This window comes from Mustelus asterias, chromosome 21 (assembly GCF_964213995.1).
Source record: "Mustelus asterias chromosome 21, sMusAst1.hap1.1, whole genome shotgun sequence".
NCBI lineage: Eukaryota > Metazoa > Chordata > Chondrichthyes > Carcharhiniformes > Triakidae > Mustelus > Mustelus asterias.
Window position 1 is genome coordinate 52,519,565 of NC_135821.1, and position 144,179 is coordinate 52,663,743.

Here is a 144,179-nt window from a genome sequence, read left to right on the forward strand (position 1 = left end):
AGAGAATTCTAAAGATTTACCGAATAGACTGGGACTTTTTTCTCTGGAGCGTAGGAGGCTGAGGGGTGACCTTATAGAGGTCTATAAAATAATGAGGGGCATAGATCAGCTAGATAGTCAATATCTTTTCCCAGAGGTAGGGGAGTCTAAAACTAGAGGGCATAGGTTTATGAGAGGGGAGAGATACAAAAGTGTCCAGAGGGGCAATTTTTTCACAGAGGGTGGTGAGTGTCTGGAACAAGCTGCCAGAGGTAGTAGTAGAGGCGGGTACAACTTTACCTTTTAAAAAGCATTTAGATAGTTACATGGGTACGATGGGTATAGAGGGATATGGGCCAAATGCGGGCAATTGGGTTTAGCTTAGGGGTTTTAAAAGAAATAAGGGCGGCATGGACAAGTTGGGCCGAAGGGCCTGTTTCCATGCTGCAAACCTCTATGACTCTATGACATTAATGAACATGTGGATTTTTAGGACATTCGGGTAACTTCATGACCACCATTACTGATACTAGCATTTTATTTTCATTTCAATTGAATTAAATTCCCTGCTGAGGTGGTGGGATTTGTGCAATTCTCAATATCCATTGGTCCAGCCCTCTGCATTACCGGACCAGTGATATAATCACTCTGCTACCATATCCATTTTACTCCACAACAATTAGACCTTATGTCGTTACTGGAACAGAGATGTATTTTGTAGCAAATTCATAAATTCTAGCTTACAAGGGACGATGGTAAATCAGTGCATCAGCTGCATTACCAAGATAATGCTATTTTGTTATCCTTTGTTGAAAGGAGAATGGCCCATACCGCTCCCAACAAGTTAACTGCAGGTACAAGAAAAGTTTCAGTTGGCAGTCAAAATATCTCCTCTTTCACATCGAAAATATCGATGCATTTCGAAATTTGGCCCCAGAAGGGGTTCAAGTTAACCCCATAACCTAAAACACTGGAGGTACAAATTGAGTAGACTTGGACTGAAAGCCCCTCTTCCTCACCTCGGGTTTTTGTCTCACTTTGCCTAACATAACGGAGTAAGATAAGGTTAGATGAAGAGGGGGCAGGTGGAGGCTCCTGTGACACATAAAAATACCAGCAATGGACCTGGAGGGAAGAAGGGGGGAGGGGGGGTTGGGTGGCGAATGGCATGTTTCTGCGCTGTAAATGCTTTCTGATGTGACTCAATGAATGTTATAAACAGCCTCCAATCTCCATAGTGGGTTTAGTTTGAAACGTCAGTTCCTGTGTTTGGTCTTCAGCCCGTTTTGTAATCCAGCCCTCACTACCTCCTTGCTGATCCGAAGCCTCCACACGGACGTGGAGTTCTCTCCCTCTGACACCATCTCGCAGCAAGTTTCATCAGCTAAGGTATGGAATTCATACAACGGAAAGTGAAATCTCTACCGCTAATAATCCTGCCATTCCCTTAGCGAGGAGTTACTGAGTGAAGCTTACTTTCCTTATTTGCCGATGGAGTACGGTCTATACTCGAAATATTGATTAATTCTGAGTAAAATATAACGACATATTTTCAGTTGATTTTTTAAATAATTTTTTGGAGGGGCGGAATGTTCTTTTCGATAAAAGTCGATAAAACTGACGAACGGATTTCTTGAAATGTTACTGAAATTACTTAATTTCTGAAATGCTGTAATCTAATAATTACCTGTAGCGCGTTTTATATTTATGGGGTTGTTTTTTAAGGGGTCGTTTTCATTGGCGTGGATTCACAATACCTCACTTGTCTGAAATTGGACACTTGAAGTCGCCCAGTGTCTGCTCAGTTGGTTCTAGTCATTTATAATACTTCTCTCAGCACCAGATTCACATTAACAAGTGGGGAAACAAGACAAAGTTTTTCCCATTACTCGGGGGGTGGAATGGCACCCTTGATGTATGCGATCAGAAATAACCCTTTAAAGGGCGCGACTTAAGGCAATTTTACTGCCATTATTGGACAGAACTTAAACTGACTGCAGATCAGGTTTATTCATGCGTTTAGTTCTTTTTTTCTGCTGTAAAGTAACTAGTGACTCCGGCATTCGTGTTTGATAAACAACTCAGGCTGCGCCTTGCTCTGTTTCTATTTCTGTCCTTAGACACATTTGTAACTAACCGAGCAGCTGGGTGCCTCGACATGAAATTAAATATAATTAAAATTACATACCCTTGTTTCACCTTCACCCAAACAGGACGAGAATTGGCAGTGTCCTCACCAAATGTTGCAGATTTAAAAGCTATTCTAATCAATGTTCATTGTTTCCTTAGTTGTAGACAGGCTTGTTTAGCAGGAAGTTTAATGTTAGGGGGGATGTAGCAAAACTTCATCTTTAATATCGAAACATTTCCAATATTAATAAATTAGGCTTAGAAAAACCTTTGTTTAGGATACAATATGTAGTATGAATGTACCTTTTCATCAGCCTCCAACCTTTTAAAGTCTCGGAAACACTAGCAGGCCCCCCTAGGAGCCTGTAGCTGTAGTAATATGTCCTTTTCGTTCCTGGCAAAATGAATTCAAACTTGACTTGATTGCTGAAAGCCTGGAAATGCAGACTAAGGCAAGACAGATGTTTCAATTGGCGTTAAGATAAACCTTTTCAAAGGGAGAGTGCCACCAGACCTTGACATGTTCATCATCAAGAGATTTAGATCAAGTATTTCGCCCCAAAAATGAATGTTTCCTTTTCCGTTCCATTTATTTCTATTGGACTGACAATAATCCATTCGTTGACCGCATGTATTTCCCGGAGGTGGACAGCTCCCAGTCCACCTGACTTTCAATTTAAACAACTGACTCTCATCTGTGACTTACACATGTATAATTTCTAAATAGTGTGTTGCTGTTCTAAGCTGAGTAAAGATATAAAAAGCTGGCTTTCATTCATTTGCACTGGCAAAGAATAGCCGAGTGTTCATTTGTTATTTATAACAAGTTTAAAAATTACTGATAAAGGCAAAATACTGCGGATGCTGGAATCTGAAACAAAAACATAAAATGCTGCAAAATCTCAGCAGTCTGACAGCATCTGAGGAGAGAGAATAGAGCCAACGTTTCGAGTCAGTTCGGATCATCCTGACTTCATGTAATTCTCGGCAAGGATCTGCCTTGTGCATTTCTCCAGTTGCAGTTCTATATTCACGCATTTTTGCTTGACGACATGTGAATATTTATAGATTTCCATGGAATGAAATCCGCCCCGTTGGTATTTTTACCGTTCTATTTTCATCCAGAGTGAGGGATAGATAGCAGCATGGTCAACATTGCAAAGATCCGGCCATTCTTGTAGATTTGATATGTTGCATAGCCTTTTAAAAAAATCTCAGCTCTCACTTTTCCAACCCGTTTCGTAAAGTTTCCTTAGAAAATCTTTAGGTAAATCGTAAATTGGAATATGTAAAATGTTTCTGGCGGTTTATTGTGACAATGTTCCCGCATGTTTTGTCTCTTCCCGCATGTTTTGTCTCTTCTCGACCTTTCCACTTACGCATATGAGTTAATTATTATAAATACTGTAAGTATGTCTTTGTAATGTAATTGATGGTCTGCAGCGCGCTTTGCAAGTTTAGTTAATTATTCAGGCTGGATCCAAACCGCAAGCTTCAGGCACTCAGCCCGTGAATAAAACGACCTCTTGGAAGGGGATCTCACACTTCAGGCTTTAGAGTGTTTGGTACCTGCTTTCAATTATCCTGCTATATTCCTCATGACTTTACAATGATATTAAAATTGCTGCAGTAATAAGGTCACCCTTTGTTGTATATGTTAAATTTATTGTTAAGAAGAGGGGATGAAAAATATCGCATAATCAGAGGGGAGACGGCAGGAGTTTAATTCTGTGGAGCTTTTCCTTGGTGGGAATCCAATCTCAAAATCCGCCTCATGCTTAAACTCGGATCTTCTCAGACGACGGGGTGTCAGTTTAGTCTGGGTTGCCAGGGAACTTTGCAGAGAAAAGCTAACTACTTAACTGGTCGAAGAAAAAATATTTTAAAAGCGTCACAGTTCAAAATAATTGTGTGCAAGGCCGCGGCGGTTTATTTTTCCTCCCAGCATTAATCATGAGGCTATCAGGGGAGAAAATGCAGGGGTGGGGAATCGATGTGAATCCCACAAGCAGAGTAGACAAATGTGGGCATCAGTGGCTTCCTTCGTACTGTAAACCCACTACCATCACATTTGGGTCTCTTTTGTCACTGTAAATGCAGTAATGAGATTACTGCATATCTTGGGCAGTTTTCCTCCAGGTCACTATTATTTCTGGGTCCTCTCCTATTTGTAACTCGTGATATTGTGGCAAGCGACATTCATTTTTTTATTATTACCCGAGGCCAGAGTTGAACCCGGGTCCCTGGTACTGTGAGGCAGCAGTGCTAACCACTGTGCCACAGTGCCACCCTTATAACTTCTAATGAATTAACAAAACCAACTGTTAAAAAAAATTGCAATTTATTCCATTACTTCACTGCATGTGTGTAGGATCTCTTTTAATCACTGTTGAGGGTTTGATGTCATGGGCCTGGCAGATTCAGCTGTTGTTTCCTCTATTAAAAGATCTCTATTTTGAGATTAAGTGTTCCAGCATCTGTGATCCCTGATAAGAAAGCCACCCGACAATCACTTTGATTTGCAACTTTTTGGGTAATGGAGACTATCAATATTTGGATGGATTAAAAAAAGATTTTTTTTGATATTTTACATGATTATTGTTGTTGGAATAATAAATAATAATAATTCAGTATTGTCTGTCAAGATTTGAACTAGAAGAATCCTCTTGGGCACAATTTATTTTAACATAAATTAACCTTAAGAACAGCAAAATTAAATTGCAGATAACTGCATTATGTGACAAGAATCTTCTTTTATAGTAGGGGAGGTGGTAGTATAGTGGTATTGTCACTGGACTAGCAATCCAGAGATCCAGGGATCTCTGCCCTGGGAACTTGGGTTCGAATCCCAGCATGACAGATGATGAAATTTGAATTCAACAAAAAGTTTGGAATTAAAAGTCTAACGATGACCTTAAAAAAAAATTGTGGATTGTCATAAAACCCCATCTGTTTCACTAATGCTCTTTAGGGAAGGAATCTGCCATTCTTACCTGGTCTGGCCTACATGTGACTCCAGATCCCCAACAATTGACTCTTAAAATGTCCTCTGAAATGGCCTGGCAAGCCATTCTGTTCAAGGCAATTAGGAATGAACAATAAATGCCTACCCCATGAACAAATAATAAAAAAATGAATGTCGCTTGCCAAGATATCACGAGCTACAAATAGGAGAGGACCCAGAAATAATAGTGACCTGGAGGAAAACTGCCCAAGATATGTAGTAATCTCATTACTGCATTTACAGTGACAAAAGAGACCCAAATGTGATGGTAGTGGGTTTACAGTACGAAGGAAGCCACTGATGCCCACATTTGTCTACTCTGCTTGTGGGATTCACATCGATTCCCCACCCCTGCATTTTCTCCCCTGATAGCCTCATGATCAATGCTGGGAGGAAAAATAAACCGCTGCGGCCTTGCACACAATTATTTTGAACTGTGACACTTTTTTAATATTTTTTCTTCGACCAGTTAAGTAGTTAGCTTTTCTCTGCAAAGTTCCCTGGCAACCCAGACTAAACTGACAACCCATCGTCTGTGTGGAGTTTGCCCATTCTCTCCATGTCTGCGTGGGTTTCCTACGGGTGCACCAGTTTCCTCCCACATCCGAAGATGTGCGGGTTAGGTGGATTGGCCATGCTAAATTGCCCCTTAGTGTCAGGGGGATTAGCAGGGTTTATGGAGACAGGTAGGGTAGGATTGTTGTCGGTGCAGACTCGATGGGCTGAATGGCCTCTTTCTGTACTGTAGGGATTCTATGATTCCATGAAATTAAATACAGATGAGGAAGACCATTTGCCCTACCTTACATCATCTCAGCAGAAGGTTCCCATGGTCCCTCCATTCTGTACATAATTGCTGCTTAAATATTTCCGGTATTTTGCTTCTACCATTCCATCTGGCATTCCCATTAGAAATTGTGATTATTGTTTGTTTGACCTTTGTCCTACATTTAAGATGTGATTTATATTGAATTTTGTTTCCAGATTTAAAATTTTCCATATCACATCCTCACATCCTATCTAATCTATTTCTGTAACATTGTCAGAGCTGTCTCCTCAAAGATGCTAAAACCCAAGTTTCCCTCTTCTTTCCTCACAACTCAAACCTTTGACACCAAGATCCGCCTTTTGCCTTCAGGACTTGAATCCAGCTGGCTCAAAGACCAGCTTGTACACAATATTCAGAATGTGGTTTACCAGAGAGCTGTACAATCACAGCATAACTTCCTCTGCTTGCACCCTACTGGTTTGACTTGTTGTTCAGCATTCAGCTTGTTCTTTGACCCAGTGCTGCATTGGTCAGGTAGTAAATCTATTATACATGTCTTTCAACATCATCCTTCCCTCCATCACATTAATGGAGAATATCTGTCATTCATTCTCTTTCATTGCACAGTTCTTCACACTTTTATATAACAAACTTAATCTGCCCACTTATTTAGTTGGGAAATTTTGTATTTCATAAACATAAAATTTCCCAACTGCATGTAAAATGGATCCAGCTTAAATTTTATGTTTCACCACATCTGCCACTAAGAATGCATATTGGGAAATTGCACATCTCCAACTGGTAATTTTTCTTCCATGTACTTTGGATGTACAGTTTCCTGATATGCAGTCATAGTATACTCAGTTAGGTGAAGGGGACTTCCAAAATAGAATTTTACCTATGCCTTTGTACATATAAAGATTAGTGACTTCAGTTCAGATCTTTTCTATGCTTGACTAAACATCTTGCGGCTTTTGAAATTGGCCAACATAAATGTAGCCTTTCAATAGCCTGACAATAATCAATCCATGATAAACATCCAGTTAGCAAGGCAAAAAATAAATGCTCCTTTTCTGTCTGGTGCAACTGAAGTAAATGCTAAATATCACAACTCAATATAAGTTGACTGTTAAGATATTTTAGATAGTTAACTGATAGTGAACAATCTGTATTATTATGAATCTTAACTCTTTTTCAGCATTTTCTGTCGAAAGTTGTAGTCCTTTTCTCAAAAATAGAAACTTGTGGAACAATAGAATTTAACTTTTTAACTATTCACGTATCCAAGTGTGTAATTTTAATATTCAATAAAATCTTAATTTTGATTCACAAGGATTTCATTTCAGAAAAAATGCAAGGTGTGGTTTACTTCAACTTATTTAAAAATGGTTGTTATAAGGGGTGGAATTGTGAAATACAGATAAAATTAAAATTATTAAATTTATACTTTCAGATTGGATTGCGTCAGTAAAACACACAATGGCACCAAAGAAGAAAAACACCAAGAAAAACAAGATTGAAAAGAATGAATTACCAAAAATAAGCATTGTTGAGGACACAACCATCGACATTGATCAGCTAAACCATCTGAACACTCTCTATGATAGTGGATCAAATGGGTTTCGATGCACAGCCTCAGAAGTCTCCAATCCCAATCATGGTGCCTTTCTCTTGGAGGAAATCAGCAGGATGCGCCAGGAGAGACTCTTCTCCGATCTCACACTATCCACTAAGAACAAATCCTTTGATGTCCATAAAGTGGTGATGGCTGCTTGTAGCGATTATTTCCGTAACATGTTGAAGAAAGATCCATCCATTCACTGTGTAGATGTTAATGATGCGTCACCTTTGGGTTTGACCACTGCCTTAACCTATGCCTACACAGGGACACTCAGCTTGTCTCTTTATACCATTGGATGCACCATTGCCACTGCCACCCAATTCCAAATGTCTACTTTGATTAACATATGCACCGACTTCCTCATTCAAGAAATTAACGTGGAAAATTGCATGTATATCTCGAACATCGCTGGGACATATGGGCTGAACCAGGTTAAAGAGTCAGCAAAGAAATTCATCCGTGAAAATTTCTTGGAGTTTTCAGAAAATGATCAATTCATGAAGCTGACTTACGATCAAATAAGTGATTTGTTAATGGATGACAGCCTACAACTGCCCTCTGAGCTCACTGCATTCCAAATTGCTATGAAGTGGTTGCATTTTGACCCGAAAAGGGTGAAGCATGCAGCTGATCTGTTGAGTAATATCAGATTTGGCACCATTTCAGCTCATGATCTAGTCAGTTATGTTCAACCTATCCCATGTATGATGCAAGATCCAGATTGCCATCGGCTCCTAGTTAATGCCATGAACTACCATCTCCTGCCTCATCAACAGAACTCAATGCAGTCTAGAAGAACAAAGCTCAGGGGAGGACAGAAGGTCCTGCTGACTGTAGGTGGTCGACCAGCTTTGACTGAGAGGGCTTTGAGCAGAGAAATCTTATACAGAGATCCTGAAAATGGATGGAACAAACTTGCAGAAATGCCAGCCAAAAGCTTCAATCAATGTGTAGTCGTGATGGATGGCTTTTTATACGTGGCTGGTGGCGAGGATCAGAATGATGCCCGAAACCAAGCTAAGCATGCCGTCAGCAGTTTAAACAGGTAACATAGACCAATTGTTCTGTGGGATGTGCTGGTATATAATGACTTCAAACACAGAAAAAATAGCTGTGTGAACAATCCAAGGTCTATTTTTTTATCAGGGATATGTCCTAGTTTTTACAATAAAATGACTTGAATTTAACTTGAATTTATTTAGTGACTTTCGTGTCCTCAGGACATTCCAAAATGCTTCACAGCCAATGTAGTACTTTTGAAGCATAGTCACTGTTGTGATATGGTAAAATATTGCAGCCAATTTCTTGCACAATAAGATTCCATCAACAGCATTGAGATAAGTGATTAGATGATCTGTTGTTGGTCATATCACATCAGGTTTTAGTGTCAAGACCCTGTGGGTGATAAAATGTTCAAATCCTTTCTTTATATCTCTGAAACCTTATTTTATCCAAAGTGGTCATATTCCTAGATGACCATTAGCTGTTCTCCCTTTCTGAGGGAGAGAGCTGACTGGTGGCAACTTAATCTAAGGATCAGCACATCTCAGGTAAGGGGCGAGGTTGAGAAGGCAGGCCTTCATGAATAACCTCACCAGTATGGGAATTGAACCTGCACTTTTGGCAACATTCTGCATCATAAACCAGCTGTCTAGCCAATTGAGCTAAACCAATCCCCTTTCATCTACAATTCAGACAAATGAGATCACAGTCCCTATTTCTGTTAGGTGATTTCTAGCGCTTTGTGACAATGCTTTGGAATTTGGATCTGATTGAAGGCAAAAAGATAGCACTGCTACTCCTTGATAAGTGTTTCAGGTGAAGCCAGTTCAAGATGTCTCAGTTCAAGGAGCATGAGAGCCCATCCAAACTTATCTGTCTTGGTTGTGTGAACTTTCTTTGTTTCCAATCAGGCTACTATATAATGTTCCACATAGAGGCCAGATGAGGGACTGGTGACATTCACAGTTGAATCAGTCTTGACAAACTAGCATCCTCTTGCTTCCAGCAGGTATGATGTCATTATTAATTATTCATGATGCAGAGCATCCCATTCCCTAGCTAAATTTAAATGTACAATGATGAGTATGGGCATAAAATTGGCACATGTAAACTTTTTCCAAGTGGTATCTTTTTACCATTCCCCCTTCCCCTACAGCTGCTGTATTGTATGAATCATACACGCTGACCAATTTCCATTAACTTTCCAAGTGATCATACTTCATGTCAGCCTAGGTCAGGCTTGTCCAGAGTATGACTTGCAAAGTTCGTGTATGCAGCCCCCGGAGCAGGTTTTCCAAATGCCAGTCAAATAAATAAATTTGAATGGAAGGTTTTGCATGGAGCTGCTCCTCCAATCACAGGCCATTTATCTCCCACTTTTGCTGCGAATAAGCTTACTAGTGAGCTGATCAGCAGAAAATATGGGGCAGAAAAAGTCTGTGATTTGAGAAGCAGTGCCAGGAAGCATGGCCCAGGGAGCAAAGGTGCCAGTGAGCAGAGGTACTAGGTCATGTGGACCTGGAAGCAGACGTGCCAGGTCATGTGTACCAGGGAGCAGAGGTGCCGGGTCATGTGTACCAGGGAGCAGGGGTACCAGGTAATGTGTACCAGGGAGCAGGGATACCGGGTCATGTGTACCACAGGGCAGAGGTCCTGGGCAGCATGGCCCAGGGAGTGGAGGAGCTGGGGAGCATGGCCCAGGGAGTGGGGGTGCAGGAGAACATGGCCCATGGAGCAGAGGTACTGGGGAGCAGGGCCCAGGGAGCAAAGGTGCTGGGGAGCAGGGCCCAGGGAGTGAAGGTGCCGGGGAGTGCAACCAGGAGGGGCTGAGGAGTGTGGTACAGGGAGCAGAGGCATTGCAGAGCTTGGCTCAGTTGTCCAGAGCTAGTCCCAGGTGGGATGGAATGGGACCGGAGGCATCCAAAGTGGGAAAAATTTTGATATGTGGCCCTCGCCACATGAAAAGGTTCGATAAGCCTGGCTTGGTCAGTGAATTTGTAGAAATTGGACCATGTAGGGTATTCAATTCTGGTACTTGATATCCAGCTGGGTCAGAAGCAGGAAATCTGGCTAATTGTGCTCACTGGGGCTCCAGGAGAACTGAGCCAACTGTAGAACCTCAATGGGCACAATCGGGCTCCATCAAAACATATTACTAGTGAGCAGAAAAATAATTGTATCTTTTGTTATGCTGAACATTGTCAAAGATTGAAACGTTCAGCAGTTGAGGGCAGGCCCATCTGAAATCAAATCACTTTAAGTTTTAACTCACTGGCTCACAGGTTACATTATTCTCACAGCACTTTGCTATTCTTGCATAACAAATAGCTCCTGAGGCATAGCAGGAGCCACAACTGAATTCATCTGTACATGTATGCATCTTTTTGATTAAAAGAGATAATAATATATCTAGGATAATTGAATAACCATTCCGTCATTGTGTAAGTACTGTTGAATGGGTGATAGAATTGGAGTGAGTTTTTTTAATGCTACATAAGAACAGACAATTTCTTAAACAGTTATAGAGCTGAAAAAAATCAGACTTGAATATGGATTTTTATGTAATGGGGAAGAATGATAGTGGAGGCTTGATATTAAAACAACACTGGTTATTAAAAATGTGTCCATTGTATCAAAGTAATTTTTAAGTCTTTTAAAATATTCAAAAAAAAATGTGGCGGTCATTGGGAGAAAGTTTCTAGACTGATCAAGATTATCCAAATATTTTAAGTTTAGTAGTTGTTACTATTTTACAATGCCATACCTAGATTTGTTCACTTACACGTGCTCCTCTTAAATAATGAGTTTCTTTCAAATATAGCACATCACAAGTGTGATACTCTCTCATTATGGTTATGTTACTAAGTACAGCAAACACCTGCATTTGTCTGTTACACACAATTTGGGTTGTATTTATGTTAGATTAAAAATCTGATGGAACAATGAAAAAATGCAGAATTGGGATTAATCTGTGCCTTTCAAATCCTCAGGACGTCCCAAAGAACTTCATTATTGACTGAAGGAAACTCAGGCCTTTCAAGTCTTTTGGGGATTTTTGAAAAGTTCCTAAATATCTCAAAAATTTCCTGCTACCCTATTGCAATCCATTGGGACACAATCTTGTGCTTTTGTGAGAAATGAATTCAGTCTGAGTATCTCTTTTTATTAAAAAATGTTATTTAAGAGTTAATATAGACAGGTTCATTTTACAGTATTATAAACTTCAATCTAATAATTCACCCATCATCGAGAAGCAGTAGACTCCAGGGGAGCAGGAACTTTCAGTTTTGGGGTTTCATGGTAGCACAGTGGTTAGCACTGCTCTTTCACAGTGACCCAAGTCGGGTTCGGTTCCCAGCTTGGGTCACTGTCTGTGTGGAGTCTGCACGTTCTCTGTGTTTGTGTGGGTTTCCTCCAGGTGCTCCAGTTTCCTCCCACAGTTCGAAAAGACGTGCTGGTTAGGTACATTGGCCATGCTAAATTCTCCCTCAGTGTACTCAAACAGGCACCGCCGGACTGTGGCAACTAGGGGATTTTCACAGTAACTTCATTGCAGTGTTAATGTAAGCCTACTTGTGACACTAATAAATAAACTTAAATTTAATATTCGCAAGGATTTTGTTTGCAAAAATTGAAATTGAGATGGAAACAATAATTTGTGAACTAATAAAAATCTTGATTCTCACTGAAGTTGTGTTATACATATAACTGTGGTTCTTAACCAGGTTGATTCAATTGGTAGCATCCCTCTGGGTCAAAAGGTATGTGAGTTTGTACTTCAGTCCTGATTTGAACACAGGCTTTGGCTCCACTGCAGAACTTAAGGAGTGCTACAATATTGGAGGTGCCATCTTTCAGGTAGATGTTAAAGATCCCATGGTGTTATTTCAGAATGAAAGGAACTTCTCTCTGGTCTCCTGGCCAACATTTATACTTCAATCAACACAAAAAAAACAGATAATGTGGTTATTTTCATATTGCCATTCTTGTGACCTTGCTGTGCACAGTTTAGTTGCTGCATTCCTTCCAAGAGTAACTTCACTTCTAAAGTTCTTAATTGGTCATGTTGAGCTTTTGGTCATCTTGAGATTATAAAGGCACTATATAAAGCTAAGGATTTCTCCAGAGATATGACAAAGCACAGTATAATGTCAACGTTTTCATAATCACTAAAAGGTCTTACTCACTTTAAATTCTCGGTTGCATTCCATGATAATTTCAAAAGTAATATTTTTCCAATTAGAAACCTGAGTGAAGAGGCAAGTCCCTTAGTGTGAGACATCATTCGAGTTGTAAGGAGTAATAAAGTAAAAGGGAAGACTTACATTTCTACAGCACTTTTCATGACCTTAGCATCTCCCAAAATATTTTACAGCCAATGAAATACTTTTGTGACATGTGGTCACTGGTCTAATATAGGACAGGAAACATCAGATAAATTAAGTGGTAATTAGGTTATAACAGAAAATCTCCTTGATTTTCCATTGATGTCGTGTCTGGGACTAACTGATAAGAGATCAATTGCTATGATAGTCAACAACTCCATTGTCTTTGTATAATGCAACTACCAGAGCGGCAGAACAGATGAACCCTTGTCTTTGTCGTGTAGCAATTCTCATGTAAAATGCAAATCTTATGAAATGATGAAGTTGTCACCTTGATGTGGTATTTTCGAAACTGAAAGATATATATTTCAAAAATGGTGTTTTTCAGATATGATCCTCGTTTCAACACTTGGTTTCATTTGGCCAGTATGCTCCAGAGGCGAACCCACTTCAGCATGTGCACTTACAACGGTCTTATTTTCGCCATCGGAGGTCGGAATCCAGAAGGTCCTCTCGCATCCATGGAATGTTACATCCCCTCCACTAATCAGTGGCAATTGAAGGCTCGGATGGAGGTTGCACGCTGTTGCCATGCTTCTGCACTCAGTGACGGCAAGATCCTGGTAACTGGCGGCTATATCAACAATGGCTATTCTCGCACAGTGTGTGCCTATGATCCTACGATAGACACTTGGAAAGACCATGTCAGTTTGAGTACCCCCAGAGGCTGGCATTGTGCAGTCACCTTTGGTGACTATAGCTACGTGATGGGCGGCAGTCAGCTTGGGCCGCAAGGTGAGCGAGTCGATGTGATAACAGTTGAACGCTACAATGCTTACACTGGCCAATGGAACTACGTGGCTCCTCTAGCCATCGGTGTAAGTACAGCTGGTGCAACAACCCTGAATGACAGAATCTATTTGGTTGGAGGTTGGAATGAAAGTGCAAAGAAGTACAAGAGCTGCATCCAGGCCTACAATCCAGATCTGAATGAATGGACTGAGGAGGATGAGCTGCCGGAGGCTACAGTGGGCGTCTCGTGCTGCGCCATTATGTTACCAAACAACAAACTTCGGGAGTCCAGAGCCAGCTCAGTGGCATCTGCAGCAATCAGTATCTAATGAGCAACATATTTTAAATTAAATTAAACTCCTTATACAGCCAGATTCAAAATTCAAACCCTAGTATTACTACCCAATTCGTTCTTTACTGCATAGAGGCCTTGCCGGAATATTTCATCTCACAATGTCTGGCAAAACTCACCAATTGGTTTCACGATAGCTAGGTACCTCTGTCTCATAAAGGTGGAAATCTTGACGAAAGTGCTTGACAAATCTTTTTATTTCCCCAAAATTCTAACCTGGTTGAAATGCAAACTCTTTGTCTCATTCCCATTCATTTCAGGTGGGTTTGGTGGTGAGAATGGAAAATATGGTGAGAAGGCCAAAGTCACATTTCACAATGGAATTATACTCCCCACATCTCAATGATGCGTTCACGGCGGCGTGGTGTCAGAATAACACGAGGCACGACTGGTCTCAGAAGGCAGGCACCTGGCGACGAATATTCGGTGAAGAGCTCGGAGGTGAACGCAGCATCCCAGATTGATGCCTGGGGGCTTCATGAAGAAAGTTTCCTGGCGTGCTTGCCGAGACAACCTTTAAACATGGCGCTCAAATCATTGAAGTGCTGTTGATGGCGGGGCAGGCAAATCAAAGCCCCCCCTGCTCTTACTCACGAGCAATAAAAGTTTTGTCAAATATTTTCCATGAAGATAATTGCCTCTTGAACATGAGTGCAAATCACAAAGACACATCTATATCGTCATTCAACTAAATCGAATTGTTCACTGGATTCAGCGTTCTCCAAGACTCAGCTACCCGAATGACACTTTCTATCAACTATTTGGATTATATAGAAATCTATTTGATTCCTTTCTGATTTAGATGCTCTGAAGAATGAAATCAGTTATGTTTCTCAAATTCAGATTCAGTAAAGTTACATCAATGTTGACCAGTCAGAGAAGAAGAGACAACAAAATGGAGAATGGCTTCTATAAAAACACCAATTTTATAACATTACTAATTCTCCTCCCCTTTAGTATCATCTCTTGAGAGAGAGTGAATGTTGTTTGCAAAAGGTAAGAGACGTTTTGGTTGATTAGTAGTGTCCGCGCTTCACCTAAAAGTAGCTGAAGAGGCTTGCTAAACACTTGACACCGTGTTTTGGACAACTTCGTCAAAAGGAGTCACAATAAACTAAAGGGATTTTCCAGTTCCATTTCACAAAGTATGAAGTGGAAGTTCAACAAATTTAACAAACCAGTTGTCAGAATGAATTTCGAGTCTTACCAAAAGGCAAATATTAAAACAAAAGCCATCAGCATTTTGGTATTAGCTGTATGAAGGTGAAAGTACAATTCTTACAAATTACTGTGTTGCAGTTACCAAAGCAAGAAAAGGGAAAAGTTATGATTATGAAGAGTACTAGTACTAAAATTTGTGATAAATTGAAGTTATAAAAAGAGGTAGCAGCAAATGAGGGGATTTCGTAATTCTGTAATTAGCTTGAAAGCACTGACGAATATGAAGTGAAATATGATTCATGTTGTCCTGTGTTTTCAGTTTTAGAAATTGTCTTTCCAAATTTTGAGAAGATTTATGTCTTTACCTTCTACCTTTTTGTTAAATTTTAAAAGGAATCTGATGTTTCAAGTTGTTGTTGAAAACCAATTCAAAGTTATATTTATTAAAAACTAAAACAACTTATCCAAGTCACCGAGTAGAAGGATGTGGGAGGACTGAGGGGACATAGATCCCGAAATTATAACCCCAACTTCCTTTCTCCACAAACTTCAGCTGCTGAATGCTTGCAACATTTTATTTCAAATCTCCAGCATCTGCAGTATTTTAATATTTTTTATATATATGTGGGAGGGCAGGAGGGAGACAGGAGAACCCAAATGATCAATGTTTAATTGTTTTCAAAAATCAACATCCAAAACATAGAATTCCACCTTAATTAGCTGCTACATTTTGAAACTTGAAAATATGGTTCATTGCATAGCAATAATAATGGGGCGAAGCTCTGGAGGTTCTATCCTTTGGCAGAACTAAAATGAAATGTAGCAATAGGACAATATAGCAATGTATAAGGATAGTTCAGAACACAAAGCACGAGAATGGAAATGGAGGTGGAGGAAGGAGGAGAAAAGAATGTACATTTTTAGCAGTCTTGCAGCCATAATGGACCTGGCCAAGACTGAGACAAGTCACAAGAAAAATACTTCATGGTGGTTCTGTGCTGCAAATGAGGTATGTGACTTTTGAGCTCATTCAAAGTAATTGCTTAAATACGTGGCGAGAAAAAGCACCCTCATGCTGCAAATTAAAGTTACATGAATGGTTCACAGCTAAACTATTAGACAGAGTGCTCTGCAAAATAGAGAAGAGACACAAATTGGTCAAAGTCACTATGTCCCAAAGGTGTTAAAGCAGCGGTGTTAATACATGTCTCTTCATTTTCCCAATGGAATAACAGCTTGGAGAGAAAATCTAAATTGAAAAGTATTTTATTGAAGCTCATTTTAAACAAGACCTGAAGAAAGTATGGCTGAAAGCACGGTGGATACTTTGAAACACAAAAAAAAATATTGTATCATTTAACTCAAAACTTGGAATAGAACTCAATTTATATTAACTGAGATATAATTTTGTAAACTGGATCTCAGAAGCAGAGGCTGGTCAAAATTGTGCTCATGGCGAAAATACTTTTCTACAGGTCTTAATAAATGTTGAGAGGCTTTACTGAGGGTGACAGTGAAAGCAATGGAATCTTGAGTAATTTTAAGATGTTGCAGTTAAAATGTTTCAGTCAATGTAAGAGAATATGAAAGGTCACTGACAGGTTAAAGATGGATTCCTTAATGATTAAAGCTGACTCCCAGCGTTTTATGTTAAAACAAAAGCAACTGTTGGCACTTTTTTAAAAAGTTACAAATATTCAAAAATAACCTAGCATTATCTATTGTGGGCACAAAGCAAATGACAGTGATGAATGAATATCAGTATGGATCATTGAAACCGTGTGTGGTTAATCACGCAAACGCTTCTCCAACTTAGCTTAATTAGATTTTAGATAAAGTACATAGCTTCCAATTTATATAATGGAAAGTGCCCAGAGAACATAGATTTCTCTGGAATTAAACTGGAGAAATGTGATACATGAGGTGGTGGGTGAGGGAATGGTAAAAGGTGATGGCGAAGAATGTTGGAAAGTACTCTTCTTTAAATGGCCAGCCAATGACATTCAGTTACAAACTCAGCTTAACACAGAACCATTCTTTGCTCTAAGCTTTAGGCAGCCGTCAAGAGCTGGACAAAAAATGCAGACAATCATTTAAATAAAAAGGAAAAGCAGTTCACACAACTTGGATCACAAAGGGATTGAATGGTATTGATTCAAAAAAATATTACTGCTGTGAACTTGCCATCTGGAATACTGGATAAATGACTATTCTCAGCAACGGGCTTCAGACTGTTAAACATACTAGTTCTAATGCTATAATGGATTTGCAATTTACCATTCCTGCCATAAGCAGGAGACAAAAGGCATTTAATAATACTGTACCCATACGTGACATGACTAATATGGGGCAAAAAGCACAGAACAACATGACTGAAGCCTGATCAAAGCAGAACTAATTTTTCAATTTTAGAATTCAAACAAGGTTTAGAAACAAGGTTTCTATGCAACAGAACAGGATAAGAATGGTGAGAAAGAAATTTCTAGGATTTCCCCTGCAAGAGTTCTCTAACAAGGTTGAATGGAATGGTACAATACATTCAGATTAAGTTGCATTTATTTGAACTCCATTTCCAGATGAGCGTGAGAGACGTACGCACGCGCACACAGTGAGTTAATACCTTGTATAACATGTTGACAGGCTGGCAGCTAAAGTTAGAGTGTTTTTGAAGGATAGATAAAGTAATAAAAAGGGCTGTTTGATTTAAAACAAAATTGCATTCGTCATATGAAAATTACAGAAATGTGTCAGGTTCCTTGCATACTCACCGTCATGAGAAGATTTGAATTACTATTTATGTGTGAATAAAAATATATAAATAGTAAATATGGTGCATTTATTGTGTTTGTCATAAATCTGGTGCATTTATTGTCTGTCGCTATCTTACAATCATAAGGGTTTCACACAATGTAATTAAATATCCCTAAGGTAGTTTAATCAACCAACACATTGAAATGAAAACATTCTACGTAATTCTTTGAAACTGGAGATGCAAAAATGAATCAGAATTGTTACATCAACAAAAACAAAAAGTGCTAGAAGCCCTCAGCAGGTCAGGGAACGTTTATCGATAGAATGACATTAACATTTTGATTGTGGACCCTTTGTCAAAATTGGAAAAAAATACTGATAAATATCTCTTTTAAAATTAAAAAAGGGAAAACATTTCAAAACACCAGACTGTTCAAGTGCAAACTAGGTCATCGTTAGAAGTGATAATGAGACAAAAGGAGACATTATATTAAACCAAGTAAAGACACAAACAGAAGATATATAGGAATGGAAACACTGAAATCTGGAGATGTAGAGCCAGTTCCAGCAGTTCAGGAACCTGGTAGAAGAGGGGGTAAAACAGCCCGGCATCAAGAGTGCAGACTGTCTGGACAGAGAGAATGTTCTGATGCATCGTCTCCATCCCAGCCTCTTCCCTCATTCTTGGAAACAGTCATCCTTGGGGTGGAGACTCTCAATCCAAACACATAGCTGATGAGGAAGTCTGCATCATTGGAATTTACTAGCTTTACTATGTTCCTTCTCCTCCGGTATTTTTCTCCTTCCTCCATAACTTTGTTCAATTCATTCTTGAATGCTGCTCATCGGTCATATCTTCAATTAAGACAACATTCAGAGTGGGATACTACAACTAACCACTTGGAGTGGTCCCAATCAACTTTTCACTTGGATCACTCGGTAGAAGATAAGACGCCAGCTATAATGCTTTTCACTGCAGAATTGACAAAACTTTCCTGAGCATGAATTCATGGTGCACAGCTTTCCACAACAAAAACACAAACAGGAAATCACATATGCAAAGCCCAAGATTTCTTTCTCCTGATGGGTGACACTGTGTTGAGAATGCACAATTGGAAAGTTTAATCTGGTGTTCAGAATTACATCTGAAGAATCAGCATTTGGCTGAAATATTGATTATCGCACAAGAAAGCAGACAAGGTAAAACGTAATAAAAAAAGGAATGGGAAGATTTTAGGGCAAATATAGGTCTATAATGGGGTGATTCACATCAATAAGCTCTTGTTCCATTCAAGCATCAAGATGCTTGAGTTTGCAGATAGGTGGAGTACACAACAAATAGCAACATCACAAATGGCCTACATTCATTAAAATGTGGGAAACTCATCACTGGACAAACAACAGATCAGTACAGAGTCAGAATGTGATGTAAACCCACAGAACAAGTTTGAAATGATCTTTCAGATATTTTAGGAATAAAGTATATTTGTGCAAAAAGAAATACAATTGACAAGTGTCTTTCTGCCTAAACGAAATTTACAATGATGAGGTAACTACCACTAGACTGAAACAGAATAGGGTTCTGGATCAGGTTATTGTATTACTGATAGTTACAAAACATTTTTATTTTCCTGGAAGAATGATACCATCATACTGCAAAAAAAAGAAAAGCAAATCATTAGAAAATGCAATGTCTTTTAACAAATTTCAGGTTACATCAATATCTACACAACATTTGATGGCCGAGGGACACTATGGAAGTAAAGGTACCTTCTGTTGAAACCAACGCATGGCCTCCTCCTTGTTGATCCTGTGTTTGGCTCCAATGCGACCACGTTTACGCTTCTTGTCAGCAATGCTGAAGCCTGGTCTTCCCAGAACCTATAAAATTGAGAAGAGGAGGAAAGGAGTCATAACTAAAGCAGTGGGGGGGGGGGAACAAAGGAAAAATCTTTCATCTCCAGTACCAAAGTTTAAAATTTCTAGGCTATTGGAGAAAACTACAAATGGGTCACACTTTACTTAAACAATAGAATCCCTGCAGTGCAGAAGGAGGCCACTCAGCTCATTGAGTCTGCACTGACTCTCCGAAAGAGCATCTTATCTTACTCACAGCCACTGCCCCCCCCCCACCACCACCACCCAATCCCCCCCACCCACCACCCAATCCCCCCCCACCCAATCCCCCCCCACCACCCAATCCCCCCCCCCCACCCAATCCCCCCCACCCACCCAATCCCCCCACCACCCAATCCCCCCCCCACCCACCACCCAATCCCCCCCCACCCACCACCCAATCCCCCCCCACCACCACCACCCAATCCCCCCCCACCCACCACCCAATCCCCCCCCACCACCACCACCCAATCCCCCCCCCCACCACCACCCAATCCCCCCCCCCACCACCACCCAATCCCCCCCCCACCACCACCCAATCCCCCCCACCACCACCACCCAATCCCCCCCCACCACCACCACCCAATCCACCACCACCCAATCCCCCCCCACCACCACCACCCAATCCCCCCCCACCACCACCACCCAATCCCCCCCCCACCACCACCACCCAATCCCCCCCACCACCCAATCCCCCCCCCCACCACCCAATCCCCCCCCCACCACCACCACCCAATCCCCCCCCACCACCACCACCCAATCCCCCCCCCACCACCACCACCCAATCCCCCCCCCACCCAATCTCCCCCCCCCACCACCCAATCCCTCCCCCCACCACCCAATCCCTCCCCCCACCCAACCACCCAATCCCCCCACCCCACCACCACCACCACCCAATCCCCGTAACCCTGTGCATTTACCATGGCTAATCCACCAAACCTACACATCTTTTTTGGACACTAAGGGTCAACACAGCATAGCCAATCCACCTAACCTGCACATCTCTGGACTGTGGGAGTAAACCAGAGCACCTGGAGGAAACGCACACACAGGGAGAACGTGCAAACTCCTCACACACAGTCACCCAAGGCCAGAATTGAACCTGGGTCCCTGGCGCTGTGATGCAGCAGTGCTAAACTAAACCAACATCAATGTCTTCAGATGGCAAATAGAGCAGTGAGGAAGGATTAATCTAGTGAGGCAAGGGAGGGGCAAAAATTCGCAAACGTGAAGTTAAGAATGCAGATACTAAAGGGGAAAAATAGTACAAAGGTTGGTGGGAAGGGCTGAAAGGGAAAAAGCACACAAGAAATAATAATAGAAAGGGAAAGGGATTTCAACTTATAACACTATAATACTTTCAAGATAGGTAGTAAAGTGAAGCTGTGTGGCCAATTAATTAAGGAGATAATTACAACCACCAAAAAGTTTATAATGGATGATTCTCAAACAAAATTTGTCTCAAAGTAATTACCATAATGGGTGTACATTATAGATCAAATAATGTAGAACATTTCAGGAGGACAGAACAGTTGGCAGAATGATCATTTTGAAGCGAAGAAGAGATTTAGCAGCGCAGATACATAGATCTTTATGAGCTGTGGGTATATAAAAACATCATTTCCAGGGGAAAGATACGATGGCTCACTAGAATCAGTTCCGTTTGAAGAACATGTTTTCTATCACGTTTTATTAGAATATGGAATGACTTACAGGATTAATTGCCAAGACAGAGACTAGTATTTTATTTTAAAACCTGGAGAAATGTTTGAAGAAATAGAACACAGAACAAAAAGGCAAAGTGTAATTGGAGTAGATAGTCCTAGTTGAAGAGCTAGCACTGGAACAGGTGAGTGGGATCAAATGGCCTCCGATGCTGCACTTCCAGTATTTCAATTTTCACTCAGTAATACTCAGTGTCACCAAGGGAACACTTGCAGCACATTTTACCTTCATCATGGTTCTTAGCTGGCTTTGAACCACCATTCACACAGCCGGCCGAACAATATGATACTAAATCCAGCTGACTCCGCTTTCCATCATTAGGAATGGAAAGCATGTTATTTAGAAGCAGATTACCCCAGCTTTCAGAGAGAGAAAGTTTGAAGTTTGGTTTTTGGTCAGTGCTAAGCTAGCTGATCCAGGCCAGGTCACTGTGAGTGGCACAGTGGTTAGCACTGCTGCTTCACAACTCCAGGAACCTGAGTTCAATTCCCAGTTTGGATCACTATCTGTGTGGAGTTTGCACGTTCTCCCTGTGTCAGCAAGGGTTTCCTCCGGTTTCCTCTCACAGTCCAAAGATGTGCAGGTGAGGTGCATTGGCCATGCTAAATTGCCTCTTAGTGTCCCGGGATGGACAGGTTAGAAGGATTAGTGGGGTAAATATGTGGGGTTACGGGGATAGGGCCTGGGTGGGATTGTTGTTGGTGTGGACTCGGATGGGCCGAACGGCCTCCTTCTACACAGTAAGAAGTTTAACAACACCAGGTTAAAGTCCAACAGGTTTATTTGGTAGCAAAAGCCACACAAGCTTTCGGAGCCTTAAGCCTCTCAGGCTCCGAAAGCTTGTGTGGCTTTTGCTACCAAATAAACCTGTTGGACTTTAACCTGGTGTTGTTAAACTTCTTACTGTGTTTACCCCAGTCCAATGCCGGCATCTCCACATCATGACTCCCTGCACAGCAGGGATTCTATGATTAGTAATGGTAAATGATCCCCTTCATGATCACTATTAAGTTATTCATGCTGATGTGCACATAATTGGATATCAACTGAAACACAGATGCATTGATCCACTGAGCAAATCGTCCACCACCTGTGCCACAGTACAGAAAACAGACTTAAAGTGAAACAATACTGCACATTTAAGAACAGGTATGCATTTATCAAATCCAGAGAGTGTTTAATTAATCCAGTAATACGAGAGCAGCAACCATAACCTAACAGAGAGTGAAAAGAACACACACAGGAAGTAACCACCACATAGAAGAACAGGTGAAAAGTGGATCCGCTGGCATTAACCACCATCTAGAAGAGTGAGTACGTTCAGTCTGTGGCTTTAGAGTGGAGCAGCCATGTTCACTTACCTGGCAATCGGAGAGGCAGCGAACCATCCAGCTACTCAGAACTGAGTGTAAAAGGAAAGTGAAAAACAAATAGTGACACCACAGGAAAAATCATAAGTTCATAGGTTGGCAAGAAACTGCTGTTAGAGACGGTCTTTAAAAGTTACTGTAAATTAGAAAAGCATATTATTTTTAAAGAAGTAGCTATACCTGGATTTAAATGAGAAGTGCCTGTAATAAGGGGATGTTAGGGTGATCCAAAGTAAAATAAAGTTAACTTTACTTCCTCTACGTTAACAAATGGCAGGGTAGTTCAGTTGGGTGAAATGCCTGTCCTGTAATATGTGAGAGTAATGGATGCTACTGGTGTCCTCGACGACCGTATGTGCAGGAAGTGCTGTCAGCTGGGTCTCCGAGCTTGAGCGGCGGCTGGAGTCACTGTGGCACATCTGTGAGACTGGGAGCTACGTGGATAGTAAATTCAGAGAGGTGGTCACACTGCAGCTTAGGGGCCTGGTGGCAGTGGGGGAGTGGGGGGGGGGGGGGATGGGTGATGTAGAAGAGAACCAGACAGGTAGTGCAGGTGCTCACTGGGGTCCTGCTCACAAATGCGTTTTCTGTTTTGGAAGCTGGTGAGGGCACTGGTTCGTCAGAGGAGTGCAGTCAGAGCCAAGTTTGGGACATCACAAGTGGCTTGGCTGTACAGGATAGGAAGATGAAAGAAAGAACAATAGTGATAGGGGATTTGTTAGTTAGGGGAACAGTCAGGCATTTCTGTGGTCATAGACATGACTCCAGGATGGTATGTTGCCCCCTGGTGTCAGGGTCAAGGATGTCAACAAGCAACTACAGGACATTCTTCTGGGGGAAGGTGAAAAGCCAGAGGGTCATGGCCCACATCGGTACCAATGGCTTAAGTCGGAAGGGGGATGTGATCCTGCAATCAGAATTTAGGGAGCTAGGTAGAAAATTAGCAAACAAGACCTCAAATGTAGTAATCTCTGGCTTACTCTCGGTGCCTCATGCAAGTGAGTACAGAATTAGGAGGACAAGACAGATGAATGCATGGTTGGAAAGATGGTGCAGGAAGGAGGGTTTTAGATTTCTGTGACACTGGGACTGGCTTTGAGGGAGATGGCACCTGTACAAGTCAGATGGGTGGCAGCTGAACTAGAAGGGTTCAAAATTGATAAGGAGGAAGTGTTGGATAGACTGTCGGTACTGAAAGTTGACAAGACACTAGGAGCAGATGAGATGCATCCAAGAATATTGAAGGAAGTGAGTGTGGAAATTGCAGGGGCACTGGCCATAATCTTTCAGTCCTCCCGAGACTCAGAGGAGGTGCCAGAGGACTAGAGAATTGCAGATATTACGGTCTTTTTCAAAAAAAGTTGTAAAGATAAGCCCAACAAGTACAGACCAGTTTAACAGCAGTGATGGGGAAGCTTCTGGAAACAATTATTCAGGATAGAATTTGCAGTCACATGAAAAAATGTGGCTTGATTAGGAAAAGCCAGCATGGATTTCTAAAGGAGAAATTGTGTTTAACTAACATGCTCGAGTTTTTTGAAGAGATAACAGAAAGAGTCAATAAGGAAAATGCTGTTGATGTGGTGAAAATAGACTTTCAAAAGGCATTTGATACAGTGCCACACAAAAAACTTGAGAGATAAGTTATAGCTCATGGAATAAAAGGGACAGTAGCAATGTCGGTGTAAAATTGGCTGAGTAATAGGAAACCGAGAGTAATGGTTATTTGAAGGAGGAAGGATTGTAGCGGAGTTCCCCAGGGGTCAGTATTGGTGTGCAGGGGACAATTTCAAAGTCTGCGGATGACACGAAAACCGGAAGCGTAAACCATGAGGAGGATAGTGTAGAATTTCAAAAGAACATAGACAAGCTAGTGGAGTGGGCAGATAGGTGGCAGATAAAGTTCAATATGGAGAAGTGTGAGGTGATGCACTTTGGTCGGAAGAACATGGACAGACAATAAAAATTGTGCCCCTTATTTGATAAGGAGGTGCAGGAGCAGAGGGACCTGGATATATATGTGCATAGATCATTGAAGGTAGCAGGTGGAGAGAGCAATTAATAAAGCATAATAAAGGGCATAAGGTACAAGAACTTATGGAGGATACTAGACCTTAGTTGGAGTATTGTCCACAGTTCTGGGCACCACACTATAAGAAGAATGTGAATGCAGTGGAGAAAATGTTTACAAGGATGGTTCCAGGGATGAGAAATTTAGATACGAGGATAGATTGGGACTGGTCTCCTTGGAGAGATAGTGGCTAAGCGGAGATTTGATAGAGATGTTCAAAATCATGAGGGGGCTGGACAGAGTAGATAGGGAGAAACTATTCCCGCTCATAAAAGAATCGAGAATGAGAGGACATAGATTCAGTGATTTGCAAAAGCAATTGTGATGCAAAGAAAAAACCTTTTCATATAACGGCCCAAGACCAGAAAAGTCAACAGACTTTACATGGTCTGCCCCTGCCAGCTACGATTCCCATGACAGGCAATACAGGAAAATTTTGCCCAACAAGTGGTACGAGTATGGAATGCACTGCCTAGAAGTGTGGTGGAGGCAGGTTCAATTGAGGCATTCAAGAGAGCATCAGATGTTTATCTGAACAAAAACAATGTCCAAGGATACAGGGTAAAGGGAGGAGAATGGCACTGAGTCATAATGCTCATTTGGAGAGTTGGTGCAGATATGATGGACCGAATGGTCTCCTTTTGCATCATAATAATTCTGTGATTCTTTGAAGAGAATCTCTTACCATGCATTATCAGTATTACTTGCCCATCACATTTTGTCCTCTCCCCTTCCCAAGTCCACAGAGCCATTCCAAGAGACAGCAAGTAACAACGATCAGAGGCATCACGATCAAACACACCCTGTTCTCCCAATACATCTTCACACTTATCAACTGAAGTTACAACTATTAGCAGCAGGAATCCTAGGCTTTTAGGGGAAGCTGGTTCAGAATTAATCCTTTATCTGTGCTGAGTTAGCTTAAGGCATTAACAGGGGGTACATCACTCAGTACCCCTATTATAGGGAAGAGTGGGGGAGAGTTTTTTAAAAAACCAACGCTCCTACTCTTTATTACTACCCCAGAAAGTGCACGATCAGTGAGAATATGAGTCAGATCAGCTGCTAGGAAACCTTCAAAAGCCTGCCAACACTCAGACTGGAGTAAAACAGGAAGAATGGCCGGCGGCAATATGCCAGAAGTTGACCAGTGCTCGAAGAGTACATGAGTAAGCAGATTCAAGAAAAAAATACTGCCTTAGAATGGTGCCATGGAATTCTAGTTTTGAAGCTCGAATCATGCTATGGTCTCAATACACTAAATGGCTTGTATAATTATTTCATTTCAGAATCGGAGGTCACACACAGAACCTATACTGCATTTTGTAATTTGTAAAATTAGAGCATGAGCATCATTGACCGAGAATTATAAAATTATATAGGGTTGGGATAAATTAAAATTTATACAGCTTCTTCACTATATAGGGCTTGTGCACAACTTAGTCTAGTACTCAAACATCAGAACACCTAGATAAGTAACTAGGTTGACTGAATATCTCAACTATTATACTGGTGCAGAATGGCAGCTACTGGAAATGTATTTAAAAATTGCTTCAGATTTATTTTTGATTGCAGTCAACTTACTTTAAAGTAAAGTTTATTTATTAGTCACAAGTAGGCTCACATTAACACTGCAATAAAGTTACTGTGAAAATCCCCTAGTCGCCACACTCCGGCGTCTGTTCGGGTGCAAGGAGGGAGAATTTAACATGGCCAATGCACCTAACTAGCACGTCGTTCGGACTGTGGGAGGAAACCGGAGCACCCAGAGGAAACCCACGCAGACACGGGGAGAATGTGCAAACTCCACACAGACAGTGACCCAAGCTGGGAATCGAATCCGCGTCCCTGGCGCTGTGAGGCAGTAGTGCTAACCACTGTGCTGCCCTTTTATAGACTTCTACTTACTTTTATTGACAGCAGGGCTTTGTGAACTGGGAACGGAAGAATTTGTAAAAGCAAATTACTGCAGATGCTGTACATCTGGAATAGAAACAGAAAGTGCTGGAAAAAACTCAGCAGGTCTGGCTGCATCAGTGGAGAGATAAACAGAGTTGATGTTTTGAGTCCAATATAACTTTACTTTGGTACTCAGACACAGATGTTTCGGTCTGGGATCAACACATGCAAAAAAAAATAGGTGTGGCTAGAAAAATATCCCGAGGAGACAAATAGTTTTGAGCAACATATTTAAAATATGTTCACCTAACTATTCTATTTCCACAAGGTAGCCATGCAATAGATAATACTTACCACATAGAAGTCCAAACCATAGATACCAATGCTTGGATCATACTTAATGCCCAAATCAATGTGCTCCTGAATACCAAAACCAAAGTTGCCAGTATCTGAAAAGTTATTTTTCCTCAGCTCATATTCACGAACCTGTAGATGAAAAGAGTAAAACAAAAATCATCAAAAAGAGCTTCATCCACTGTCTCACTTTCACAACAGATAGTCAGTAATCAAATCCAGGTTAATTCTAAGAAACATCTATTTAAATTTCTCCTGAAGCTGTAAAAGCAAACCTAGCTACTTTGATAAATGACATTATTCTACTCCTTCGAAGTTGCACTCAAAGTCTCAACTCAGTGGTGATGGCGGTGGGCAAAGAGCTAGTCGGGGAAATTGCTCCCTCAGCACAGCACTGGAGTGTTAATTTTGATTTGTGCATTGAGCAATTTCCCCTACCAGCTCATTGCCCACCGCCATCACCACCGCCATCACCACCGCCATCACCACCGCCCCCATTCCATTCTTCCAAACTGCATATTAAAAATGCAATTGTGACAACTTCACTTGAGGTTATAACTTTTCCCAGGTGGTCAATATTAATAGATGTAAAGAATTAAGGAACACATAAAAATGGCTCCGACAACAGGGAATTGATCTGACACACTGACTTTGTTTTTTTCTCTCCACTGTTGCTGCCTGACCTGCTGAGTACTTCCAGCACTTTTATTTCAGATTACAGCATCTGTGGTACATATTTTGCTTTTGTGTTAAAGTTACAGGAATTAGGCATTTTCCCCATTCATGTGACTTATGGTATAGTTTCCATAATGATTGGATAGTGGAATTACAGTAGCATTAGTAACGTTGGAAAAACAGCAGCCAATTTGTGCACAAAAAGCTGATAAAGATCAGATGATCTGTTTCCCTGATGTTGATTTAAGAATAAATATTGGCCAGAGCAACACACTCTCCTCCTCCGCTTTGAAATAGCGCCACGGATCTGTTCTGTCCTCCTGAGGGGACAGGTGAAACCTCAGTTTAACGCTCATCAATAAGATAGCACCTCCGAACAGGTTGCTGCTCCCTCAGTACAGCACTGGAGAGTTAATTTTGACTTGTGCATTGAGCAATTTCCCCTACCAGCTCATTGTCCACCACCATAACCATTGCCCCCATTCCATTCTTCCAAACTGCATATTAAAAATCCAACCAAAGACAGTGTAAGAAAAAGGACAAAAGCACTTTTAAAAAATAAGGTTCACCCACACAAAACAGAAAGGGAAAAGCTTATTACTTCTACAAACTACTGCAACCTACTGCAGTCCAACTTACTTTAAGGCCTTTCTCCAGGATCTCCTCAGCTTTGGCACCACGGACTGTGCAGTGAACAGCAATCTTTTCGTTTCTCCTAATACCAAAAGATCTCACAGTGTAGCGGGCTAATGAAGAACAGACATTATTTGACAATGCTACAAATTCAAAAGCATATGAGTGAAGTTTTATCAAGTTTCAAGTGGTGCGTACAAACTCACCTTTGGAGAAGACAGGAGTTTGGCCAGTGAGCTGCTCAAGCACTTTGGCAGCCCGGGTAAGTCGATCACCACTTTCACCAACACATATATTCATACAGAGCTTTCTGATGCGGAGCTCACGCATAGGATTCTCTTTCTTCTCACCCTGGTCCTAAAATAAGGGATTACCTTAGAAACCAAGATATATTTTGCTGACATTACGAGGTGTTAATGGACCGTGCTTTATATCAAAAATGGCTAAATCATGGCTATGGCTTAAAACCACTGTTGGAGTTTTAAATGGACTGAATAGCAGCATTCTTTTAAAAAAGTGACTTAAAACAACAGCTGTTAAGACGGCCAAACATTTGCATCACTGTTATCTTACCAATACCAAACACAATGGAGTTAGCCTGTCCAGGAAAATGCCATCAGAAATAATCAACTTGGAGGAGTGTGAATGTACCAACTCCTGTCACATTCACAAAACATCCAGGCAATTACTTGTGTACTGAACTGGATGTGGACAAACACTAGGCATAATCCTTTTAGTCAATGGACTCTGGCTGAGAAAGGAATTAACCAACTATAATCTATTCAAGTCTAAACCATGTAACTGGAATCAGCTTGCTATGATCACATTTGGGTAACTGCTCAATTGGTGAGGAGATCACGTGATGAGCCCACTAACCCTCTTTGTTTGAAGAAACTGCTTTTTCTCCAGGCCTCAGAACAGATGTAGAAGAAACACTGAAAAGATAGGACTCTTGAGTGGGGCACTCTTTCTCTCTACCCAGCTTGCAAGTTTAACACGCCTGTTATTCACTGCAGGCAATGTTTACAAGAACTACCTCAGCAGCTGTTGTCTCCAGAAGAACAGATAAATCATCTGTCAATGTCGTTAAACAGTCATAACGCGGAATCCTGCGGGGCCATCGAGCCTAGCCTGAAACCAGTCAAGTCGTCAGCCTACAAGGTCCATATATCACTAACTTTTATTAGATTTTAAAATATTCTTAATATATCATCCCACTTTGTAAGTTGTATGTGTTGGCGAGAACCCTTGAGTGTATGGGTATTTGAAGGGCGGCACAGTAGCACAACTGTTTCACAGCTCCAGGGACTCGGGTTCGATTCCCGGCTTGGATCACTGTCTGTGTGGAGTTTGCACATTCTCCCCGTGTCTGCGTGGGTTTCCTCCGGGTGCTCCGGTTTCCTCCCACAGTCCAAAGATCCGCGGGTTAAGTTGATTGGCTATGCTAAATTGCCCCTTAGTGTCCCGAGATGAGTAGCTTAGAGGGATTAGCGGGTAAACATGTAGGGATACGGGAATAGGGCCTGGGTGGGATTGTGCTCGGTGCAGACTTGATGGGCTGAATGGCCTCTTTCTGCACTGTAGGGTTTCTATGAAGGTCAGAGTGTTTCATTATTTAATTTGGATTAGGTCTTAAGTACAATAAATACTGTTATTTTAAAAACCTACAAAGGAAACCTGTCTCTGTGTCTTTGACAATCATAGCATGTAAATAGTTAAACACTGACTTAACTGGCAAGCATACCATTTTTATAATTCTGTTGCAATCAAACAAGGAATGAGAAAAGACGAGCCATTCACCTTATCTGGTTGTAACAGAGGTTTAGAGTTGACTATTGTCAATTACATTTTCTTTTCACTCTCCCCCTCAAAAATTATTTGCCAGACAAATTTTCCTTCTGTACTCTCCCCCAAGAGCAGTTACAATAGTGCTGACACTGGGATTATGGTAAGCATTACAATAGATGTGCGAGATCTCCTTTAACCTTGCAGTACAAATGCAAATGCTACCTTGTCTCAAACCAGAGTAGTCATTTTGAATTATTTAATAATGAAGAATGTAGTACTGGTTATTACAGGCACATCATTGCTGGAGAGAGCAAAATGTGCCTTTTTCCCCTATTGAGTCCTGGTACTAGAACACAAAATAAATCTAACAAACAGCATTGCAACTGTAGTTTCCTAGTTCCACATTTTAGCAATCTGCCAAAATTTGGGAATCGGCCTTTACTCAGAACATTAGTAGCCAGAATTCCATGCCCGGTTCCAAATTATACATCCTTTTGGTGGCATTGTAATAATAATCTATCATAGCAATTTCAATCAATTGAAGTCAAAGTTTGCAAAAGGATTTTACTTCTGTATGCTACTGAAGGCATCAGATTAAAAATCCTACAATCATCACACTTCTCCCACAATAAATTATTTTATGCATCTGTGGTCAGCTGAAATGGATAAAAACTACTTCCACTGATTTTCGACAACCCAAATCACATTATTTCAAGTTGTGAACTTTCTTCAACATTAAACTCTCAGCTCACCAGAAGATGCTAGAAATGAGCTAGCTATACTGATAACTTTCAATTTTTATATAAGTTTGAATTGAATTTATGTTAAGCATTACTGAACACTGCCGTGTGAAGACAGCTACTAATTCTGATGAAACAGGATTTTGGCTTCAAACTTCAATGGGGTTTTGGTGCAGCAGCACTAAAACAGGAACTATATTCCAAGCCCTAATGAACAAGAAGGTGACCATTTAGTCCATCAAACCAGATACTTGTGGCACTCAACCATGAAATGTCCTTAATATATTTGCTGCTAAACATCAACATTTAAGCAAGAAGTTAAAAAACATATAGTTTAAATCTCTGTCCTCAGGTCCTTCCAGACCAAATTCCTTTGAACTAATAAATGATTGCTACCTCCTAAATTATCTAATACACCTCAAATTCTTCTCACCAAACATACACCCTTCTCTCTGAACCAGAGAACTTAAGCTCCTCTAATCTTTCTGCAATCATGAACATTAGCCAAATCCAGCAGCTACCTTGTTTGATTGCATATTTTGATGCAGTATACAACTATATTAAAATACAAATCACTCCTGCTTTTGTGGCCTGCACCTTATTTAAGTTTGTGAGATCAAAATAACCAGAAATTGAATCATTTGCTTTAAATGCATCAGTTTTGTTTTAGGAAAATCAAATCTGCTCCTGATCCAAATATTTAAAAAATCAATTTGAGAAAAATCAGGTCACATCAAAGTGTGCGTGTGTGGGCGTATGGGGGGGGGGGGGGGGGGGGGGGGGAGAAGAGAGAGAGAGAGAGAGAGAGAGAAAGAGAGAGGACATAGTTTTACACAGAGGAGGACCACAACAGAAATACAAGAGGACACTGATAAACTTGCAAAACAGGCAAATGAAGTTCACAGATAAATATGAGGTAATATATTTTGGTAGGAAGGTGCAAATCTAGGTACAGTAGAGGAACAAAGGGATTTTGGGGGGGGGGGGAAGAGTTTGCACATTCTCCCCATGTCTCATGTGTTTCCTCCGGGTGCTCCAGTTTCCTCCCACAATACAAAGATGTGCAGGTTAGGTTGATTGGCTATGTTAAATTGTCCCTTGGTATCCCAAGATGTGTAGGTTAGGGGGATTAGTGGAGTAAATAGGGAGCTCAAGTCTGGGTAAGATGCTCTTTCGGAAAGTCGGTGCAGACTCAATGGGCAGAATGGCCTGCTTCTGCACTGTAGCGATTCTATGATTCCAGAGGCACTGAAGAGGTGCAGACAAAATTTACAAGGATAATACCAGAAATGCATGAGTGTAATAATATATCCATCAGAAAAAGATTGATGGTCCTCTTTTTTCTTGAAACAAGGTGGCGGAGGGGTGACCTAATAGAGGCATTTACAATTATGAAAGGTTTTGTTGGAGTGGGTACAGGGAAAATGTTTCCTCACGTGGGGTGGAACATTACTCGTGGCCATATGTGGCATATATTCGTAGAATATAATCACCAAGAAATCCAATAAGGAATTCAGAATAAACGTATTTACCCAAAGAGTGGTGAGAATATGGAACTTGCTATCACAAGGGAGTGTTTGAAGCAAAAAAGTTTTGACTAATTTAATGGGAAGCTGAACAAACATTTGAGGGAGAAGGGAATAGATGTTTATGATGATCGATTTAGTAAAATGGGAGGTGACTCGAATGCAGCATAAGCACCAGCATATGGACTGGATGAGCCAAATGGCCTGTTTATGTGCTGTACATCCTGTGTAATGATTGCTCCCTTGTTTTAGTATCCTCTATAATCTGACAACTATTTCTAACATACAAGCTCTCGTGAACCTCCCATGTAGATTACAGAGAGGTTCAAGCCTGAAACTCTGCAGTACTCCTCCACCCAATGACCTTTCACTGTCAGGCACTGCACTAAAGAGGCATTCCTCGTCCTACTTTTAAACCAACTTCTTATCCAGTCCACAGCAACTTGCATTTATACAGCGCACTTAACGTGATAAACCATCACATACATTAATGCGGGATTCCCCCCCAAAAAGGCAAAAGATGCACTTAGTTGTTTTTTTTTCGTTTTAAAATAAACTGTCGTTCCGAATTTTAAAAAGCAGGGAAACAAGGAAACTGACAAGTTTAGGAAACCACAGACAAAAAAAAATCAAAATATTGACGTCTCAGCATCTTGTGTGTTATCCGCAGCCTAATTTGGTCACCATAAGCTTCTGGCTGAGCGGCTTTCATCTCCACATATAAATAAAACTCAGTGCGAGCAATGATATTTTTTGCCTCAAATCGGGATCCCGGGTGAGTCATAAAGCAAACAGATTGTATTTAAACCTCTCCCCTTTTGCTTACCGCCATGTTGGTGGAGGAGACAAGGCAACTCTTCAGATCAGGACATACTGAAGGCCGCAGTCACCCTGGAGATGGAGCAAGAGGTTCCTGGCTGCACAACCTGACCACTTAGCGCCACCTTGCCAACGCCAGAAAAGTACATCCTCCTCAACGCATCATCTATTGCCTTTATTTAGTGAAAAACTTCAAAAATTAGGAAATGCTGACCAACGATTTCCTCAAAAATGGGACTAGCATTGGAAGAAAACGAGCAAAAGCCAAATTGGGATAAAAATTGGTTAGAAATCTCACAACACCAGGTTAAAGTCCAACAGGTTTATTTGGAATCATAAGCTTTTGGAGTGCAGGCCTGGAGTGCAGGTTGACACTCACCTGATGAAGGAGCTGTGCTCCGAAAGCTCGTGATTCCAAATAAACCTGTTGGACTTTAACCTGGTGTTGTGAGACTTCTTACTGTGCCCACCCCAGTCCAATGCCAGCATCTCCACATCAGGGATAAAAGATAAATTATTGCTGGAATCTGAAACAAAAACAGAAAATGTTGGAAAATCTCTGCTGGTCTGACAGCATCTGTGGAAAGAGAATAGAGCCAACATTTTGAGTCAAGATGACCTTTCGTCATGGATAAAAGTATGGGAGGCACACAAAATTTATTTTCTCTGGGAGCCTGACTATATGTCTCAGCCACTCTTGACAAATTTAATCTCTTCATGTGCTATCTAGCATTTCAAAATATAACGATCACAATTAATTGTATTTCTTTAAATTTCTTCCAGACAGTATTTTTATATCTTATCTGAAAAAGAGTCATGTGGACTCGAAATGTTAACTCTGTTTCTCTCTCCACCGATGCTGTCAGACCTGCTGAGTTTTTAAAACATTGTCTGTTTTTATTTGTTAGATTGCTGCCAGTTTTGCTGATTTAAAAAAAATTCATTTATGGAATGTGGTGATCACTAGTTAGGCCAGCATTTATTGCCCATCCTTAATTGCCCATCCTTAATTGTCCTTGAGAAGATGGTGGTGGAACTACCTTCTTGAACCGCTGCAATCCCTGTGGTGTAGGTACACCTACTATGCTGTTAGGGAGGGAGTTCCAGTATTTTGACCCAACAACAGTGAAGGAACAGTGATATATTTCCAAGTCAGGATGGTGATTGAGTGGGAGGGAAACTTCCAAGTGGTGGTGTTCCCATGTGTCTGCTGCCCTTGTCCTTCTAGATGATAGTGGTTGTGGGTTTGTAAGGTGTTGTTTAAGGAGCCTTGGTGAGTTCCTACAATGATTCTTGTAGATTGCACACACTACTGCCATTGCGCATTGACGATGGATGGAGTGAATGTTTGTGGATAGGATGCCAATCAAGCAGGCTGCTTTGTCCTGGATGATGTTGAGAAAATGCTGGAAAATCTCAGCAGGTCTGGCAGCATCTGTAAGGAGAGAAAAGAGCTGACATTTTGAGTCCAGATGACCCTTTGTCAAAGCTTCTTGAGTGTTGTTGGAGCTGCACTCATCAAGGCTAGTGGAGAGTATTCCATCACACTCCTGGCTTGTGTCTTGTAGATGGTGGAAAGGCTTTGGGGATTCAGGAAGTGAGTTACTCACCACAGGATTCCTAGCCTCTGACCTTATCTTGTAGGACACAGTAAGAGTTTTAACAACACCAGGTTAAAGTCCAACAGGTTTATTTGGGAGCAAATACCATTAGCTTTCGGAGCGCTGCTCCTTCATCAGATGGAGTGGAGGCACAGTATTTGTATGTCTAGTCAAGTTCAGTTTGTGGTCAGTGTTGATAGTGGGGGATTCAGCAATGGTAATGCCATTGAATGTCATGGGGAAATGGTTAGATTCTCTCTTGTTGAAGATAGTCATTGTCTGGCATTTGTGTGGCACAAATGTTACCTGCCACTTATCAGCCCAAATCTAAATTTTGTCCAGGTCTTGCTGCATTTGGATATGGACTGCTTCAGTATCTGAGGAGTCACAAATGGTGCTAAATGTTGTGTAATCACTTGTGAATATCCCCACTTTTGACCTACTGATGGAAGGAAGTTAACTGATGAAGCAATTGAAGCAACTGTTGAGCCAGGACACGACCCTGTGGAACTCCTGCAATAATGTCCTGAAACTGAGATGAATAACCTCCAATAATCATATCCATCTTCCTATATGTGTGGCCTAACTCCGACCAGCAGAGAGTTTTCCCCCGATTCCCATTCATTCCAGTTTTCAATGGCTCCTTGATGCCACAGCTCTTTTGTCAATGTTTGAACCAAGGCTGTAATGAGGTGAGGAGCTGAGTGACCCTAGTGGAACCTAAACTAAACATCTGTGAGCAGGTTATTGCTGAGCAAGTGCCACTTGATAGCACTGTTGATAACTCCTTCCATCACTTTGCTGATAACCAAGAGTAGACTGATGGGGTGGTAATTAGCCGGGTTGGATTTGTCCTGCTTTTTCTGTACAGGACATACCTGTGCAGTTTTCCATATTGCCAGGTAGATGTCAGTGTTGTAGCTGTAATGGAACAACTGGGCGAGGGGCACAGCGAGTTCTGGAGTACAGAACTATTGCTGGAATGTTGTCAAAGTAAGAAGTTTAACAACACCAGGTTAAAGTCCAACAGGTTTATTTGGTAGCAAAAGCCACACAAGCTTTCGAGGCTCTGAGCCCCTTCTTCAGGTGAGTGGGAATTCTGTTCACAAACAGAACTTATAAAGACACAGACTCAATTTACATGAATAATGGTTGGAATGCGAATACTTACAACTAATCCAGTCTTTAAGAAACAAAACAATGGGAGTGGAGAGAGCATCAAGACAGGTTAAAAAGATGTGTATTGTCTCCAGACAAGACAGCCAGTGAAACTCTGCAGGTCCACGCAACTGTGGGAGTTACAAATAGTGTGACATAAACCCAATATCCCGGTTGAGGCCGTCCGCGTGTGTGCGGAACTTGGCTATCAGTTTCTGCTCAGCGACTCTGCGCTGTCGTGTGTCGCGAAGGCCGCCTTGGAGAACGCTTACCCGAATATCAGAGGCCGAATGCCCGTGACTGCTGAAGTGCTCCCCAACAGGAAGAGAACAGTCTTGCCTGGTGATTGTCGAGCGGTGTTCATTCATCCGTTGTCGCAGTGTCTGCATAGTTTCCCCAATGTACCATGCCTCAGGACATCCTTTCTTGCAGCGTATCAGGTAGACAACGTTGGCCGAGTTGCAAGAGTATGTACCGTGTACCTGGTGGATGGTGTTCTCACGTGAGATGATGGCATCTGTGTCGATGATCCAGCACGTCTTGCAGAGGTTGCTGTGGCAGGGTTGTGTGGTGTCTTGGTCACTGTTCTCCTGAAGGCTGGGTAGTTTGCTGCGGACAATGGTCTGTTTGAGGTTGTGCGGTTGTTTGAAGGCAAGAAGTGGGGGTGTGGGGATGGCCTTGGCGAGATGTTCGTCTTCATCAATGACATGTTGAAGGCTCCGGAGGAGATGCCGTAGCTTCTCCGCTCCGGGGAAGTACTGGACAACGAAGGGTACTCTGTCCACCGTGTCCCGTTACCCCAGTCCAACGCCGGCATCTCCACATCATGTTGTCAAAGGCCATAGCCTTTGTGGCATCCAATGCCTTTAACCATTTCTTGATATCACTTAGAGTGAATAGAATTGGCTGAAGACTGGCATCTGTGATGCTGGGACCTCAGGAGGAGGCCATGATGGATCATCCACTCAGCACTTCAATCTGATGATTGTTGCAAATGCTTATCTTTTGCAATAATATGCTGAACTCCCTCATCATTGAGGATGGGGATATTTATGGAGCTTCCTCCTCCAGTGAGTTGTTTGATTGTCCACCACCATTCAGGACTGCAGACCTTAGATCTGATCCATTGTTTGTGGAATCACTTAGCTCTGTCTATCACTTGCTGTCTATGCTGTTTGACATGCAAGTAGTCCTGTGATGTAGTTTCACCAGTTTGACACCTCATTTTTAGATATGCCTGATGTTGCTCCTGGCATGCCCTCTGGCACTCTTCTTTGATGTGGAGATGCCGGCGTTGGACTGGGGTAAACACAGTAAGAAGTTTAACAACACCAGGTTAAAGTCCAACAGGTTTATTTGGTAGCAAAAGCCACAAGCTTTCGGAGCCTTAAGCCCCTTCTTCAGGTGAGTGCCACTCACTTCACCTGAAGAAGGGGCTTAAGGCTCCGAAAGCTTGTGTGGCTTTTGCTACCAAATAAACCTGTTGGACTTTAACCTAGTGTTGTTAAACTTCTTACTGTGTTTACCCCAGTCCAACACCGGCATCTCCACCTCATTTTTTAACCCCTTACTTCTCTCTCTGAGAATTTCTCACTGGGTTTTTTCTCTCTATTAACTCTAGTTTTCTCTCCTCTGTCCTCTCCACAGGTTGCCGGATCGCAGCCTGTTTGACTGTCTCTCTCTTTGTCTCTCTCTGTCTCTCTCTCTCTCTGTCTCTGTCTCTCTCTCTCTCTCTCTCTCTTTGTCTGTCTGTCTGTCTCTCTCTCTCTGTTAACCCTTTGAGTCCTGCTCTAAGTCCATCTGGGACTCTCACTACTCTCCTGACCCCCTCCTCCTTGGGGACTTCTCGCTTTCTTTTTTATTTTCTAACACCCCTTAGCATAACCTCACCGTTGTGCCAACCTTTTATTTGAGTCTCGTCACCTGATGGTGCGGCTCCCCGTGGGCGCGGCTCTCTCTGGCTCTGGTCCTGGACTGATCCGGGGTCTTTTTCACCCCGGTCCTCCATATTAGGTGCCAAAACTCCTCACGTCTTCTATGGCCCTCAGTAACACTGTGCCCTACAACCCCTCGCAAGACAACTTAGGGTCCTGATGGCCTGACAGAGGCTCCTCTAACTAATTGGGGTGGTCAATATGAAAACATACTCACCCCCACTTAGGAGTCCTGTCCTGCCGCCTGAAGCCAGTGACATCACCCGGCTCCGCAGCACTAAATTGTAGATGGGGGTTTCCTCTCGAGGCTATGTATTTGCTCAGACGTAAGCTAAATACAAAGATTCAAAATGCAGAATACTGATGTTGAAGATGGGACTTTGTTTAACCAAAAGATCGAACGGGAGAATGATATGAGGAAGCCCTGCACTCAAGGTATAGAATGCGAACAGCCGGGTATCAGTCTGAAGAACAATGCCCCTGTGAAGGCAATTATAGATTCCCAAAATCATATTGCCCATACTTCCGGTGGGCATTATCCAGTAAACATTAACACAAATCAGTCAATAATCATCCTGTCGTTAACTCCAGCCAATAACAATACACATCATGACCTAATGGGATTTCATTTGTTATTAAATACGGACGTTTCCTCCCTTCCATTGCCCAGGAATATGGGACGCTGGACAGTGAAATGATTCCCACTGAATTGACCCCATGTGATTCTCATCTGACCCTGAGAAATTCTTCATGTCTGCTCGCCACCTGCATTATCTCTCGGAGTTGTATGACCCTGTTCGTAAGGCTGGCATTGGTAGCCATCTTGTTCCCAACCACTGCTGATAACATTACTGCGTTCAGTGAATCTATTGATTCTTCCCTCTCCCTGTATTTTGTCACTGACTGAAGTTTCACAAAATGTAACCAAAAGCAAAACACATCCATCTTGTAAATTCAAAATACATGTTTTAAATGAGAAAGATTTGTTAATCATACAGAGCTGTCTTCTATGGCAACAGCCCTGGTTGTCTTATGTTCCCATAGTCCAAGATCATTCATGCTAAAGTTAGTATCATGTCAGTGTTCCTAAATTTATGGTTATATGTTTATTAGCCTAATTAGCCCCCCTACATAAGGGACATACTTTGGAAGGAGGCATGAGGGACATTGGGGGCTGGGTGGAGGCATGGGAGAGACATAAGAAGGACCTTTTGAAGTTACTTTCAAAAGGTTCCCTCATGCAGACCATGGCTCATAACACCTCTGAGGTGTTGTGAAACACACTTCTTTGAAAAGCTGACCGGACCCCATGAATATTGCAGAGGACTAAGACATGTCTATTCCCACGGTGGAGCCAGGCAGGCTGAGAATGCAGGGTGAGGGCTCATATACTAATCCAGCTTGCACGCTTAAAAAGCACCCATAAAAATCAGAAACTCCGGGAATGGGATTGCAAATCTCAGAATCTGGACACGCCACCATTTTCAAAGGTCTCCCAAGTGATTCCAACTGGGCAAAAATCTAGTCCGTTGACTCCTTGCTGAGGTGTCCTTCCAAAAGGCACTAACTGACCTTTGTTAGTTTACCCAAATGACCACTATTTATGTTTGAGGATTGACAATAAAGAACTCAACACCTTCAGGAGCAAAGAACTGGAAGTAAAGAAAGCTTTATGCTATAAGCCATTTCTCCCTCCTTCCTCTACCTCACCCCCAACTTGGTTAAATACTCTGTGGTCACTCACTGTTTAGATTCCCATATGGTGAATTGTCACTTAGGCTTTGGTCTGTTGGCACGTGTGAAATTGTTCATTCCTTTTAGATGAGAGAACACAAAAAAAATGAAAGGATGTAAAAAGAAAGGATGTAAAGAATATTTGCAGTCCAGCTCCTGCTGCCGAAAGCAGAGCAATATAGATGTAGGAACCTCTGTCAATAGACAAGGAGATTATGACATTGAATTTTGAGGTGGGAAAATTGGATAGCTTAATAGTTAATGTGTAGTTGTATCCTCTCCCTGAGTCTTACTCATTGTGTTGTGGCCATTTGCTGATTTCCAATCTGAGTGAATTTACAGAACACAAAAGTTTTTAATATATCTATAGCTTGATTGACAATAAGTAAAAAGCTACAAGAACAGAAAGAAAAACTGAATATAAACATATAGTGAGGTTCACATGACATTACACACAAGGTCAATCTGCTACCTGTGACAATGCTGATGATAAACCAATTATGTTAGGATCTTCTGCCTAGCAATTTTTAACATCATTCAAGAAATTCTTAAAAAGGATTGGCAAGTTTTTTTCCCTTTTCTGTGTTTTATTATGGTTTGTTTTGTCTATATTAAATCTATAAAACCTGAAGAGATATTATAAACTCAGGAAGAACAGTTATTGTGATATGTTTTAAATAAAAAAATCAAGAATACAGAAATAAATCAAATTTCTTGAAATTGGAGCTATATGTTTGTGCTAACAGAGAAAGAGGATGGTCTGGCCTAAATAAACCCCTCCCCTTCAGTTGATTGAGCTCCCTGGGCATAGAAAATGTACAGCAATGACCTAGAGGCTTCCAAGTCAGAAAATTATACCAATCAGCTTTTCTTAAAGAACTGCTGCTCACCCTTCAATTGGTCCTGGAAGTACTACAATTGGGTGAAGGTGGAGATGCAGCAGAATATTCATGTGTGGGATCCTATTCTGCCAGTCAGGCTCCAGTATTCTTCTTAAGTTTAAGGTCTTCCACTGCCTCCCTGAATTTTCCCCAATTCTGAACCACCACTGGGATTAGTACAGTGCACAAGTGCTCTTCAAATGTGAACCTCAACAGTGAGACAAACTTGTTCCCTGGCTGGTTTTTAGGCAACTCACTGAAGCAATAGACCTTGTTGCAGCTTTGCAAAAGGCCACTTTACATTGTGACATTATTCAAATAAAGTCCGGCTGCAAAATACTCTATGTTTCACACCACATTTCTTGAAACTGTCCAGACCTGCTTAAGAACTGGAGATAGCAAAGGCAGGTCTCCTCAAGCACACTCAAATTAATGTATCTTGGGTTGAATAATTGGTTCTCTGGTAAATTCCAATTTAGTACAAGATGCCTATGGCGCAAATGCAACTGCCTTTTACCCCTCTTCCTGAATTGCTTCCCCACTCAGATAAAGATTGCTGCTGCCCTAATTGGCTTATGCTCATTGTGGCGGTTTGGATACATCATGTAGGATAAAAAGGTAATGGTGTTGTTGCTCCTGTAACCACAGGCAGCCACACCAGTTGCCACTGGCTTCAGAGTGTTTTGTTTAATCATTATTTGAGCAGTAAGCATCACTGGAAAAGACCAGCATTTATTGTCCATCCTTCATCACCCTAAGAAGGTATTGGTCGGCCTTCTTCTTAACCAGTACAGTCTACACACTTTGTTAGTATTTTTTCAGTGAAGCAAAGGTACTAACGATAGATTCCCTCTGTCATGCCCAGGTATAATTATAGTGATTTGTCAAGTTGGACCTGAAGGTATTACTGAGAGTGCACAAAGCCCATATTATTTTGGCTGAACTTTGTTCTGCGGCAGGAGTAATGGAGTCTTCCACAAATGTGGAAGGTAATACAGCACTCAAAACTGTCCAAAAAGCCATCACTCGCTATCTGTTGGCAATCTAATTTCAGGAACATGCATTAAGCAGGTCTGGACAGTTTCAAGAAGTGTGGTGTGAAACATAGAGAATTTTGCAGCTGGACTTCATTTGAATAATGTCACAATGTAAAGTGACCTTTTGCAAAGCTGCAACAAGGCCTACTGCTTCAGTAAGTTGCCTAAAAACTGGCCAGGGAACAAATTTGTCTCACAGTTGAGGTTCACATTTGAAGAGCGCTTGAGCGCTGTCCTAATGCCTATGGAACAATATCCCAGTGGTGGTTCAGAATTGGGGAAAATTCAGGGAGGCAGTGGAAGACCTTAAACTTAAGAAGAATAAGAAAATAAAATCTACCTATTACTTAGCTGGACTAGTTTGCTTACATAGCAGCTGTAATCCACTGTATGTGAAATGCTTTGGGGCATTTCTGAGTAATGTGATGATGTGCTTTTAAATGTTTTTTGATTTTTATCTTTCTGTTATTTATTCCTGCTCTACTTCTCTTTCTTTCCATGGTAAATAATTAGAATATTGGACAAGAAAAGTAACCCATCATGAATCATCATCTTGAAGAAAGGAAAAATATGGGGAGAGAAGAAAAAGATTTACTGGAAGGCAATAGCATTTAAAAAAATTAAAACACAGGTCTGATAGTCGGAGTGAATCCCATGCAGCATCATAATGTGAGTAGTTCATCAAAGCCAACACATCACTAACAAGGTATTTAAAAGGTTTTGACAAAAAATACAAGGATTAATAAGATCATAGAAAATGCTGCTAGTTTAACTAATAGGTTCTGACTCTGAGGTACAAGTGCTTCCTGCTGGTGTTCCTCGGGAGGTGCAAATGCCGGAATTTGATTTGCTTTTTGCTCCTTTAGGATCTTCAACAGGAATTTTAAATTCTTTGGTGCAAAATGCGTGGAGTCAAATAAATTGCAGGTAGCCACGAAGAAGTGTTTTAGCTCTGCCTTTTCTACGTGTTCAATGAAATCATCTAGGAAATTGAGAAAGCATATGTCCACCTTGGAGGCAGACCATTGGTCATCTTTGGGTCTTCGGACCATTGAATGGAAATAAGCAGTCTTTACACAATAGGAGTTGAGTTTAGATAGCTCCTTTGGGTACTGTTCTTTCAGGACATGAACAAGATACTTCATGAGTCTGAGACAGCTTTTCCTGGAGGAAAGAAATAGGACAGACGAAAAATAATAAATTCAGCACTTCCACATCTGTGGCACTTGTAGAAAAATACCGCACAATAGATAGAGAAAATAATGAAAATAAATTGGTAATCTAAAATGAAGCGTATTTAAAGTTAGCAAGTAAGGGCTGAGCATAACTTGGGAAACCTGACATTAAATATTACTTTACAATCTTTTATTTTTCTATATGCACCAGGAAAGCAAACCAAAAATAAAAGCATGGGCCATATCATTGTCAAACATATCTTACATTGTTTTCTTTGTTACCGATAAATATGAAAAATAACTGGGGAATGCTAGTAAACTGCAATTAATTTTGATGTTCAGCTATACAAGAAAAAGTTTGACCAGAGCATAGGAGTGCTCTAAAATATATGCAGCAATGATGGATCATTGGTTTGCATTACAATTACACAGACACGCACACACATACAGGTTACATTATAGATATAAAACGCAAGTCTTTTCTCAAATCATTTTTATTACACTGTACACCAAATATTGTTTCTGGTGCAACAGGAAAACAAAAATGGAAGAAAACGATTACATCAGTAGATGCTTATGACCTCTGCTCTTGCTTACGATAGCTTCAGATTCAATTGTCCCAATGCTTTCCTGGAAGGCTTCATATCTTCCACCCACTGCATACTGCAGCTCATCTCAAGTTCTGCTGCTGATACCCTAATTCGAACCACGTCCCATTAATCCATTACCCCTGTGCTTGCTGATCTATGCAATGTCCCAAATTTAAAATGTCCATTCTTATGTTGAAATCCCTGGTCCCTCCCCCCCCCCCCCCCCTCTCTGTACGCTGCTCCACCCTACAATCCACCAAAAACTCTCTATTGCCCCTTAGTGTCCTAAGATGTGTAGGTTAGATGGATTAGCCATGGTAAATGTGTGGGGTAATGGGGATAGGTGGGGGAGAGGGCCTGGATGCAACCTTACCGTCAGAGAGAGTCGGTGCAGACTTAATGGGCTGAATGGCCTACTCCTACACTGTAGGGAGTCTATGATTCTATTCTCCAATTCTGGCTCTCTAGTATACCCTGACTCTCTTTATCCCAGTAAGAAGTTTAACAACACCAGGTTAAAGTCCAATAGGTTTATTTGGTAGCAAATGCCACTAGCTTTCGGAACAGGCTGTCCCTTCGTCAGGTGGAGTGGAGACTTTAACCTGGTGTTGTTAAACTTCTTACTGTGTTTACCCCAGTCCAACGCCGGCATCTCCAGATCATCTCTTTATTCCATCATTGCAACTATGCTGTCTACATTCTAAACTCTGGAATTTCTTCCTTGAACATCTAAACCCCTCTCTCCTCCTTTAAGACTCCTCTTCAACCAGGCTTTTGGTCACCTGTCCTCATACGGGCTCCATGAGCAAAGCTAATACAATGTTATTGTTTATTGTAGGGGGAGCTGAATATAAGACCAGTGAGGTTATTCTTCAGTTTTGCAGGGCATTAGTGAGACCACATACAGGTTATCGTGTACATCATTGGTCTCCTTATTTAAGTAAAGATTTAAATCCATTGGAAGTAGTTCAGAAGGCTTATGAGATGAATACCTGGAATGTCTTATTCCAGGGTTGGTCGTATGAGGAAAAACTCAATAGGCTAGGCTTCTTTCCTTTGGAATTTAAATGAGTAAGAAATGACTTGATTGAAATATGTAACATCCTGAGGAGACTTGACAGGATGGATGTGGAAAGGATGTTTTCTCTTGTGAGAGAATCTAGAAGTAGGGGCCACTATTTAAAAATAATGGTGTCACCCATTTAAGTCAGTGATGAGGATTTTGTTTTTCTCTGAGGGTTCTGAGACTCTGGAATTCTCTTCCTCAAAAGGCAACGGGTGGGACCTTGAGCCCACTCTCACCGTCCGTGAGATTGCCAGCAGGAGCTCAAGATGCAACGAAACCCGGAAGTCGCTGATCTCGCCGGCAAGATCACGACTTTCAATTGTCGCTGCCCTTTGCTGGCAATGGAATCAGCTTCACACTTATTGTGAACATGAACCTGATTTAAATACATTTTTATAGATTTACATTTCATTAACCTGCCCCCATGCCGTTTATTGAGCCCCCCACTGTATTTCCAAACCTCGCCGACGTGAGGTTTACAACAGGTTCACCCAGATATGAACCTGTTGTGGGGACCCCCATGGGGGGCATAAAGGTGAGTATAGCCTCTGGGGGAGAGGGACATAGCCAGGCTGTGGCCTGCCAATGCCCCCGGGCACAGGATGACTCTGCCAAGTTGCCTGTCAGAGCCAACCTGTGCTGGGGGCAGTGCCAGGAGTGGACCCCGGTGGGAGCCTTATGCGTTGGGAAGAGGAGGGGATGCCAGCATTGACTGTGAGTTGGGGGGATCCAATGTTCGACGGTGGTGGGGGGGGTGCTGGCACTGACTGTTGGGGGAGGGGGAGAGATATCGACTCCGATCAGGGGGGTGGGGAGGAGGTGCCAAGTCCGATCAGTGGGGTGGGGGATTGAATGCTGACTCCGATCATTGGGAGTGGGGGAGAAGTGCCGAGTCCAATCAGGGGTTTGGGGGGAAGCCCCCGAGGCATACTGGGGGGAGGACCATTCATGTTCTGATCAGGGTGCCCTTTAAACATGGCGCCCCAATCTCAGTGCAGCTGGGCCTGTCTGGTGTGTTTAGGTCCCGCCTCTTTACATGATGGCATTAAACTTGCCCACCTGTTTTTTCTGACAGGGTGTGCTAAGATCTGGAGAGAAAAACAACATGTTTCTCTGGGGGGAAAACACGCTGTTTTTCTTGCCAGAACCAGCACTCTACCAAATTCTGGTAAGACCACCCCAGTGTTTAAATATCTTCAAGGCAGAAGTAGATAGATGTTTGATAAGCAAGGGAGTGAAGGGTTGGCAGGAATGTAGGATTGAGGTTACAGTCAGATCAGCCATGATCTTACTGAATCGCAGAGCAGGCTTGAGGGGCTGAGTGGCTCCTGCTTCATATGTTCGTACGTCAATTTTTGTTTGATAACAGTCCTAGGACATTCAACTATGTTAGAGCTGCTGTATAAATGTAGTTTGTTGCTGTTGTTCACCTGCAGCAGCGAACTGCTCCCTTCTCACAGCAGTTCTTCATGGCACCATGGTTCATCAATAAACTTTTTTCAACGTGAGAGAAGGAAATACGCCAGGTCTCTGCAACAACACAACATTGATCAGGAAGAGAAAAGCATACAGGTTGTGATTGAAATGTCTCTTAAAGATCCGATTTTGTGGGGATTTTCTTGTTTTATGCCTTAAGTTATGCACAGAAGTAAAACTGAATGAACGACACAAGCTACACCTGATATTAGGTACTTTATAATATTTGAATGGTTCCAGTACTTTTATCTGAAGCATCGGCCATCAACATACCTTTCAACTCTTCTGCCAATGCCCTCCTGCGTGGGTGCTTTGGCACAAAGTAAAATGGCTGATGTTTCAAATCCCCCTTTGTTTTTTTACTGAGCCACTCCTCAATATTCATGCCATCGTCGGTACAATTTGGCCACTTCTGAAAAACCTCCAAACCAAGAACAATATCAATGGAAATATTCTGCTTTCTTTCACTGTTCCACAGGAGCAGGGTGACAGCAGGGCTTCCCTGGGTTTTCCTCTGTAATTTCACACTCCACTTCTTATGGCAACCTATTCAACCAGAGGTACACACAGAATAAGCGGATATGATGACAGAACCAGAGCAAACTGTTCATTTTGATTAATTTTGCCCACTCTTTTCTTCCCCTTCTTTTCCTGACTCATCGCCCTCCAATGTTTTGCTAAAGGGACCATTCCCCTTACATGAACGAGGAATATCCTTGTCAACAACCAATTCTATCCTCACCTGATGTCTTAGTACATGATGTGGAGATGCCGGCATTGGACTGGGGTAGGCACAGTAAGAAGTCTCACAACACCAGGTTAAAGTCCAACAGGTTTATTTGGTAGCATGAACTTTTGGAGTGCTGCTCCTTCATCAGGTGAGTGGAGAGTTGGGTTCACAAACAGGGCATATAGAGACACAGACTCAATTGCAAGATAATGTTTGGAATGCGAGTCTTAACAGGTAATCAAGTCATTACAGTTTTAGACAATGCAAGTGGAGAAAGGGTTAAGCACAGGTTAAAGAAGTATGAATTGTCTCAAGCTAGGAAAGATTTTGCAAGCCTAGGCAAGTCGTGGGGGTTACAGGTAGTGTGACATGAACCCAAGATCCAAGTTGAGGCCATCCTCATGTGTGCGGAACTTGGCTATCAGTTTCTGCTCGGCGGCAATTCTGCGTTGTCGTGTGTCTTGAAGGCCGCCTTGGAGAATGCTTACCCGAAGATCGGAGGCTGAATGTCCTCGACTGCTGAAGTGTTCCCCGACAGGAAGAGAACACTCCTGCCTGGTGATTGTCGAGGGTGTCCATTCATCCGTTGTCATAGCGTCTGCATGGTCTTACCAATGTACCATGCCTCGGGACATCCTTTCCTGCAGCATATCAAGTAGACAACGTTTGCCGAGTTGCAAAAGTATGTACCGTGTACCTGATGGATGGTGTTCGCACGTGAGACGATGGCATCCGTGTCGATGATCTGGCACATCTTGCGGAGGTTGCTGTGGCAGGGTTGTTTGGTGTTGTGGTCACTGTTCTCCTGAAGGCTGGGTAGTTTGCTGCGAACAATGGTCTGTTTGAGGTTGCGCGGTTGTTTGAAGGCAAGTAGTGGGGGTGTGGGGATGGCCTTGGCGAGATATTCATCTTCATCGATGACATGTTGAAGGCTCCGAAGAAGATGTCATAGCCTCTCAGCTCCAGGGAAGCACTGGACAATGAAGGGTACTCTGTTCGCCGTGTCCCATGTTTGTCTTCTGAGGAGGTCGGTGCAGTTTTTCACTGTGGCGCATCGGAACTGTCGATCGATGAGTCGAGCGTCATATCCTGTTCTTACAAGGGCATCTTTCAGCGTCTGTAGGTGTCTGTTGCGATCCTCCTCACTTGAGCAGATTCTGTGTATACGGAGGGCTTGTCCATAAGGGATGGCTTCTTTAATGTGTTTAGGATGGAAACTGGAGAAGTACCACTGCAAGAAAGTCCATTGTCAACTTGTCAAACTATACCCTTCAACCAGATGAAATTGAAGTTCTCAGCTGAGGGCTCAATTTCTGCCCCACCACCAAAATGGATCCCATCAGTCTTGTGGCGGACACAGAGGAATTCATCAGGCGAATGAAGCTCCGGGTGTTCTTCCGCAAACCCCAAGAGGCCAACAGCGGACCCAATGAGACAGCCAATGAACTGGAACAGCCGACAGATCCGCGGTGCATAACCAAAGAAGAAAGAGTGGAATTGGACCCCTCCAGAAGGCCGCTGCCCTCGACTCAACATGTATGCCCAAGCCATCAGGAGATGCGTCAATTCATCAGCCGCACTCACAAGACAGTCCCGAACGTCACCCAAGCACAACGCAATGCCATCCGCGCTCTCAAGACCAACCCCAACATTGTCATCAAACCAGCAGACAAAAGGAGGGGTCACCGTCATACTGAACAGAACAGATTACTGCAAAGAGTACCAACAACTGAACAACCAGGAACACTACAGACAGTTACCCGCAGATCCGAAAAAAGAACACACCCGCCAACTCAACAAACTGATGAAGACATTTGATCCAGACCTTCAGAGCACTCTCCATGCTCTAATCCCACGTACTCCCCGCGTTGGAGATCTCTACTGCCTCCCGAAGATACACAAGGCCAACACACCCGGCCATCCTATTGTATCAGGCAATGGGACCCTGTGTAAGAACCCCTCCGGCTACGTTGAGGGCATCCTGAAACCAATTGTACAAAGAACCCCCAGCTTCTGTCGTGACACTACAGACTTCTTACAGAAACTCAGCACCCATGAAGCAGTTGAACCAGGAACACTCCTCGTCACAATGGATGTCTTGGCACTCTACACCAGGATCCTCCACAACGATGGCATTGCTGCAACTGCCTCAGTACTCAATGCTAACAACTGCCAATCTCCAGACGCAATTCTACAACTCATCCGCTTCATCCTGGACCACAACATATTCATCTTCAACAATCAGTTCTTCATCCAGACACACGGAACAGTCATGGGAACCAAGTTCACACCTCAATGTGCCAACATCTTCATTCACAGGTTCGAACAAGACCTCTTCACCACACAGGACCTTCAACCGACGCTATGCACTAGATACACCGATGACATTTTCTTCCTTTGGACTCACGGCAAAGAAACACTGAAACAACTACATGATGATATCAACAAGTTCCATTCCACCATCAGACTCACCATAGACTACTCTCCAGAATCAGTTGCATTCTTGGACACACGCATCTCCATCAAGGACGGTCAGCTCAGCACTTCACTGTACCACAAGCCCATGGATAACCTCACGATGCTCCACTTCTCCAGCTTCCACCTTAAACACGATAAAGAAGCCATCCCCAATGGACAAGCCCTCCGTATACAAAGGATCTGCTCAGATGAGGAGGATAGCAACAGACACCTGCAGACGCTGAAAGATGTCCTTTTAAGAACAAGATATGGCACTCGACTCATCGATCGACAGTTCCGACGCGCCACAGCAAAAAACCGCACCGACCTCCTCAGAAGACAAACACGGGACACAGCCAACAGAGTACCCTTTGTCGTCCAATACTTCCCCGGAGAGAAGAAGCTACGACATCTTCTTCGGAGCCTTCAACATGTCATCGATGAAGACAAACATCTCGCCAAGGCCATCCTCACACCCCCACTACTTGCCTTCAAAGAACCGCACAACCTCAAACAGACCATTGTCCGCAGCAAACTACCCAGCCTTCAGGACCACAACACTAGACAATCCTGCCACAGCAACCTCTGCAAGGCATGCCAGATCATCGACACGGATGCCATCATCTCACATGAGAACACCATCCATCAGGTACGCAGTACATAGTCTTGTGACTTGGCCAACATTGTCTACCTGATATGCTGCAGGAAAGGATGTCCCGAGGCATGGCACATTGGCAAGACCATGCAGACGCTACAACAACGGATGAATGGACACCCTCGACAATCACCAGGCAAGAGTGTTCCCTTCCTGTCGGGGAACACTTCAGCAGTTGAGGACATTCGGCCTCTGATCTTCGGGTAAGCGGCCTTCAAGACACACGACAATGCAGAATCGCCGAGCAGAAACTGATAGCCAAGTTCTGCACACATGAGGGTGGCCTCAACCTGGATCTTGGGTTCATGTCACACTACCTGTAACCCCCACGACTTGCCTGGGCTCGCAAAATCTTACTAACTGTCCTGGCTTGAGACAATTCACACCTCTTTAACCTGTGCTCAACCCTCTTTCCACTCGCATTGTCTATACCTGTTAAGACTCACATTCCAACCATTATCTTGCAATTGAGTCTCTGTCTATATATGCCATGTTTGTGAACCCAACTTTCCACTCAGCTGATGAAGGAGCAGCATCCGAAAGCTCCTGCTGCCAAATAAACCTGTTGGACTTTAACCTGGTGTTGTGAGACTGATATCTTAGCACAGACAGTTTCCATGAAGAATCACTGAACAGTGATCGGTTTATCGGTGGGGAATATTGCTGATCACACATTCCCTAGTCTGGTCATTTTTTAATACATTCATGGAATGTGCGCATTGCTGGCTAGACCAAAATTTTTTGTCCATCTCTAATTGCCATTGAGATGTTGGTGGTAATCTGCCTTCTTGAAGCGTTGAGGTCCATGTAGTGTAGGTACACCCACAATGTTTTAAGGGAGGAAGTTCAAGGATTTTGACTCAGCAACAGTGAAGGAATGGCAATATATTTCCAAATCAGGGTGGGGTATGGCTTGGAGGGGAATGTCCAGGTGGTGGTGTTCCCATGTGTCTACTGCCTTTTTCCTTCTAGATAGTAGCGTTGTGAGTTTGGCAGCAGCTGTCTGAGGAGCCTTGGTGAGTTCCAGCAGGGCATTTTATAGATGGTACACACTGTTGCCACTGTGCATCGGTAGTGGACAGAGTGAATGATGTGGATGGGGTTGCAATCAAGCAGACTGTCTTGTTCTGGATGGTGTTGAGCTTCTTGAGTGTTGATATAGAATATAAAATAGATTTAGAATCCTTACAGTGCAGAAGGAGGCCATTCAGCCCATCGAGTCTGCACCAACAACAATCCCACCTCGGCCCTATCCCCTTAACCCGACATATTTACCCCACTATTCCCTCTAACCTATGCATCCCGGGACACTAAGGGGCAATTTAGCATGGCTAATGCACCTAACCCGCATATCTTTGGACTGTGGGAGGAAACTGGAGCATCCAGAGGAAACCCACGCAGACACGAGGGGAATGTGCAAACTCCACACAGACAGCGACCCAAGCCGGGAATCGAACCCAGGTCCCTGGAGCTGTGAGACAGCAGTGCTAACCACTGTGCCACCGTGCGCTCGTCTAGGCAAGTGGAGAGTATTCCATCACACTCCAGACTTGTGCCCTGGAGATGGTGGACAGGCTTTTGGGAGTCAAGAGGGGGGTTACTCACCATAGGATTCCTAGCCATGACCTTCTCTTGTAGCCACGGCATTTATATGTCTAATGCAGTTCAGTTTCTGGTCAAGGGTACCAGCTAGGATGTTGATAGTTGAGGATTCAGTGGTGGTAATGCTTTTTGTTAGGTCCCGGATCAGAACCCCAAGGTGTATTGTGAAGCCAGACTAGACCCAACAGTTTTTCTATTTTGGCAGGAAAGAATGCTTCATTCCAAGAGTAATCTCACCGACAAATTAAGGATCTTTCACCAAAGCAAGCTTTATTCATAATACAGTTTAAGTATAACTCTATCAAAATTAAGTAGCTTCATTTTAAAAATTGAACAATCTTTAAACATGAAAATTAACAACTCTAATTTCTAATGATTATCTCAGTTCCACATAAGCAACATTCTTCTGACAGACTTAAAACCCACTTTAAATATAGTTAGCAATCACAATTATACTTGATATAATGAGTATAGACAGCCTTGGAGTTTTCAGAGAGATATAGAACTTTCAGGAGCCTGCAAAACTCTCCTAACTTCAACCAGAACAACCAAGCTCCCACTCCTTTGATCAAAAGCCTGTTCTTTTTCTGCTACAGATCCAGGACTGCACATAAACCACAACATTGCATGACTCTGTCAACCACTCTAATCTGAAATACCAGGGGAACTTAAGTAAACAAAAGTCCATTAACTCCACTTAACATAACCACTTGCAAGGTTGAAATGAATAATTATTCTGCTCTTCCAGTATCTGAGCTGTAATCCTCCAGACATACTGACTATCTGTAGAAAAAAGCTGAACTTTAAAACATTCTCCTGAAACAGGGCAGCACGGTGACACAGTGGTTAGCAGTGCTGACTCACAGTGCCAGGGTTTTGTGTTCGAATTATGGCTTGAGTCACTGTCTGTGTGGAGTTTGTACATTCTCCCCGTGTCTGCTTGGGTTTCCTCCGGATGCTCCGGTTTCCTCCCACAGTCCAAAGATGTGCAGGTTAGGTGGATTGGCCATGCTAAATTGCCCCTTAGTGTCAGGGGGCCTAGCTAGGGCAAATGCATGGGGTTATGGGGATAGGTCCTGGGTGGGATTGTGGTCGGTACAGACTCGATGGGCAGTATGGCCTCCTTCTGCATTATTTGATTCCATGATAAAAAAACACACTATATATATTTGCACACTTTCATTACACCTCCCCCTTTTAAAAAATGAATGAATGTGAAAAAATTTCTAAAGTCTTCAATTTTCTCCCCATAAAGCCATAGTTTTTTCCTCTATAAGACATATATATTATTAAGCAAGCAAAGTTAAACAGTAGTATAGTCCAGTTCAGTCTTCCTTTTGAAATGTTGAATGTTCTATCCTTTTACATCAAAGTCATAATAAAGCATCTGCAATCACATTCTCTCTTCCTGCCGCATGTATAATCTTCAAATTAAATGGTTGTAATAATAAACTCCATCGAAACAGATTTGGATTTATATCCTTAAACATATTCCAGAAATTTCAATGGATTATGGTCGGTGTAAATAATTGCCTACTATAGGATGGAGTTTGACCCTCCCCCTCACTGTCTGCATGCCTCCAATTTACCTGGAACCTCATGATATGAAACTTGTCTGTGGGACAGCCATGCACACCATCTGTGCCCTTGCCCCTTCCTGCAACAGGCGTACACCATGCTTCCAATGATTACTCCTGCTCCAGGTTCAGTGCTCTTCTGCATAGTCTAATTTCACTAACCTCGGACTGTGAGGTCCACATTGTCCCTGGACTGCCTGTCATCTGTGTTTCCATTTTGCAGCAGGAATGTCTGCACTCTCTGACCCCTGTCTGCCAGCTCCTTAACCTTGAGTCTTGAGATGGTTCCCATTTCCAAAGAGGATTAAGGACAAGAGTGACCCTCCCAAACCACACCAGCCCAAATTCTAAGTCCTCGTGCGAACCATCCCGAATGTGACACATCAACAAGCCCCATCCCATATCCTGGAGTTCTGCGTGCAACCCCTTCCAGTAAATAATGTGTTATCCCTTTGATCCTCTTGTTTGGCAACATTTCATGCAGACTTGTCAGGGTCTAACTTCCCATCCCTCAGTCTTCCCTCTGCGTTCCATTATACATCATCCTTATCCACCTCCTTGACCCTCTGCTTGCCACCCTTGCACAACCCACATTGCCCTCCCCTTGTATTTGCCCTCCACCCTACTTTCCTTGCACAGCCCTCCTTCTACATTGCCTCCCTTGTCTTCAACACAACCCCCCCCATACCTCGTACCCCACCCTGATCGAGCTTTGGTCTGTTGAAGTGGTGGTTGCATGAGTCCCGCAGCACAATGCTGTCCAGGCAGGCAGGTGTGTGGTACTGGGAGCAGAAGGCCCTGCACCTCCAACCCCAGGCACAGTACTGATCTGAATCAGTGAAACTGGAGGGTCCCATGAGTCTAGCAGCGCAGTGTTGTCCAGACAGACCAACTGAGGGCACAATCAGTTTGCCCCAGCAGAGTGGTGTTCTAATCAGCAGGAACAGAGCCACGCAATGGCAGGTAGGCTGTGGATGTTGCATTCAACTCGAAGTCTTGAGTGAACTGGGGCCTGCCTTCTGCGTATCACACCTTATCAAAATGGGTTTGAAGCTGATATGATATCCTACTGGCATGATGCTGCTTTAAAGAGTATTCATGAGATGCAAATGGCCATCATGTCACCAAGCAGCAGGAGAACAAACCGCCATGGGGAGAATTTCAAACTGTTGTTACGTCAGTGGGTTTCCGACTTTTCAACGGCCACTGGATTCTCCACTCCCGCCCACTATCAGACCGTCCACTGGCTGAATGGGAGAATTCTATCCTGTGTGATGGGAACCTCCTGTCGTGTCACAAGGTTGAATCCAAATGCTGCTTATCACTTGCATTTCTTATCAGGCAACTGATGTGTCATGTACAACTGAGCTATTCCATTTCCAGCATGAATTATGCTTTTTTGTTGGTATAGTGCAGCATAAACGACAGCAATCAGATGATTATACATTTCTGGTTAGAGGAATGGTGACCTACCAACATGGAGTCAAATGGAAAATAACTTTTAAAGTTTATTTATTAGTCACAAGTAAGGCTTACATTGACACTGCAATGAAGTTACTGTGAAATTCCCCTAGTCGCCACACACCGGCGCCTGTTCGGATCGATGCACCTAACCAGCACGTCTTTCAGACTGTGGGAGGAAACCGGAGCACCCGGAGGAAACCCACGCAGACACGGGGAGAACGCGCAAACTCCACACAGACAGTGACCCAAGCAGGGGTCCCTGGTGCTGTGAGGCAGCAGTGCTAACCACTGTGCCGTCCCTTCTTTGAGTGTAAAAATTTCATTTTTTGACGATTATTTTTTCTTATCTTGTCTAATCTCTGAGATCTAAGTTTTGATAGCAGACAGGAGGAACAGATTATCTGTTTCTATGCCTCTGCCAAGGCTGGACTGAGCCAACCACTAGAACGTACACAAGAAAGGGTCAGAGGCCTATTTTCCTTCTGTTTTTCCAGAGAACATACCCTCTGTTCTGAAGGACACCACTGTGGGAGATGTTGGGCACAAGCACACCCCTCACTACTCATCAACACTTTGCGTTCATACTCCAATAAACTGAACTATTGCAACACCCCAAGAATAAAAAATAAGTAATTGAATTGTGTTGCATTGTAAGGCTTGCAGAAAGAAATTGACTTGGTGTTAAAAGGAACTGATTATAATCCCTTCTTTGTTTCAAATACACTCTGATAAAATGTTATTTAAAAAGAAATCTTTTATATATTTTCTATTTTGTAAACTAACCTTTGTACGAAGTCCTGAGAAACTGTTTTATTAGCGTTCGCAGTTCTTCAATCATTTTCAATGGTGATATTGTTTCACAATCATCAAGTAAGAACAGTTTCAGGTCATTCCTCGGCATTCTACTAACAGACAACTTGTAGAAGAGCCCAGAAAAGCCATCCACTTCTGCCCACTTGATTCTAGGTAGCGGTATGGTCAGCATGACATCAAATTCATCAGGGGAAGATATCTGGGAACAACCAAACAGAAAAGTGGAATGAAAAACATTTTCCTCTTCTCATGGTGACTAGGATCTTTAATGAATATTTTCAGCCAGATTCAAATTAGTTCCTGATCAATGAAATTGGCTATAATTCAGCATTGAACTTCGTTGAGATTGAGTGATGTCTAAGATTGCATTAATTTACAACAGGGTGCTTTTTGATGCAGTGAAACAAGTTGGTGGAACAGTGCAGAAAGACTCAAACTTCATCTGGAACTTTTAAATGTCAATGGATGCAAATGGGGAAAAATAAAAATTACTTGCCCCACCCTGTCTCATTGCACACAAATCACAATTCTTCAATTTTGATAAAAAGATAACTAATTAGGGGAGATGGTGCCGTAATGGTATTGCCACTGGTCTAGTGATCCCACGATAATACACTGGGACCAGGATTCAAATCCCACCATGACAGATGGTGACATTTGCATCCAATAAATATCTGGAATTAATGATGACCATGAAACCATTGTCGATTGTTGTAAAAGCCCACCTGATTCACTAATGTTCTTTAGGGAAGGAAATCTGCCATCCTTACCTGGTCTGACATACATGTGACTCCAGACCGATTGCAATTGGTTAGCAAATCTTTCGAGAGCAATTAGAGATGGGCAGTAAACGCTGGCCCAGTCAGTGATGCCCACATCCCATGAATGAATTTTAAAAATTATCTTCTTGAATAGCTCAGTTCATGAAGGCAGCATGTACTTGGGCCAAACAGACCATTAGACTCCATCACAATAAGAACAAAGAATACGGCAAAATCTCAGCAGGTCTGGCAGCATCTGTAAGGATGTCCAATTCTTTTTCTTTGTTGTATATACTGATCCCAGTGACAGTAGAGATACCACAATTGGATAGGAAAAAAATCTGCCAGAATTCTCTGTCCTGGTGCCAATGTACACATTTGGGGATATTGGGTAAGGTCACAATCAGAAATTGGATGTGATTCCTCAACAGTTGAATAACACACTACTTTTAACCATTTAGGATCAATGTAAAGAATGGCGGCTTGGGTGATATTTGAAGATGCTTGCAGACTTCAGCCATGGTGGAAGTACCACCTTTAAGGAGAAGGATATTTAAAGTTGTTAAAAGAAATTGCTCTATTTAATAGAATCTCAAGACATTGACAGATCAAAGGTTTTTCATTAAAGTTATTTTTTCAGCTTCATTAGCATCTGCTCACTTGCACCTTTCCCAGCAATCAGAGTAAATAAATAACGTGTTGTAGATGTTACTCTATCGGTGTAAGGGCTTCCTCAATGTTTGAATGGATAAATATGTCACATAGCCAAACACCAGGATATCCCAGGTTCAGTCCCAGGTCTGAAGGTATTGATCAATCTCATCCAGAGCGGTGATCTGATGCTACAATTTGTCTCAATGTTAGGCAGAGAAAATAATTTAGTCAGGGTTTCTGTTACTGATTGGTATCTAGTGAATATTATTAGAAAGGACACATATGTTTTAACATCAGGTTAGGCTTGGCTATGATCAAGGAACGTTACAGCACAGAAAAAGCCCATTTGGTCTATTATTCCTTTTCCAGCCCTTTGAAAAAGCTATCCACTTTTTTCCACTCCCCTGTTCATTTTCCTTTGGCCTGCTAATTTTCCTTTTCAAGTGTATATCCAATTCCATTTTGAAAGATATCATTGAAATCTCTTTCACCAGCCTTTCAGGCAGTGCAGTCATTTGTAACCATAACAATTTCTGCACAATTTTTCTTTCCTCATCTCCCCTCCTGTTCTTTTAACCTTAATGTTCTCCAACTACCAACACTCTTTACTTAGGCTATCAAAACCTTTCATCATTTTGAACAGCCCTATTATCTTTCTCTGCTTCATAAAGAGAAAAGTCCCAGCTTCTCTCATCTTTTCATGCAACCAAAATCCTGTGACATTACACATTGCTGAATATGCAGTATGTGTTCTCACCTATCTGCTATTCTTGTCCTTCTAGATGTGGGTTTGGAAGGTGCTGCCTAAGGAACCTTGGTGAGTTCCATCTACAAGATGCACTGCAGGAACTTACCAAGGTTCCTTAGGCAGCATCTTCCAAACCCATGACCACTACCATCTAGAAGGACAAGGGCAGCAGAAATCTGGGAACACCGCCACCTGTAGGTTTCCCCCCCAAATCACACACCATCCTGACTTTGTAATATACCGCTGTCCCTACACATCACTGGGTCAAAATCCTGGAATTCCCCCCCAACCACATCCCCCCATCCCAGCAGCACTATGGGTGTACCTACACCTCAGGGACTGCAGCAGTTCAAGAATGCCATCACCTCATCAAGTAGAGCTGGACATAAATGCTGGTCTAACCAGCAACCCCTACATTCCATAACTGAATAAACAAAAACATGAGGAAAATGGTACTGGTACAGTTCACTGCCATAAAAAAAATAGGGGCAATTAGCAGCTAAAAATCTTTGGCTGGAATGTTACGGTCATTCACGCTGGTGGGATTTTCCCATCCCGCTGCAGTAAACGGAGATTTGGCTGGTCGCTGCAGCGGGAGCATGGCGTGAAAGGCCAATAGGATCGTGCCCAAATTCAAATTTCAATTTTTCACCTATCCAGCAGCTGTGCAGGATTTCTTCACTGTGTTGTTAAAAGGATCGCTATAACTTAGTTAATTCTTATTAATGCTGAAAAAACAATGAAGCTATGGGGAGAAAAAAGCATTAATCACCAATTGGCAGTACTGAGTGGTCCATCAGAAGTAGTGCAGCCATGTTATTGTGCAGGATTTTTATTACCATATTAGGGGAGACGATGGCCTAGTGGTATTATCGCTAGACTATTAATCCAGAAACTCAGCTAACATCCTGGGGACCCAGGTTTGAACCCCGCCAGGGCAGATGGTGGAATTTGAATTCAATAAGAAAAATCTGGAATTAAGAACCCACTGATAACCATGGTCGATTGTAGTAAAACCCCATCTGGTTAACTAATGTCCTTTAGGAAAGGAAATCTACCATCCTTACCCAGTCTGGCCTATATGTGACTCCAGAGCCACAGCAATGTGGTTGACTCTCAACTGCCCTTGGGCAACTAGGGATGAGCAATAAATGCTGGCCAGACAGTTACGCCCATGTCCCAGGAATGAATTTAAAAAAACATTAAGAAGCTTAGATTCAAATCAAAATTTCAAATCTTAATTCCTGGATTCAAGCATAAACTGTGGAAAACACTATTTTTAATTCAATTCTCCTTTCCTACCCATGCTTACTTAGCTTCAAAAATGCCTACTCATTGAATGGGGCCAAACTTTGAGAATACTTTGTTACAGCACCGTTGCATGATATTTTTGTTCTGGCAACAGCTAGTGCCATAATCCTCCCTCTCACTATGAAGAAACTAGCAGCCTGCTTTACGGCATGACTGAGAACTAGAGACATTTCTTTTTCTGGCCTCCCTCTATTCTCTTCCCGCACCTAATAATTCACTGAGGCAGACTTTTATCTGTTTCCATATTTAGTAATTCCTGGAACAGGTTGCTAGTCTGTGATCTCAGATTATAGCTTGAGGGGTGGCATGACACATCAAGCGTGGCTGACCAGGACTCTCTCCTTTTTTACCACCAGCCATTAGGGTATTTCCCAGAAGGAAAAACAGTAAAACGGGAAAATAAGAATAGTGATCCAAACTGTTTTTTCCCCTTCTGGGTTGGAAGGATTTACAGGTTGATGCACTCAACCTGTTTGACAACATTATAAACACACCTTCCTTGGCCATCAAGTCCTGGGATGGAACTCAAACCTGGAGCTTCTGTCTCCGAGGCAGGGACACTAGCCACTGCACCACAAGATCTCCTTTCCCTGACCTACTCTTCTAAAATCACTGACTTGTGTTGGGGCCTGTTTTCGTAAAGCATGGCCACCTTCCAGCATTCTGCCCAAACCCCTTTCTTTGTTGGATAGCATAACAGCTGACTCAAACCTCTCCCTATCCAGTATAGGCATTAAAGGGTACACTTTCCAGTGGGAATGATTAAATAAATGCTAGGAGTGGAAAGGTACCTTGTTTTCCATCCCTCTGTCACCAAGGATCCTGAGACCCACTGGAACACATTTACAGTCTTCAGCCATGCTGTTTAAAAATCTACTGTGGAGAAGCAGTGATTGGGGATTAGTCACTTCAAGGCTGCCCCAGGCATGGGGCTATTTGCAGATCCAAACCCACAGCAATGTGGTTGACTCCTAAATGCCCTCAGGGATGGGCAATAAATTCTGGCCTAGTGACGTCCACATCCCATGAATGAATAAAAAAAATAACTGTTTGATTAGCATCTCTGCTCCTGGCTGGTGCCTACTTTGCCACTTGCAATGATGTAATGGGGTAAAACACGAGAACCATGCATGCATGGCAATGGCAACACATGCAGCCTTAAAACAATCAGCTAAATCAGCATAATTAAGACACTCTCTTGGTCTTTGTGACTCACTACCACAGTACACAGTGTAATGAGCAACCGGACCATTAGGGTGCACTTTTGATTGAGGCAAACTCAGAGACTCACTAGTTCAAACTTTGATCTGGACTTGTGAATGTATACCATTTGTTTTCCCAGCCTCTCCTGACAGGGCAGACAAGGAACTGCAGCAAGGAGCTGATCTGCCATTAGCCTAGCCTCTGCCATTATTTCCAAAATTTACCATTAACACAGGATTCAGTTTTCAGCCGTCGGCTTGCTTATTTCACACCTGTAAAATCGGCATCTATTCATTGAAAATTGGAGCAAGGTGGTCATCTCAGTCATCGCATTAACACTGGAGGTCAACCTGAGGCACTGTCCAGACCAGCCAGAAATTGACTCTTTAAACATGGAAATGTTGGCCCTACACGAGTTGCAAGCCTCCAATTACAGTTGTCAGGTACAAATAGACAAAGCATGCACCTGCACAGTCTGATCATTTGTATCAGGTGTTCAGCGGCCTTATCAGCAGTCAGTAAAGGACGTAGTGCGAGGCCACACAAAGAAAAAATCACGCCAAAAGACTTTTAATTTTTTGATGGGGGCCAGGAGGAATGAAATGCTCCTCCTTGGATCTCTGTAAGAATTCTGATGAGTTGTCAGCCAGTCTGAAGCCCTCTGATCAAACCTGGGATTGCCCCACCTCTCAGGCTTGGGCCAGCCAGCTGCCTCCTTTTGGGAGCCGGTTGATTTCTCATTCCCAGCATTGCGTAGTCAGCTCTCAGCATGGAAATGGTATTTTAATTATCTTGAAATAGCTTGGGCCTCACAGTGGAAGCCAGGGCAGGTGGCAATCCTACTCCACAAAATTCGGTCCCATTAGCAGTGAAAGTCGAAGGGCAAGCCCACCCCCCCTCATCTTTTTTATGCATTCCTGGATACATTCCTAACATCCAGCATTGCGAAGGCTATAGAGGGCCATTTAAAATTGAAAATGATTTACATTTTATAATCCAATCTACCATGAATTCAACCAGGGCCCATGAACATATTTTAGAAAACAAGGGAAAATGTTTCCTGCCACAACCAAATCCATTGGCTATTCCGCAATGCAACAAAATCACCGTGATTCCCCACTTGCACCCTACCTATAATGACTTCAATGAGGCACATGAGGTTGAAACCCCGTCTCGGTTCTCGGCCCGCTGGACATAGTTGGCTCCAGGACGAACTGTGATTTTGAACCCCACAAATAGTCCCACATGATTACCTGGTACGGTTTAGTCTCGGATGGGGCCTGTATCCTACAGAATACGCATGGGTGAGGTCATCTTGAAAAAACATCTAGACCAGGTGTGGGCTTCGAAATCACAATTCGTCCTGAAGCCAACTGAGGGAGTTCCAACTTCATGTGCGTCATTGAAGTCATTCCACCATCCTATTCCTGTTCACCCCTGCACCACCATGCCTCTGAGGTGAGCCATCTGGTATGACCAGAAACATTGCTGGGGTCTCAACCAACAAATAGCCTGACCCCAAAAGAGTGGAGTGAGATGGGGTGAATATAAACCCAGTCCCATCACCAATCCAGTAGGATTTTTTTTTTCCAATTCAATCAAATCAAGTCCAATTCAGAGTCTCAACAAGTGAGACAGTCCCGATCCAAGCTGACAAGAGAGGACTCTCACCTCCTGTCTTGGGCTTGATCTACATGATCCAAGCTGATTGGAGTAGGCATTGCACCTCCTCCAAGGCTTGATCTCATTTGCATCTTAGCCAAAAGGCAGAGATGCCGCTTTTAAAAATTGCTTCAAATGAAGCTAAAATGTAATCTAATGACTTCAACCAAGTACAGCATGTCGATACTACACTTGATCTTAGCCAAAAGGCCGAGAAGCGATAGCCAATCCAGTAGGATTATTGATAGATCAGAAAATCCAGGCCTCTGTGCTTTAAATTATTTTACTCCCTTCCCCAACCCTTCCTCCCACCTCCCCCACTCTTGCTGATATTAGCATTAATTTTCAAGGTACAAATCTGTGAGGATAATCTAGGGATTGCTCTCAGATTTTTCTCCTTACCTTTTTTGTCACCTATCCCTGTTAAAATATAGGCAATTACAGAACTTGAAATTCACCAATCTTTAAGTACAATATAAAGGTTTGCATTTACATAATGCCTTACATGACTTCAGTACGTCCCAAAACACTTTACAGCCATTTATGTTCTTTCCTAAAGCAGTTTTACTATTGTAATGTGAGAAGCACAATCCAACAAATTTGCATACAGCAAGCACCCAAAAACAATAATGTGACAATAACCTGATTGATGTTGTACTAACCTTAACAAATTCATAGTAGCTCCCAGTAGTCAGTTTCGTAACTTCTTTGAAACATGCATACTTCTCATTATTCTGAAGAAAGTTAATAAGCCGGTCAATCAAGTCATTGATCATTTCTGCAGCCAAAGATCTTTCATCGCGTTTGATGGTGAGCTTCTTTACAATCATTCGAATCCTTTTACTCATCTCTTTATTTTGTAATATTGGAGCAGGAGTTGTCTCTGCTGCTGCTTCTGTTGGCCCATGGAATCGTTGTCTTGGTGGAGGATCAGTCTGGGAATGACTAACCTTGCCATTGCTGTCCAGAACCTGCTCACTCATCATTTTCAGATTAGAGTTAGTTGAACAGCTGGAAAATTACAAGCAGCGCAAAATATAATTTATAATTAATTGGTGAAGAAGGGTTCTTCGATTGGTCGCTTGGTAAAATTAGCTTCTAACAGAAACATAACAGGTTCAATCCCCAGATGGTGCTGAGTTAGAACACAATTGGCTTCAGAAAACCAAATAAAGGGATATTCTCGGTTAGCTTTTTAATATAACATTACAATCTTATATACCTCTGTAAGATCTGCTCTCAGCCATGATCCAAGCTGAGAAACTCAAGTCTATATGATATTTCCTCATAACTCAGATCCTTAACACTGGGGGCCAGGCATGTGATTCTTCTATGCACTGAGGTTGAATGTCTCTCTTAAACTAGACGCAGTGTTCAAAGTGTGGTCTGATCGTCGAATTATTAAACCCTTTGATTGATATTTTATATATTTTGGTTATATTATTTGAAATCTTTTAGCTTTTTTGAAGGCTGTTCTATAATGGTTGGACCTATTTAGAGTTAATTTGACAAAGGCTTCTGGATCTTTTTAAACTTAATTTCTAGCTAGTTCAACAAGATCCGTGACATCTTTGTCTTCCTATGTGCACTTGTAAATTAAATTTCATCCGACAATTTTCTGCATATTTTGTCCATCTTATTCTGTAATTTCTGAGTTACATCTTCCACTTTCACAACCCCTCCTCATGTGAAATCATCCTAAAATTGACTGCTTTGTATTCAATTTTTAGGAGCTATGGCCACAGCGGGTCTACAGCGAGTCTTCTAAGAGCTAGTAGCCTAGAGCAAGGTAAGTCTGTGGTCTCACCAGGGCCAGGCTGGCAGATCTTAGTGAAGGGGGTGATGGCTGGGGTGGTCAGGTAGCGGGGAGGAGGGAACAGCTTGGGTGGGGGGGTCTGATGAACCTCAATTGACCCATATGTGAGTAGGCTGCCAGGCATCTCCTCTGCCACAGGTAAATTACCCACAGGAATGGATGGGCAACACACAAGGTGCTTCTGCCATAGTGCCCAATTTTATATCTTCCATCTGCGATCCGACCCGAATAGCCAAATAATTCAGCCTACGGTTCTGAATTATCTAATTGCCTGCACAAAACAGCTATCCAGTGCCACATAATAGGCTGCTTTTACAAATACATTTTAAGTATCATCAGTTGTATATTTGGGGCTGAATTTTTTTTTGTGTGTTTTTATTTCTTTTCAGTCTCCATTTAGTTGGTCAGAAGGCTTTTTGCCCACTGTTCTTTAGTATGTGCACAATTAGAATAATAAGTTTCCTAAATGGAAGTTCCATTATGCATTTTGGAGGAAGAGCAGGGATAGTGGAGGGATACCAGGCAAGTCAGCCAGAACCAGAGGAAAGCTGTGGCCACTTGTTGATGTCTTCTCACTCACATTTACAGGCAAGGTACGTCTATCTGGCTACACAAAACTCTGGTTTGCAGGAAGCTAAACACTAAGCTCAGTTATCTGTTGTCAATAACATGTTGCATAATTATATAAGCACAATAGCCAAAAATCTCTGTCAAAGTTTTTCTGTGCAAATGTCTCAGCAACCTCAGGCGAGAGCAGATGCAAGATTAAACATGGAAATTGTAAAGTTGTGATGAGAAATGCACCAATTCACTGCTTGCTTAGCAAAAATAAAATCCATGCAGCAGGTGAAGTTATTGTACTTGCACAGCAGACATGAAGTAAGCTTGCCGCAATAACTTGAATTAGTTCATATCAAATTCAAACATATTTTTAATGATGCATTAATTCCTGACAATCATTCTCTCTGGCACTGAAATTAATTATTACAGGTGTGAAGTCTCATTTGTTCAGGTTTTAATTGCTGTTGGAGATTTATTTCGAATTGGACACTTTCTCCTGTTCTCTCTCTCTAAGTCACTCATTCCCTCCCTTGTCAGCCATGGCTCAGTTAGTAGCACTTTCATCTCTGAGCCATGAGGTTCTGGGTACAAGTCCAGCTTCAGGATTTCAGCTGTCCAATGCTTTGAGACATCCAATGGTTGTAAAAAAACACTATATCAATGTCAGCCTTTATTTCCCTTCTCACCGAATTTGAATTCCATGTCAAATCAGGTGCAGAAAGATAAATTCACCATTCTAACTCACAATTCCCCATCAGTGCTTACACTATTAATCTCAATACTTCAAGTGACAGGTTAAGAAGATACACAGTTGATTGCCTTGCTCAGTCAGATCCCAGGTGCCCTGCAGAGGGTGCTGTGCCATTTCGATCTCGCACATCCAGAAACTGTGAAGGTGGCCTTCACGACACACGACGGCGCAGAGTCACTGAGCAGAAACTGATAGCCAAGTTCCGCACACATGAGGACGGCCTAAACCGGGATGTTGGATTTATGTCACATTATCAGTAAGCCCCACAGCTTGCCTCCTGGACTTGCAGGCTGTCCTGTCTGGAGACAATACACATCTCTTTAACCTGTGCTTAATGCTCCCTCCACCCACATTGTCTGTATCTTTAAGATCTGGCTGGTTGTAGGGATTCGCATTCTAATCAGTATTCTGTAACTTGATTTTTGTGTCTCTGTGCCCTGTTTGAGAGCACATTTCCACTCCATCTGACGAAGGAGCAGCGCTCCGAAAGCTAATGGTATTTGCTACCAAATAAACCTGTTGGACTTTAACCTGGTGTTGTTAAAACTCTTACTGTGTTCACCCCAGTCCAACGCCGGCATCTCCACATCATAACTCAAAATATCACCAATATTCATTGAACAAGATCAAGTCTAATGGCAGAGATTGTTTGTTGACCAGTTGCAGCAAATTCTGAGCCATTAATTTAGCCTTTAGTGACAAGTAGTTGACTTTGAGCTTTCCTTTAGGTGATGTCTTTGCAAATCTATCTATTGATGTTCTTCCTGTTTCCGCTCTCCTGAACGAAGAATTGTACTTTGACACCTTCCATCATTGTATTTCGGGTGAGGTGATCTCACTACTTTGCTGAAACTACTTATTCAAAGAGAAAATGAAACTGACGAAAGCACCAAAGGCTTTCCTGATGTTTTCACAGTCCCCTACCCACCTCACTCTTTTAGTATTAAGTTCATCCTGCCTTACAGTTGCAGTACTGGTCCCCCTTCTATTGCACAAGTGACCATTATTCAGAAATTAGCCTTATTAGCTTGGTAGAATAATGATTATTTAATTTACCAATGCCAGTTTAAGTGGTGTAGTGTGCTGGAGCAATGATGCACACCTGGTGATCTGGTGGGTTCATATCACCAATTACAGTGCTGATGTGAAACTCGGTTGTGTCACTACAGAGATGTTGAGTGGAGCAGACACTAAGAATAGTGAACTCTAAGAACTCTAAAGAATAGAAAGCAGGGAAAGGGAGAGAGGATTCTATTTATTATTAACAACATGTTCAGAGCAGTGCAGGGATAGTTTGCTCACCTGTTCTTAGTCTAGGGTGTGGAGACCAAAGGAATGGAGATCTTACCCTTTAAAAATGCATCAACTTTTAAAACATTTTGACTCCACTGACAGCAACAAATATTTACCTAGTACAGGTAAGGGCAAGCGAAAAATAAACCTTATTAGAATATTAATAATAAACCTTTACCGTACAGTTTGGCTTCTTTCTTCTGATGGTAATCTGCAACCTAACGCCAGCACAAGTAGTTTTATTAAATTCCTTCCTGTTTCCTCCAACTGCAGTTCCTGACGTCAATGATTACAGGATCCACCTCACTGCCTTTGACATGGTAACCACTAACAAAATTCAGGGCAACAAGTTAGGGCAGAGAAATGCTCTCCGCCTCTTCAGCAAACATAACATGTATTCTTATGCAAGGTAATTATGCCAGTCTTATCAGGCTTCTCACTTTATATTGAAATTCTTTAAGAGCAGTAGGTAACAGTACCCTAATGGTTTTGTGGTATAGCATAGTTTTGTGAATGCAAATTCGCGGCACGGTGACACATTGGTTAGCTCTGCTGACTCACAGTGCCAGGGTCCTGGATTTGAATCCTGGCTGGGTCACTGTCTGTGTGGAGTTTGCACGTTCTCCCTGTGTCTGCGTGGGTTTCCTCCAGGTGCTCCGGTTTCCTCCCACAGTCCAAAGATGTGCGGGTTAGGTGGATTGGCCATGCTAAATTGCCCATCATTGTCGGGGGGGCTAGCGAGGGTAAATGCATGGGGTTATGGGGATAGGTCCTGGGTGGGATTGTGGTTGGTGCAAACTTGATGGGCTGAATGGCCTCCTTCTGCACTGCATGATTCTATGTTAGCCTCTATGTCTAAATTGCTAACTGCGGATGTGTTTATGGAGACACCATTTTTAACTGTGTGCATTAATTTTAATAGAAAGCATTTACAGGAGCAGGTGGGAGGCAGAGGAAGTTGGAGGGATAAGGGGGGGAGGAGATAAAGAACAAAGAACAATACAGCACAGGAACAGGCTCTTCGGCCCTCCAAGCCTGCGCCGCTCATGTGCCCACTAGACCATTCTTTTGTATCCCTCTATTCCCAGTCTGTTCATGTGGCTATCTTGATAAGTCTTAAACGATCCCAGCGTGTCCGCCTCAATCACCTTGCTTGGCAGTGCATTCCAGGCCCCCACCACCCTCTGTGTAAAATACGTCCCCTTGACATCTGTGTTGAACCTTGCCCCCCTCACCTTGAACCCGTGACCCCTTGCGTTCGTCACCTCCGACCTGGGAAAAAGCTTCCCACTGTTCAACCTATCTATGCCCTTCATAATTTTATACACCTCTATTAGGTCGCCCCTCATCCTCCGTCTTTCCAGGGAGAACAACCCTAGTTTATCCAATCTCTCCTCATAGCTAAGACCCTCCATACCAGGCAACATCCTGGTAAACCTTCTCTGTACTCTCTCCAAAGCCTCCACGTCCTTCTGGCAGTGTGGCGACCAGAACTGGACGCAGTATTCCAAATGTGGCCTACCATCGTTCTATACAGCTGCAACATCATATGCCAACTTTTATATTCTATGCCCTGTCCAATAAAGGCAAGCATGCCATATGCCTTCTTCACCACCCTCTCCACCTGTGCTGCCACCTTTAAGGATCTATGGACCTGTACACCCAGGTCCCTCTGTGTGTCTATACTCCTGATGGTTCTGCCATTTATTGTATAGCTCCCCCTTACATTAGATCTACCGAAATGCATCACTTCGCATTTATTTGGATTAAATTCCATCTGCCATTTCTCCGCCCAATGTTCCAGCCTATCTATATCCTGCTGTATTCTCTGACAATGTTCATCACTATCAGCAACTCCAGCAATCTTCGTGTCGTCCGCAAACTTACTGATCACACCAGTTACATCTTCCTCCAAATCATTTATATATATCACAAACAGCAGAAGTCCCAGTACCTAGCCCTGCGGAACACCACTAGTCACAGACCTCCAACCGGAAAAAGACCCCTCCACTGCTACCCTCTGTCTTCTATGGCTAACACGGTAAGAAGTCTCACAACACCAGGCTAAAGTCCAACAGGTTTTTTTGGTAGCAAACACCATAAGCTTTCGGAGCACTGCTCCTTCGTCAGATGGAGTGGAAATGTCCACTCCATCTGACTCCATCTCCCTCTTTTGCCAATTAGCACCCAAAAATCAAATCAATAACAAGATGTGTTCCTCAACTCTTCAGCTGGAGATAGGTTACCTACTTTCCAAACATCCTGACCAGTGACGTTTATTTGAGGGATGAAGGTGCCAAGTGCTTACATGCACCTGAGCAAGTAGCTTAGAAGTCCATCTACACAATCATCTCTCAAATAATATCGTTGCCAGTTTTTTTTTAAACCTATTTAGCCCCAAAAAACATCCCCAGAGAAATATCCAAGGGACATTTGGCCAAGTCATACAACTGGATACAATAAGTCAAGGAATTTACATTTCCACTCCATCTGACGAAGGAGCAGTGCTCCGAAAGCTTATGGTGTTTGCTACCAAATAAACCTGTTGGACTTTAACCTGGTGTTGTGAGACTTCTTACCGTGTTCACCCCAGTCCAACGCCGGCATCTCCACTTCTATGGCTAAGCCAGTTCTCCACCCATCTAGCTAGCTCACCTTTTATCCCGTGAGATTTAACCTTTGGCACCAGCCTGCCATGAAGGACCTCGTCAAACGCTTTACTAAAATCCATATAGACGACATCCACGGCCCTTCCCTCGTCAATCGTTTTTGTCACCTCCTCAAAAAACTCAACCAAATTTGTGAGGCATGACCTCCCTTGTACAAAACCATGCTGTCTATTGCTAATGAGATTATTCAGTTCTAAATGCGCATATATCCTATCTCTAAGAATCTTCTCCAACAACTTCCCTACCTCGGACGTCAAGCTCACCGGCCTATAATTACCCGGGTTATCCTTGCTACCCTTCTTAAATAACGGGACCACATTTGCTATCCTCCAATCCTCTGGGACCTCACCTGTGTCCAGTGAAGAGACAAAGATTTCTGTTAGAGACCCAGCAATTGCATCTCTCGCCTCCCTGAGGAGTCTAGGATAGATGCCATCTGGCCCTGGGGATTTGTCTGTCTTAATGTTTCCTAAAAAACCTAACACTTCCTCCCTTGTAATTGAGATTTTTTTCTAATTGGTCAACACATCACTCTGAGACACTACCAGTCAACATGTCCCTCTCCTTTGTGAATACTGATGGAAAGTATTCGTTTAGGATCTCACCTACTTTCTTTGGTTCGAAGCATAATTCCCCTCCTTTGTCCCTGAGAGGTCCGATTCTTTCCCTAACAACCCTCTTGTTGAGGAAAGGATATGTCAGGAGATTCTGGATAGGTGCAGAAAAAATAGGGTTGTTGTAGTGGGGGACTTTAATTTCCCTGGCACAGACTGGAAGGTGCTTAGAGCTGGGGGTCCGGACGGGGAGGAATTTGTAAAATGCGTACTTGAAGGTTCTTTGGAACAGTATGTAGATAGCCCGACTAGAGAGGGGGCTATACTGGACCTAGTTCTGGGAAATGAGCCCGGTCAGGTCGTCAAAGTTTCGGTAGGGGAACATGTGGCAAATAGTGACCACAACTCTGTTAACTTTAGGATAGTAATGGACAAGGATGAGTGCTGTCCTACGGGCAGGGTGCTAAATTGGGGGAAGGCTGACTATAGCCGGATTAGGCAGGAATTGGTGGATGTTGATTGGGAGAGGATGTTCGAGGGTAAGTCCGCGTCTGGCATGTAGGAGTCTTTTAAGGAACTATTGATAAGGCTGCAGGATAGGCATGTGCCTGTAAAAAGGAAAGATAGGAAAGGTAGGATTCGAGAGCCGTGGATAACCAGGGAAATTGAGGATCTGATTAAAATGAAAAGGGAGGCGTACGTTAAGTCCAGGCAACTGAAAACAGATGGAGCGCTGGAGGAATACAGAGAGAGTAGGAAAGAACTCAAACGGGGAGTTAGAAGGGCAAAAAGAGGTCACGAGATGTTCTTGGCAGGCAGGATTAAGGAGAATCCTAAGGCATTCTATTCATACGTTAGGAACAAAAGAGTTGTCAGGGAGAAAATCGGACCTCTCAGGGACAAAGGAGGGGAATTATGCTTAGAACCCAAGGAAATAGGGGAGATCCTAAATGAATACTTTGCATCGGTATTCACGAAGGAGAGGGGCGTGTTAACCGGGAGTGTCTCGGAGGGAGGTGTTGACCCGTTAGAGAAAATCTCCATTACAAGAGAGGAAGTGTTAGGTTTTTTAGGGAACATTAAAACTGACAAAGCCCCAGGGCCTGATGGCATCTATCCTCGACTGCTCAGGGAGACGAGAGATGAAATTGCTGGGCCTCTGACGGAAATCTTTGTCGCTTCTTTGGACACGGGTGAGGTCCCTGAGGATTGGAGGATAGCGAATGTGGTCCCGTTGTTTAAGAAGGGTAGCAGGGATAACCCAGGAAATTATAGGCCGGTGAGCTTGACGTCCGTGGTAGGGAAGTTGTTGGAGAGGATTCTTAGAGACAGGATGTATGTGCATTTAGAACGGAACAATCTCATTAGTGACAGACAGCATGGTTTTGTAAGAGGGAGGTCGTGCCTTACAAATTTGGTGGAGTTTTTTGAGGAAGTGACAAAACGGTTGATGAAGGAAGGGCCGTGGATGTCGTCTATATGGATTTCAGTAAGGCATTTGACAAAGTCCCACATGGCAGGTTGGTTAAGAAGGTTAAGGCTCATGGGATACAAGGAGAAGTGGCTAGATGGGTGGAGAACTGGCTTGGCCATAGGAGACAGAGGGTAGTGGTCGAAGGGTCTTTTTCCGGCTGGAGGTCTGTGACCAGTGGTGTTCCGCAGGTCTCTGTACTGGGACCTCTGCTATTTGTGATATATATAAATGATTTGGAAGAAGGTGTAACTGGTGTAATCAGCAAGTTTGCGGATGACACGAAGATGGCTGGACTTGCAGATAGCGAAGAGCATTGTCGGGCAATACAGCACGATATAAATAGGCTGGAAAATTGGGCGGAGAGGTGGCAGATGGAGTTTAATCCAGATAAATGCGAAGTGATGCATTTTGGAAGAAATAATGTAGGGAGGAGTTATACAATAAATGGCAGAGTCATCAGGAGTATAGAAACACAGAGGGACCTAGGTGTGCAAGTCCACAAATCCTTGAAGGTGGCAACACAGGTGGAGAAGGTGGTGAAGAAGGCATATGGTATGCTTGCCTTTATAGGACGGGGTATAGAGTATAAAAGCTGGAGTCTGATGATGCAGCTGTATAGAACGCTGGTTAGGCCACATTTGGAGTACTGCATCCAGTTCTGGCCGCCGCACTACCAGAAGGACGTGGAGGCGTTAGAGAGAGTGCAGAGAAGGTTTACCAGGGTGTTGCCTGGTATGGAGGGTCTTAGCTATGAGGAGAGATTGGGTAGACTGGGGTTGTTCTCCTTGGAAAGACGGAGAATGAGGGGAGACCTAATAGAGGTGTACAAGATTATGAAGGGTATAGATAGGGTGAACAGTGGGAAGCTTTTTCCCAGGTCGGAGGTGACGATCACGAGGGGTCACGGGCTCAAGCTGAGAGGGGCGAAGTATAACTCAGATATCAGAGGGACGTTTTTTACACAGAGGGTGGTGGGGGCCTGGAATGCGCTGCCAAGTAGGGTGGTGGAGGCAGGCACGCTGACATCGTTTAAGACATACCTGGATAGTCACATGAGCAGCCTGGGAATGGAGGGATACAAACGATTGGTCTAGTTGGACCAAGGAGCGGCACAGGCTTGGAGGGCCGAAGGGCCTGTTTCCTGTGCTGTACTGTTCTTTGTTCCTAACATATGTATAAAATGCCTTAGGATTCTCCTTAATCCTGTCTGCCAAGGACATTTTGTGACCCCTTTTTGCCCTTCTAAGTCCCTGCTTGAGTTATTTTCTACTTTCTCTGTATTCCTCCAGTGCTCCATCTATTTTTAGCTGCCTGGACCTCATGTATGCCTCTTTTTTCTTTTTGATTAGACCCACAATTTCACTGGTTATCCACGGCTCTCGAATCCTACCTTTCCTATCCTTCCTCTTAACAGGCATATGCCTGCCTGCAATCCTATCAACTACTCCTTAAAAGACTCCCACATGCCAGATGTAGATTTACCCTCGAACAGCTTCTCCCAATCAACAGCCACCAAATCCTGCTAATCCAGCTGTAGTTAGCCTTCCCCCAATTCAGTACCTTACCCATAGGACAACACTCAGCTTTTTCCATTACTATCCTAAAATTTACAGAATTGTGGTCACTATTTGCCATGTTCCCCTCCTGCAACTTTGATGACCTGACCGGGCTCATTCCCCAGTACTAGGTCCAGTATAGCCCCCTCTCTAGTTGGACTGTCAACATATTGTTCCAAAGAACCTTCCTGTACGCATTTTATAAATTCTTCCCTGTCCAGGCCCCCAGCCCTAAGCGATTTCCAGTCTATGTGAGGGAAATTAAAGTCTCCCTCTACAACAACCCTATTTTTCCTGCACCTGTCCAGAATCTCCTTACATATCCGTTCAACTTCCTGTGGGCTGTTGGGAGGCCTGTAGTATACCCCCCCCAGCATAGTGACTGCGCCCTTCCTGTTTCTGAGCACCACCCAGTGACTCGTTACCTGACCTTTCCATATTGTCCACCCTCTGTAATATGCTCCCTAACCAGCATTGCTACTCCCCCACCTCTCCTCTGGAATGAGGAGAGGGTTGGGATTTTGGAGGTAAAAGATGGAGAATGTTGAAACAGGGGAGCGGGATTTGAGAATGATAGGTGGTGGGGGAGAATGAATGTAGAGGAAGATAATGGAGGGATAGGTATGCACTCAAACATCAACCACCCTCCAGTCTATTTCTAGAAATTGATTTGTGCAGAATTTGCATAGGTGATTGGTTTAATATTTGTTTCTGGACAGATACTTGGTGAATCAACCATTGTGCAGACCTCTCAGAAACTCCATACATATGCCATATAGAGTTCTGGTGTTTTTGGAGGTTCACAATGAATGATGGTGCATTTTTCTGCTGGTTTAACCAAAATAATGAAGGATCCATTCACAGCAGGTCAAAAAGTTAACATGCAAAAAAAAAAGCAACTGAATTGCCCCTTAGTGTCCTGAGATGCGTAGGTTAGAGGGATTAGTGGGTAAATGTGTAGGGATATGGGGTAGGGCCTGGGTGGGATTGTGGTCAGTGCAGACCCAATGTGCCAGATGGCCTCTTTCTGCACTGTAGGGCTTCTATGATGAAGACTCAGGTGCTAAGATGAAGTACGGTTAACGTTTCAAAATAAAATTGGAGTCAGGATTAATAAACAACAGTAGAAGCAATATTTGCAGAGGGATATGCCATCTTCATTGTAACAAAAAACAGCTACACTGGGTGGAACTAGGAAATTAATATATTTATAGTTTCCATTTTCAGCTGAGATCAGATGGCAAAACAGGGGGTGTTAAGTGTTGACATAATAACCTTGGGTTGGCAGAGACCAGGGATTCTGCAATACAGAGCCAGCCTACTAGGTGGGTGACATGACCAACTGCCTGGTACAGTTCCATGGGATTGCATCAAGATCTAACAGTACAATTCTCCACACCCAACAATGGGCATCCAAAGACTGTTCCGGAGATGGACAAGAATAACTGCCTGTAATGTTTGGTGATTTAACTACCTGCATCTCAAACTGGAATAAATATATATGGTCAAAACAAAATTTCAGAACTTAAAATGTTTAGGATAATGGTGCTGGGCAGCCATCAGGCCTAAACTGAAAATTTAAGTCAAAATTAAGCAAATCCAATGGAAAGCCTTTAAATATGGTACAAATATACTGCATATGCAATCAGTTTGTGGCCCTAAGAGACAAGATCTGTAGTTGCCAAGAAAATACAAACCACTAATCCAACCCATTTCCCACTTAAAAGTGGGGAGGGAATGATGATGGAAGCAGCCCCTGGTCTTGAGGCCCTTTAATGCCACATCACACCTTACCACTTTTTCACCTGTGGCAGGGGAATGTCCACTCCAGCAGCTTTAGGGTTGCCATTGGAAGCACACCTTGGCCTCTCAAACTTGCCCCCCCAGCCCTTAAGCTTTAGTTTGACTTCCAGCTTATCTTTGGGGACAGACTGCAAATTATAGCACTTGGTGCTGCTGGGATCAGGGCTGCAAGCCAAGCCATCAATTGGTGATCAGTTTCAGACCTCCCCTCCCTCTTTTGCCAATTAGCACCAAAAAATCAAATCAATAAGATGTGTTCCTCAACTCTTCAGCTGGAGATAGGTTACCTACTTTCCAAACACCCTGACCAGTGACGTTTATTTGAGGGATGAAGGTGCCAAGTGCTTACATGCACCTGAGCAAGTAGCTTAGAAGTCCATCTACACAATCATCTCTCAAATAATATCGTTGCCAGTTTTTTTTAAAAACCTATTTAGCCCCAAAAAACATCCCCAGAGAAATATCCAAGGGACATTTGGCCAAGTCATACAACTGGATACAATAAGCCAAGGAATTTACAACCTGAACTTGAACAGCAAGTAGGATTCAAAATTACGTTAGGTGCATTGGCCCAAAAAAGGCACCAGACTGTAGTGACTAGGGGAATTTCATGGTAACTTCATTGCAGTGTTAATGTAAGCCTTACTTCATAGAATCCCTAGTGCAGAAAGAGGCCATTTGGCCCATCAAGTCTGCACCTACCACAATCCCACCCAGGCCCTACCCCCATATCCCTACATATTTACCCGCTAATCCCTCTAACCTACACAACTCAGGACACTAAAGGGCAATTTTAGAAAAGCCAATCAACCTAACCCGCACATCTTTGGACTTTGTGACTAATACTTTAAATTATGTAGTTTTGGTCGACTAAACATGAGAAACTTCCCAATGCATGAACCATTAAGTCAAGTTTAAAATTGGTACGGTACTGTTAATAGTTGCTGGAAATACATATTTGGAATACAATGTCAAAAAAGGAATGCAAATTCCATAGCAATGGTAGGACCCCAGAAAGGACCTTGGATTGCATATCTGGATCCCTGAAAGTGGAAGGGTGGATGGACTGTGGCAACTAGGGCATTTTCACAGTAACTTCATTGTAGTGTTAATGTAAGCCTACTTGTGACTAATAAATTTGTACTTTATCTTTATTGGCCAAAGTATAAAACACAAGAGCCAGGTTACAAGGCAATTCAGTCCGAGTCTGCACTGGCTCTCAGTATCCAGCTGTCACACATTTACCATGGCTAAGCATCTAACCTACACATCTGAATAGAGTATGGGTCTAATCCACCCAATCTACAAACCAAGTCATGGTGAAAATGTGCAAATTCCACACTGGGCTATAGGTAAAGTGCTGGAAAATTGGATTAATATAGTCCCATTTAGGATATTTGCAGCAGGGACATGTCCATGTTGAAGAGAGAATTAGACATGAATAGGGTTAAGGGGCAGAAGACTGAATATGTTCCAACTGCTCATTGTTCTTTTGCCTTACACCGCCAGCCATGTTCCATTCCAGCCAGACCAAAAATTGGTGAAAAAGGAACCAACAATGCCTCAGATATAATCTCCTCCCCACATTTTCAATGAAAATGGCAAGTCATGCGATGTTGGAATTACTTAATCAAATATTGTTGAGCTGAAGCTGCATGTGACTATTTTTTGGAAAAAGAAAATTAGTCAACAAGTTTTGTATATTTATTAGTTTTAAGTTGTTACACAACCAAAGCAGTTTATCACCTAAAGGGCATTTACAAATACATCGATTCCACATCCTTTCCTTCTGAACTTCTTTCGATGCATTTTAATCAATATCCAGTCCCTCATTAATACACATATTTGGCTGGTAACAAACAAGCGTTTTGGTGGTGTCAGTCTCAACTGGGCTTGCTGAATCAGAGTGGCCAGTGATGATATTCACCTCTTTAATATTTTACTTGCAGCCTTGGTCGTTTTGACAGCAGATTCCTTCTTAGTAACAGCCTTGATCACACCAACAGCCACAGTTTGTCTCATGTCACGGACAGCAAAACGGCCTAAACAAACAAAGATAGGTTAGTCCTCTGTACAGATCTTGTGCCCAATGTGAAAAAAAACAAATCCAATTCCAATCCACAACCCAGTTGACAGAAAATGACATACCAAGAGGTGGATATTCAGAGAAGCTCTCCACACACATGGGTTTGGATGGGGCCATATCTACGATGGCCGCATCTCCAGACTTCACAAATTTTGGACAATCTTCCAACTTCTTGCCAGAACGACGATCAATCTTCTCCTTCAATTCACTAAACTTGCAGGCAATGTGAGCAGTATGGCAATCAAGCACTGGGGAATAGCCAGGAGCAATTTGTCCAGGGTGGTTCAGGATAATAACCTAAAAGATTATACAGAAATATGTTGGGATTACATAGTCTTCATAATCATTCAATATCTCATATGACCACAAGAGACACCATTGCTACATACAATTAGAACATCTGGTTGGGAACATGGGTAGCATTCCTATTCAATAATAGACTGCTTATATTTATGCAAAACAAAGTGGACTCGCCCCTGCCATTTGAAACCAGGGCATGCAACATCTGCATGTGAAGCTCTCTGCACATGTGGACAAGTGCACCCATGGCAGGTATCCATGGCCATTTTGCATTGGTAGGACACAGTAGACAGGGTATTTACAACAGGTATTTCAAGCGTTTTATTCACCACTGATGCAAAAGTCAGAAATCTAGCCTGGCAAATAGTTTTGTTACTGCTCAACTCACCAGAAACATATAGCCAAAATGAGAAAAATATTCACATTGCCAATTGAGACATATTTAACATATCCTCATTCTCTCACCTGTGCAACAAAAGATGAAGCTTCCATTGGTGGATCTACCTTACTGTCACCAGTAACATTACCCCGACGGATATCTTTAACAGAAACGTTCTTCACATTGAAGCCAACGTTGTCACCAGGAAGGGCTTCCTGAAGGGCCTCGTGATGCATTTCCACAGATTTCACTTCAGTGACAATATTAGCAGGAGCAAATTGCACCACCATACCAGGTTTCATAATACCGGTCTCAACACGACCCACTGGTACTGTACCAATACCTTCAGATAGACAGGAAGAAACCATAATTGGTTATCACGCATCTTGGGTTCGCCTTCCATGAAAAGATTAAAATCTATTGTGAATCTATGAATCCACACATCACGTGAATGAAATGTTGCGCATCCCAAGACTTACCACCAATCTTGTAGACATCCTGCAAGGGAAGACGAAGTGGCTTGTTTACAGGGCGTTCTGGAGGTAGAATGCTGTCCAGGGCCTCCAGCAGAGTGTGTCCTGTGGCCTTACCTTCTTTCCTAGTAATTTCCCAACCTTTGAACCAGGACATCTGTTTTTTTTTTTAAAAAAAGACGATTAGCTATACGAGAAACCTTGCATTAGACACCCAGAACTAAATATTCCATCCCTCCACAGCAAAAAGTCTTTTAAACTTGCAAGCAGTCAAACAATGCTACTGAAAATTTGCCAAGACAAACTGCCCAAATGTATGTCGAAGCTAAAATTACATAAATTTAAATTGAATTACAATCACTTACATTTGCACTGGTTTCCAGCATATTGTCACCATTCCAACCAGAGATAGGGACAAAAGCTACAGTGGCTGGATTGTAGCCTATCTTCTTGATATATGTCGTGACTTCCTTTGTGATTTCGTCATATCGTTTTGAGCTGTATGGTGGTTCAGTAGAGTCCATCTTGTTGATACCAATAATGAGTTGCTTGACACCCAGAGTGTAGGCCAGCAGAGCATGCTCTCTCGTTTGTCCATTCTTTGATATACCAGCTTCAAACTCACCCACACCAGCAGCAACAATCAGCACAGCACAGTCAGCCTAGAAGCAAACAGATTTGTTCAGGACAATTGCAAAAGAAATCGTGGTGGACATGATCACCAACATGAGCACTGTTTATGCTGTCAGTCACTAATGGATTATGCAATTGCAAGGACATGTAGATATTGATTTCAGACAGAGGCCACCAGTGTTTCCACACAAGGTATTGGGTCATTATCAGGTTGGCTAGCTGTAACTAGTGGAATGCTACAGGGATCAGTGCTGGGTCCTCAACTATTTTACAATCTTTATTAAATTACCTGAAGGGCCAAGTTGTGAGAGCAGCTCACTACAACTGCAAAGGGAAAACAGGTGGTGAAACCATACACAATGCAGTGTAGTTTTCATCCCCTTTCTTAAAGGAGGCACACATTTGCACCATAGGCAGTTCAGAGAATGCTCACGAGGTTGAAGGGGCTGTTTTTATGAGGAAAGTTTGAGCTTTGACTCACTGGAGTTTAGCAATCCAAGGGGTGATTTTATTGAAACAGATTTCTGGGGGCAAGCATGACAAGGTAGACGTTGATGACCCAATACAGATCAGAATGTTCAGCAAAGACACAAAACAACCAAGATCCCAAAATATACTGCTGGACTGATTATGTACCTGTGATGTTCCAGTAATCATATTCTTGATAAAGTCCCTGTGCCCAGGGGCATCAATGATGGTGATGTAGTACTTTGAAGTTTCAAATTTCCAGAGAGAGATGTCAATGGTAATACCACGTTCACGTTCAGCCTTCAGCTTATCCAAGACCCAGGCATATTTGAAGGAGCCTTTGCCCATCTACATGAACAAACATCAGGTGAGATTAGCCACAAAACCCAGGTGCATTAGTTAACAATTCAATATGCATTGTGCAAGCTCATTTCAGTTAGATGTTAAATCAGGAGATCTTTACACTCAGCCATGGCCTATATAAATGTCATGATGTGGAGATGCCGGCGTTGTACTGGGCTAAGCACAGTAAGAAGTCTCACAACACCAGGTTAAAGTCCAACAGGTTTATTTGGTAGCAAATACCATAAGCTTTCGGAGCACAGCTCCTTCGTCAGATGGAGTGGATATCTGTCTTCCATCTGACGAAGGAGCTGTGCTCCGAAAGCTTATGGTATTTGCTACCAAATAAACCTGTTGGACTTTAACCTGGTGTTGTGAGACTTCTTACTATATAAATGTTCCATTACAGCAATCATTCTCATGTAACTGTAGCCCATCATGCAGAAGAACAGCAATATTTGAAAAAACAAACCTCAGCTGCTTCCTTTTCAAATTTCTCAATGGTTCTCTTATCAATTCCACCACATTTGTAAATGAGATGGCCAGTGGTTGTAGATTTACCAGAGTCGACATGTCCAATGACAACAATGTTGATGTGCGTTTTTTCCTTGCCCATTTTGAAGTTGGCGCGACTGCTATTGAAAAAAAAGTCAAAATGTTACTTTAATGAAAGGAGATAAGCACAGAAACCTTAGCAAGCTGATGGGGACTTGGGAGCCTACATTCAGATACATGTGGCTTACTGAATTATGGAAGGCTGCACACCATAAAACTCCACAAAGATGTGCAGATTTGACTGATCTGCCATGCTAAATTTATCCCTCAGCTTCAGGGGGACTAACTGGGGTTACGGGGATAGGGTCTAGGTGGCATAGATGTCAGTGCAGGCTCGAATAAAATAAGGAATATGGGGAAGTGGATTTGAGACCAGGGAGATATCAGCCATGATCTGATTGAATGGCAGAGTCTGCCAGGGGCTGAATTTGCCTACTCCTGCACCCAATTCCGATGTTCGATGGGCCAAGCGGCCTCCTTTTGCACTGCAGATTCTATGATTCTTAAATTAAAATGGGACAAAATATTTTTCCCAGAGAAACACTGTTGCAGAAAAGAACGGAATGATTGAAATTAGGATTTTAAAAATCCTAGCAGTTAGCAGTCTGGGTCAGTTTTGAAAAAAAAGTGAAAGCTGGCCAAAAACGATATCACATCCTGCCGGTGAGTCAATGGGGACGTGGCAATGAGTCAGGGAGAGCGAGTTGGTGAATATGTGACACTGGAAATACAGCCAACACCAGATGGCTCCCTACCAGAGACACAGGTTAAAGCGCCGGGGGTGAAGGCGGGGAGAAATAGATGGGTTCCCCTCTGCTGCAGGAACACATGTGGCGTGTAGTAGAATGGCTGAGGCTGAATGTGGCAAGCCCGGAACAATTTTGCTGGAAAATCCCAACGGGCTTCGGAAGATCACTTAAGAAAATTGCAGGTGTATGAAAAAAAAGACAATGACTCTCGCCACCAAAAAAAAACACGAAAATACCACCTTTGGTGGGGTGAAAGTAACGAAATTTTGTCCTTTCTCCCCACCCCCCCCCCCCCCCAAAATAAAGGAATTCCTCAGATGATAAAAAAAGGGCGGGAGGCGGCGCCTGGAACGAGCGGCTCCTGAGGCCATGATTGCATCAGACCGGGAACAATGGAGCCTCCCCGCACCTCCTCCAGCTCTTCACACAAGGACCTCAAAAAAAAACCACCGCCGAAGCAACATCGCGGAAAATACACTCCCAGTAAGGTGGCAGACATCGAGTAGCAGCAAAAAATCCGTTCCATGGTGCCGGATGGCCACGTTTAAAACTCGGATTAAACCCGATTGTCCGCCCCCTCCCCGGCATCACACAAAAAAAACGGCCTCGAAAATCTACAGAGGCCCCGGGCCAAGCGGGAGGCCCAGAACCATCCCAGCTCAGCAACAAACCACAGCATCATTGTTTTTTTAAAAAAAAATAAGATGCTATTTTCGAATTATTTTTCCTTTCCTCGTTTAAAAATGTATCCGGTATCAATTCCAGGCGGTTTATGAGTCTTATAATAATTGACCGAAATTCAAGCAGTTCAGGCACCAAGGAAAATGGCGGTGGGTCAGGGTAACTCTCCACAACTGAAACCCAAAAATATTCACATCATCCGCTGTGAGAATTAGGGTCAGCTACGGGAGACCGAAAACCGAGCAGGTGGCATTTTTACAAACTCGGATTAAATCGGATGCACTCATGGAGAGGGAAAAAAATCGAGCGAGGGGTCTAAAAAAAACGAATCCGCCCGCATCGAGGGATGCGATTTAACCGACAGCCGGCATAGTTCCTTGGCCTACATTCTGGTGAGTTTATTTTTTTTTAAACAGGTTTTTTTTCCCCCTTCTTTAACCTCATTTTTAATAGTTACCGTTCAACGATGGAACTGCAAACCTCCCTTCGGTTGACTCGGAGACTAAAGGACCGAAGAGATGGCGTCGCCGTAATTTATAGGCCGGAGGGAAGGCGGGCGGGCCGCTGACGACAAAGGCGCATTCCTGCTGCCCGCCCCCTTCCTGCTCCTCTCAATGGCGGAAAAAAAATTACACCATATCTTCTGATTCTCCCCCCTTTCCTATTTTATGTGATCTTGCCCATAGTATAAAGCAAAGAAAAACACACAACTGAAACACCACATTCCTGATTCACTTGCTTTTTCTTTGTTAGGCCTTCCACAGAAATCCTTTGCCCAGATCTAGTCAGGGTTGCCACCCATCCGGTTTTGACGTATTTTTCTCTCTGTGCCTCTAGAAGTTTCTGAAGTATAAACCAGATGCCAGAAACCGGATTAACTTCTTCCACCGACCTTTATTCGTCACTGAGACTTCAAACATTTAAGAGAAACAAACATCAGAACTGGAGCTATAACTTCCTGTGAGCTTTTTGAAAAATTATTAACAAGTCAGCCCACAAGTGTAAAAAAATGCTGTGTTTATTCCACCTCAAGGCAATGATTCGTCAACCCATATTTCATGATATAATCCAGAATTGTTTGAAATAAAAAACATGAAGCGTTGGAAACACTCATGAATCGTTCCAACAGTTCTCCTGACAGTTGAAGCTGAGAATAAAAAAGTTTTTGGTTTCTATATTTTAAATATGTGCAAACACACGAGTGAGCCTGTGAACAAAAATCAGAAACAGTTCTGCTTTTATTTCAAAATAAATGAAAAAAATGCTGGCAGTCAAAAATTCACCAATTGCACAATTTCACCTTTACTGATCAAAAGCCTAATTTATTTCTCATGGTTATATGTTAACTTTATACAAGTGTAAAATGTCAACTGTGTTCCACTTCAAAATCAAATACAGGTAGCGCTACACAATCAACTTTGAAAACATTTATGAAATAATCTGTAGCCTAAATGTCCCAGTCCATTCATGGAAATGAGAGAAATTGCTGTCTTTGTTATCATTGGACTGCCACTTGTCCTCATAAATAGACTGTCTAAATAAATTTATATACCGTGAAAAGCCATTTAAAGAAAAATGCTGACAAGCTACTATGATCAAATCCTGCTTTTGGGTTTGAACTCAATGATTGACCTCAGCAATAACAGCAGTACCAGCTGTGCCAAGCTGACACAACAAAGTGGTACAACATGTACACCACATAATTATAATTAGGGAAAATACATTGCTAAAGGCAAAACAAACACCTGACTGGGTTTCCATTAACACACTATTTCTGCATTAGAAGCTTTGGATCAATGTTAAATCATTGGTACAGTAAAAGTGGGTAGCGGTCTTGGATCCTGCCACATTTTAAAATGAGAAGGAAACCATCTGCAGTATTAATTTTCGCATACCACTGGCATTGCATAATTGTTGCAAAACTGCTTCAGCAAAGCCTCCAAGTCTAGACACTTCACAAATTAATATTACACAAAGTTGTTTAATGTGGAGAGAATTGTTATGCATGTAAGTTTAACTCCCCTTTACATTCATTTTTAAATGTGACTTTATAAACTTAAGTGTCTCAAGCTTTGTATAAGCAATTATTTTTTTTTACATTAGTGACAGATAAAGCAGACTAATCTGGTTTTCGGATACAATAGACCTACTAGTTTCAGAGTGTTGAGTACAGTATTTTGATACTCATAATGATAAGTAGATACTCAGCAGGAATGTCACAGCTTAAATAAAACTAGGCCAGAACATTTCAGGCATGAGAAACATGCAAATTTGGCTGTATCCCTTTGATAATCATTTGACGATATATCATCACTTGCTGCTTTGCAAGATAGAACCTGGCACAGTTCATTTGGGACACTGAAAGTGAACTTTAATCTTTAGCTCCAATTACCAGGACAGTAATTAACTTGATTGATTGTCATCGCCTCAACATGAGATAGGCATGTGTATTAAATTTACTTCCGCGACTTTATCCCCTTACATACAGGGCTCTGGAGGCCTCATTTCTGAACACTTATTCTGGAAGAACAACTTCAAATTCCACTAGAAAGCAAATTTGTATACGTCTTTTAAAAAAACTCACTTTACTGGTGGGGACATGTGGAAGGAGGGCACCTCCTAGTTTGTGTTTTCACAAGATGATGCCAATAATCCAGTGATGTCACATTTTTCAGCCCACCAGTCCATTAAGCTTCTCAGAAATTAGATATGTATAGCAAGAGCATCTGAGAGAAAAATGGAAAGAAATGAATTACATAAGACATTAACAGTTACAAACCATGATGTGAACTGATTGTAAACATTTCTTCAGTAAATAGATACAAGTTTGCAGCAACATACCTAATGCAGTTAAAAAGGTTATAGGTTAAAGCCCCACCTGAGGGTTTGATTCCAAAATTTAAATAGACACCAGAGCAGTATTGGGGAATGTCATTGACTTGCTGTAGTTCAGGTAAACCTTTGTTTCATCCACATCTCAGAAAATACGTTGATGGTGTGAAAGAGTGATGTAGAATCAGATCTTGATCGTACAAGGCTGGACTTTAAGCAGTTTTTAGGATACTAAGTCACTACAGGTCACCAATTTGGATCTCTCAACTTGAGGTAATAAAGGGATGAAAGTGGAGTGTTAAAGAATTACTAAAATTATACCAGACTGAGAGATTATACCTGTCAGGAAAGTTTGAACAGACCGAGAAAAAAGACTAAGGGGAAAAGAGGTCTTCAAGATGATGATGAGGTTTGATAGGGTAAATGTGGGGAAGATGTTTCCACCCTCAGGACCAAAACTAGAGGCTATAAATAAGAGTTATTAATAAATGGAATGGGGCATTCAGGAAAAATAGCGTTACCCGGACAGTGGTTAGAATGTGGAACTTGTTACTGCAAGTTGTTGAGGTGATTAGCATACATGAATTTAAGGGGATGCTAGATAAACTTGTGGGAGAAAGTAATAAATAGATATGTTAATGGGGTTATAAGAAGAAAGGTAAGGAGGCTTGTGCAGCACAACACTAACATGGACCTGATGGAACAAATGGTCTGTTTCAAAGCTGCAAATATTTTGTAGTGTTGTACATTCTTATAAGATGATTAACACCATGTGCCCTAATAAATTCATCAGTTAAAAATACATAAAGTGCTTCAAGATGAATTACACTGATGGAGGTTTTGAGGAAGCTTTTGATGCTGCAGAGGGAGTTGGCAAGACAGAAATTAGGGCCAACCTATTTGAAAGCTTAGTGCTGATAGTGAGGTGAAAAGATTGAAAGTTACATGTCGCCAGAGAAGGTTGGTTGAAGATGTGGTTGGCTTTGTAATTGAAAACAAGACTTTTGATTTCATTGTACTGAACAAATATGTGGTTTGGTGGGGACAGAGGTGATAAGTATTGTGAGATAGAATTTCCAAGGTATGATCATATGACATTATATAGATACAAGTTGTTCTTTTTCAGTTCTTTAACAAACATCAAATGGCCCCAAGATGTTGGCAATGGAGTCACAAATGAGATGCTTCAACCCTCAGGTTATACATTGTGGAACCAGGAGACATTTTGCAATAAGATTACTCTTTTGGCTTTTCTCTTTAACATATATTTTCCTTCGCAATGCTACAGAATATCAAATGAACAAATTAATATTTGATTTCAAAAGTTGAACAAGCATATTTGCATAATTGTAACAAATCATTTGAATCAATGTCTTCAATTTCTTGCTTTTAAATTAATACAGCTAGAGTGTATCCTTCGATGATACCAAAAAGTTACATATATTCTTTCAAATCTTAAATTTCACTATTTATCTAAATTGCTGCTGTTTTGCTTAATAATCACCAAAACATTAAATAATTTATTTTAAAAAATAAAGACTTAGTAATTTTCTCCAGGAAAAAGTGGCTTTTCCTAGATTAGATTACAGGAACTAACTGTTTAGCAGTTAAAGAAATAGATTCATCCAGATCACGGTTGATCTTCTTCCTTTACTCCACCCTTCCTGATTCCATTATTATTTGAAGATTTACCAATCTCTCAGTTCTAAAGGCATCAAGGAAACGGGGAGAGTGCAGGAGTACTGTATTGAGATGGAGGATCATCCATGATCAGACCGAATGGCAGAGAAGGGTTGAATGACCTGCTCCTATTTTCTGTTTTTCTATGTAATCTCTCCTGAATGCACTGAAGCATTTCATCTGCAACAAATTTGTTGAAAGTGGTTGGCTGTGACATCAAGGTCCAAAATGTTTTAAAAAATGATTGAGAAATTTCTGATTTATAAGCAATTCAGCAAAAAACTAGATTCTATGCAAATACTGTATCTCAGCTGGTTTTTGATTTGAAAAGATGAACTCTGGCTCACTTTACTGCATGATGTGGAGATGCGGGCGTTGGACTGGGGTAAACAGAGTAAGAAGTCTCACAACACCGGGTTAAAGTCCAACAGGTTTATTTGGTAGCAAAAGCCACTAGCTTTCCACACACGAGGACGGCCTCAACCGGGATCTTGGGTTCATGTCACACTATCTGTAACCCCCATGACTTGCCTGGGCTCGCAAAATCTCACTAACTGTCCTGTCTGGAGACAATACACATCTCTTTAACCTGTGCTTAACCCTCTCTCCACTCACATTGTCCATACCTTTGAGACTTGATTACCTGTAAAGACTCGCATTCCAACCATTATTTTGTAAATTGAGTTTGTGTCTTTATATGCCCCGTTTGTGAACAGAACTCCCACTTGCCTGACGAAGGAGCAGCAAGCGCTCCGAAAGCTAGTGGCTTTTGCTACTAAATAAACCTGTTGGACTTTAACCTGGTGTTGTGAGACTTCTTACTCACGTTATTGCATCAGGGAAGGCAGCATGGGTAGGGGCTTCAATGGACCTGATACTAATCTGAACGGTGGATTTGAACAGGGAATTCAGACAGTCTCAGCTCTATTTAAAAGATCTTGGAGATGTGGTACATCTGCATCCCTCTCCGTCTGAGGCTGCCTATTTCTACTTCTACAATAATCGCCCAATTCCATGCCTATCACAGCTCATTTGCTAAAACTCTCATCTCTGGCCAGCCATTCACTTTCTACCTTCCATAAATTTGGCATCCAAAACTCTGCTCCTTTGGCCTAACTTACACCAAGTTCCATTAACCCATCACCTCTTGTGTTCACTGACCTACATTGGCTCATGTTAAGAAACACCATTTTTAAAACCCTCATGCTTGTTTTCAAATCACTCCATGGCTTAACACTTTTATAGCTCTGTTATCTATTCAGAGAATGCCTCCAATGTTCCTTCTTTAAGACAGGCTTTATTATCTACCTTTTGTAGCTTGGCGTCAAATTTTGTTTGATAATGCTCCAGTGAAATGTACCTTGAGATGTTTTACCATGTTAAGGGTGCTAAATAACCACAATAAACTTCCTTAGTGACTGAACCAGAAGATTGATATGTTGAATGTTAACATTGTGGCTTTACTAAATCAGATCCCTTTTGCCTTTTAGAGTCATGTATACAGTAAGTGTCACAAGACATTCATGAGAATGATTCCTCAGAGAACATTCCTTATGGGTGCACCATTGCAAAACGTACAGCTATTCACCAGAGTAAATATTCACTTGATTGGTGGGTCCACTAAAACAGTTAGTTAAGGTTTCGCCTGATGATTCATAATAAGCACAAGCAGTCATTTTTGGCAGGAACAGCTGGTGAGTCCACATCACAGGTGCAATTTTGTCTAGCTCTGCTCATTCTGGACTAGCTTTCAGAAGGATGAACATCAACAACTTAGCCAGGTATTGACCAACTTCCCATGTATTCTCTCTACAACAGTGGAGAGGGTGGTGCTGTCTAACTCGAGCATCAGAAGATTTACAAGAATGGCTGCCTCCATAAAGCTTTAGGCTCAGTTCTCATATGGGTCTGTGCAGGCCATGATCATGGCAGTGCAGATTTCTAACGACTTAAATAGGATGACAGATATTATATCCATGGCCTTGCAAGGTGTCACTGATCTCCACCAAATTGGTCAATAGAGTGATGTAACGCTAGTGCAGGAGACAGATATTTGGGAAAGGGTACGTGGAAGTGGGAATTCCACTCAAAATGATCCCACTTTTCACTGATAGCATTGTCCATCTCCATTTCCCCTCCACACCCCACCACAACTTGCCTCCTGACGGCCAAGTCTGCCCCGCACAGATGAATGTGCAACAATCTTCAGTAAGGTCCTTCTGGCTCAAACCCACGGAGTGGGCCAATAAACAATTCAGCAGTCAGGGCAGGGATCTGAGCAGCTTGCCTCTACCTCTCCTGAAGCGACATGATATAATTCTTGAATTTCTATGTTGTGTAATTCATCATGGTTATGCACATTTGACAAAGTTTTGTTTCCTTTTTAATAATGCCACATAAAATGTATTGGTGATTAGAACCATCTCTACATTTTACCCATAATTGCATCCTGAATGCCAACTCATCCTTTTCCTACTTCATGGTGAATGACAATGTGACAAGATCAATTACACAGATGTGTTATAAGTTAGTGGTTACAGCACTGTTTACTGCAAATGGTTGTAGTGGGACAGACCATTTCTTATGTTTTAGATCAGGTAGTGCACCCTATAAATGGCACATCTGGCAACAGGTGCCCTATCTTCATCCTGCTCCTTCTGCATGTTCTTCTCAGCTGAAGATAATGATAAGCCCTTTTGATTTGTCACATGTATTGGTATAGTGAAAAGTATTGTTTCTTGCGCATTATACAAAGCATACTGTTAATAGAGAAGGAAAGGAGAGGGTGCAGAATCTAGTGTTACTGTCATAGCTAGGGTGTAGATAAAGATCAACTTAATATAAAGTAGGACCATTCAAAAGTCTGATGGTAGCAGGGAAGAAGCTGTTCTTGAGTCAGTTGGTACATGAACTCAGACTTTTGTATTTTTTTCCCCAACTGAAGAGAGCATGTCCAAGGTGTGTGGGGTCCTTGATTATGCTGGCTGCTTTTCCAAGGCAGCAGAAAGTGTCGACAGAGTCAGTGGATGGGAAGCTGGTGTGCGTGATGAACTGGGCTACGTTCACAACCCTTTGTAGTTTCTTGTGGTCTTGGTCAGAGCAGGAGCCATACCAAGCTGTTAAACATCCAGAAACAATGCTTTCTATGGTGCATCTATAAAAGTTGACGGGAGTTGTAGTGGACATGCCAAATTTCTTTAGCATCCTGAGGAAGTAGAGGCATTGGGGGGTTTCTTAACTATAGCGTTGGCGTGGAGAGACCAGAACAGGTTGTTGGTAATCTGGACACTTCAAAACTTGAAGCTCTCATCCATTTCCACTTCATCCCCAATGACGTAGGCAGGGGCACTACACTATCTCCTTCGTTTTACTGACGCTGAGGGAGAGATTACTGTCGCTGCACCAATTCACCAGATTCTCTCTTTCCTGTAATCTGTCTCATTGTTCCCAAGGTGGTGTCATCAGCAAACTTGAAAATCGAGTTGGAGGGGAATTTGTCAGTCATAATGGTATAAGGAGTATATTTTGTCGTCCTCCACCTGCATTCCTGACTTCATTGCATCCTTGGACCAAACAAAAGAGCTGAATTTCAGAGATAGAGTGGGTGTAACTGCCCTTGACATGAAGGCAAAATTAAAGTCCATAGGAATCAGGGGAAAATGCCACAAGTTGGAATCATACTTATCACAAAGGAAGATGATTGTGATGGTTTGAGATCAATCATCTCAGTTCCAGTACATTGCTGCAGAAGTTCAAAGGCCCAACTATCTTCAGCTGTTTCATCAATGACCACTCTCCATCATATATGCAGAATGGGAATGTTCAGTACTATTTACAACTCCTCAGATACTGAAGCAGTCTTTGTCCATATGCAGCAAGACCTGAACAAGGGGTTGCCCATTTAAGACAGCGATTAGAATATTTTTTTTCTGAGGGTTTGGAATTCCCTTCCTGAAGAGATAGTAGAAGTAGAGTCTTTGAGTACTTTCAATACATACATAGAAAGATCTTTGATAAACAATGGGGTGAAAGGTTATTCAGGACAGCCATGATTTGAATGGTGGAACAGGCTCAAAGGGCCAAGTGGCCAATCTGCTTGTTTGTGTGTTCATATGTTTGTAACACAATTCAGGCTTGGACAGATAAGTGCCAAGCAATATCTGCACAATACAAGTGCCAGGCAATGACTATCTCTAACCATCCTCCCATGATATTCAATGGCATTACTATCACTGCATCCTGTATTATCAAAATCCTGCGGGTCATCTTTGACCAGAAACTGAACTGGAGCAGCCATATAAATATTGTGGTTTCAAGAGCAGGTCAACGGCTGGGAATTTTGAGGTGAGTAATTCATTTACTGACTGCATAAAGCCTGTGCATTACCTACAAGGCACAAATCAGGATGGTGGAATACTCTACATTGGCCTGGATGAGTGCAATTCCAACAACACAAGAAATTCAACTACATCCAGGGGAAAGCAGCTCATTTGATCAGCATCCCAACCACCAACCTAAACATTCATTTCCTCCGCCACTGACAGTGGCAGCAGTGTGTACTATGTACAAGATGCATTGGAGCAACTCACCAGGGCTCTTTTGACAACACCTTCCAAACAAGTGACCTTTCCCACCTAGAAGAACAAGGGCAGCTGGCACATGAGAACACCTCTATCTGTTAAGTTTCCCTTCAAGCCATCTTGACTTTGAATTATATGGTTATTCCTTCTCCGTCACTAGTCCAAATACTGTCACCCTTCCTAACAGCACTGTGGGTGTACCTACATCACATGGACCACACTGGTTCAACAATTAAGGATGGGAAACAAATACTAACCTTGTCAGTGACTCCATATACGACAAATGTACTACCAGTGGGTGTGGCTCCCCACTCATTGCAAACTTCGTGTGAATGTTCCTATATCGTGGAAATCTGTTGGTTTTGTTGATCTACATATAACACGCACTATTTGTACTAACAGACCATGGTTAACTGGATTTGTGAAAGTGAAATAGTGTTTGACAAAGTTCTGAGAGGATGTAACAAGGAGAGTGGCTAAAAGGGAACCAATAGGTAGAGTGCATTTGGATTTTAGATATTTTATAAAAGGTGCCACATAAAGGTTACCACAATAAATAAGGGATCATGGTCCAAAAGCAGAAAATGTTGGAAAATCTCAGTTGGTCTGACAGTATCTGTAGAGAGAGAGCACAGAGCTAATGTTTCAAAGAACAAAGAAAAGTACAGCACAGGAACAAGCCCTTCGGCCCTCCAAGCCTATGCCGATCATGATGTCCTAACTAAAATAAAACCTTCTGCCCTTACTCAGTCCATATCCCTCTATTCCCTCCCTATTCATGTACCCATCCAGATGCCTCTTAAATGTTGCTAATGTGCCTGCTTCCACCACTTCCTCAGGCAGCGCATTCCAGGCACCCACCACTGTGTGTGGAAAAACGTCCCCTGCACATCTCCCTTCAACTTTCCCCCTCTCACCGTAAACCTGTGCCCCCTTAGAAAAAGCCTCCGACTATCCACTCTGTCTATGCCTCATAATTTTGTAGACTTCTATCAGGTCACCCCTCAGCCTTTTATCTTTCCAGTGAAAACAATCCTGGTTTATTCAACCTCTCATAGCCAACACCCTCGAGACCAGGCAATATCCTGATGAACCAAAAGAGAAAACGCTGGAAAATCTCAGCAGGTCTGGCAGTATCTGTAAGGAGAGAAAAGAGCTGACATTGCGAGTCCAGATGACCTTTTGACAAAGGGTCATCTGGACTTGAAACGTCAGCTCTTTTCTCTCCTTACAGATGCTGCCAGACCTGCTGAGATTTTCCAGCATTCTCTCTTTTGGTTTCAGATTCCAGTATCCCCAGTAATTTGCTTTTATCCTGGTGAACCATCTTTGCACTCTCTTCAAAGCTTCCATGTCCTTCTGATAATGTGACGACCAGAACTGCACGTATTACTCCAAATGCAGCCTAACCAAGGTTTTATAAAGTTGCAACATGATTTCCCAACTCCTGTACTCAATGCCCCGGCTGATGAAAGCAAGCATGCCATATGCTTTTTTAATCACCTTGGCCACCTGTGTTGCCACTTCTTTAAAGTTTATTTATTAGTATCACAAGTAGGCTTACATTAACACTGCAATGAAGTTACTGTGAAAATCCCAAATATGGATGATCTTCATCAGATCTGCAATAATTTGCTTTTATTCAAGAGATCATTGAGTTGGAGGTAACATGTTAGCATGGATAGAAGATTGGTTAACCAACAGAAAATAGTCAGGCTATTTACTATTTACAATATATATTAATTGCTTGGATGAAGGGACAGATTGCATTGTAACCATATTTACTGACAATACAAAGATGGGTAGGAAAGTAAAATGTGAGGCGGACACAAAGTCTGAAAAGGGATATACAAAAAGTGAGAGAGCAGCCATTTGGCAGATGGAGTACAAAGTGGGAAAACAAGAGGTTATCCACTTTGATAGGATAAACAGAAAAACAAAATATTTAAGTGGAGAGAGACTACATAATGCTGAGGTGAATCTGGGTGTACCTCAATCACAAAGTTAGCATGGAGGTACAGCAAGTAATTTGGAAGGTAAATGGAATGTTAGCTTTTATTGTAAGGATGTGGAGTATAAATTAGTGAAGTTTTGCCACTATTGGACATTGTTGAGACTACACCTAGAATACTGCATACAATCCCAGTCTCCTTATTTAAGGGGCAATATAATTGCATTGTAGGCAGATCAGAGAAGGTTCACTAAATTGATTCCGAGGATGAAGTGGTTGTCATGTGAAGAAAGATTGAGCCAGTTGGGTCTATAATTATAAGGATTTAGTAGAATGAGAGGTGATCTTGTTGAAAATAAAAAATCTGAGGTGGCTTGACAAGGGAGATGCTGTTTGGATGTTTTGCCTCATGGGGGAATCCAAAACTAGGGGGCACAGTTTCAGAATAAGGGATCTCCTATTTAAGATGGAGATGAGGAGGAATTTTTTGTCTGAGGGTTATTAATCTTTGAAATTCTCCACACCAGACAGCATTAGAGACTAGGTCTTTGAGAATATTTAAGGTTGATTAAGATCAACAAGGGAGTCCAGGGTTACAGGAACAGGGAAGGAAAGTGCAGTTAATGGCTACAATCAGATCAGCCATGACTTCACTGAATGGCAGAGCAGGGGTCAAATGGCCTTCTCCTGCTCCTAATTCTTATGTTATGTCTAATTTCAAATTCATCCAACAATGAGGCAATAGCATTAAAAATAACCTTTTTTAAACCTAGACATATAATGTTCAGAGCAAACCAGCTAATAAGAGGCAGAAACCTCAGTCTTCAGGGCCAGGTTTCAGGAATTTCCTAATGTGTGGCAAAACCTCCTAGTTGGGGCACACCAACATAAAAATAGCCCTAAGGATCTATAGAACATACCCCATGCCTCAAATTTCCCTTGCTATATCACATTTCAAAAGTACAGTTGCATTTCCTAGATAATGTGCAGCAACACAAGACAAAGTAGGAAGGGTCGAAGGGACATCCAGACTCGAAAGATTGGATCTATTCTCTCTCCACAGATGCTGTCAGATCTGTTGAAATTTTCCATTTTGTTTATTTTTCCCCCCAGATTCCATCGTTGCAGTATTTTGCTTTTATTATAAACAAAATAGGATCTTTCTTTTAAACAGATTGCGTTTCTGTTTAGCTGCAGCGATCAAGGTGTGAAATGCACAAGTTTTCACAAGTTTCTGTTAAACTAATTTAATCAAAAGTAAGATCTTCCATGGACCAGTGTCATTTGGTAGTGTTTGAGAGAGTAACCCTTTTAAAATTGCATTACAATATTCATTTATGTATTTAAGAGTAGCAACTGGTACCATTTTATTAATACAAAAGGATCTTTTCACAGCAGCTTGTTTTAAAGCACTTTACAACCCATGAAGCACTTTTGCATTGTAATTAAATCACTGTTGTAACTGGAGAAATGCTGCAAATAGATTTCTCACAAAAATGCATTTTTATCAGCTTCTGGTGAGTAACTTGATTTTGAATAACTGTTAATGATTTAGTTGTTGGTTTCTTTAAAAAGCATTTAAAAGTTTCTAAAGCATGCCCATTCATGTCCTTGCACTCTAAACAAATTTAATCCTAAAAGCCTCCCTGAAGACCTGCAAATGAGTGCAATTAGCAGAGACTCACAATAGTGAATAATTCAGTTTGGGCTGTTAAATATATGGGTGGAAACTCAAATTGCACTCGAAATTCTCCAATCTTTTGCACTGGTTTAGCCAATTTGAACAAATTGCATTGAGAGAGAGAAAAAAAATCAATGCAAATGACAGAAGCTCCAAACTGCAAAATCTAATTCTGCTCCAACTAAACTTTTATGATCAAATAAAGCTGGAATAGGATGGTCTCAATTAATTCATAAAATCAGTCTCTGTTCAGCTGAAAGAACCTCAAGTTTTCACTTGGGTGGGATTTTCCAGCCATGCTTGCCCCAAAACTGGAAAATCCCACCTAAGGTCAACGGACTCTTGCATGTTCCCCCACTCCGCTACGATTCCCGTGGTGGGTGGGGTGGGAAAATTCCCCCCAAAAGCACCCAAGTGTTATTTAAAAATGACAAATTAATTTAAAATTCCTGGCTCCAGGCTTCAATAGTGGCAATGATAAAAGATAAAAGAAAAATGCTGGATGAGTGTAGCGAATTGCAGACAGTAAAAAATTCTGAATCAGTTGATTAGATTAATGCTGTGTAGTGCACACTGAGGACATCCAATAATCTCTATGCAACTCACATGGAAGGCCGCAAGTCCCTTCTTACCCCGCTGAAAATTGTTCATGTTCAAATAAAACTTAAATGTGTCTTTCCCTTTAGAGATAGTGACTGACTTTTCAGTATTTTGTGTTTGCCTGCTTGACTAATTAATTCCCAAGTTTATGTATGCTAACAGCATTTTGACATATATTGACTTAAGTCTCAGTGTTCTAAGGCAATTTTAGCTTATAACAGCACTTAACTACTGGAAGATTTGGCTGATAAGTTTACTTCAATTAGTACAGATCTTATGAAGTGCTTCGAAAGGTTAGTCATGGCACGAATCAATTCCAGCCTCCTGGACTACCTGGATCCACTACAGTTTGCCTACCACCACAAAAAGTTCACAGCAGATGCCATTCCCCTGGCCCTGCACTCAACCCTCGAACACCTAGATAACAAGGACACTTATGTCAGACTCCTATTTATTGACTACAGCTCAGCCTTCAACACTATTATTCCCACGAAACTCATCTCCAAACTCCATAGCCTGGGCCTCGGCACCTCCCTCTGCGACTGGATCCTGAACTTCCTAACTCTCAGACCACAATCAGTAAGGATAGGCAACAACACCTCCTCCACGATCATCCTCAACACCGGTGCCCCACAAGGCTGTGTTCTCAGCCTCTTACTATACTCCTTATATACCTATGACTGTGGCCAAATTCCCCTCCAATTCGATTTTCAAGTTTGCTGACGACACCACCGTAGCGAGTTGGATCTCAAACGACGACAAGACACAGAGTACAGGAATGAGATAATCTGGTGCAACAACAATAATCTCTCCCTCAATGTCAAAAAAACGAAAGAGAATGTCATTGACTTCAGGAAGCGTAAAGGAGAACATGCCCGTCTATACCAATGGAGACAAAGTAGAAAGGGTCGAGAGCTTCAGGTTTTGGTGTCCAGATTACCAACCTGTCCTGGTCCCCCCATGCCGACACTATAGTTAAGAAAGCCCACCAACGCCTCTACTTTCTCAGAAGACTAAGGAAATTTGGCATGTCAGCTACAGCTCTCACCAACTTTTCCAGATGTACCATAGAAAGCATTCTTTCTGGTTGTATCACAGCTTGGTATGGCTCCTTCTCTGCCCAAGACCGCAAGGAACTACAAAAGGTCATGAATGTAGCCCAATCCATCATGCAAACCAGTCTCCCATCCATTGACTCTGTCTACACTTCCCACTGCCTCGGCAAAGCAGACAGCGTAATTAATTCCACCTTCTTCCGTCGGGGAAAAAAATACAAAAGTCTGAGGTCACGTACCAACCGGCTCAAGAACAGCTTCTTCCCTGCTGCTGTCAGACTTTTGAATGGACTTGCCTTGCATTAAGTTGATCTTTCTCTACAACCTAACTATGACTATAACACTACATTCTGCACTCTCTCGTTTACTTCTCTATGAATGGTATGTTTTGTCTGTAAAGTGCGCAAGAAACAATACTTTTCACTATGTTAATACACGTGACAATAAATCAAATCAAACCAAACTGGAATAGTATTGAGACTATCTCCTTAAGGAAGCCTTGGCTCCTCGACTGCCCAATTCTGGTTTTTTTCTGAGCAGCTCCGTTATGCAGGCGTCTCGGCCTTTTGGCTAAAATCAAGCATGAAATTAGGTCTAATTCTGTTGTCAGCTTAGATCTAATAAGTATTTTTTGTGGGAATCATGAATTGGATTAAATTCGAATTGATTTTTGGACAAGCAGGGAGATGGATTAGGGGCTTGCCCCATCCACTCTGCACCTTGGCTTATAACTCAAAGGAATAACAGTTTTAAAAATTAAAAATAAAAGCTCCACCGTTCAGAACTGTGTTTTATGGGCTGTGTGGATTACAAAATTCTCAGGTCAGGTCTGTTCTGAAGCCATGGATCCATCCTGACCAGACCTGCGCTGTACCCGGTAGGATGATCTCTGATGGCCTTGCATTACAAAGTGATATGATTGCCAATGTACAGGACAGTAGTTGGGCCCTGCCTCATCAGCCTAGACCTGGAAAACATGTTTGACAGAATATTGCACACCTACATGATGGATGTTTTCTCCAAAATGGGATTTGGGGAGGGAATCCAAAATTGGATCCACCTGCTTTTCATGAACATCAGTAACAGTTTCAGTCAATGGGTGGGAATCAGAAAACTTTCCAATTAAATCTAGAGTCAGGCAGGGTTGCCCCCCTTTTCTGTTTGTTTATGTGTTGAAGAGAATCCTTTGCTGAGTCCATCCTAAAGGATTTGGACACATGAGGAGTGATAATTCCGGGCAGTGGAGGCACTCAGGTCAAAGCCTCCCTGTACATGGACAGAGTTTGTGTTTTCTGCTTGGATCTGCTGCCAGTGCACAGGCTGATCAACACATTGACCAGTTCGAACTGACTTCAGACACCATGGTAAATTGTAGTAAGTGTGAGGCCATGTTCTTTGGGAACTGAGCTGACCAATCCCTTGTCCCCTTCAGATCAATGTGTCTGATGGCACTGGGGATATGGTTTGGAGGGACCAGAGCATGCATTAAAAACTGGAAGGAGCTGGTAGCCATAGTGAAACAAAGTCTGGGCACGTGGGAGTGATGCTTTCTTTCCACTGCAGGCAGGAAACTCATTATCAGGTCTGAGGCATTTGATGTTACTGTACGTGGTATAGGTCTGGCCCATTCCTCACTTCTGTGCTGTGGCGATCTTCCAAACCAAATTCCGCTTTACATAGAAACATAGAAAAACTACAGCACAAAACAGGCCCTTCGGCCCCACAAGTTGTGCCGAACATATCCCTACCTTTTAGGCCTACCTATAACCCTCCATCCTATTAAGTCCCATGTACTCATCCAGGAGTCTCTTAAAAGACCCTATTGAGTTTGCCTCCACCATCACTGATGGCAGCTGATTCCACTCGCCCACCACCCTCTGTGTGGAAAAACTTCCCCCTAACATTTCCCCTGTACCTACCCCCCAGCACCTTAAACCTGTGTCCTCTCGTAGCAGCCATTTCCACCCTGGGAAAAAGCCTCAGAGTCCACCCGATCTATGCCTCTCAATATCTTATATACCTCTATTAGGTCTCCTCTCATCCTACGTCTCTCCAAGGAGAAAAGACCAAGCTCCCTCAGCCTATCCTCATAAGGCATGCCACTCAATCCAGGCAACATCCTTGTAAATCTCCTCTGCACCCTTTCAATCTTTTCCACATCCTTCCTGTAATGAGGTGACCAGAACTGAGCACAGTACTCCAAGTGGGGTCTGACGAGGGTCTTATATAGCTGCATCATTATCCCCAGACTCCTAAACTCAATCCCTCGATTGATAAAGGCCAGCACACCATACGCCTTCTTAACCACTCCTCCACCTGCGGGGCCGATTTTAGAGTCCTATGGACCCGGACCCCAAGGTCCTTCTGATCCTCTACCGTACTAAGAGTCTTTCCATTTATATTGTATTCCTTCATCCCATTTGACCTGCCAAAATGGACCACTACGCATTTATCTGGGTTGAAGTCCATCTGCCACTTCTCCGTCCAGTCTTGCATCCTATCTATGTCCCTCTGTAACTTCCGACATCCCTCCAGACTATCCACAACACCACCAACCTTCGTGTCATCAGCAAACTTACCAACCCATCCCTCCACTTCCTCATCCAGGTCATTTATGAAAATGACAAACAGCAAGGGTCCCAGAACAGATCCCTGGGGCACACAACTGGTGACCGACCTCCATTTAGAAAAAGACCCATCTATATACACTCTTTGCCTCCTTTGGGCAAGCCAGTTCTGGATCCACAGGGCAGCAGCACCTTGGATCCCATGCCCTCTCAAGTTTTCTAGAAGCCTTGCATGGGGGACCTTATCGAATGCCTTGCTAAAATCCATATAAACCACATCTACCGCTTTCCCTTCATCAACGTGTTTAGTCACATTTTCGAAGAACTCCACCATGCTCGTAAGGCACGATCTGCCTTTGACAAAGCCATGCTGAGTATTCTTAAGCATACTAAACCTCTCTAAATACTCATAAATCTTGTCCCTCAGGATCTTCTCCATCAGCTTACCAACCACTGCGGTTAGACTCACCGGTCGGTAATTTCCTGGGCTATCCCTATTCCCCTTCTTGAAAATGGGAACCACATCCGCAATCCTCCGGCACCTCTCCCGTCTCCATCGACGACGCAAAGATCATCGCCAGAGGCTCTGCAATCTCTTCCCTCATCTCCCACAGTAACCTGGGGTACATCCCATCCAGACCCGGTGACTTATCTATCTTGATGCCATTCAAAGATTCCAGCACAACCTCTTTGTTAAAGTCCACATACTCAATCTTTTCAGTCCACCGCAAGCCCGCAGTACATCCACCCAGGTCCTTCTCCTCTGTGAAAACCGAGGCAAAATACTCATTAAGCACCTCTGCCATTTCTACTGGTTCCGTACAGACTTTCCCGCCTTCACCTTTTATAGGCCCTATTCCTTCATGTCTCATCCTTTTACTCTTCACATATTTATAGAACGCCTTAGGGATTTCCTTAATCCTACCTGCCAAGGCCTTCTCGTGACCCCTCCTGGCTCTCCTAATTTCCTTCTTTAGTCCCTTCCTACAAGCTGTATACTCATCTAGATCCCCATCTTCGCTGAGCTCTCTGAACCTTTTGTACGCTTTCCTTTTCTTCTCGACTAGGTCCCGCACAGCTTTCGTGCACCACGGTTCCTTTAACCTACCAACTCCTCCCTGTCTGCTCCGAACGTTGTCCTGTAGAACTCTAGACAGACATTCCTTGAAAAACTGCCACCTCTCTTCAGTACATTTCCCCGAGAATACCTCCTTCCAATTTACTCCTCTAATTTGCTGCCTTATGTCTTCATATTTCCCCTTACTCCATATAAATGCTTTCCTAGCTTGCCTGATCCTCTCTTTTTCCAATGCAAGCATAAAGGAGATAGGGTTATGATCGCTATCCCAAAGATGCTCTCCCACTGAGAGATCTGACACCTGTCCAGGTTCATTGGTCAGTATCAGATCAAGTACAGCCTCTCCTCTTGTAGGCTTGTCCACATGCTGTGTCAGGAAACCCTCCTGAACACACCTAACGAACTCCTCCCCATCCAAACCCCTTACCCTTTATCTGGAAGTTGAAAATTGACTGTTCACAGGAACATTATATACAAACATCTAGATGAAGGGGAAAAAATCCTGCCCAACAGTGCCCTAATCTTAATGGCCATCTGTGTGTGGGGCTGCAACTAGATGTGCATAGTCTCTCAGTATGCAAACACCAAGTGTCACTATGTGGTAAAGTTCTAACTGTCCCTGATGTTGCAAAGGATGCGTCTGGCTACTGTGTTACACAATGCTCCAAGCAGCTGAAACGTGCCGCATCACCTGCCCTTATGGAAAAAAATAATGCAGAGAGGTACATTTGATCACAAGGCCATCAGGCAGTGGTCAGCATATAACGTCCTAGAGGACTTGCAAGAAAAGGCAATGGTGGATCCTGTTGGATTGTTCACTGAGCACACTGTCAAGGTAATTTGGCAGAATGCCTTATCACCAAAACCTTCAAACAGCACCAATACCTAGCTTGGCTGGTGGTAAGAAAGGTACTCCCCGCCAGATCCTTTCTACATGTTTGGAGTCTCACCACATCCACACGTTGCCCTTGAGGTGATTGTGGTGGGGAAGAGTCTATTGTCCACCTCCTTGAGAAATGTGCCTTTGCAGAGAAGGTCTGGAGAAAGATTGTGTTTTTTGTCGAGGTTCATCCTGTGACACAGGACTCTGTGTTCTACAGACTGTTCCCAGGGATGCAAATAGAGACAAAAATCAGCTGTTGCTAAAGGATCATTAACTGGGTGAAAGATACTCTTTGGCCCGATACTTGTTGGTCCTCCAGTGCAAAGAGTTGTCGCTGACTGAGTGTTGCAGACCGGCACATTCCAAAACCCAGGGCTACATGCTGAGGATGCACTAAAGCTTAGAGCAGATGCCACAGAGGCTCAATGGGGAAAGGTAGCTATCTAAGACTTTTCGGTCATAGTGCACCGAGGGACTGGGAATTGTATAGAACCTCTCGGGCTGTAGGACTCGCATTGAATATATACAACGAATACCATGTGGATCATAAATGCAACTTAAAGATCATTACACTTTCTGCAATGACGATTTTGAAATGTCTGCAATGTGTCTTTGATTGTATTGAAGTACTTCAGGGTGCAACACGATCCATGTAGGAAACCTTGAATATCATTGCACTTTCCCTCGTGCATGTTCTATGAGCAGTTCCCAGGGTCTCGCACCAAATTAACATCAACAGCAGCCAGAGAGCCAAAGATGTTCTTCGATCTGCCCAAAACCTGTTGGTCTTCAGTGCAAAGCATTGTCCATGACCAAGTGTTTCAAGGTCCAGGACTACATGCTGATGGATGCACTAAAGCAGTGGTCCCCAAATAGTAGATCATGATTGATCCTGGAATTTCAAAGTCAATTGTCATTGGTTGCCGAAAACGCATGGGACTCAGGCTTCTTATGATGATGAGCGAATCAGCTCACTGGCTGCCAAATTGTAGGTGTCAAAATGTGGACTAAGCTGGGTGAAGTCAAAATGAACGAGGAGCCAAGGACCACCAAGAGGACAAAAACCTACCATTTCCAGCATGTGAAAGTGATTTTTTTAAATGAATGTCAAAGGCAAGGCCACTTGTCCTATTTGTCAGCTCACCTTGAGTAAAAGGTAATGGCGTCACTAGGCAACGCATGCAAAATTTCAAGAAATCTTTCCTTTAAACAGCACCATTTGGACTAAGGGGGCAATCTAACTGGCTCATCACGCTGGTCGTTCAGCGTAGTGAGTCAGTAAAATTGGGCGAGAGATGAAAAACTGGGTTGGCGCCTGATTTCTCGATGATACTGGCCTCGCTCTGCCAGTGGGGAAGGCCACGAGGCTGATTTAAGTATGATTAGTGGATTCCGAAGTAATCCGGGCTCACTTGCCGTAACAACCTCACCGGTGGAAGTCCTCACCGGGACTGGCAATGGGCCATGGTGCGGTGGGGGGGGGGGAAGAGAGAGGGAAATCGGGGTCAGCAGTCGGAGGGTGGGGTAGTGAGTGACAGATCTCCCAGTGCACTGTGTACGCTTGCAATAGCGCCCCTACCACTCAGCAGTGGGCTCCCTGGTGGGAAAAGGCTCTGCCCATTCCCCTACTGGCAAGTATTGCATTTTGCCTCATTTTTGTCTTCTAAGTGCCATAAGATAGCGCCCTTGGAGCTCACCCAAAAAATGGGAACAATTCTCTCCCGTTTTTACGCTCATTTTGCACTTAGAAAGAAAGAAACCCTACAGTACAGAAAGAGGCCATTCGGCCCATCAAGTCTGCACCGACCACAATCCCACCCAGGCCCTACCCCCTATATCCCTACATATTTACCCACTAATCCCTCTAACCTACGCATCTCAGGACACTAAGGGCAATTTGTTTTAGCATGGCCAATCGACCTAACCCGCACATCTTTGGACTGTGGGAGGAAACCGGAGCACCCGGAGGAAACCCACGCAGACACGAGGAGAATGTGCAAACTCCACACAGACAGTGACCTAAGCCGAGAATCGAACCCAGGTCCCTGGAGCTGTGAAGCAGCAGTGCTAACCACTGTGCTACCATGCAGAATTTTTTTGGTAAGATCACCTCCCAAGAAATTTGGGGGAATTAAAAGGAATGTTGCAAGCTCAACATGCGTGCAAAATGTCAAGAAAATTTCCCTTTAAACAGTGCCATTCGGATTAAGACATTTGGGGGAGCTAATGAGAATGTTGCAAGCTCCTTTTCAAAACCTGTGGCTAAAGGCAAGCCTTTACAAAGCAAGAAACATTACAAAACATTTCAACTTGACATAACAAGTGTGCAATAATATTCACATTTTCTCTAGAGATCAAGATGCACTCCGAGGTGCTTCAATTAATAATGAAATTACAGACATTTCAATAGTTTTGTCCCATAGAGTGCAATTCTGTTCAAACTATATACATCAGTCATGTTGCACTCTAAAGTGCTACTGTACAGTTACATATAGTTAGGATTAAGCACACAGTGAGATTTTATGGTTACCAGTTTCTCATTGGCTGAAAAGCTTTCCCCATTGTGCTGTGACAGCAGCTGCCCCAAGCTTGAGCGCGTCATCATAGAATCATAGAAACCCTACAGTGCAGAAGGAGGCCATTCAGCCCATCGAGTCTGCACCGACCACAATCCCACCCCACATATTTACCCGCTAATCCCTCTAACCTACGCATCCCAGGACTCTAAGGGGCAATTTTTAACCTGGCCAGTCAGCCTAACCCGCACATCTTTGGACTGTGGGAGGAAACCGGAGCACCCGGAGGAAACCCACGCAGACACAAGGAGAATGTGCAAACTCCACACAAACAGTGACCCGAGCCGGGAATCGAACCCAGGACCCTGGAGCTGTGAAGCAGCAGTGCTAACCACTGTGCTACCGTGCGTCCTTCAGCATGAAGTCCTGGACCTTGGAAAGTGCCAGTCTGCAACACTCTGTCAAGGACAATTCTTTGCACTGGAAGATCAACAAGTTTTGGGCAGGCTAAAGAGTGTCTTTCACCAAGTTGATGATCCTCCAGCAGCAAATATCTCTTAGCGGAGATATTTGTATCATCGACAGCCACGGGTGAGGTGATGAAAGACTGGAGGGAGGCAAATGCTGTGCCGTTATTTAAGAAAGGCAGTAGGTAAAAGCCAAGGAACTACAGACGAGTGAGCCTAACATCACTGGTGAGTAAGTTGTTGGAGGGGATTCTGAGAGACAGAATCTACATGCGTTTGGAAAAGCAAGGATTGATTAGGGATAATCAGCATGGCTGTGTGTGTGGGAAATCATGTCTGACAAATTTGATAGTTTTTTTGAAGGGGCGACCAAGAAAATAGATAAGGGCAGTATGGCAAACATTGTCTACATGGACTTTAGCAAGGCCTTTGACAAGGTTCCGCATGGTAGACTGGTCAGTAAGATTAGATCACATGGGATCCAGGGAGAACTAGCCAATTGGATACAAAATTGGCTTGCTGGTAGGAGACAGAGGGTGACGGTAGAGGATTGTTTTTCAGACCAGAAGCCTGTGACCAGCAATGTGCTGCAGGGATCAGTGCTGGGTCCACTGTTGTTTATCATTTATATAGATAATTTGGATGAGAATAAAGGAATCATGGTTGGCAAGTTTGCGGATGACACCAAAATTGGCAGTGCAGTGGACGGTGAAGAAGGTTATCCAAGACTACCACAGGATCTTGATCAAATTGATCAGTGGGGCAAGGAATGGCAGATGGAGTTTAATTCAGATAAATGCAATGTGTTTCATTTTGGTAAGACAAACCAAGGCAGGACTTACACTATTAATGGTAGGGCCCTGGGGAGTGTTTTCGAACAGAGAGACCTAGGGGTGCAGGTACATAGTTCCTTGGAAGTGGCGTCACAGGTAAACAGAGTGGTGAAAAAGGCACACTTGCCTTCATCAGTCAGGGCATTGGGTACAGGCGTTGGGACGAAATGTTACAGCTGTACAAGATATTGTTAAGGCCACATTTGGAGTACTAAACATAGAAACAAGAAGCAGGAATAGCCATTCGGCCCTTTGAGCCTGCTCCGCCATTCATTTGGATCATGGCTGATCATCAAATTCAATATCCTAATCCCCCCTTCCCCCATATCCCTTGATCCCTTCAGTCCCAAGAGTTATATCTAATTTCTTCTTGAAATCAGAACGTTTTGGCCTCAACTACATCCTATGGTAGTGAATTCCACACATTCATCACCCTCTGGGTGAAGAAATTTCTCCTCACTTTAGTTCTAAAAGATTTACCCCTTATCCTCAAACTATGACCCCTAGTTAGAACATAGAACATAGAACATAGAAAGCCACAGCACAAACAGGCCCTTCGGCCCACAAGTTGCGCCGATCACATCCCCACCTCTAGGCCTATCTATAGCCCTCAATCCCATTAAATCCCATGTACTCATCCAGAAGTCTCTTAAAAGACCCCAACGAGTTTGCCTCCACCACCACCGACGTCAGCCGATTCCACTCACCCACCACCCTCTGAGTGAAAAACTTACCCCTGACATCCCCCCTGTACCTACCCCCCAGCACCTTAAACCTGTGTCCTCTCGTAGCAACCATTTCAGCCCTTGGAAATAGCCTCTGAGAGTCCACCCTATCCAGACCCCTCAACATCTTGTAAACCTCTATCAGGTCACCTCTCATCCTTCGTCTCTCCAGGGAGAAGAGACCAAGCTCCCTCAACCTATCCTCATAAGGCATGCCCCCCAATCCAGGCAACATCCTTGTAAATCTCCTCTGCACCCTTTCAATGGCTTCAACATCTTTCCTGTAATGAGGTGACCAGAACTGCGCGCAGTACTCCAAGTGGGGTCTAACCAGGGTCCTATAAAGCTGCAGCATTATCTCCCGACTCCTAAACTCAATCCCTCGATTAATGAAGGCTAGTACGCCATACGCCTTCTTGACCGCATCCTCCACCTGCGAGGCCGATTTAAGAGTCCTATGGACCCGGACCCCAAGGTCCTTCTGATCCTCTACACTGCTAAGAATGGTACCCTTCATTTTATACTGCTGCTCCATCCCATTGGATCTGCCAAAATGGATCACTACACACTTATCCGGGTTGAAGTCCATCTGCCACTTCTCCGCCCAGTCTTGCATTCTATCTATGTCTCGCTGCAACTTCTGACATCCCTCCAAACTATCCACAACACCACCTACCTTGGTGTCGTCAGCAAACTTACCAACCCATCCCTCCACTTCCTCATCCAGGTCATTTATGAAAATGACAAACAGCAAGGGTCCCAGAACAGATCCCTGGGGCACTCCACTGGTCACTGACCTCCATGCAGAGAAAGACCCCTCCACAGCCACTCTCTGCCTTCTGCAGGCAAGCCAGTTCTGGATCCACAAGGCAACAGCCCCTTGGATCCCATGCCCTCTCACTTTCTCAAGAAGTCTTGCATGGGGGACCTTATCGAACGCTTTGCTGAAGTCCATATAGACCACATCCACCGCTCTTCCTTCGTCAATGTGCTTGGTCACATTTTCAAAGAACTCAACCAGGCTCGTAAGGCACGACCTGCCCCTGACAAAGCCGTGCTGACTACTTTTGATCATACTAAACTTCTCTAGATGATCATAAATCCTGTCTCTCAGGATCCTCTCCATCAACTTACCAACCACTGAGGTTAGACTCACCGGTCGGTAATTTCCCGGGCTGTCCCTGTTCCCTTTCTTGAATATAGGGACCACATCCGCAATCCTCCAATCCTCCGGAACCTCTCCCGTCTCCATCGACGATGCAAAGATCATCGCCAAAGGCTCCGCAATCTCCTCCCTCGCCTCCCACAGTAACCTGGGGTACATCCCATCCGGTCCCGGCGACTTACCAACCTTGATGCCATTCAATAGTTCCAACACATCCTCTTTCTTTATGTCCACATGCTCGATCCTTTCTGTCCTCCGCAATCCAGCAGTACAACCACCCAGATCCCTTTCCACCGTGAATACCGAGGTAAAGTATTCATTAAGCACCTCCGCCATTTCTAACGGTTCCGCACAAACTTTTCCCCCTTCACCTTTTAAGGGTCCTATGCCTTCACATCTCATCCTTTTACTCTTGACATATTTGTAGAAAGCCTTGGTATTCTCCTTAATCTTACCCGCCAAGGTCTTCTCATGACCCCTTCTCGCTCTCCTAATTTCCTTCTTAAGCTCCTTCCTACATCGCGTATACTCCTCTAAATCCTTAACACCTCCTAGCTCTCTGAACCTTCTGTACGCCTCTCTTTTCTTATTTACCAGGTTCATCACAACCTTCGTGCACCACGGTTCCCGTACCCTACCAACACCCCCCTGTCTCATCGGAACGTTGTCATGCAGAGCTCCAGACAAACATTCCTTGAAAATCCTCCACTTTCCTTCGGTACTTTTCCCCAAGAATGCCTCCTTCCAATTTACCCGTCTAATTTCCTCCCTGATGACACTGTATTTCCCTTTACTCCAGAGAAACACTTTCCTAGCCTGCCTGACCCTATCTCTTTCCAATGCTATCGTGAAGGAGATAGAATTATGATCGCTATCCCCAAGATGCTCACCCACCGAGAGATCCTCCACCTGTCCAGGTTCATTAGCCAGCACCAGATCAAGAACAGCCTCTCCTCTAGTAGGCTTATCCACATACTGTGTCAGGAAACTCTCCTGGACACACCTAACAAACTCCTCTCCATCCAAACCCCTAGCCCTAGGGATATTCCAATCTATGTTTGGGAAATTAAAATCTCCCATCACGACAACTCTGTTATTCCTACATCTCTCCAGTTCTGGACTCCCCCACCATTAGGAACATTCTTTCTGAAGCTACCCAATTCTTTCACAGCTCCAGGGACCTGGGTTTGATTCCCGGCTTAGGTCACTGTCTGTGTGGAGTTTGCACATTCTCCTCGTGTCTGCGTGGGTTTCCTCCGGGTGCTCCGGTTTCCTCCCACATTCCAAAGATGTGCGGGTTAGGTTGATTGGCCATGCTTAAATTGCCCCTTAGTGTCCTGAGATGTATAGGTTAGAGGGATTAGTGGGTAAAATATGTAGGGATATGGGGGTAGGGCCTGGGTGGGATTGTGGTCAGTGCAGACCCGAATGGCCTCTTTCTGTACTGTAGGGTTTCTATGATTTCTATGATGTTTCTACCCTGTCTAACCCTGGTAGAATTTTATGAGATCCCCTCTCACTCTTCTAAACTCCAGTGAATATAATCCTAACCGACTTATGACAGACCTGCCATCCCAGGAATCAGCCTGATAAACCTTTGCTGTACTCCCTCTATAGCAAGGGCATCCTTCCTCAGATAAAGATACCAAAACTGCACACAAGCCTCTAGGTGTGGCCTCACCAACACTCTATACAATTGCAGCAAAACACCCCTATCCGTATACTCAAATCCTCTCACCATGAAGGCCAGCATACCATTTGCTTTCTTTACTGTCTGCTGTACCTCCGCACTTACTTTCAGCGACTGATGCACAAGGACTCCAAGGTCTCATTGAGTATCCACCTCTCTCAATTTACACCCATTCAATTAATAATCTGTCTTCCTATTATTGCTGCCGATGTGGATAACCTCACATTTATCCACATTATACTGCATCTGCCATGCACATGCCGACACACTCCGCTTGTCCAAATCACGCTAAACATAACATAAGAACATAATTAGGAGCAGGAGTAGGCCATCTAGCCCCTCGAGCCTGCCCCGCCATTCAATAAGATCATGGCTGATCTGGTGGGTCAGTTCCACTTGCCCGCCTGATCCCTATAACCCCTAATTCCCTTACCGATCAGGAATCCATCTATCCGTGATTTAAACATATTCAACGAGGTAGCCTCCACCACTTCAGTGAGCAGAGAATTCCAGAGATTCACCACCCTCAGAGAAGAAGTTCCTCCTCAACTCTGTCCTAAACTGACCCCCCTTTATTTTGAGGCTGTGCCCTCTCGTTCTAGTTTCCTTTCTAAGTGGAAAGAATCTCTCCATCTCTACCCTATCCAGCCCCTTCATTATCTTATAGGTCTCTATAAGATCCCCCCTCAGCCTTCTAAATTCCAACGAATACAAACCCAATCTGCTCAGTCTCTCCTCATAGTCAACACCCCTCATCTCTGGTATCAACCTGGTGAACCTTCTCTGCACTCCCTCCAAGGCCAATATATCCTTCCGCAAATAAGGGGACCAATACTGCACACAGTATTCCAGCTGCGGCCTCACCAATGCCCTGTACAGATGCAGCAAGACATCTCTGCTTTTATATTCTATCTCCCTTGCGATATAGGCCAACATCCCATTTGCCTTCTTGATCACCTGTTGCACCTGCAGACTGGGTTTTTGCATCTCATGCACAAGGACCCCCAGGTCCCTCTGCATAGCAGCATGTTGTAATTTTTTTCCATTTAGATAATAATCCAATTTGCTATTATTTCTTCCAAAGTGAATAACCTCGCATTTATTAACGTTATACTCCATCTGCCAGATCCTTGCCCACTCACTCAGCCTGTCCAAATCTCTCTGCAGACCTTCTACACCCTCCACACGATTCACTTTTCCACTTATCTTTGTGTCGTCTGCAAACTTTGTTACCATACACTCAGTCCCCTCCTCCAGATCGTCTATATAAATGGTAAATAGTTGAGGCCCCAGTACCGATCCCTGCGGCACGCCACTAGTTACCATCTGCATCTCTGCAACTCCTCACAGCTCACCCTCCCACCCAATTTTGTATCATCTGAAAATTTGGAGATAATACATTCAGTTCCGTCTTCCAAATCATTAATATATGTGAACAGTTGAGGTCCTAGCACAGATCCTGTGGAACCCCACTCGTCGCTGACTGCCAATCAGAAAAATACGCATTTATGCCAACTCTATGCTTCCGATCTGCTAGCCAGCTTTCTATCCATCTCAACACATTACCTGCAATCCCATGTGCTTTAACTTTACATAGTAGTCTGTTATCTAAGACCTTGTTGAATGCCGCGTTATGAAATCCTTGATAGACTTTAGCAACTTTCCCAATACTGAAGTTAGGCTCACTGGTCTATAGTTCCTTGTTTTCTCTCTGCCTCCCTTTTTGAATAGCGGGCTTACATTAGCTTCCCTCCAATCTGTAAGAACTATTCCAGAGTCCAAAGAATTTTGGAAAATAACCACCAATGGATCTACTATTTCCAGAGCCACTTCCATAAGTACTCTAGGATGAAGATTATCAAGACCTGGAGATTTATCCACCTTCAATTTCTCCAAAACCATTTCTCTACTAATGCTGATTTCCTTCAGCTCCTCACTAAAACATGTTTCTCTTAGCACTTCTAGTTGTTCAACTATAGGATGTTAATAAACTGGAAAGGGACCAAAAAGATCTACAAGGATATTACCAGGACTGAAAAGTTTGAATTATAAGGAGAGGCTGGGACATTTTTTCCTGGAGTGTAGGAAGGTGAAGGGGTGACCTTGCAGAGGTTTACAAAATTATGAGGGGCATATACAAGGTGAATATAGGTCTTTTTCCCCCCAAGATAGTGGAGTTCAAAAACTAGAGGGCATATGTTTAAGGTGAAAGGGGAAAGATTTAAAAGGAACGCAAGGGGCAACCTTTTCACAGAGGGTGGTGCATATATGGAATAGGCTACCAGAGGAGGTGGTAAAGGTGGGTAGAATTACAATATTTAGGCAGGTACATGGACAGGAAAGTTTAGAGGGAAATGGGCCAAATGTTGGCAAATGGGACTAGTTCAGTTTAGAAAACCTGGTCGACATGGACGAGTTGGAGCGAAAAGCCTGTTTCCATGCTGTATATCTCTATGACTCAGTTATTTTTGCCTCAGTGTGTCCCCCTGGGAACAGCCGTAGAGCATAAAGTCCTGCGTTACAGAACTGCTTGGAATGAACCTCAACAAATACCACTGCATTGCTATCCAGACTGTCTTTACAAAGACACATTCCACATGGAGGTGTGCGACTGTTCACCCCCGCAAGGGCAGCATGCAGTGGCACAGAGGCTTTGGACAAGCAATAAGGATCTGACAGGATGTGCCCTTCTCACCACCAGACAAGCTTGGTCTTGGTGGTTGCCTGAAAGTTTTGGCGATGAGGCATTCTGCCAAATGACTTTGACAGTCTGCTCAGGGAACATGATCCACCATCTCTTTTTCCCTTAGGGCCTCAAGGATGTTACATGCAGACCATTGTTTGATGGACTTGTGGTCAAAAACTTTTCTCTGAGCAATTTTTTCTCCTAGGGACAGGCGATTCGGCATCGTCCAACTGCAGGGTGGAGCTTAAGAAAGCAATTAGGAAGGCAAAGAGGAGATGCGATAAAGCTCTGGCTGGTAAAAATAAGGAAAATCCCAAGGTATTCAATAAGCACATCAATAGGAAGAGGATAACCAGGGAAAGAGTAGGGTCCATTAGCACCAAAGGGGCAAGCTGTGGGTGAAGTCTAAGACATTGGTAGATTGTTGAATGAATACTTCACATCCATCTTTACAAAAAAATGAGGACGAAGGTATGGAATTTAGGGAGAGAGACTGTGTGGTTCTTGAGCAAATTGACATAGGGAAGTACAAGGTATTGAAGGTGCTGGCAGGTTTAAAAGTGGACAAATCTCCATTGTGTTGCAGGCTGCTGCGGGAGACAAGGGAGGAGATTGCAGGGGCTCTAATCCAAATTTGTAATTCCTCTCTGGCCACAGGAGCGGTGCCAGCAGACTGGAGAACTACTAATACGATTCTGCTATTTAAGGAGAGTTGTAGAGATAAGCAGAGAACTATAACCAGAGAGTCTCACATCAATGGTAGGGAAACTATTGGAGAGAATTCTGAAGGAGTGCATCTATCTCCACTTGGAGAAGCATTTGTCTCCACTGGATAGTCAGCATGGCTTTGCCAGAGGGAGGTCATGCCTAAAAAATTTGATTGAATTTTTTGACGAGGTGACCAGATGTGTACTTGAGGGTCGTTCAGTTGATGTAGTTTATATGGATTTCAGCAAAGCCTTTGACAAGGTCCCACATGGGAGACCTAAAAAAGGTAACACATGGGACACAGGGTAACTTGATAAAGTGTATCAAAATTGGCTCAGTTGTAGGAGACTGAGGGTGATGACAGAAAGGTTGTTTTAGTGACTGGAAGCCAGTGTCCAGTCACATACCACAGACATCTGTTCTGGGTCCCCTATTATTCTTCTTCATTTATAAAAACAACATAAATGACCTCGTGGGGGTAGGATTAGTAAGTTTGAGGACGACACAAAGATTGGCTGGGTGATTGGCAGTGGAGGTTGAGCGTCTTGGACAAGAAGATATATTTTTTTTTAATTTCAAAAATATACTTTATTCACACAAAAAACTCTCCAATAAAACATTGCAAAATTACAGATCCAAAAGTCATAAACAGTGTAAAAAAGAATCATTTTTACAGTACAATACCGTGCTCATTTACAAAAACATTACATTCCGTTACATTTCATTTCTTAAAACTATATACATGTGTCAGAGTTTACTGTGTGCCGTTATTTTTCAGGTTGGCACACAGTTACGCAGGCCGAGGGTATTCTGCAGTTACCCGGCCCTCGGTCTGCCTCGGTTGAGACGCTTTACACGGTGGCCTTTCCCCATTGTGCCTTGGCGGCGGCTGCCCCAAGCTTGAGCACGTCCCTGAGCACGTAGTCCTGGACCTTGGAATGTGCCAGTCTGCAACACTCGGTCGAGGACAATTCTTTCAGCTGGAAGATCAGCAAGTTTTGGGCGGACCAAAGCGCGTCCTTCACCGAGTTGATGACCCTCCAGCAGCAGTTGATATTTGTCTCGGTGTGCGTCCCCGGAAACAGCCCGTAGAGCACAGAGTCCTGCGTCACCGAGCTGCCCGGGACGAACCGCGACAAATACCACTGCATCTCGTTCCAGACCTTCTTTGCAAAGGCACATTCCACAAGGAGGTGTGCGACTGTCTCATCAGCCCCGCAGCCGCTTCGGGGGCAGCGTGCGGTGAGGTTGAGACCCCGGGCGTGCATAAAGGATCTGACGGGGAGTGCCCTTCTCACCACCAGCCAAGCCAGGTCTTGGTGCTGGTTTGTGAGTTCTGGTGATGAGGCATTCTGCCAAATGACATTGACAGTCCGCTCGGGGAACCATCCGACAGGATCTGCCGTCTCCTTTTCTCTCAGGGCCTCAAGGACATTACGTGCTGACCACTGCTTGATAGCCATGTGGTCAAAGGTGTGTATCCGGAAGAATTTCTCCACGAAGGACAGGTGCTGCGGTACGGTCCAACTACTTGGAGCGTTCCGCGGCAATGTGGCCAGACCCATCCTCCGCAACACTTGGGACAGGTAGAACCTCAAAAAATAGTGGCACTTGCTGTTACTGTACCGAGGATCTACACACAGCTTGATGCAGCCGCACACAAAGGTGGCCATCAGGATGAGGGCGGCGTTGGGAACGTTTTTCCCTCCGTTCTCTGGAGATTTGTGCATCGCCTCCCTGCGGACACGATCCATCTTTGATCTCCAGATGAACTTGAAGATGGCCCGGGTCACTGCTGCTGCGCAGGACTTGGGGAGAGGCCACACCTGCGCCACGTACAACAACACGGACAGAACCTCGCATCGGATCACAAGGTTCTTCCCAGTAATGGAGAGGGAGCGTTGCTCCCACAATCCCAATTTTTGTCTGGCTTTGGCGATGCGCTCCTCCCAGTTTTTGGCGCATGCCCCTGCCGCTCCGAACCATATCCCCAGCACCTTGAGGTAGTCTGCCCTAATGGTGAAGGGGACAAAGGATGTGTCAGGCCAGTTTCCAAAGAACATGGCCTCACTCTTACCCTGGTTGACTTTGGCTCCCGAGGCCAGCTCGAACTGCTCACATACTCGAAGAAGCCTGCGAACAGACGAGGGGTCCGAGCAGAAAACAGCCACGTCATCCATGTAGAGGGAGGCTTTGACTTGCGTCCCTCCACTGCCTGGGATTGTAACCCCTTTGATGCCTGGGTCGCTTCTGAGGGCCTCGGCAAAGGGTTCAATGCAACACACAAAAAGGACGGAGGAGAGAGGGCAGCCCTGCCTGACTCCAGACCTGATTTGAAACATATCTGATTCCCACCCATTGATTGAAACTGCGCTACTGATGTCTGTGTAGAGCAGTTGGATCCAATTGCAGATTCCCTCCCCAAACCCCATTTTGGACAGCACATCCATCATGTAGCTGTGCGATATTCTGTCAAATGCCTTTTCCTGGTCTAGACTGATGAGGCAGGTGTCCACCTGCCTGTCCTGCACGTAGGCAATCGTATCCCTGAGTAGCGCGAGGCTATCAGAGATCTTCCTGCCGGGTACAGCACAGGTTTGATCAGGATGGATCACTGACCCCAGAGCAGACTTGACCCGGTTGGCGATGACCTTGGCCAGAATCTTGTAATCCACATTTAATAGTGAAATAGGTCTCCAATTTCTAATTTCTTCCCTTTCCCCCTTCTGCTTGTAGATGAGGGTAATGATGCCTTTCCTCATGGATTCTGACATGCTGCCTTCCAGAAGCATACTCTCGTATACTTCCAGGAGGTCCAGGCCCGTCAAGTCCCACAACGCCGAGTAAAACTCAGCCGGTAAGCCGTCGCTACCGGGAGTTTTACCCTTCTGAAGGGACTCGACTGCCTTTGTCAGCTCATCCAGAGCTACCGGTCTGTCCAGGCTCTCCCGCTCGCCGTCGTCCAAGACTTGCGTGATAGACGACAGGAAAGACTGGGAGGCCGTGCTGTCTGTTGGCTTCAGGTCATACAGTCCGGCATAGAAGGATTTGCAAATCCTCAGGATGTCAGACTGCGATGACCTTACAGAGCCATCTTCTTCCTTCAGGCTTGTGATCACAGAGGTTTCTCTGTGCACCTTCTGGAAGAAGAAGCGCGAGCACGTTTCGTCCTGCTCCACGGAGCGGACCCTGGACCGGAAGATAACCTTGGAGGCCTCCGAGGCAAAGAGCGAGGCTTGCTGGCTCTTCACCTCCCGGAGGTCCTCCTTGACATCCACTGCAGTTGGAGTAGCTCCTGCATGCTTTTCTGGAGTCGGGACATTTCCCCCCCGTCTCTCCCTGGCCTTCTGAACCCCTTTTCGGATAAAGAATCCCTTGATGTTGCCCTTGATGGTTTCCCACCAGAGCGATGGAGACTCAAAGAAGGGTTTCACGATTCTCCAACCGTGGTAAACCCTCTTGAGTTCCTCGAGGTTCTCTGGGGTCAACAGTTCTACAAGAAGATATAGACGAGATGGTCAAATGGATAGATAGGTGGCAGATGGTGAGGCCACAGCTAGAGGACTGTATGCAGTTCTGGTTGCCACATTATAGGAAGGCTGTGATCGCAGTGGAGGGTGTGCTGTGGAGATTCACCAGGATGCTGCCTGGGACGGAACATTTAAGTTACGAAGGGAGGTTGGATAGGCTTGGGGGTTGTTTGCATTGGAGGAGACTGAGGGGGCGACCTGATCAAGGTGCACAATATTATGAGGGGCATGGACAGAGTGGATAAACAGCAGCTGTTCCACTTAGTTGAAGGATCAGTCATGAGGGGATAAGCTCAAGGTGAGGGGCAGGAGGTTTTGGGGGGGCGGGGGGGGGGCCGGAAATGTGAGGAAAAACTTTTTTTTAAACCCAGAATGTGGCGACGGTCTGGAATGCGCTGCCTGGGAAGGTGGTCAAGGCAGGTTGCCTCACATCCTGGATGAGCACTTGGCACTTCATAACATTCAAGGTATGGGCCAAGTGATGGAAAATGGGATTAGATGGGAGGCAAGGTGTTTCTCGTCAGTGCAGACTCTCGATGGGCTGAAGGGCCTCTTCTGCACTGTATGATTCTAACTACTTAGAGTGTTCTGTGACAACGTGGCCAGATCCATTCTTCACAACACCAGGGCTGGTAGAACCTCTGTACGAATTCACATTTGATACTTGTGTTCCAAGGATCTACGCACAGCTTGATGCGGCTGCACACAAAGGTGGCCATGAAGGTGACAGAGTATGTTTCTCTGTCCCTTATCTGGAAATTTGTACATGGTGTCCCTTTGGACATGATCCATCTTTGATCTCCAGATGAACTTGGATGGCTCAGGTGACTGCTGCAGCGCAGGATCAGGGTATGGACAAGACCTACACCAGATACAGCAATACCGAGAGCACCAGACACCTGATGACCAAGTTCTTACCTACAATAAACCATCACTGGGGGTGGCACAGTGGTTAGCACTGCTACCTCACAGCACTAGGGACCTGGGTTCAATTCCCAGTTTGGGTCACTGTCTGTGCAGAGTCTACACATTCTCCCTGTGTCTGCATGGGTTTCCTCCCACAGTCCGAAAGACATGCTGGTAAGGTGCATTAGCTATGCTAAATTCTTCCTCAGTGTACCCAAATAGGCGGGTACACTGAGGGAGAATTTAGTAACTTCATTGTAGTGTTAATGTAAATCTACTTGTGACACTAATAAATAAACTTTAAACCACTGTACCACCTTGAGTGGCACAGTGGTTAGCACTGCTGCCTCACAGCATCAAAGACCTAGGTTCAATTCCAGCCTCAGGTGACTGTGTGGAGTTTGCACGTTCCCCCTGTGTCTGCATGGGTTCTCTCTGGGTGCTCTGGTTTCCTCCCATAGTAAGAAGTCTCACAACACCAGGTTAAAGTCCAACAGATTTATTTGGTAGCACAAGCTTTCGGAGCGCTGCCGCTTCATCAGGCGAGTGGGAGTTCAGTTCACAAACAGGGCATATAGAGACACAAACTCAATTTACAAGATAATGGTTGGAATGCGAGTCTTTACAGGTAAGCAAGTCTTAAAGGTACAGACAATGTGAGTGGAGAGAGGGTTAAGCACAGATTAAAGAAATGTGTATCGTCTCCAGCCAGGATAGTTAGTGAGATTTTGCAAGCCCTGGCAAGTCGTGGGGGTTACAGATAGGGTGACATGAACCCAAGATCCCAGTTGAGGCCGTCCTCATGTGTGCAGAACTGATAGCCAAGTTCCACACACGAGGATGGCCTCAACCGGGATCTTGGATTCATGTCACACTATCTGTAACCCCCACGACTTGCCTGGGCTTGCAAAATCTCACTAACTGTCCTGGCTGGAGACAATACACATTTCTTTAACCTGTGCTTAACCCTCTCTCCACTCACATTGTCTGTACCTTTAAGACTCACATTCCAACCATTATTTTGTAAATTGAGTTTGTGTCTTTATATGCCCTGTTTGTGAACAGAACTCCCACTTACCTGATGAAGGGGCAGCGCTCCGAAAGCTAGTGGCTTGTGCTATCAAATAAACCCTGTTGGACTTTAACCTGGTGTTGAGAGACTTATTATTGTGCTTACCCCAGTCCAACGCCAGCATCTCCACATCATTCCTCCCACAGTCCAAAGATGTGTGGATTAGGTTGATTGGCTATGCCAAATTGCCTCTTAATGTCAGAGGATTAGTAGGATATTTACATAGGGTTAGAGGGATAGGGCCTGGGTGGGATTGATGTTGGTGCAGGCTCGATGGGCCGAATAGCCTCCTTCTGCACTGTAGAGATTCTATGATTCACTGAGAGACAAACAGTTCAGGACGAAGCATCAGCAGATAATGAGCGAAGGACTCTCCTTCAGGCACAGAAGATATGACATGAAGGAGATATACCTGTCGGATGCCCTGTTCACTTAGGTCCCAATACCACTTTTGCCCCTCTGTTCCAACAAATTCTGGCCCACTGATTTTTCGACTGTCCAGCATCACAGAACAGAAAATTACTACAAGCATCCACATGATTATGAATCACGGGGCTGCAAGCGTGTGCGATGCTATACTGGAGTTTCTTTTTAAACGACCTTCACCACAAATAATCACTATTGTGAAAGCTTACTATGCGAGTAAAAAAAATAATGTTTATGAATAAAATATTCTAAGTGTAAAAATTCACGACGGAAATTTTGAGTTTAATTGAGGTGTATCTGGATGTGGAGTGACCTAATGTGAACCTTAAATTAGTGCAAGGCAGGTACTCACCGCAGTAATTAATGTCTCTATGAGGTGGTAAACTAGTTTTTTTTTCTGCTTTGAATTTTACTTACATTTAAATTCAACATCTCCAGTACGGGTTTCCCTGTAGCGGAACCGAAGCGAGAAGGGCTGGATCCAGCAGCAAGTGCCATTCCACCACTGTTCCTGAACCAGGAGGAATCCTGCCCAGCCCAGCCCAACCCAACCTCCCTCTGACCAGCAAATTACACTCCTCTCAATCTGGCTGGCTGGGAAACTCCGTGTGGCAGGAATTCTGTATTACCCACGTTTGCAGGTTTTCCACTTGCTCTGACCTCCCCACCCAAAAAAAACGGTCATAAAGTCCAAACATAATCGTTTAAGAAATATCCTGCGTCAGGTGAAATCACATTTCAACTACAAGTTCTGATTCTGAAGGGGATGATGTGAGGTGCTGCACTGAGTCTACTGATACAGACTCATTCGCACGATGTTCCCCGAGTCCCAACCAGCACATTCTATTCTTGGCCGCATTCCCCTTGTTTTGAAATCATTGAGCTACGACCTTTGAATATGAAGGAATCGCTGCCTGCAACAGGAACCTCGGCCGACTTGATTGTCCCCAATAAAGATGTTGCCAGGAGCGACCTCCAACAGGTGAATCAGTTCATCTTAATTCTATCCCTCCCAACAAACCATTCTCGCCTCAACGGCTATTAAAATCTGGGCCTTGTAGTGTAAAGTGGTAACAAATAAAAAGCAGCCCCACTGCGGGGATCGTGTAAATGCAGCCTGAATCTCGAGTCAGCCCAATCTGAGACCTGAATAGCCGAGAAGTGAATCTTACCCCACATTATAGTTGATGAAGTTGGACCTTAACATTGGAGTTACACAACAAAATGTTCATCACTAGTATCAAGCCAAACTAGGCGCTGGCACAGTGGTATTGTCACAAGACTAATAATTCAGCGACCTAGAATAATAGTCTAGGGATCCAGGTTCCAATCCCACTAGGGTCAACGGTGAAATTTGAATTTCGATAAATAAAAATCTGGAATCAAAAGTCTAATGATGACCATGAAATGATGCCTATTAGGGAAGGAAATCTGCTGTCCTTACCTGGTCTGGCCTACATGTGACTCCAAACCCTCAATGTGGTTGATTCTTAAAAATGCCCTCTGAAATGGTCTAATATGCCACTCAGTTCAAGGGCAATTAGGGATGGGCAATAACATATCATAAATGAAAAAAAAACTGACACTGAATTTGCACAAGAACGCAAGTGACCCTTAAAAATATGCATTGACCCTGGTTTCACTATTCTCCAGGGATTTTTAAATCTGATGGGGCCCTTCCAGAATCTAGGGAATTTTGGAAAATTAAAATCAATGCATCTACTATCTCAGCGATCACTTCTAGGTGAAAGTCCATCAGGTGCTGGGGACTTGTCAGCTTTCAGTTCCAATAATTCTCTCAGTACCCTTTCTCTGGCAATTATAATTGTTTTAAGTTCCTCCTACATTTAACATCCTGATTCACACTCATTTCTGAGGTGTTATTTGTACCCTCTATCATGAAGACAGATGCAAAATATCTGTTCAATTCATCTGCCATTTCCTTACTTCCCCAGACTCACTCTCTAGAGGACCAATGCTCACTGGACTTACTCTTTTCCATTTTCCATAGAAACACTTACTATCTGTTTTTATATTTCTAGCTAGTGTTCTCTTGTATTCTTTCTCCTTCCCCGTTAATCTTTTAGTCGCTCTTTGGTATTCTTTATATTCTGTCCAATTTTCTGATGTGCCACTCATCTTTGCGGAATTATACATTTTTCTATCAGTTTGATACTATCTTTAACTATCATAGTTAGACACAAATGGTGTGTTCTTCCCCGAGAGTCTTACACGCCAATGATTTGTGGTAAGAGTGGGAGAGACTTCTGAAGTGGAGTGGCGCCCCCTTAAGCTATTAGCCTCTGGCGACAGACTATCTTGTGCCATGGGAGTGGGAAATTACATTGGCATCAAAAATCATTGCAAACGAGTAGTGTGTACAAGATGACCCTCAGTTCGTTTGAGACTTTAGGGTGAGCGCAATAACTTTCTGCCATAGTGAAGCGCTGCTCCTGATACACTGCATTTAACGCTGTTGGGGAAGACTAGTTCCTGCCTCCATGTCGAGCTGTTCTTCATCAACAGCCTCGTGCTTCTGGACCCATGGACCCTCCTGTGTCATCGCGTTGGGTCATACCCACATCCATCTGGACAGCATTGTGCTGCGGAACTCATGCAGCCACCCCAGCAAAGGCCCGAAGTTCAACCGAGGGTGGAGTGCAAATTGAAGCCAGGGAATGAGGGGGTATGGCCAAATGGAAAGAGGACTGTGCAAGGGAGGGGGTGGGAGAAAGGGTGAGAGCTCATGATGGCATGCAGAGGGACAAGGAGTGGATGAAGAAGATAAATAATGGAAGGTAGAGAGAACATAGAACATAGAAAGCCACAGCACAAACAGGCCCTTCGGCCCACAAGTTGCGCCGATCATATCCCTACCTCTAGGCCTATCTATAGCCCTCAATCCCATTAAATCCCATGTACTCATCCAGAAGTCTCTTAAAAGACCCCAACGAGTTTGCCTCCACCACCACCGACGTCAGCCGATTCCACTCACCCACCACCCTCTGAGTGAAAAACTTACCCCTGACATCTCCTCTGTACCTACCCCCCAGCACCTTAAACCTGTGTCCTCTCGTAGCAACCATTTCAGCCCTTGGAAATAGCCTCTGAGAGTCTACCCTATCCAGACCTCTCAACATCTTGTAAACCTCTATCAGGTCACCTCTCATCCTTCGTCTCTCCAGGGAGAAGAGACCAAGCTCCCTCAACCTATCCTCATAAGGCATGCCCCCCAATCCAGGCAACATCCTTGTAAATCTCCTCTGCACCCTTTCAATGGCTTCAACATCTTTCCTGTAATGAGGTGACCAGAACTGCACGCAGTACTCCAAGGGGGGTCTAACCAGGGTCCTATAAAGCTGCAGCATTATCTCCCGACTCCTAAACTCAATCCCTCGATTAATGAAGGCTAGTACGCCGTACGCCTTCTTGACCGCATCCTCCACCTGCGAGGCCGATTTAAGAGTCCTATGGACCCGGACCCCAAGATCCTTCTGATCCTCTACACTGCTAAGAATGGTACCCTTCATGTTATACTGCTGCTTCATCCCATTGGATCTGCCAAAATGGATCACTACACACTTATCCGGGTTGAAGTCCATCTGCCACTTCTCCGCCCAGTCTTGCATTCTATCTATGTCTCGCTGCAACTTCTGACATCCCTCCAAACTATCCACAACACCACCTACCTTGGTGTCGTCAGCAAACTTACCAACCCATCCCTCCACTTCCTCATCCAGGTCATTTATGAAAATGACAAACAGCAAGGGTCCCAGAACAGATCCCTGGGGCACTCCACTGGTCACTGACCTCCATGCAGAGAAAGACCCCTCCACAGCCACTCTCTGCCTTCTGCAGGCAAGCCAGTTCTGGATCCACAAGGCAACAGCCCCTTGGATCCCATGCCCTCTCACTTTCTCAAGAAGTCTTGCATGGGGGACCTTATCGAACGCCTTGCTGAAGTCCATATAGACCACATCCACCGCTCTTCCTTCGTCAATGTGTTTGGTCACATTTTCAAAGAACTCAACCAGGCTCGTAAGGCACGACCTGCCCTTGACAAAGCCGTGCTGACTACTTTTGATCATACTAAACTTCTCTAGATGATCATAAATCCTGTCTCTCAGGATCCTCTCCATCAACTTACCAACCACTGAGGTTAGCCTCACCGGTCGGTAATTTCCCGGGCTGTCCCTGTTCCCTTTCTTGAATATAGGGACCACATCTGCAATCCTCCAATCCTCCGGAACCTCTCCCGTCTCCATCGACGATGCAAAGATCATCGCCAAAGGCTCCGCAATCTCCTCCCTCGCCTCCCACAGTAACCTGGGGTACATCCCATCCGGTCCCGGCGACTTACCAACCTTGATGCCATTCAATAGTTCCAACACATCCTCTTTCTTTATGTCCACATGCTCGATCCTTTCTGTCCACTGCAAACCAGCAGTACAACCACCCAGATCCCTTTCCACCGTGAATACCGAGGTAAAGTATTCATTAAGCACCTCCGCCATTTCTAACGGTTCCGCAATCTCCAAGGCCAAGAGGAGGAAAGCTGGACCCCGATAAGGCTGCATGGAATACTAACAAAGAAGGGAGTCAAAGGGATACCACATTGTTTACTGGAAAGGGATGGATGAAGCCTCTAGATGTGGTGGGTAGAGGTCCATGGGGTATGGACACCTCAGAGGTAATGGGCACAGGAGGAGGCTGGTTAAATTGAGTAAAGCATATCTTCTTGAGGCTGCTAACCTTTTTCCTCAGCTTTGCTGACATTCTGCGTGGTTTGGTAAAGATCATTGGGCTGGAGAGAGCAATATGAATGTTTTGGACTGGTATGTAAATGTGGCAGTGGGAGCTTCGAACCCGTCAGCTGAAGGTGGGTAGAAAAATTAGCTGCCGGCCCACCAGGGGAGTCGGAGATGAACTTACCTTTGCATAATTAATGAGGCTCCAAGTACTGAATCTGGGGCGGGATCCGTCATTCTAGCCAGCAGGACAGGCAGCGCTAGAGCTGCCTGCCACTTCATTTAGTCTCAAAATGGTAAACATCTCTCACTATCTCTGCAGTTCTTTTAGAACCATAGGATGTAGGCCATCAGGTCCCAGAAATTTGTGAGATTTTAGTTTCTTAAGTTTATCCAGTACTTTTTCTCTGCTGATATTAATTACTTTAATTTCCTCACTTGTTTTAGCACCCAGCTTACCCTTTATTTCTTATATGCAACCTGTCTCTTCTACTTTGAAAACAGACCCCAAATATTTATTGAATATCTCTGCCATGTCCTCATTCCCATAATAATTTCTCTTGTCTCTGCTTCTAATGGATCAATGTTTACTTTAGCTACTGTCTTCTTTTTTATAAACTTGTAAAAGCTTTTACAATCTGTTTATATATTAATGGCAAGTTACTCTTGTATTCTATTTTTCCATATTTATCAATTTTTTGGTGGCCTTTTGTTGGTTTGTAAAACACTCCCAATCTTCAGGTTTGCTACTATTTGTTGTAATATAATAAGCTTCTTCTTTTAATCTAATAGTATCCTTAACTTCCTGAACGAACCACAGATCGACCTTTCTTGCTGAGTTTTTATTTTTCAGTGGAATGTATTTTTATTGAACATTTTGAATTGTTTCTTTAAATGTCTCCTCCCACTGTTCATTAACCTCCATACCTTTTAGTCTATTTAACCAATCAGCCTTAACCAATTCTCTCTCACACCAATGTAATTGGCTTTGTTTAAGTTTAAGATTCTTGCTTGTATTGGAATTTATCACTTTCAAACTTAACATGAAATTCAATTGCGTTATCACTAGTTCCAAATGGATCTTTTTCTGTGAGATTACTAATACTAGATCTAAAATAGCTTTATACCTAGTTGGTTCCATCATGTATTGTTCCAGAAAATCACCACAAAATTATTCTACAAACTCATCTTCTGGTCTGCCGTCATCAATTTGAATTTGAATGGGGGTCTTGTCTATATAAAGTTTAAAATCCTCCACAATTATTACATTGCCTGTGTTAAATGCTCCAATAGTTTACTGTTTATTTGTCCAACAGCATAATTACTAGTCGGCAGCCTATAAACTACTCCCACTTGCATTTTCTGACACTTGCTATGATTCTCTTGCTAGGACATTCCCAATGACAAAGTAGTCAAGAACCAAGAATACAGGGTAAACCATTTAGGGTTGTGATGAGAAATGTCTTCACCCAGAGAGTGGTGAGCCCAAGGTATTCGCTAACACAGAAGGCAGTTGAGGCCAAAATGTATGTTTTCAAGAAGGAGTTAGAATTAGCTCTTGGGGCTAAAGGGATCAAAGGATATGAGGGAAAACTGGGAGCAGGTTATTGAGTTGGATGATCAGCCATAATTGTACTGAATGGCGGAGAAGGCTTGAACGGTCGAATGGCCTACTCCTGCTCCTATTTTCTATGTTTCTATTCTACTGTACGATTGTCTGAGCCAAGATCCTTCCTCACTAATGTCCTTATGCCATCCTTTACTAGCAGGGCTACCCCTCATCCTTTGCCATTCTATCTGTCATTTCAAAATATTGTGCACCCTGGAATATTTCCCATCCTTGGTCACCTTGTAACCATGTCTCTATAATGGCAATTAGATCTAAAACACTTATCTCTATGTGTACCACTAGTTTATCTAAGTTAGTGCAGATGCTTTACATAGTCAGGTTAAGAGATTTTAATTTCACTTTTTATTACTGCTCCCTGGATGGACTTTGTTGATGCTCAATTACTGTAAAATATTCTGTCTCTTCCTGTCCCACTCTCCACACTATTCTGTTGTCCTGACCTTTCTCTTTGGATTACTAAATCTGCCTTCACCTGACCCCTCATCCCCATCCAATTTTGTTGTTCAAGTTTATAGAATCAGAAATGCAATATCTGTACAAGATTCAAAATCAGCTCAGCAAATTAGAATGCTGAAGTAAAACTTTAATAATAAGTTTAACACACTATTCAAAAATAAGCCCACAGACAAACGGACAATACAACATTAATGTTATAACAGGTGTAAGTGTTAGGCCAGTGCTACACCAAAACCAGATGTATCCCCACAGTGGCATGGGTCTCTGAATTTGAAGGTTAGCCCAAAAGTATCCGGTGAACTGTTTTCAAGTAGTTACCTGTGACAGTTCATTAAGCCAAGCATGTGGGCAGCTTTAATTGTAGTGATTGCATTACACTAAGTATATTTACCCATTGGAAACTTTAACTTGGGATACTATATCGGTAATCCGGTAAGTCCCACAAAAGCAAAACATTGACAATAACTGCAGTTTTATGGCCCCGCAGGCTGTGGGATTTCCTGTTGCGCTCAATCACTGGATATTTGAATGGCTCACCGCATCCGCCGTGGCGGGGCCAGAAAATTCTAGCTCCAGTTTCTACTGGCCTAGAAATGCCATGAGACTCGTAAAACTTTATAATCTGAACTCTACTACATTTCCAGCAGAATAATGCAGCACAGAAAGAGGCCATTTATCCACCATGCTGACTCTGGCTTTCTGAAAGAGCTATCCAATTATTTCCAAACCCCAGCTCCTACCCCTTGGTCCTTCATTTTTTTTTTCCTTTTTAGACATTTATTCAATTTCCTTTCAGAAGTCACTATCGAATCTGCCTCCATTACCCTGAGAGACAATGCATTCTAGATCATAACTTGTGATATTAAAAATCTCTCCTTTGGTTCTATTGTCATAAATGAGAGAGTTATTAAAATCTTACTGGATACAACTTTTTGGATATTTTCTCCTCCTGAAAGCACATTCCTCCTAATATAAGGTTCCACCAACAATATGGCCTGGAAATATCATTATCACAAGCACACATGCAAAGGGTGGGTTGCAATCTTCCCGCCCAGTTAGTATCAATGCAGGCAACCCAGCCTACAATTTCCATGCTGCTTTCTGAGTAGAATGATTTGTCGGTGCAGTCAGTGTCACTCGTACTATTCACCGACTGCATACTTATTGGGTGAGTTTATTACAAAAGGCAACCAGCTCCTCTGAAAGCGAAGTTCTTTCTGGCTCCAAAACCTGTGCTACAAGTTCAGGAGGAAATGGCTGAGGAAGGAATGTTTGGGGATGAAGATTCTCTGATGTGCTCTGGAGGCTTTGGTTCAGCTAGTGGAGGGGAAAGGGGATATCCTTTTCTCCCGCAAGTGGAGATAAACCCTTGAGGCATCTACTGAGGAAGCAGTGGGGAGAGTTCACTAATCATCAATGTCAGGGGCACTGACTCAAGATGGCTGCAATGAAGGAACGAATTCAGTGATGCAACTCGATTTCTTAAGGTAGGAAGACAAAAAAAGTAAAGCTGGCATATAAAAGCACAGGCACTAAGCAGAAGCCATTCTATTTTATAAATGGAGTTGGGGGGATACATGGTGAGGTTGGTGGGGGAGGGAACAAAAATCCTGAAGCCCTTTTAGTGCTTTCTTAAAAGTCAAATGAGAGTATTGGAAGGGCCAGGAATTAGATGCACAGATATTCTTCATGAGTTTGCACTGGGCCTCGTGGGGAACAGTCTCCATCCAGGAGTTCTTAACCACAGCCTGGCAGGAGAGTTGTAGTCATTACATCCAATATAAGGAGCTGTAGTGGCTGCTGCAGGGGCAAAAGTGGAGCCACCTGGGACTCTAGTCCGGGGTTGAATGGTGGAACAGGCTTGAGGGGCCGAGTGGCCTATTCCTGCTCCTCATTCGAACGTAAGTTTGGTTGCATGTCATTGTTTGGACCGTTGAAGGTTTTTTTTCAGCTTCCTTATGAAAGGTGGCTAATTGGTCATGTGGCACAGTTTCCCCAGGATTCTCAGTATCTGGAATCTTCCATATAAAACACTTGATAGAATACTTAAAAACTCATTGTGCATTCAGAAACAAATGACAACCCTAAGAGATGGCAAAGATTAGCTAGTGCCACACAGAGCAATTCAACCACTGCATCTTCCACCAGTAAACTCAATGCTGTGATCAAGGAGCTCTAGCTGTGTGTGACTTATATGATTGCAGTTCTAATGAAGAGGCATTGCCGTGTAAAACTGAATGATCTGCTTGTTCAATTTTCACAACTAGATGAATTTTGTGTTATTTGATAAATTGTTTAACAAGAGCACACATGGTAGGAGGAATGAAGGACACATAACCAAATTTCCAATGCTACAAAACCCATATAGATGAAACCAAATGGAAAATAAGTACTTGTCAATCATTGGTTAGAATTAGCCAACACTGTATTCTTAAATCACAATGATATATTTCTTAATTCATAGAATCCCTATAGTGCAGAAGGAGGCCATTCAGCCCATCGAGTCTGCACCGACTTTCTGACAGAGCATCTTACCCAGCACCCCCCCCCCCCACCCCCCCCCCCCCCCCCCACCCTATTCCCACTTATTTACCCTGCTAATCGCCCTAACCTGGGACATTGAGGGATAATTTAGCATAACCAATCCACCTAATCTGTACATCTTTGGATATCTAAAAGAACATCTAATTATAACCAGCAGATCTAGTTATCCATCACAGCATATTGGTGGCTATTTTAGTCATTGTTTTAATGGACCAAATAACAACCCTGAAAAACTGCATTCTTAAGATACAAAAGGAAACCTTTCAACTTAAAAGGGAGTGTTATGAAGAATGACCCATGTTGTAGATACAATGGAAAAGTAGAACAAATATTACCAAGGTTTATTGTAGTAATCAACATTTTCAATCCACATTTTTCTCTTGTAAAACAAGCAAGATAATCTAGAATGAACAGGCAAAGAATAAAGAGAAGTACAGCACCAGAAAAGGCCCTTTGGCCCTCCAAGCCTGTGCCAATCATGATGCCCTAACTAAACAAAAGTTTAGTTTTGCCCTTACTCGGTCCATATTTCTCTATTCCCTCCCTATTCATTACGCATCCAGATGCCTCTTAAATGTTGCTAATGTGCCTATTTCCATCACCTTCTTTGGCAGCATGTTCCAGGCACCCACCACACTTTGCATGAAAAACTTTTCCCGCTCATCTCCCTTAAACTTTCCCCCTCTCACCTTGAATCTGTGTCCCCTGTGCACCCTTGGAAAAAGACTCTGACTGTCCATCCTGTCTATGCCTCTCATAATTTTGTAGATCTCTATGAGGTCTCCCCTCAGCCCCTATCTTTCCAGTAAAAACAATCCTAGTTTATTCAACCTCTCCTCATAGCCAACACCCTTGAGACCAGGCAACATCCTGGTGAACCTTCTTTGCACTTTCTCCAAAGCTTCCACGTCCTTCTGGTACTGTGGTAACCAGAACTGCACACAATACTCCAAATGCAGCCTAACCAAGGTTTTATATAGCTGCAACATGATTTCCCAACTCTTGTACTCAGTGCCCCAGCTGATGAAGGCAAGCATGCCATTTGTCTTCTTAATCACCTTGGACACCTGTGTTGCCACTTTTAGGGAACTGTGGACCTGCATACTCAGGTGCCTTTGTATCTTAATGTTCCTAAGGGTTCTGCCATTCACACCTAAATTTCATCCTCCAAAGTGCATCACCTCGCATTTGTCCAGATTCAACTCCACCTGCTATTTGTGTGCCCAAGTTTCCAATCTATCTGTATCCTGTTGTCTCCTCTGATAATCCCCGGCATTGTCAGCAACTCCACCAATCTGCAAACTTACTAATCAGATCACCCAAATTTTCCTCCAGATCATTTATATATACTACAAACATGAGAGATTCCAGCACTGACCCTTGCGGAACACCACTAGCTACAGATCTCCATTCTGAAAAACATCATTCCACTGCTACTCTCTGAAGAGGCAAGTTTTTTACACAGAGGGCGGTGGGTGCCTGGAACTCACTGCCGGGGTAAGTAGTGGAAGCAGATACAATAGTGACATTTAAGGGGTGTCTTGACAAATACATGAGTAGGATGGGAATAGAGGGATATGGTCCCCGGAAGGGTAGGGGGTTTTAGTTCAGTTGGGCAGCATGGCCGGTGCAGACTTGGAAGGCCGAAGGGCCTGTTCCTGTGCTGTAATTTTCTTTGCTCTTTGTTCTCTGTCTTCTATGGCAAGTTTTGGGAACCTTGGATAACAAGAGATGTTGTGAGCCTAGTCAAAGAGAAAAAGGAAGCATTTATCAAGGCTAGGAGGCTGGGAACACACAAAGCAAGTATGGAATACAAGGAAAGTAGAAAGAAACTTAAGCAAGGAGTAAGGAGGGCTAAAAGGGGTCACGAAAAGTCATTGGCCAGCAGGATTATGGAAATTCCCAAGACTTTTTATACATATATAAAGAGCAAGAGGGTAGCCAGGGAGAGGGTTGGCTCACTCAAGGACAGGGGAGGGAATCCATGCGTGGAGCCAGAGGAAATGGGCGAGGTAGTAAATGAGCACTTTGCGTCAGTATTCGCCAAAGAGAAGGACTTGGTGGATGATGAGTCTGGAGAAGGGTGTGTAGATAGTTTGAGTCATGTTGAGATCAAAAAGGAGGAGGTGTTGGGGGTCTTGAGAAACATTAAGGTAGACATGTCCCCAGGGCCTGAAGGGATATAGCCCAGAATACTGAAAGAGGCAAGGGAGGAAATTGCTGGGGCCTTGAGAGAAATCTTTGTATCCTCACTGGCTACAGGGGAGGTCCCAGAGGATTGGAGAATAACCAATGTTTTCCTTTGTTTAAGAAGGGTAGCAAGGATAATCCAGGTAATTGCAGGCCAGTGAGCCTTATGTCAGTGGTAGGGAAATTATTGGAGAGGATTCTTCGAGACAGGATTTACTCCCACTTGGAAATAAGTGGACGTATTAGCGAGAGGCAACATGGTTTTGTGAAGGGGAGGTTGTGTCTCACTTACTTGATTGAGTTTTTTGAGCAAGTGATGAAGATAATTGATGAGGGTAGGGCAGTGGATGTTGTCTACATGGACTTCAGTGAGGTCTTTGACAAGGTCCCTCATGGCAGACTGGTACAGAAGGTGAAGTCGCACGGGATCAGAGGTGAGCTGGCAAGATGGATACAGAACTGGCTCGGTCATAGAAGACAGAGGGTAGCAGTGGAAGGGTGCGTTTCAGAATGGACGGCTGTGACAAGTGGCGTTCCTCCGGGATCAGTGCTGGGACCTTTGCTGTTTGTAATATATATAAATGATTTGGAGGAAAATGTAACTGGTTTGATTAGTAAGTTTGCGGATGACACAAAGGTTGGTGGATATCGATGGGGACCGTCATAGGATTCAACAGGATATAGATCGGTTGGAGACTTGGGCGGAGAGCTGGCAGATGGAGGTTAATCTGGACAAATGTGAGGTAATGCATTTTGGAAGGTCTAATGCATGTAGGAATTATACAGTAAATGGCAGAACCCTTAAGAGTATTATAGGCAGAGGGATCTGGGTGTACAGGTATACAGGTCACTGAAAGTGGCAATGCAGGTGGAGAAGGTAGTCAAGAAGGCATATGGCATGCTTGCCTTCATTGGCCGGGACATTGAGTTTAAAAATTGGCAAGTCATGTTGCTGCTTTATAGAACCCTAGTTAGGCTGCACTTGGAATATAGTGTTCAATTCTGGTTGCCACATTACCAGAAGGATGTGGAGGCTTTGGAGAGGGTACAGAAAAGATTTACCAGGATGGTGCTTGGTATGGAGGGCATGAGCTATAAGGAGAGGTTGGAGAAACTTGGTTTGAACGACGGAGGTTGAGGGGCGACCTGATCGAAGTCTACAAGACTTTGAGGGGTATGAACAGAGTGGATAGTCAGAAGCTTTTTCCCAGGGTGGAAGAGTCAATTACTAGGGGGCATAAGTTTAAGGTGTGAAGGGCAAGGTTTAAAGGAGATGTGCGAGGCAAGTTTTTTAGACAGAGGCTGGTGGGTACCTGGAACTCGCTGCTGGGGGAGGTAGTGGAAGCAGATAGGATAGTGACTGTTTAAGGGGGCATTGGACAAATAAATGAATAAGATGGGAATAGAGGACAGGGGGTTTTAGTTCAGTCGGGCAGCATGGTCGGTGCAGGCTAGGAGGGTCAAAGTGCCTGTTCCTGGGCTGTAATTTTCTTTGTTTTTTGTTCTATAACCAAGCCAGTTCTTTATCCATCTAGCCAGCCCACCACGAATCCCATGTGATTTTAGTTTTTGTACCAGTCTGCCATGTGGGACCTTGTCAAACACCTTCCTAAAGTCCATACAAACTACAAGAGCTGCATTGTCTCCAAAATTACATTGAATAGCAGAGACAGGACAACTGTTAATTTTGTTCTCAACATTATTCTGTTTAACCATGTTACCATCTGAGAATTTCATTAATCACACAAGAATTTGTATCTATATTATTGCTTTTAATGTAGAAAAGGATACTTCATAGAGGTAGGATCAAACAAAAGTAAATATTGAGTCTAAAAGGGAGATATTAGGAGGCTGACTAAAAGCTTGGTCAAAGAGGTTTACAAATGAACTTAAAAAAGAGGATGAGAATATTTATGATGGCAATTCCACAGCATAGGGCTGAGAGACAGCAGAAGACACTGATGCTAATGGTGAGGAGAAGAGTTTTCAAGAAGTACAAGACATCATAATTGGAGGAAAGCACAGGTCTTAGACATTGTAGTGCTGGAGAAGCTTACCAAGATAGTAGGGGGTGGAGAGGATGACAGTTTAAAATTTGAAATATTGTGGCCCCTGTTCCTCAGCACATTGACTTCAACTTCTTCACTTGCACCAATAATTCTCAATGTCCTGAGTTTTCCCAACCTTTACAACCTTTGACTCTCTGCTTGCAGTCTTCTTCCATCATCAGAAATTTTAGCTAAATACAATCTTTCTATCCTGCTACATCCCTCTATTTTCTAAACTCTCCTTAACACCTGCCTTTGCAACAGGCTTTCAGCCACTTCCTTGGACTGGAAAGAAGACTGAAAAGCAGTCAGACCTTTGATCACTATTAAATAATATCTGCTGGAAAATACATGCAACTATATGGATGTTAGATGAAGGAAGGATTAGGTGATCACCTTCCACAGTTAAATAGCAGCTGATGAACACTTTTGAGGCTCATTTGGGTCCTGTAGGTTGTTGCGACCTGCAGAACTACATTCCAGGATATGCCCACTGGGGAAATGGTGAGAAAAACTGGTGGTAAAAATGAATATCAGACATGGGTATATGTCAGAAATTAAAACTGACCTAGCCAATACACTAACTGGGTGGGTGGACTGGGAAAAAGGCATTTAAACCTTTGAACTTGCTAGGGTGTAATCTCCAAGTGATTGGTGCTCATTCCAGATGAGCTGAAGCCTCTGAAAGTGGACGAAAGAGCCAGAAGCACAACAAAAACTACTTAATTGCACCCCGAATAATATATCACAACAAAGAATGCTGCTATGATCATCATGCCTAAATAGGAACACTTAGGGGACAATCTTACCATTGCGTCCTGCCGGCCGATGGGGGGAGCGAGTTAATAAGATTACATGAGCCGAGAAATCAGGTTCGCGCCCGATTTCTCATCTCTCGTGATCTTACTGACACTGGATGTCTGATTAGGTCAGCCTCGGGGCCTATTTCCGGCAGGAGGCTGAATAATTGATTTAAATTCAATTGAGATGTACTTAGAATTGAATTAATGAGCCCAGGACATTATTGTCCGGGTTCATTTGCCTCTGTGCCCTCGCCAAGAGAGGTTCTCTCCAGCGAGAATCACGACTGGTCTCCAGCAACGGACATCAGTTATGATTTTTTTTGTCGAAGTGGATAAGGTAGCAGATTTGAACTTGCCCAAAAAAAAATGGATCAGAAACTCCGTTTTAACACTCATCCTGGACTTAGACTTTTTTTTGTTAGATCGCCCCCTTAGACTTAGACTTAGTTCCTCTGGTCCCATGCGGGACAACGAACAGCTAGACTCCACCACCGGCTCTTCCACCACATTTTATTTCGCTCCAGCCAAGGTGGTGTCCACTCTTGAAGATCCTCCTCAAATTTAATCTCTGGCCAGCCTGGTCTTCTTTTTCCATCTCGTGGTTTCCATCCTACTGCCACTCCGGGAGGTGAAATACGTGTTCAGCCAGTCTCAGTTGTCCCACCATCATGTTGTCCTGTTTGCGCCTCTTACCAGTTCTCTGTAGTACTTCTTCATTGGTGATGTCGTCTTTTCATGTGACGCCCAGGATCTTAGATAGGTAACGCTGGTTAGGACGTCCAATTAACGTGGCATCTTTGCTGTTCTCTTCCATGTCTCCTTGTCATAGATTGCAGTCGGAGCTGCTATGGACATGTAGTGTCACAGTTTCGTGGCTGTACTGATGGTGTTGCATGTGGCGCTTTTGAAACATCGATGCTGCTTTGCCAATTCTTGCATGGATTTCAATCTCTCCATGGATATGTTGCGTCCTAGGTAAGCAAAGTTGTCATTGCCCTTAATGTTCTGTTGCCCAATATTGATGAGAGGACCTTGTTGCCATCCAGCCATCACTGTCTTGGTCTTCTCATAGCTGATGCATGGACCAACCTTGGTATCAAGACTAGTGGGCATGTCCTGGACCATTTGCTATTCTTCGGCCAGCAGGGCAGTGTTGTCTTTGAAATCCAGGTCTATCAACTGGTGGTGTTGCCACGGGATGCCCAAATCTGCACCATTGCTTTCCTCTTGATGAAATTGGTTAGCAAAAGGAAAGGGAATAGGAAGAATGTGCAGCCTTGCTGTATTCCTGTGATGATGTTGAAGGGATCTGTGGTGGTTTTGATGCAGCAGCTGGAGTCACAGTATAAGGTTATGAAGAAGTTAATATACTACTCTAGGACGCCATCCTGTCTTGTGATGTACCAGAGTGACTGTCGATGGATGGGCATTGAAAGCCTTTTTGAAATCAGTGAAGTTGACAACAAGTGGCTTCTGATGGTTCAAGTTCTATTCTATAATGTCCTGAGTGTAAAGATCTGTTTGTTGCATGATCTGCCACCCCAGAAACCTGCCTTTTTCATATGAACATGTGTACGAACATACAATCAAGGAACAGATACAGGTCATTCGGCCCCTCGAGCCTGCTCCGCCATTTAATAAGATCTTGGCTGATCTGATAAAGTTTAAAGTTTATTTATTAGTCACAAGTATGCTTACATTAACACTGCAATGAAGTTACTGTGAAAATTCCCCAGTTCCCACATTCCGACGTCTCTTCGGGTACACTGAGGGAGAATTTAACACGGTCAATCCAACTAACTAGCACATCTTTGGACTGTGGAAGGAAACCGGAGCACCCGGAGGAAATCCACGCAGACACGGGGGGGACGTGCAAACTCCAAACCACTGTGCCACCGTGCTGCCCACATGGATAGTAACCTCAAACCTGCATCCTGCCTATCTCCCGATAACCTATCACCCCTTGCTTACCATGAATCTATTCACCTCTGCTTCTACTGCTTCAGTAAGAGTTCTAAAAACTCACCAACCTGAGAGAAAAATTTTGCCTCATCTCTGTTTTAAATGGATGACCCTTATTTTTAAACAGTGAACCCGAGTTCTAGATTCTCCCACAAGAGGAAACATCGGGCCCTATTTTACCATTTTGATTCTAAGCGCTGGGTGGACTTGAAACTGGGAGTGTTTCAGATCCGACTTTTAGACCCGTTCTCAGGCGCCCCCATACACATTCTGCCTGAAAAAATATCAGCAATTCCGAAATCGTGCTGCAAGCCTGTGGACAGGGCTAAACACGCCCGAAATCCTGCAGCTCTGATAGACGTCTCCAACTGCGCATGCGCAGAATAAAAATGATAGAATGCGTCTCCCTTGCCACATCCCTCTCAGTCCGGAAAATGCCCTCCCTGGCCCCCATAGACATATCCCCATCCCCCAAAATTACCGTATCCTCCCTTCCCCCACCACCCAGACTGATCGGGGTCCCTCCCCCCGTTTCCTCCCACTGATCTCAGGCAGAGTGGCAGCGGACCCCCCTTCCCCCTCACTGATCACAGGCAGAGAGGCAGCGGACCCCCCCCTTCCCCCTCACTGATCTCAGGCAGAGTGGCAGCGGAACCCCTTCCCCCTCACTGATCTCAGGCAGAGTGGCAGTGGATCCCCCCACCACCAATCTCAAGCAGAGAGCCGTCGAACCCACCTACCTCCCCCACACCCCCACCCCACCGATCTCAAGCAGAGAGCCGTTGGACGCTCGGCACTTGCCTCCTCACTAACTGGAGCGCCCGAATCAGACTTTTGTGGAGCTTGTCTGTTTCGCACCGATTCTGGATGGGCAAACGCAGTGGTAAAGGGGGAAATGCTGGTAAGGTTGGGCGTGCAGCCCATTAAGTCAATTAAAATGCATGCAAATGCATTTAAATGGCTGTCGCGCCCATTTTGGGCGTGGTCCCGATCGTGGCCATGTTTGGGCCTTGGTAAAGGGGGAACTGGCATGGAGGCGGGCGCAGATCACGCTACTCACCTCACGCCCAAATTCACCACGTTTTCATGCCCATCCTCTCCATATTCACCATCTCAAGACCCCTTAGGACCTTATATGTTTCGATCAAGTGTTGTTGTTTGCAAAGGTTACCGTCTACTTCTGCTTTCAGTGTTGAAGACTTTTCCAGGCGCTGACAGCAATGTTATGCCCCTCCAGTTGTTGTAATCTCTGAGGTTCTCTTTCTTTAGCAGCTTGCCAAATACTCCTCATCTCCTATCCTCCGGGACATCCTCCACAGTCCAGATCTTGTTGAACACATCTGTGAGCTCCACTGTGATGATATTCTTGCCATAATTCAATAGCTCTGCTGGTATATCATCAATCCCAGGTCCCTAGTTGTTCTTCAGGTTCTTGATGGCTCTTTGGACTTTTGATCTGACAATTTCTCCCAGGTTCATGTTCAGCTGTTGCAGTTTGGTGTTGTCATTGGCCTTGAATGTAGAGCTGACAGAAAAAGGAACAACAACTTCTTTATTTAAGGCTGTTGTGAGGAGACTAAGACCTTATTCTACATATTTTTAATATAATAGATATCCTCCTAGCTTTTTCTAAAATTAAAAAAAATTGAACAAAGATTTTTTTAAATGGCTGAAACTATGTCTCTCTGTGACCCTCAAACAATAGGTGCTGCCGTGGCAGTATTAAAGAAACTTACACCCTGTTCTGTCTGAGATAATAACGATAGCCCCGTGGGCTGCAAAGATCAAATTGAAAGAGAGCTATAAAAAGGCCATCTGCATTTTATAACCCAGGTTGGCCAACTGAAGCCTATGTGTCTGCAACCTTTCTTTCAAGTCTTAGTGGTTGGGACATTTCACCATCTTGGGGACTCTCCCACATTTGTGTGTGCAAATAAACTAACCCTTTGAGTTCATTCTATCTTGAGTTTTTGGGAGGTCATTATTAGAAACTGGATCACACCTAAACCGAGGGATTGGGAAATATACCACCACTTATAAAGAGAGAATAAAATCAAAAACACCCTAATAAAAGCAAAATACTGTAGATGCTGGAAATCTGAAATAAAAAATAGAAAATGCTGGTAAAACCCAATAGGTCTGGCAGCATCGGTGGAGAGAGGAACGAAGTTAACGTTTTGAGTCTGCATAACTCTTCTTCAAAACATCTTTCTGTTTATGGGCAGGTGGTAAGATAAAAAATTAGTACTGTCCAGGAAGGTCACATGATATGAGCGCGGGATTGGTTGTGTTTCTGCGAGCTCTAGTGTGGCTCACCTTTTAATCCTTTCATCCTATGCACAGCTCATAATTGCCTTATCCTAGAGTGTATACTCCATGTTATGTCCTTGAAACCTTTTTGGTGGAGTTTTGATGACAAAATGTGGAGGAGTGTCAAGAAAATCCTCAGTAAGAAGGAGAAGTCAGAGGTACCTGGGACGGAGCTGGACCTTCAAAATGGTGACCTAGTTAGGGAGCAGACTCTGAGTCCAGTCTCTTGAAGGCATTGCAGGAGATGACTGCAAATGTTATCAAAGTTATAGATGATAAACCCGGTGTTTTGACACAGAATATTAATGCTCACTCAGATGAACTGCAGAATACAGGTAAGAGGCTCAGTGAGGGGGAAGATAGAGTCCTTAATGCCGCTTCTTTGGGCGAGGCTCAGTTGCAATCCTTGGAGTATCAGCTGCATGGTATGTCAGATCCTCGTGGATCTGGAAAACTGGACCAGTTTTCCAAAAGGACCTGAGGATAAGCTCCAGGTTAAATTTTATGAAAGCTGGCTACCACCTTTTCTTAACCTTGATCACAAAGGCAGGACAGATCAAGCTTGAACGGATACATTGTATCCCATCCTTGAGGCCCAGGGACAACCAACATCCATGGCCTATTGTCATGTGTTTTCATAACTTCAAGAACCACCAAAGTTTGAGGTTGCCGGGCGTGGTGGGACTTGGCTCTATGATGGAGCAAAAGTATTGCACTTTCAGGACCTCTTGGCAGCAGTGCAGCAGAGGCCCAGCGGCTTCAATAAGGTTAGAAAATGTCTGAAAGCTTTTGTAATTCAGTATGTCTTGCATTATCCTGCTGTCCTGAAGGCTACCCTCAAAGGGTTCATTCAACAACTTTTACTTAAAGGCCATAGATTCATCTTGTACTTCAAGACCGAATTTGATGCTTTTTACTTGGTTAATTCTCTTTCTGATGTGAGCCCCTCTATCCTTTGGGAGACCTGCAATTTCTTTGCTCGAGATTTGATTTACATCAAAAAAGGTGTATATTGATAGAGTAGCAATGCCAGTTAGAAGTCCGGCTACCTGAACTAGAGAAGGAGTATGATAGGAATTCTTGTCATGCGGAGGTTGAAGGGAATTGGTGTATTTAGAGTGGCATTGGACTCTTAGTTGACACAGAGTACTGAGAAGAGTTTGAAGTTTGCTTAGCAGCAGTTGTATCAATTTGGAAATAAACCGAGTAGATATTTGACTTTTCTTACTAGGAAGAAATTGGACTCTAGGACGATTTATTTCGGTGGTGGACTCTAAGGGAAATAGAAGGATTAGGACAGAAGATATTAACAGGGCTTTTGAGAGCTTTTATGCCAATTTATATCAATTGGAACAAGCTGAGGATGCTCTGGTATTTATGGAGCATTTTTTCTCTTCCCTTGAGCTTCCTTCTATCTCAGAGGATTGGAGAACAGCTCTGAATGGGGTGGTTTTTGCCATAAAGCACCTGCAGCTTGATAAAGCTGAAGCCTGAGCCTGATGGTTTTGGGTGTGAATTCTGCAAGGAATTCAAAGACTTGGTAATAGATCCACTAATTGGTATGTTTAATTATTCATTTAGCATAGGTTTGCTACCGCAGTCGCTTTGAGAAATGAATATTTCCTTAATCCTGAAATTGGGCAAGCATCCTGAGCAATATACTTCTTACAGACCCATTTCTTTATTGAATGTTGATTTGAAAGTGTTGTCTAAGGTTCTGGTGACGTGCCTGCAGAAAATCCTTCTTACGATTATCCAGGGTGACCAGACTGGATTTATTAGGGTTGAAACACATATAATAATATTAGGAGATTGCTGAATATTATTCAAGTCTTCCAAAGTCTGCTTTGGATGGGTTAGTGAACTATTTGGATGCTGAAAAAGTTTTGAATAGGGTGGAATAGAATCATTTGTTCTAAAAATTTGGATTGGGAGGGGACTTTGTGAAGTGGTTTCAGGTACTCTATTGGAACTCAGTGGCGGCGATGCTTACAAATGGTTATAGATCTGAGAATTTTGACCTTTAGAGAGGGACTAGGCAGGATGTCCCTTGTCTCCCCTTCTTTTTGTTCTAGCTATTGAACCTTTGGCAGAAGACATTAGACATGACCCCAAGGTTTATGGGTTGTCTTATGGAGATAAGCAGCATAAAATTTTGTGTTATGTGGATGATGTGTTGCTGTTTGTTTCTGAGCCAAATGTCTCTGTCCCTATTGTTATTGATGTGGTAGCAAGATGTAGTTTTTTTTGGGTTATAATCCTGGGCAAATTAAGGGGTAGATGCCTCCTTCTTCTCATTTTTCCTTTAGATGCTCTCTGTTGAGGCTTACTTATCTGGGTATTTGTATGACCCCTAATTTACAGCAGCTGTATAAGGCTAACTTTCCTCCATTATTGGCCTCTATTAAGTGGTAAAATTGCTTTGATTAAGATGAATGTGTTGCCAAGGCTACTTTATCCTCTGCAAATGCTTCCTAGCCTGTGCCCCTGGCACCTCCCAAGGGGCAAAGTGCTCATGCCCAGGGGGCATCTTGGCACTAGCGCCAAGCAGGTGGGGGTCTATTGTGGGTGGGATCTAGGGGCAATCGGTGGGGCTTTCACGATGACCCTTTGAGCTTTGCAAAGGGTCATTGTGACTCGAAATGTCAGCTCTTTTCTCTCCTTACAGATGCTGTCAGACCTGCTGAGATTTTCCAGCATTTCCTCCTTTGCTCATAAACAACTATTTTCTTCAAGCTAAGTGTCATTTCTTATATTCAGATATAATTTAAAAATCAAGCAATTATTTAACACAAAAACAATCTTTCCTTTGCCTTTCTGGTGGTACTAACTTGTAATATTGAGCAACAATGAATGTTAGCAGGTCATCCAACCAGAGAAGCATCTATCCTTCCCAATGTTTGCACACTTCAATTTGAATCAATTACTGCAGTAGCAGGCGACATGCCCACTTCTCCTTTCTCAGTCTTCCAAGGTACCAAAAATGGACCTTGTAATGTAAAGTAATGCAGCACGTCATAGTCATTCCAGCTGAGATTATGTTTGCCTCAGTTACTACAACTAAATTGTTCTACTTTAGTTTATTTGGATATGGCCCAATGTCAGTCTTGAATGTGCAACACACATGGGAAATCACTCTCAAAGCTGTCCATCTCTGGTAAGATGTTACATAAAAGTTCTGTCAGCCTTCTTAGGTGAATGTAAAAGATCCATGGCACTATTTGAAAAACTGAGGAGTTCTGGTTATCAACTTTCCCTGTAATGAGAATGAGCGGGGTTGGGGCATCTCTGAGTGTACGGCTGTGGCAATTAAAGCACTTGTAGATCTTCCAAGTGTGTTCATCAACCTCAAGGGCCTCCAATACAAAAAAAAACTGGAGATCAAAATTGAATAATTGAGGGAAAAGAGAAAAGGGGAAAATGGTTGAAAAAAAGAATGTGCGTGCAGAAAGAGCAGAAGAGAGAAAGAGAAGGGGGATTTCTTCTCCTCTTCCTCCTCACCCAATCTCAGAAAGATTGAGAAGTCATTGTGTGGGCAATCATTGTTATGAACCTGTGCACTATACCTCACTTAATGTTCACTGAAGAAACCCAAACATAATCATAAAGTTAAACACATAAGTTCCTTACAGTATCAGGTAGTAAAACATGTGTGTACTATTTTTAGAGTCAATCAACACATGTGTTGATCTTTGAGTCAGTGACAATGGACATCCAACTCACAGATAGGGTCCCCAAAAATAATTTGAGAAATACTGCACAGATCTAACAGTCCCTTCCCCTGTCACTCATCACCAAGTTTCAGACATTTTGTATTTTCTAAAAGCACAGACTAGGCTGACACTAACTCTCTTTTAGACGAGAAGTTAAACTGAAGTCCCAATCTATTCTCTCAAACGGGTGTAAAATATCTTCTGGAACCATTCAGATAGGAACATTATGGGTCCAGGCAAACATCACTAAAATAGGTTATCTGGCCATTTATCTCATGCTGTTTATGGAACCTCATTGTGTGTAAATTGACTCCACGTTGGACCATTTTCATTATAACAATGCAGATCATGGGACAATATGATAGCATTTTAAATTATGACAAGGCGGGTCAGGATAGGTCGAAGAGGACTGTTTCCAGTGGTCAAGAAGCCTCAGAAACATGAGAAATCTCTTCATGGAGAGAATATGTAGTTGTTTAATTCACTTCCAGGACCGGTGATGAGGCAGAAACTGTGATTCTGTTCAAGATTAGTTTGGGTAAACAGATGAAGGAAAAGGGATAAGGGAAAAGGGTGGACATACGTAATTAGTGCTATTTGTTGATATAGAGGTAAATGCTGTCACAAACTGGTTGGGCAAATTAGCCTGTTCCACTGCTGTAACTTCCATGTACAGTCATTTCTATGTATAACAGTGAAAATACTTTAAAAGCACTGAGACATTCTGATGTCATGAAAGACACTATATAAATGCCTGTTTCTTCCCTCTTCCTTGCAGAGATATATTTCCATATTAACAACTGAAATGTCTAATAGTTTCATTTGTAAATTCAGCCAATAAAGGTTAACACGATGTTTGACCATGGAGTGCATCATAGGAGAGCCTGATTCTCTTCTCACTCAATGTCCACACACACGGCGAAATTTGGGCTCGCCAGTGGGATTTTCCGCTCCCGTCAAAGTAAATGGACTTTTGAATGGCTTGCTGCATTTTCCAGCCCACCCTCTCCATGACAGGACCATAAAATTAACCCTATGGCTGATGGATCCAGTGGTACTATTTTTGTAAATGTACTGACTTTAACAAGGTCCACAAGGTGGACCTGTTAGAATATGAGCTCCCTGACTGTTGCAGTTCATGCTGTCCAATCCAGGAGTCCTGCAGAAGTATATAATGTGGTGTGTCGTAGTTTTTGGGACTCAGGGTGTAAAGTCTGTACTGAGAAGTACCTGTCTGAGTATTATTAACCATTGTAAATAAATCTAAGTTGATGAAGGGACACCAGCCTTGGTGGAGTTATTTCAGTCAATGTTTTAGAATTACATTGAAGGGAAAAGGGCACCAGGAAGGCAGGGAATAATATGGATGGGTGAGATTCAAGACTGACTTCTAGGCCTGGATTATGCCCAATTGGAAAGGACTGCTGGAGATGTGTGGAGAGCCATAATTAGCAACATACGGACAATTGGGGATGCTATAAAGAGAAAGAAAACTTAGGAAAATTTAAGTAATCAGAGTTTCCAATTGCTCCTGCAGTTGAAATCAGCCAACTCATCAAAACCCGGAATTGGTCTGCCCACAAATGGTTTATGTTACACAAGACCTTTTCAAAGCTTGTTTGGGTAGCCCAGAGCTGCCGCCCTTTTCCCATTTGAAAGTCATCTACTGATGATCATGAAACAATTGTCGATTGTCAGAAAACCCCATTTGGTTCACTAGTGTCCTTTTAGGGAAGGAAACCTGCCATCCTTACCTGGTCTGGCCGACATGTCCAGAGCCACAGCAATGTGGTTGACTCTCAACTACCCTCCAAGGGCAACTAGGGATGGACAATTAATGCTGGCCATCCAGTGACACCCATGTCGCACGAATGAATAAAAAATAAAAGGGAAGTAGATAGTGGAGCACACTTGACTGCTGTGCATTATTGCACTTAAACAATCCGGGACCGCTCCTTGTATGTTTTCATATAAAATGGCAGAACTCTACTTTCATGAAAGATTACGCCACTTTGTGGATTATAGTCATCATCACATTCTTTCAGCACAGGTTTCTTATCAAATACATGAAACACGGCGAAAATTGCTTGTGGGTAGTCACACAGTACAAGTTGAAGGTGGACTCAAATGTAATGTTGGGATTATCAGATGGTCACTAAAACATGGTGTCTTTATCTATTTGTACCACACACCATTTCTAGACCAAACGTTAAGCAATAAACTTCCACCCAAGCTCCAAAACCTTTTCTTGAATGCAGAAGATGCACAAGATTAACTACTATTTATTTGCATTCTGAATTTCTCACTGGTGTCTGTAAAAATGCTTGACATTGATTTAGCAACTACCTTTACAGTATTACTAAAACTGACAACTTACTGAGAGGAAATGGTAGGCAGGAGCAGACTTTCTACAATATTGCGACATAAAATTTAGTGCTTTGGCCCAATTGAAGTAATTTTGCAGAACCTATCCAGTGTAATTGAAGAAAAATGTTTGGAGAGCCACAATTAACAATATTCAGACAATCGGGGATGCTATAAAGAGAAGGAAAGCTTAGGAAAATTTAAGTAATTAGATTTTCCGATTGCTTCTGCAGTTAAAATCAGCCAACTCATCAAAACCTGGAATTGGTCTGGCCCACATATGGCTTATGTTACACAAGACCTTTTTAAAGTTTGAGTAGCCCAAAGCTGCCACCCTTTTCCCATTTGAAAGTCGTCTACTGATGATCATGAAACCATTGTCGATTGTCAGAAAACCCCAACTAGTACACTAGTGTCCTTTTAGGGAAGGAAATTCCAGGATAACTTGTGTATAAAAATGAGGCAATATGATCCTTTCCAGTTTAAATGAAAAATAAATAAACAAACCACAGACTGAAGTTCTCTATAACTCTTTTCATGGCTCAGTTAATGGTAAAGAAACTGTAGCATAAAGGCACACCAGCTAAAATGGTTCCTGGTTTGATCCCAGTCTCTGTCAAGTTCGTTGATCTCAACTGGAACATTGGTACGAGTGTGACCATTGCACCGAGCCTTAGGTTATTATTTGGAAAGGATTCCTAGTCCTCATCACTGGCTAGTGCTCAAATGGAAAATAGGTAAGCAGCAGTTAAGCATGGAATCAAACAGAAAATGCTATTAAAATACAAAGTCAACATCTGTAGAGAGAAAAGATAGATATTCATGTTTTGGTGAGTAACTTGTCATCAAAGCCTGTCTTTCCTTTTTATAGAAGCTGACAGAATATTTATTTCCTGGATCTTCTGTTTTTATTTCAGATTTCTATCTGCAGCCTTTTGTTTCATCACAGAATTAGGGTGAGTTGTGATGGTCCTTACACTGGTATAGTCTGCTGACTGTAACATCCATCACACGTAAGAAATGGCACTTTAGCGATGGATTGGACATTAACTGGATGCCCGGGCCTGAGGTGACAGAAACAATAGCTGTATGACGAATTTGAACAACTTATTGTTAACCAGCTCTCAGCTACTGGTCATGATTAATTTTAGTAGTAAACTTCAAGTATTTTTCTTTTTCTTGGCATCTTCCCCATCCCTCCCCTGCTACTCCCTCCTCCAACCCCTCACCTTTGCTCAACTAATTGGCCATTTTTATGAATCTTGTTGACAAATGTTGACCAGGTAGCTGACTGTGGGAAACATGACAGCCAAACTTGGTTTTGTCCCCAACTGACTGTGAATTCTAAAGCTTTCAGAGAAATGAACTCTTATCTATTTCCTTCTCCCAACCTAAGGATGGAGACAATTGCAACTCCCATATTACTGTCCCATTGAGATCATACAACATACACAGGACTCTGAACCCAGGTATACCTGGCATTTTGTTTTGTGGCTTCCTGAGTGACTGCCATTGAGGAGTCATTCAACATAATTTTGCTACTGGCTGGTTAGAAAGTAAGTGGGAAGAGAGATGAGATTTTTGAACAATAACATAGGGGATTCTAGAAACACAGAGTGGAAGAAAAGATAATCAAATTCAGAAAAAACAAGCAGACAGGGAAACAATGGAATCAATATTAATCCACTCATGAGATAAGGTTTACGTCATACGGTTTGGGGAAAACTAATCATCGAATTTGCAAGTCCTGATTCTGACTCACCACACATGGGCACATGGCAATTTAAAAAACATTTCCATGACCATCAGACGTCTTAAAGTGATGTAAGCAGAAAATGCAGCAGCCAATTTGTGCACAATAAGCTCCCACAAACAGCAATGTGATAATGACCTGATAATCAAATTTTGATATTGTTTGAGGGATAAATTCTGGCCAGGACACACGAGATAAGTTCCCTTCTCTTCTTCGAGATAGCACAATGGGATCTTTCATAACCACCTGTGAAGGCAGATTGAGCCTTAGTTTTACATCTCATCTGAAACATGCACCTCTGATTGTGCAGCAATCTTTCAGTACTGCACTAATTATGCTTGATTTTTAGAGTGCAAAAGTCTTGGTGCAAAATCTGGGGTTTGCTGGTGGCGAGCTTGGTGGAGGTAATTAGATTTGAGATTATCTTGCCACCTCTGCCAGAATTATGTTCTGTGGGGGAAGGCCCAAGGTTGACCTTCCATCCCGTCACCTGTTGGGGTGGCATGGTGGTCAGCACTGCTGCCTCACAGTGCCAGGGACCCAGGTTCAATTCCAGTCTTAGGTCACTGTCTGTGCGGAGTCTGTATGTTTTCCCCACGTCTGCGTGAGTTTCCTCCGGGCGCTCCGGTTTCTTCCCACAGTCTAAAAGACGTGCTAGTTAGATGCATTGGCCATGCTAAATTCTCCCTCAGTGTACCTGAACAGGTGTCAGAGTGTGGTGACTAGGGGATTTTCACAGTAACTTCATTGTAAGCCTACTTGTGACACTAATAAATAAACTTAAACTTAAACTGTTGAGGCTCTTAAGTGGCAAATTAATGACCACTAAAGGGCCTCATCCTGCCACTACCGGTATTAACCCAATTAAAGGCTGTCGATATGTGGCGTGCACAGCAGCTAAAACTGTGCCTCCAGCTTCTCACCTCTGGGAGAGGGGATTTCAATCAAAGCAACTCTGTGCCTGATCAAGAGATTCAACAGACTCAACATCGGGAAGGGGGGCTACCTGCACCCATCTCCCAGTGACCCCCATGAAAACCGCCCATCCCCACATTACTTACCTGTGGCCTGAGTAGCTCTGTGATCCTGGAACTCCAATAGGTCTTTATCCTGCAGCAGCCACAGTTTCCCCTGTGGTGCCATTGAGCACAAGTGTTGCCAGCTTTGATTGGTCAGTAGTTTTCAATAGGCTAGACTTCTACCCTGGAGGTTT

The 144,179-nt window shown here is 43.2% G+C and overlaps 4 protein-coding genes and 1 non-coding gene across 9 annotated transcripts; 1 reads left to right on the forward strand and 4 right to left on the reverse strand.

Annotated features, from left to right (window-relative positions):
• Positions 1-1,215: 1,215 nt before the first annotated feature.
• LOC144509265 (kelch-like protein 31) lies at positions 1,216-17,961 on the forward strand. The gene is made up of 3 exons (XM_078237880.1): positions 1,216-1,368; positions 7,336-8,548; positions 13,219-17,961. Exons 2-3 carry the CDS (start codon positions 7,362-7,364, stop codon positions 13,949-13,951), a joined length of 1,920 nt encoding a protein of 639 aa, XP_078094006.1. The 5' UTR covers positions 1,216-1,368; positions 7,336-7,361; the 3' UTR covers positions 13,952-17,961.
• Positions 15,343-33,519, reverse strand: rpl11 (ribosomal protein L11). Of its 5 annotated transcripts, none has more exons than XM_078237881.1 (6): positions 33,390-33,519; positions 28,716-28,866; positions 28,516-28,622; positions 27,202-27,333; positions 19,657-19,767; positions 15,343-19,539 (listed from the first exon to the last, which is right to left on the reverse strand). In XM_078237881.1, the coding sequence occupies exons 1-6, from the start codon at positions 33,393-33,395 to the stop codon at positions 19,510-19,512; spliced, it is 537 nt and encodes a 178-aa protein (XP_078094007.1). In that variant the 5' UTR covers positions 33,396-33,519; the 3' UTR covers positions 15,343-19,509. The 5 variants fall into 5 exon arrangements, with proteins under 5 accessions (XP_078094007.1, XP_078094010.1, XP_078094008.1 ...); XM_078237884.1 differs by having other exon boundaries at positions 28,716-28,883; positions 33,390-33,408; XM_078237882.1 differs by lacking the exon at positions 33,390-33,519 and adding an exon at positions 29,386-29,485.
• Positions 33,520-41,961: 8,442 nt separating this feature from the next.
• LOC144508962 (cyclic GMP-AMP synthase) lies at positions 41,962-66,341 on the reverse strand. Its single transcript, XM_078237181.1, has 6 exons — positions 66,271-66,341; positions 62,334-62,682; positions 55,303-55,531; positions 46,308-46,580; positions 45,989-46,088; positions 41,962-42,891 (listed from the first exon to the last, which is right to left on the reverse strand). The coding sequence occupies exons 2-6, from the start codon at positions 62,655-62,657 to the stop codon at positions 42,438-42,440; spliced, it is 1,380 nt and encodes a 459-aa protein (XP_078093307.1). The 5' UTR covers positions 62,658-62,682; positions 66,271-66,341; the 3' UTR covers positions 41,962-42,437.
• LOC144509600 (U2 spliceosomal RNA) lies at positions 61,702-61,893 on the reverse strand. Its single transcript, XR_013500510.1, has one exon. It is a non-coding gene; the product is annotated as a U2 spliceosomal RNA (small nuclear RNA).
• Positions 66,342-75,838: 9,497 nt separating the features above from the next.
• LOC144509267 (elongation factor 1-alpha 1-like) lies at positions 75,839-81,412 on the reverse strand. The gene is made up of 8 exons (XM_078237886.1): positions 81,272-81,412; positions 79,302-79,464; positions 78,656-78,835; positions 77,752-78,048; positions 77,393-77,543; positions 77,000-77,256; positions 76,297-76,531; positions 75,839-76,190 (listed from the first exon to the last, which is right to left on the reverse strand). Exons 2-8 carry the CDS (start codon positions 79,443-79,445, stop codon positions 76,072-76,074), a joined length of 1,383 nt encoding a protein of 460 aa, XP_078094012.1. The 5' UTR covers positions 79,446-79,464; positions 81,272-81,412; the 3' UTR covers positions 75,839-76,071.
• Between the last annotated feature and the right edge of the window lie 62,767 nt (positions 81,413-144,179).

What these genes read in the sequence shown, in the direction of transcription:
- LOC144509265 (XM_078237880.1), top strand. Translation starts at nt 7,362, where the DNA reads ATGGCACCAAAGAAGAAAAACACCAAGAAAAACAAGATTGAAAAGAAT. An exon ending in GCCGTCAGCAGTTTAAACAG is followed by an intron (nt 8,549 to 13,218) that starts GTAACATAGACC and finishes GGTGTTTTTCAG; the next exon opens with ATATGATCCTCGTTTCAACA.
- rpl11 (XM_078237881.1), bottom strand. An exon ending in AACTCCTGTCTTCTCCAAAG is followed by an intron (nt 28,623 to 28,715) that starts GTGAGTTTGTAC and finishes GTTCTTCATTAG; the next exon opens with CCCGCTACACTGTGAGATCT. An exon ending in ATGGTTTGGACTTCTATGTG is followed by an intron (nt 19,768 to 27,201) that starts GTAAGTATTATC and finishes TCAATTTTATAG; the next exon opens with GTTCTGGGAAGACCAGGCTT.
- LOC144508962 (XM_078237181.1), bottom strand. Translation starts at nt 62,657, where the DNA reads ATGATGAGTGAGCAGGTTCTGGACAGCAATGGCAAGGTTAGTCATTCC. An exon ending in TCTCAGGACTTCGTACAAAG is followed by an intron (nt 46,581 to 55,302) that starts GTTAGTTTACAA and finishes CTGGTTGAATAG; the next exon opens with GTTGCCATAAGAAGTGGAGT. An exon ending in ATTGGCAGAAGAGTTGAAAG is followed by an intron (nt 46,089 to 46,307) that starts GTATGTTGATGG and finishes GTGTTGTTGCAG; the next exon opens with AGACCTGGCGTATTTCCTTC.
- LOC144509267 (XM_078237886.1), bottom strand. Translation starts at nt 79,445, where the DNA reads ATGGGCAAGGAAAAAACGCACATCAACATTGTTGTCATTGGACATGTC. An exon ending in TTGAAAAGGAAGCAGCTGAG is followed by an intron (nt 78,836 to 79,301) that starts GTTTGTTTTTTC and finishes TTGTTCATGTAG; the next exon opens with ATGGGCAAAGGCTCCTTCAA. An exon ending in GGATGTCTACAAGATTGGTG is followed by an intron (nt 77,257 to 77,392) that starts GTAAGTCTTGGG and finishes GTCTATCTGAAG; the next exon opens with GTATTGGTACAGTACCAGTG.